Below are 144,179 nucleotides of genomic sequence, written 5' to 3' on the forward strand. Positions count from 1 at the left end.
ACAGTCTTAATCCCCATTTTACAGATGAGGTAACTGAGGCACAGAGAAGTTAAGTGACTTGCCCACAGTCACACAGCTGAGAAGTGGCAGAGCTGGGATTCAAACCCATGACCTCTGACTCCCAAGCCAGGGCTCTTTCCACTGAGCTATGCTGCTTCTCTATTTCATGTTTTATGGGCCAGATCTCTCCCTTCCTCAGTTAGTGCTCAGGCAGCAGAGCTCCTCGAGGCTTTGATTCAGACCTTTCACCTGGCTAAGGGATTGTGCACTAATATTTACACGGCTTCCAAGTACGGCTTTGGCATTTGCCATTCGACCGGTGCCTTGTGGCAGAGCCAAGGATTCTTGACCTCTGGAGGAAAGCCAGTAGCAAATGGTGAGTGAGTAGCTTGCCTCTTAGCCGCCATCAGACTTCCCGTTGCTCTCGCTGTTATCCATGTTAGAGTGTACACCTAGGGTAAGGACTTGGTAAGTCCAGGAAACCATAAAGCTGACCAAGCATCACGCTGGGCTGCATAACATACGTCCTGAGACTCCTGTGGAGACTCTTAACACTTTTGTCACCGTGGCTCAGCCCGGTTTTCTGATTATGGAGAAAGAACAATCTGAATGGCCCAGTAAATACGAGGCTGTCGAGAGTAACGAGTTCTTCTGGGTTGCAGACTCACCAAAATACCCATTATTGAGCTGGTGCCCTGGCTGCCACAGTTTTACATCACTGGTTTGCTTCTGGTATCCATCCTGTAGCCAAGTGAGTAACGATGGCCTGTCCCATCTGCCAGAGCTTTAATGCCATCCAACCTCGGGCCCTTCCCCGGGGTGGCCGAGCATGGGTTTACCACTCCTTTGAAGGGCTCCAGATCAATTTCATTACTTTTCTAGGGCTGAAGGGTACCGTTATGTTCTGACCATCATCGACCACCTCACAGGTTAGTTAGAGGCCTTCCTGGCCCGGCACGCAACTGCTGAATTTGTAGCTAAGATGTTGTTACGGACGGTTATTCCACGTTTTGGGCCCCCTTCCATCATTGATTCGGATCAGGGTTCCCATTTCACGGAGTCCATTTTGGCTGAGGTCAATCGCTGTCTTGGTATTGAGAGGAACTTGGACACTCCCTACCATCCCCAGAGCTCAGGAAAAGTTGAAAGGGGTAATTGGGAATTAAAAACGACGTTAGGGAAATTGTGTATAGAGACACATTAAAGTGGCCTCAGGTCCTCTCCATTGCACTGTTACGATTGCGTTCCTGTCCTCAAGGGGACTTGAAGGTCTCCCCATATGAGTTACTGTTTGGTCACCTCCCTTCTGCCGGGGAGGTCACAAGACTGGATCAATCTATCACTCTCATGGGAGGTGATGAAACCCTGGCAAAATACCTGGTCTCTCTGCAGCAGGAATTGAACACCCAGCGGGACGCCATCAGCTGCCATGTGGTACCCTTAGACAGTAACCTACACCCCTTTGAGGCTGGAGACTGGGTTTGGGTTAAAAAGATGACAGGGAAACTCTCACTCTCTCCTTTCTGGGAAGGCCCCGTCCAGGTACTCCTCACCACGTCCTCGGCAATACGCATTGCTGAGCGGTCATCGTGGATTCATCACTTGCAGGTCAAGCCAGCAGTAATAATAATGTTGGTGTTTGTTAAGCGCTTACTATGTGCAGAGCACTGTTCTAAGTGCTGGGGTAGATACAGGATAATCAGGTTGTCCCACGTGAGGCTCACAGTCTTAATCCCCATTTTGCAGATGAGGTAACTCAGGCACCGAGAAGTTAAGTTACTTGCCCAAAGTCACACAGCTGACAGGTGGCGGAGTTGGGGTTAGAACCCATGACCTCTGACTCCTAAGGCCGTGCTCTTTCTACTAAGCCATGCAGTAGTGGACAGTTCTCCAGGTGAGGGATCTGCAGACGGTGGAACTGATCCCACGGAGAATCAACAACCCCCCACACAAATTCCTGCTCTAGGTCTCAGACAGTCCTTGACTAGATGGACGATCTCGTGAGACTCAGGAAGCCTTCAGCCGCCATTATCGGAATGACCTGTGATCCTGCTGTGGTTAGTTCAGCTAGGATCAAAGTGGTGATTGTACTGGATGATTGACCATCCTGTCTCAGTTCTATCTCCTTCCAATATTGTACTAGACATTCTGCCTCCATTTTATCTCCTTCCTGTGGTAGATCAATCATTTTAAGTTTGGGCAGCAATGTGTCAATTACGTTACCTTATATGGACCACTCCTAAGAACTGGTTCTGATTGGAGGGTGGAGTACGGGCAACGTAAGGGGATTGGGTAGGATTTTGGGTGTGCGCTGGAAGAGTTGCAGTGGAGTGGAACACAGAAATACTCGCAAATAAAGGTACCAGGTTCGGATGGCTCAGGGTTGTTTGTCACTTGTACCCCCCTGGGGTGAAGGGGTGGGCAGCCACTTTCCACCCTTTTCTGCTCTCTCAGCTTGCTCTCTTGAGTCAGTTCATTTCTACACCAGGGTCACAAAACCCTCTCATGCAATTGCGAAATCAGCGTCGTTTCTCTGATAAAATTCTGTAACTATCTTCATACAATACTGCCACTATGTCCACCGGCTTCTATCGGACTTGTTCTATTGATTGATTCACTAAGGACTCCCCCCGATTAGACTGTAAGCCCGTCAAACGGCAGGGACTGTCTCTATCTGTTGCTGACTTGTTCATTCCAAGCGCTTAGTACAGTGCTCTGCACATAGTAAGCGCTCAATAAATACTATTGAATGAATAAGGACTCTAGGGTCCTTTCCATTTTGTCAACCTGCCCCTTTAAGTCTTAAGAGTATCTGTGCCAGGCAACTGCATCTCATTCTGTGGCTTTTATTCTTTCCTCTGCCTGGTTTAGGTGGACTTGCAAAGTTTCAATTCCTCCTTTACCCATGGATAAGGCAAACAAAAGGTTGATAGCAGCCTCTGTGCCCTCTCCAGGCTTAATCCTAGCCTCCTGCCATGCTTCTAATTCTGAATTTAAGCCTTCCTGATCCTCCCATGCCTCTCTCAGGGTTGCACCTGGATACTTTCCAATACTCTACCAGTCTCGACTTTGGGAGGGAGAGGCCTAACCATTCCAATCGTAGCTTGGGCAGTGGCTAGCAAGTGGAAGGCAACCTGCTACTGGTCAAAACTCACCTGCGCTGGGCAGCAGCAGTATAGGAGAGAGTCGAGGATGGAGACTCAAGTTGACTGCACAGAAGGAGGTAATAGTAAACCACTTCTGTATTTTTACCAAGAAAACTCCATGGCTCCACTACCAGAACGATTGCAGATGGAGATAGGGCTTTCTGGGAGAGATGTGTCGATGGCATCACTATGAGTCGAAGACAACTCGACAGCATAAGATGCTCTCATACTACCTTTAGCCATTTGCTGTCCCAGTGACCAGTTCACCCACTTTTCTTCATGAGCTGTCTAAACTCCACACATTACAGTAACAAATGAGGGTAGGAGAGAACTGGAGGATAAAGCCTGAAGGGTGAGAGGAACGCACCACCCAAGTATTTTGTGTCGGGACCCAGAGGATCTTATGCATGGCCACCCGGAAATGGATGTTAGGGTGCCCAGGTAAGTTATTCTCAAAGACAGAGAGAGAGCAAGATCGCAAGTCTGCTCAGTCACAAAGTCTGACATAGTAAACCACTTCTGTCAGCACTGTTACATCCCAATAAGGCCCATTAGGGACGGAGGGGTTGGGGACGTGGGGAGGGGAGGGAAGGGAAGTGGGACTCAGTTTTACTGATGGAACAAACCACGATATTCAGTATTCCAGAAAGAAAACATTTCTTAGCATGCACAACACATTAATAATAAAGTTTCTTGCTTCCATTAAGCCCTCCAACCCCTACTAGACGATTAACCATTCTGTCTCCGTTCTGTCTCCTATATTGTACTAGACGATTGACCATCTGTTCTATCTCCTTCCAATATTGTACTAGACATCCTGTCTCTGTTTTATCTCCTTCCTGTGGGAGATCAATCATTTTAGCTTGGGCAGCAATGTGTCAACTACGTTACCTTAAATGGACCACTCTTAAGAACTGGGTTCTGATTGGAGGCTGGAGTTTGGGCAACGCAAAGGGATTGGGTAGGATTTTTAGCATGCTGGACGAGTTGCAGTCCTGTGGAACGCAGAAAGACTGATCCCCCCTTTCCTTTGTATTAACGTGGTAGCAGTTTGAATGGAGAGGAAAGGGTGAGTTTTAGCGATGTTGTGCAGGTGGGATCAACAGGATTTGGTGAGGGATTGAACATGTAGGTTGAAAGAGAGAAGCCTCTCTATCTGAATTCTGAACCCTCTAGACTGTGAGCTCGTTGTGGGCAGGAAATGTGTCTATTTTTTATTGTACTCTCCCAGGAGCTCAGTACAGTGCTTTGCACACAGTAAACGCTCAATAAATCCAATTGAATAAATGGATGAACCTAGCGGGCTCAGTTTTGGTTTGTGTTTGTACCCCATCCGGGAGGTAATAATATTAATACATTATCAATATAGGGTGTTTTAGTAGGGTCCTTTACTCATGACACATGCAGATTGTTTATTCTGGCTGCAGTTTCCAGCTTTCTAAACGTGGCTTATTTTGATTGGGTTTGGGGATTTTTCTGGTAGAAATATTGTAAGTACACTGGTCACTGTGGTCCACAACCATGATCCTAGGAGGGCAGAGCATGGGGAAAACATGTCCTCTGCATGTCAGTACTCATTCAATCAATTAATCATATTTAATGAGCACTTACTATAGACTGTGCACTGTACTACATGCTTGGGAGAGCACAATACAACAATATAGCAGAGTTGGTAGACCATTACCTGCTACAGTGAGCTTATAGTGTAAATACCACTAACTGATTGATTGAGTGATTGATTGACTGTGATCCAGGAAAGACACATGACTCCCAGGTATTAGAGATGTGATCTTAATGGGTTAGGATACCCTGAAGCTTCGGGGTCCAGAGCCTGGGATTCACAAGAGGCGATGCTCTGGCCTCTGGTGGGGAGAAATGGCAAAAAATTGTCCTGGTTTCCAATGGACTCGAGGCAGGTGTGATTGTTACCTGGAATGTTCAAAGGAAAGCATAATATCATTTTGGGGGAAAGGATCATATAGAGGGAAAGTGGTTGGGGCTAAAATTCTATTTGTAACCAAATTAATGCACTAAGAATGCTGACAAAAAGACTATTAAACCTTATTTAGATTTTTGACTTTGGCATCTACCCTGGGTGTGAGACAGACACATGGATCTGGGAAGATTTCTTTATAAGTTTCCTGTATCCAGCCACAGGTGGCAGATGGTAGGCAAGTCCCCAAATAGTTCTCATGTTTTCACGGAGATACTTGGAATAGAGGCAGGGAGTGTTGCCAAAGATAAGCGCACAGGAATTTGTAGTATTCCAGGCAGAGGTTCCTCACTTCCCCAAGTCTGAAAAGGGAAGTTCAAGAGGAGTTTAGAACACAGTGGTGGTAAACAGGGGCCCGACATTTCTAAAGTGAATCTGTGGGCTATTTTGGCTGGGATTTAGGGCTAAAAACCCTTGGAAATGTCACATCCCCATGCAAAATGGTCAATTAATTTCCCTGGACTAGAATTCGGTCTTACTCATGGAGGGGACTGGTAGGGAGGTGCGGAACATAAGCTTCTATGGCCATACATGACCTACAGTGTGAGCATGTTAAACATGCACAATCAATCAGTCAATGATAATTATTGAGTGCTTACAATGTGCAGACTACTGTATTAAGTGCTTAGAAGATTACAATACACAGAATTAGTGGACACATTCCCTGCCCCAAATGAGCTTACAGTCTAGAAGAGTAGACAGACATTAATAAAAATGAACAAGTAATTCATAATATATCATTTAAAGATGTGGGGTTGAGGTGGGGCAAATATCAAATGTCCAAAGGTCATAGGCCCAAGTACGTAGATGGGCAAAAGGGAGAGCTGACTAGGGAATAGAGGGATCAATTGGGGAGGTCCTCATGGAGAAGATCATTCAATCAGTCATATTTATTGAGCATTTACTGTGTACAGAGAACTGTACTAAACTCTTGTTCCTATAGTATAGGAACACTATAACAGAGTTTCCTGCCCACAATGAACTTAAAGTCTAGAGGGAAAACAGTAGTCTAGAACATTGAGCTATGTGACCTTAATAATGCTTTGGTGGTGGAGAGAATAGTGGTCTGTCATATATGGAGGGGAAAGGAGTTTCAAGGTAGGGGAAGGACATGGGAAAGGAGTTGGCTGTGAGATAGATGAGATAGTTGGCTGTGAGATAGATGAGATCAGGGCACAGTGTATAAGTTGGTGCTAGAGGAGTGGGCTCTAGTAGGAAACCAGTGAGGTGAGATAGGATGGGGTGAGTTGATAGAGTTCTTTGAAACCAATCATAAGGAGTTTTCGACTTATGCGCAGGTGGATGGGCAGCCATTGGAGGTTCTTGAGGAGTGAGGAGATATGGTGAGGAGATATGGCCTGGATGTTTTTGTTGAAAAATGATTAGTGCAGCAGAGTGAAGTATGGACTGGTGTGGGGAGAGGCAGGGAGGTCGCCTAGGAGCTAGGTGCAGTACTAAAAGCAGGATAGGATAATAATAATGATAACTATGATCTGTGCTAAGTGCTTACTATGTGCCAGACACTGTTCTAAGTGCTGGGGTGGCTATAAGCAAGTCGGGTTGGACACAGTCCCTGTCCAACATAGGGCTCACAGTCTTAATCCGCATTTTACAGATGAGGGAACTGAAGCCCAGAAAAGTCAAGTAACTTGCCCAAGATCACAGTAGACAAGTGGTGGAGCAGTGATGTAGAACCCATGACCTTCTGACCAGGCCTAGGCCCATGCTCTTTCCACTCCACCACATTGCCTCTCCTTGGATCTGCATGGTAGCAGCTTGGATGGAGAGGAAATGGCTAATTTTAGCAATGTTGTGATGGTAGATCTGATAGGATTTGGTGACAGACTGAGTATCTGGGTGGAAGGAGAGAAATAAATTGAGGGCAATGTCAAGGTTATGAGCTTGTGAAATAGGGAGGGTAGTGATATAGTCTTCAGTGATGGATAATTTAGGGGGAGGACAGGGTTTGGGTGGGAAGATAAGTAGTTCAGTTTTGGACATGTTTAGTTTGAGGTGTAGGTGGGACATCCAGGTAGAGAGGTTCTGAAGGCTAGAGGAATGTGAGATTGCAGGGATTAGAATCCAGGTCCTTTTGACTACTAAGTCCGTGCTGTACTCACTGGAACATGCTGCTTATCAAGGGTTTCTTGAGAAGTAAGTCTCAAGTCTCTCCAAGAGTATCTCTGATGGGTCAATTAGCCATAGACAATTGAAGGAGAACACAGGGATCATTTTAGCGATTTCCCAGTCAGGACTATCAGAGTCAATTTATGCTTAGTGAGTCACTCATTTACACACATGCTAATCACTCCCTAAGGAAGGAAAGAAGGTAAGAAAAGCAGCTGCTTAAATGCCTACTTCCCCCTTGTTCTTCCAATCATATTGCCTGCTAGCTGCCCTCTCAACATGAGCAACAGAGACTGGAGAGTAGGATAAAGCTATATCTTTGGAAATATATTTTGGGAATATCAGTAGGAACTCTGCAGCTTCTAATTAGAACTCTGAGGTGAGAGGCATAGCTATGCCGAAGAGCCTTGTCCTGGGGTGATTATCTTTTTATTCCCAAGAGTTTGGAGAAGGGACCCCATTGCATTAGACTGGATCATCCCCTGTCTGAGATTTTGGAAAATAACCCATTTTGATATTGATATGTAAAATGAAACTGTTGCAATCTCTATCACCACTGTGAGCTCAGAATGTTTTTAAGGTGGTGCCTGTCAGTGAAGTCTGGGACAGAGAGAAGGGCCTTCACAGATCATATATTCCTGTGTTGCACGGGTTTTTCCTCCCTCCTTATAAACTTCCTTCCCTCCTAAACATCCTGGGCAGGGTGGCTAAAAATGCAAATGGCCCAGGAGAAGCAAGTTTTCGCCACACTCCCACAAATGAATCAACCAATCAGTAGCATTTACTGAGTGCCTAATGTGTAGAACACTGCACCAACTGCCTGGGAATGTCCAGAAAAAGTAGAAAACATGACCCCAACCCTGAAAAGATTAAAACCTAACAGAAGAAGCAGAAAGATGCAAATTGTTTACAAATACACAGTGGAAGCAGGAGGGAAAAAAATAATCGCTACAGTGGTTCGTAACAAGAGTATGTCAGAATAAATACACAAAATATAAATCAATGAAAAACAGGACACACATAAGTGCTTTGGTTGAGAGAAGCAGAGAGGTCTAGTGGATAAAGCCCGGGACTGGGAGCCATAAGGACCAGATTTTAATCCTTACTCTGCCATTTACCTTACCTGAGCAAGTCACTTATCTTCTCTGTGCCTCAGTCACTTCATCTGTACAATGGGGATTGAAACTGTGAGCACTTTGCGGGACAGGGATTGGGTCTAGCCTGATTAGGCTGTATCTACCTAACCCTGTATCTAATCCTGGCTCTGCCACTTGTTGGCTGTGTGACTATGGGCAAGTCACTTCACTTCTCTGTGCCTCAGTTACTTCATCTGTAAAATGGGAATTAACTGTGACCCTCACATGGGACAACCTGATTACCCTGTAGCTACCCTAGCACTTAGAACAGTGCTCTGTACATAATAAGCACTTAACAAATACCAACATTATTATTATTATTATTACCTCAGCACTTAATACAGTGCCTGGTTCATAGTATGCACTTAATAAATATCATTTTAAAAGAACAGAAGTGCTAAGTGCACTTTTTGTATTGTCACAGTTAATTGGGGAATGCCTCCTGTAGGAGATGAAGTTGGGGAGATGGTGGTCTAGGGGATTTGAAATACTAAGAGATTCCAGGTAGAAGGTAGGGCATGAGCAGGGATTCAGAGATGAAAGAGTCAAGAGTGAGGAATATTAAAAATGTAGGTTTTAGAGGAGCAAAGCAATTGGGCTGCAGAATGGTGGGAAGAGAGGTACAGGCTCTCATAATACCCCGGCTGGATTATTGTGTCAGCCTTCTCTCTGATCTCCCTTCCTCCTGTCTCTCCCCGCTCCAGTCTATTCTTCATTCCGCTGCCCGGCTCATCTTCCTGCAGAAACGCTCTGGGCATGTCACTCCCCTTCTTAAAAACCTCCAGTGGTTGCCTATCAACCTCCGCACAAAACAAAAACTTCTCACTCTAGGCTACAAGGCTCTCCATCACCTTGCACCCTCCTACCTCTCCTCTCCTCTCCTCCCTTCTCTGTTTCTACTGCCCACCCCGTATGCTCCGCTCCTCTGCCGCCCAACTCCTCACCGTTCCCTGTTCTCGCCTATCCCGCCGTCGACCCCTGGGCCACGTCCTCCCGCTGTCCTGGAATGCCCTCCCTCCTCACCTCTGCCAAACTAATGCTCTTCCCCTCTTCAAAGCCCTACTTAGAGCTCACCTCCTCCAAGAGCCCCTTCCAGACTGAGTTTCTCCTTTTCCCTCTGCTCCCTCTGCTGCCCCTTTAACCCACCCTTCACCTCCCCTCAGCTAAGCCCCCTTTTGCCCCCTTTCCCTCTGCTCCTCCCCCTCTCCCTTCCCCTCCCCTCAGCACTGTGCTTGTCTGCCATTTGTATATATTTTTTATTGCCCTATTTATTTTGTTAATGAGATGTACATCCCCTTAATTCTATTTATGGCTATTGTTTTTGTCTGTCAGTTTCTCCCGATTAGACTGTAAGCCCATCAGTGGGCAGGGACTGTATCTGTTGCCGATTTGTACATTCCAAGCACTTAGTACAGTGCTCTGCACATAGTAAGCGCTCAATAAATACTATTGAATGAATGAAAGGAGAGCTGTTGTAAGTAAAAAGAGAACTGCTTACCTTGGAGCTAATGATCTGTCGTTGCTGTCTAATCAGGGGAAAAAAATGAGTAGTCAATAGTGGTTTTTGAGGAGAGGAGAGTCATGAACAAAGATGTTTGTAAAAGATGATCCAGGCTGCCGAGTGTAATATAGACTGGAGAGAGAGAATCTGAAGTACTGGAGAAATCAAGAAGTTAATACAGAAATTTAATCATGAAGGAAATCTGTACCATGGTGAAAGTCATGAAGAGGAGAAAAAGGGGTAGATCTGGGAAATATTTGGGAGAAGAAATATTTTGGAGGAAAGGATTTCATAACAGAATGAATATGAGAACTAAATGAAAGTGAGAAATAGAGAAAAATATCAAAATTTCAGGCTTCTGGGGAAGGGAGCTCTCAACTGTGATGGGAAAGTTAGGAAGAAGAGTGGGTTTGGGCTGCAAGATGAGTTGTTTTACTCATTTGATCTTAGGATACTGACTGGATATCTAGGTGACCATGTATGTCTTCTACTGAGGTGATTACAGTACTAGTAATAATAATGATATTAAGCACATTCTGTGCAGAGCACAGTTGGGAAAGAATACACAGGTGGGACTATCCCTCCAGTGGGTTTAATCAATCATACTTAGTGAGCACTTTCTGTGTGCAGAAAACTGTACTAAGCAGTTAGAAGAGTACAATATAACCAATATAACAGATATAATCCCTGCCCAGAATGATCTTACATTCCAGAGGGGGAGACAGACATTAATATAAATAAATAAATTGTGAATATGTACATAACAGTTGTGGGCCTAGGGGTTGGGGATGATTAAAGGGAGCAATTCAGGGTGTCATAGAGGAAGTGGAAGCAAAGGAAAAGAGGGCTTAGTCAAGGAAGTTCTCTTGGAGTATATGTGCCTTCAGTAAAGCTTTGAAGGGAGGTGGAAATAATTGTCTGATATGAAAAGAGGGCATTCTAAGCCAGAGGCAGGATATGGGTGAGAGGTTGGTAGTGAGATAGATGAGACCGAGGTACAGTGAATAGGTTAGCATTAGAGAAACTAAGTGTGTGGGCTGGGTTGTAGTAGGAGAATAGTGAGGTGAGGTAGGAGGGGGCAAGATGATTAAGTGTTTTAAAGCTAAAGGCGAGGAGTTTCTTTTTGTTATGGAGGTGAACGGTCAAACACTGGAGGTTCTTGAGGAGTGGGGGAAAATTGTCTAAACGTCTTTATAGAAAAAATGATCTAGGCAGCGGAGTGAAGTCTAGACTTGAAGTGGGGAGCAACAAGAGGCAGGAAGGTCAGGAATGAAGCTGATACAGGAATCAAGGCGGGGTAGGACAAGTGCTTGGGTTAACAAGGTAGCAGTTTGGTTGGAGAGGAAAGGATGGATTTTAGCGATGTTGTGAAGGTTGAGCTGACAGGATTTAGTGATAGATTAAAGATGTGGGCTGAATTAGAAAAAGGAATCAAGGATCATGTCAAAGTTACAGGGCTTCTAAAACAGGACGCATGGTGGTGCTGTCTAGAGGGATGAAAAAGTCAGGGGAAGGACAGGGTTTGGGTGGGAAGATAAAGAGTCTGTTTTAGACATGTTAAGTTTGAGGTGAGAGAGAGGCATCCATATAGATATGTCTCGAAGGCCCAAAGGAATGTGAAACTGCAGAAAGGAAGAGACATCAGAGTTGGAGTTGAAGATTTGAGCATCATCTGTATAGAGATGATAGTTGAAGCCACGTGAGGGACTGCATTCTCCAACAGAGTGAGTGTAGATGGGAAAGAAGTGGACCAGGAATAAATCTTGATTGACACCCATAGTTGGTGGGGGCAGCAGAGGAAGAGTCCACGAAAGACACAGAGAATGAGAAGCTGGAAAATTAGGAGGAGAACCCGGAGAGGATAGTGTCAGTGAAGCCAAGGGTGATTTGTGTTTCTAGGAAAAGGGGATGGTCGAAACTGTCGAAGGCATATGAGAGGTTGAGGAGGTTTAGAATGGAGTAGAGGCCATTAGGATTTGGCAAGAAGGAGATCATGTCACCTTTGAAAGGGTGGCTTCCATGGAGTGAAGGGAACGGTAACCAGATTGGAGGGGAGGTGTAGACAACTCGATCAAGGAGTTTGGAGAGAAATGGTAGTAGAGATGTGGTGATAATTGGCAGGAACTATGGGGTCAAGGGAGGGGTTTTTTTTGGATAGGGGAGACATGGACATGTTTGAAAGCAGTGGGAAAGAAGCCGCTGTAGAGCCAAAAGTTGAAGATAGTGATTAAGGAGCGAGCAGGGAGGGGGCAAGTGTTTTAATGAGGTGTGAAGAAATGGGATCCTATGCGTAGGTGGAGGGTGTAGATTTTGAGAGAAGACACGAGCTCTCCCTTTGAGATACTGCTGGGAAAGATGGGAGATTTGAAGGGGGGGCGGAGTGCTAAGGAGGGGCAGGGGAGATTTTAGGGAGATCACAGGTCACACCTGATAGCTTCGATTTTCTCAATAAAGTAGGTGGCCAGGGCATTAGGGGCAAGAGATGGTGGAGGCAGAGAGACAGGGGCTTTGAGGAAGGAGTTACACAACTGGTGAGGGCAATGGGAATGGCTGTCAGTAGGATGAAGAAATAATTTTGCTGGGCAGAGGACAGGGAAAAGTTAAAGAACGAAAGGATTAACTTGAAGTGGATGAGGTTGGCCTGCTGTCTAAATTTCCACCAACAGTGCTTTGTGGCTCGTGCACAAGAGCAAAGGAAGCAGACTCTGTAGGTGATCTAAGACTGTGGGTTAGTGGTACGAGATGGATGAAGGGAGCTGTGTTCACTAAGGAGGGCGGCGTTCAGAGCATCAGTCTCGTCATCAGGGAAGGTAATTTGGGTATGGAGGTTAAATGGGGCATGATGAGTTGAGAAAATTGTGGGGAGTTAGAAGATCAGAGGTCTCTGTGAGGAGCAGCACAGATTTGCGGGGTGGAGGTGTGTAGGAGAGAGGGTGGTGAGGAGGTTGTGGTCAGAAGGAGGGATAATCAGATTTGAGAGTAGAGATTTTGTAGTGGTTAGAGATAATGAGATTGAGTGTATGTCCAAATTGGTGAGTGGGAAAGCTGGGGTGGGTCAGGATGTCGGTGGAGTTGAGAAGTGATAGAAAGCAGGCAGCAGAAGGGTCGTCAGGAACATCTATAACTGTAGGGGTTCCTCAAGGGTCAGTTCTTGGTCCCCTTCTGTTCTCCATCTGCACTCACTCCCTTGGTGAACTCATTCACTTCCACGGCATCAACTATCATCTCTATGCAGATGACACCCAAATCTACATCTCCTCCCCGTTCTCTCTCCCTCCCTCCAGGCTCGTATCTCCTCCTGCCTTCAGGACATCTCCACTTGGATGTCTACCCACCACCTAAAACTCAAAAAGTCCGAGACTGAGCTCCTTATCTCCTTATCCTTATCCAAACCCTGTCCTCTCCTGACTTTCCCGTCACTCTGGACAGCACTCCTATCCTTCCCGTCTCACAAGCTCGCAACCTTGGTGTCGTTCATGATTCGGCTCTCTCATTCACCCCACATATCCAATCTATCACCAAAACCTGCCGGGCTCACCTTCAGTACATCGCCAAGATCTGCCCTTTCCTCTCCAACGAAACTGCTGCCTTGCTGGTATATTCTCTCATAACATCCTGACTAGACTACTGCATCAGCATCCTTTCTGATCTTCCACTCTCCTGTCTCTACCAGCTTCAGTCTATACTTCTACTCTGCTGCCCTGATTATCTTTCTATAGAAACGCTCTGGGCATGTCACTCCCCTCCTCACAAATCTCCAGTGGTTGCCTATCAACCTTCACATGAAGTAAAAACTCCTCAATATTGGGTTCAATGCTCTACATCACCTTGACCCCTCCTTCCTCACCTCCCTTCTCTCCTTCTACAACCCAGCTCACACACTCCACTCCTCTGCGACTAATCTCCTCACTGTGCCTCATTCTCGCCTATCCCGCTGTCGACCCCTGGCCCACATCCTTCTCTGCACTCCCCCCACACATCCGCCAAACTCTCTTCCCACTTTCAAAGCCCTATTGAGAGCTCACCTCCTCCAGGAGGCCTACCCAGACTGAGCTTTTCCTTTCCCTCTGATCCTCCTCCCCTCCCTATTGAGCCTATTCTCTCCCTCTGCTCTACTCCCTTCCCCCCCCGCCCCACAGGACTTGCATATGTTTATACATATTTATTGCTCTATTTATTTTATTAATGATGTGCTTTTATCTATGGTTCTATTTATCTATTTTGATGGCAGTGATAATAATAATAATGTTGGTATTTGTTAAGCGCTTACTATGTGCAGAGCACTGTTCTAAGTGCTGGGGTAGATACAGGGTAAACAGGTTGTCCCACGTGAGGCTCACAGTTAATCCCCATTTTACAGAATGAGGTAACTGAGGCACAGAGAAGTGACTTGCCCACAGTCACACAGCTGCCAAGTGGCAGAGTCGGGATTGGAACCCATGACCTCTGACTCCCAAGCCCGGGCTCTTTCCACTGATCCACGCTGTCTACTTGTTTTCTGTCTCCCCCTTCTGGACGTTGTTGGTTAGGGATGGTCTCTTCTATTATCCCCTTGATTCTATTTGTATCCCCTTGATTCTATTTATATCCCCTTGACTCTATTTATTGCCATTGTTCTTGTCTGCCTGTCTCCCCCGATTAGACTGTAAGCCCGTCAAAGGGCAGAGACTGTCTCTATCTGTTACCGATTTGTACATTCCAAGCGCTTAGTACAGTGCTCTGCACATAGTAAGCGCTCAATAAATACTATTGAATGAATGAATATCTGTTACCCAATTGTACTTTCCAAGTGCTTAGTACAGTGCTCTGTACACAGTAAGCACTCAATAAATACGATTGACTGATTGACTGACTGACTGAATGAATATTGAAGTCCCCAGGGGTCAATGTAGGGATGGAGTAAGAGAGAAGGAATGTGAGAAAGGCATCAAATTGGTTCAAAAAATTGGAGGTGGGGCCTGTGGGGTGGTAAATAACAGTTACTAGAATCTGGAGTGGGTGCTTGAAGCAGATGATATGGGATTCGAAGGAAGGGAAAGACAGGGATGGGGAAGGTAGAGTCATGTTAAAGTGGCACTGGGGCGCGAGAAGGAAGCCAACACCTCCTTTCCCAGTGAGTCTGGAGGAATGGGTGCAGATTAGGCCCTCCCAGAGAGCTTCTGGGAGAACGTGTCATTTGGGAGGAGCCAGGTTTCAGTGATGATGAGGAGGAGCAGTCACTGGGTCAGAAACAAGTCAGTGATTAAATAAAGCCTCCCCAGTGTGGAGCGGGCTGTGGGAGGAGGTGGGGGTGATGGAAGAGGGAACAGCGCGAGGGTGCGGAGAGGTTGGATGGGAGTGAGTTGACGCAGGTCAGAGAAGGGGTGAGGGATGAGGGGTGGCACAGGGACAGATTGACAGGGATGGGGCCAGGGAGAGGAGTGGGAACGGCACAAGTGTTGGGGAGGGTTTGGATGGAGGATGGGGAGAAGGGAGTGTATTGGGGGGAATCTAGAATGGACTGACTAGAGGGTGGAAATTGAGGGTTCGTGGTCAGGTCAGGGAAGTTTAAGGGTTTGTAGGTGAGGTAATCAGAAGCAATAGCTACTTAATCTGGTGATTCCCTGAAGTTGAATTGGGAGCAGGTCCTTGGGTCCTTGAAAGTGAAGAGAGTAGTGTTTAGAAGAAAACAGGAGCTGGGTTGGTGTGAAGTCAGGCAGTGGATAATATGTATGAATCTTGGCCATTTTCACTGGGTGATAGGCAGTCACATCTAATTTGTGTTCTCCGCTGAGGAATCAAGCCCCAAGTACAGGGATAGGGGGAAGATGAAGAAATGGCCCCTTCTCAGCCGCACCCGTTGGGGAACAAAATGTCAGAGTCCTGCCGGGTGGACAGTAGGCAATTTTCAGTCTGCACAGTTTGAGTCTCAGCAGACAGATCTCAGAGTCCTCAAGCAGGTCTCTATCCTGGGCAATGTTGGATGGTCCTGACCAGGCGTTGAACTCATGGATAAAAGATCTCAGTGTCCTTGGACAAGTCTCTGTCCCAGGCAATGGCCGATAGTCTGCGCTGGCTGAGCCCACTCTGGACCACCACTTTCTCCACCTTCAAAGCCTTATCAAGGTCACATCTCTCTGGATCATCTATCCCCAAAGATGAATTTAAAAAGAATATTGCTGTTTACTCTAGCCCTCTCCAAAAGCATTCACTAAAAGGGTTTTCAATCTAAGAAGGAAGGGAGTGGACAGACTCCTGAGAGATGAAACAAAACAATAACCCAACATAAAGAAAAACAACAAAAATAAGTACGATACTTTTAGCCTCCCCATGGCTCAGAGTCCAAAGTTACAACTGCCGTCACAGTGACCATGCAGCAGCAGCTACCACAATCTTCCCGAGGCTTTGTGGAGGTGGCTTGCTGCAGTGGCTTTCCTCTTTTCTGCCAGGGTGATGTAAGTTGGGTCGGGATGGAGCTTCCTCATTGGAGGGGAGCTGGTGTGGGTTCCCAGGGAGACAGTGTGATGGTTAGGTTGAGGGGTACCACCTGGACTGCTCCGTAGTGGCTTAGATCTTAATGGACCACAGTGCAAGTCAGGGAGCAGGGGTTATAGCACTGTTCAAGCAGCAGTACCTACAAGTAATGTGCAGCCTTTGGCCAGTGAGGATGCTAGTAAGAGAACGGGATTCCAAGGCAATAGCACTATCATTTCTGGTCCCAAGCTAATGTTTTCTAGATCTTCCCTCCTTTCCAAACCTCAGGAAAAACTGATGATGGTTATCATAGGATCATTCAGAAACATATGGTATATCTAAATTTTTATTCTTTATTTTTTAAATTTACTGTAAAAATCCTTGTGGCATAAATATATATAGTTTATTCTAATGCTGGGTCGTTCCCCCCCTCCCCCTCCTAGGTCCTTCTGCAGGATGCCTCCTCAGGTTCTATTTGAAAATTCAAGAGAATGAAGGTTACTGAGATTTCCTTTGGGGTTGTGATGCTGTTACAGATCAACATTGGGATCTCAGTGAATGTATTCCTTCTCCTGTTTTATACCCGCAAGATCTCCACCAGCCACAAGTTCAGCTCCTCAGATCTAATTCTCACCCATATAGCTGTGGCTAACACACTCATTCTTTTCACCCCTGGAGTCTCGGAGACCTTGACAACTTGGGAACTGAGAAATTTTCTGGACAATGTTGGATGCAAAATCCTCAAGTGTCTTTATAGAGTAGCTCGAGGCCTTGCCATCTGCATCACTTGGCTTTTGAGTGTCTTCCAAGCCATCTCCATCAGTCCCAGCACTTCCAGGTGGGCACGAGTCAAAGCCAAATTACCACAGTGCATCTTCCCCTGATGTGTTCTCTCCTGGATCGTCAATATGAAAGTCAATTTTGATATGCTGATTTACATGACAGGCCCCCAGAACAGCAGCAGTGTTCATATCATAATAGATCTCAAATACTGCTCAAAAATCAGTGCCATTGCAAAAACAGCCCTGGTAATTGTGGTTGTAGTTTCCACCCGGGATGTCTTCTTTGTGGGGCTTATGAGTGTGGCCAGCAGTTACATGGTCTTTGTCTTGTACAGATGCCACAGGCAGGTTCAACTCCTTCACGGGTCCAGTCACTCCGCTAGGGAAATACCTGAAGTCAGGGCAGCCAAGAGAGTCCTTGCCCTGGAAATGTTGCTCTACATTATCCTTTATGGGTGACAGGCAATCATACTGAGTGTTTTACTGAACAAAAAAGGAAATGCTCTTCTACAGGTGAATTTTCATATTCATTTTCATTTTCAAAATTTTCATTTTCATTTTCATCCTTCACTTGCTCAGTCATAAGTCCATTTTTGATTAATGAAAGTGATAGGAGAATAAAGACATTCCTGAAAAGGGAATCTCCTGATTCCCACACAGAGCTCCTCTAGGATCCTAGAGGAGTTTGCACTCCCACCAAGACTTACTGGGATGTGTCTGCTAATTCTTCGGTACTGTATTCTCTCAAGTGCTTAGTACAATACCCTGCACATAATAAGCATTCAAATAATACCACTAGTTAACTGATTGATAAGGTAATCAGTAGTTATGACTTGAGTATCACCATCCCTTTTTTGGGGAGCCTCTGTCCCACTTTCCCTATAGGTCCACATTCCCCGTAGGTCTAAGGAAAGGTTAATTAAGGCTGATGGAGACTATGACACTCTGGTCACAGGTAGACTTCCAAAATTAACACCAGGGTCCTAATACACACATCTAGGGTATCCCAATCATGCCATTTAGATTGATGTTATGAATCCATTGGCCCCCTATATTTAGTCTTCTCAAAAGAGTGAGTCCTGCATTTCAGAAATGGGCAACTGCAATTGGAACTGAATGGAGAGAAAATGCTAAATGCCCATTTCCTCTCTGTGATAGCGAGTCTCTCTGGATTAGCAGATTTGCCCACATATACTATTCAGGCATTCACTGTGTTCTTGAACAAATAACGAGTATTTACTTGGTAATGAGATTTTTGGCAGTTACAGTTACTGTTCAACAGAATCTTAAACCGGATAGTAATAATTACGGTGGTATTTACTAAGGATTTATGGGCCACTGTTTAGCACTAGTAGATACTGGTGATCAGGTCAGACATAGTTTATGTCCCACATCTGGGTTTCACAATCTATGAGTTAGGAAGAGCAACAGTGCTGGAAGTAAGTTGAAACTGGTCTGACCTCACCTTCAGTATAAGAAACAGAATTGGGCACTTGAGGAAAGTGGGAGTTGTGGGGCTTTAGGCAGCAGTGAAGAGTTGGTGAGGGTGTTGGTGGCAGTAAAGGTTGGGGGGACACCGATCCACTTGGGGCCCATAAAGGGAGGGGCTGTTCTTCTTGGACTTGTCCCCCGATTCCACTGACTGCTCTCTCTTTGGTGGCCAGCAGCTGCAGCTCTGCCTCTCCCATTTTACTCTATCTCAAGGCCTTGGGCTAAATGCCTGGCATCTTTTTCAGAGTCTGGATGGCTGAAAGCCCATTCACCTCCAGAGTAGCAGGGACAATAGGAGAATGGCGAAGGGTGTGGAATGGCAAAGGGTGTGGCAGGATTGGCAAGGGAAGCAAAGACATTCCAGTTATAATTTTTGTTTTCACTTTCAGCATAGTGGGTATATTAGGCCCATTTTACAGATGAATAAACTGAGTTACAGAGAGATTATGTCACTTACCAAAAGTCAAACATCGGGCCGCAAGGTCACATCTTGTTGAACTTTTCCTCATAATAACTTCATGAACCTTCATCTTCATTCAAACAGCTCTCACCCTGGTCCAAGCTGTGGTGGCTAGACTTTAAGTAGACCTTCTGTCTGATCTCCCTGCTTCACCCTGCCTGATCATGAGGGTGATGGGGCCTATGTATCTGAGCTGTGCTAGTTACAATGCCAGGCCAAACACAGAATCCTGGTCAGGTTTGTGTCCACGGTGGCTGGGGGGTTGGAGAGGAATGGAGAGTTTCAGCTTTCTGGGTGTGTGGGTGAGTGGTATCAGTGGACAGCGCTAGGGCTGGTCTGTGGGCAAGAGTGAGGGTAAGTTTGCAGACAATGACAAAAGCTCAGGTTGCTGTGGCAGGGATGGGGAAGGATATTCCTGGGTCTGGGATATGGGCAGGAGTGAGAGCGATGCATGCACCACATGGAGAGCTCAGGCTGCCACAGAGCTGGTGTCCCTTTCTCCCTCTTCTCAGTGATCCAAGCACTGGTTTCAGCTCCCTTTTCACCCCTGTTTTCCCTGCCCCATATATTCTGTAGTAGAGTTTTGCCCAACATTCCCTAGATGCCCCTTTCCTCTCCCATTCCCCAATGCTTACTCCTGTTCTGGTGGGGACCCGGGATCCACCTTCCGGCCCTTTGGAGTTTGGTGAGGGTCTGATCCTGGTGCTTCACCTCTGCCCAGTGCTCAAGTCCTAGCTTCAGATCCTCAGTCTCATGACCTCAGGGACCCCAGGATGGTGGGAGCCTATGTGCCCCAACAGGAGGAGTGGAAGCTGATGGCAATCACTATTGATTGGCTGAGGGAGCAGTTTGACAGCCCAGCAACCAATGGAAGGAGTGAGTTTTGGTGCGACCTTCTGGGAGAGGGGTTGGGTGAATGAACAAATACTATAAAAGAGCAGTTTTGTGGGCAACAGATGCTCAGATCCTGGACCAGCAGACATGTGTTGAGACTTTCTGGAGGGAGTGGAAATAGAGGCATTTGGACTGCACATCTGACCCCATTCCTTCACACCTTATCAAAACACTTGCCACCTCCCTTATTTTCTCCCTAAAGGCCATCTTCAATTTTCACATTCCAGTGGCTTCTTCCTCACTGCTTTTAAACTTGCCATGACTCACATATCCTAAAATTACCCTCCCTTGACCCCACAGCTCCCTTCAGGTATCACCCCATCTCCCTCCTACTATTTCTTTCCAAACTCCTTAAGTGAGTTGTCTACACTTGCTGCCTCAGGTTCTGCTCCCCCAATTCTCTCCTTGATTCCCTCCAATCTGGCTTCCGTCCCCTTCACTCCACAGAAACCACCACTCTAAGGTCACCAATGATCACCTTCTTGCCAAATCCTCATCTTCCCTCCCAAACCCGGTCCTCTCCCAGACTTCTCTATCACCCTGGATGGCACGACCGTCCTTCCCGTCTCTCAGGCCCGCAATCTCGGTGTCATCCTTGACTCGTCCCTCTCGTTCACCCCACACATCCTATCCGTTACCAAGACCTGCCGGTTTCACCTCTACAATATCGCCAAGATCCGCCCTTTCCTCTCCACCCAAACGGCTACCTTACTATTACGGGCTCTCGTTATATCCCGGCTAGACTACTGTGTCAGCCTTCTCTCTGACCTCCCTTCCTCCTCTCTCGCCCCGCTCCAGTCTATTCTTCACTCTGCTGCCCGGCTCATCTTCCTGCAGAAACGATCTGGGCATGTCATTCCCCTTCTTAAACAACTCCAGTGGTTGCCTATCGACCTCCGCTCCAAACAAAAACTCCTCACTCTAGGCTTCAAGGCTCTCCATCACCTTGCCCCTTCCTATCTCTCCTCCCTTCTCTCTTTCTACCGCCCACCCCGCACGCTCCGCTCCTCTGCCGCCCACCTCCTCGCCGTCCCTCAGTCTCGCCTATCCCGCCGTCGACCCCTGGGTCACGTCCTCCCGCGGTCCTGGAACGCCCTCCCTCCTCACCTCCGCCAAACTGATTCTCTTTCCCTCTTCAAAACCCTACTTAAAAATCACCTCCTCCAAGAGGCGTTCCCAGACTGAGCTCCTCTTCCCCCTCTACTCCCTCTGCCATCCCCCCTTTACCTCTCCGCAGCTAAAGCCTCATTTTCCCCTTTTCCCTCTGCTCCTCCACCTCTCCCTTCCCATCCCCACAGCACTGTACTCGTCCGCTCAACTGTATATATTTTTGTTACCCTATTTATTTTGTTAATGAATTGTACATCGCCTCGATTCTATTTAGTTGCCATTGTTTTTACGAGATGTTCTTCCCCTTGACGCTGTTTATTGCCATTGTTCTCGTCTGTCCGTCTCCCCCGATTAGACTGTAAGCCCGTCAAACGGCAGGGACTGTATCTGTTGCCGACTTGTTCATCCCAAGCGCTTAGTACAGTGCTCTGCACATAGTAAGCGCTCAATAAATACTATTGAATGAATGAATGAATGAAAATCCAAAGGCCTCTACTCCATTCTAATCCTCCTCTACCTCTCAACTGCCTTCGAAACTGTTGACCATCCCTTTCTCTGGGAAACATTATCCAAGCTTGGCTTCACTGAAACTGTCCTCTCCTAGTTCTCCTCTCGACTCTGTGACCATTCATGCCTGTATCTTTTGCGGACTCCTCGTGAGCCTCCCACCCCCTATCTGTGGGTGTCCCTCAAGGATCAAGTGTGGATTCCCTTCTATTCTCCATCTATACCCACTCCCTTGGAAAATGCATTTGCTATCATGGTTTTGACTACCACCTCTATGTGGATAATACCTAAATCTACATTTCTCTCCCTCTCTGCAGCCTCAGTGCCTCCTGCCTTCAAGACATCTCTACTTGGATGTCCTGCTGTACCTCAAACTTAACATGTCTAAAACAGAACTCATTATCTTTCCACCCAAACCCTCTTCTCCCCTTGACTTTCCCATTACTGTAGATGGCAACACCATCCTTCATGTCTCACAAGGCCATAAACCTGGAGTTATCCTCAACTCCTCTCATTCAACCCACATATTTGATCCATCACTAAATCCTGCTGGTCCCAACTTCACAACATAGCTAAAATCTGCCCTTTCCTCTACATTTAAACCGCTACCACATTAATCCAATCATTTATCCTATCATGCTTGATTACTGTTATTAGCCTCTTTGCTGATTTCCCAGGCTCCTATCTTTCCCCACTACAATCCATTCTTCACTCTGCTACCCAGATCAGTTTTCTACAAAAATGTTCAGGTCATTTTTCCCCACTCCTCAAGAACCTCCTGCAGTTACCCATTCACCTCTGCAAAGAACAAAAACTCACCATTAGCTTTAAGCACTCAATCACCTTGCCATCCTACCTCACCTCACTACTCTCCTACTATAATCCAGTCTGCACATTTCTCTCCTTTAATTCTAATCTTTCCACTGTGTTTCAATCTTGTCTATGTTGCTTCTGAACTCTTGCTCTCATCCTGCCTCTGTCCTGGAACACTCTCTCTCCTCTTATCCAACACATAATTACTCTTCCACCTTCAAAGCCTTTATTGAAGGCACATCTCCTCCAAGAGGTCTTCCCTAACTAAGCCCTCTTTTCCATTTCTTCAATTCCCTTATGTGTCACCCTGACTTGCTCCCTTTATTCATCCTGTCTCCCAGTCCCAAAACACTTATATACATAGCTGTAATTTATTTATTTATGTTAATATCTGTCTTCTACCCTAGACTGTAAGTTCATTTTAGGCAGGAAATGTGTCTGCTATATTGTTATATTGTACCATCCCAAGTGCTTAGTACCGTGCTCTATAAACAGTATGTGCTCAATAAATATGACTGACTGACAGCTTCTCATTGTTTTAGTTTCCTCATCTGCAAAATGGAGATTTAATACCTACTCTCCCCCGCAACCTAGGCTGTGAGCCCCAAATGGAACAGGGACTATGTCTAATCTGATGATATATCTACCCTAGTGCCTAGTTTTAACATATTTGTAGTGGATGGAGAGAAGATTGAAATAGTTGAAAATTTTTCTCTCCTGAGATTGATAATAATAAAGGAACTAGTAGTTAAGAAACATGCCAACGATTAATATTAAGAAGAGCTATGCTATGGATTAATTAATTAATTATTAATGCTATGAAGAGCTTGGAAAAAGTCACGAATTGTGCTGAAGTAACAACTGTCACAAAAATAAAAATTGCCATTTCTATGGTGTTTCCAGTGACAATGTATGGATCTGAATGCTGGACAATGAACAAACAGGATAGAAAGACCATTGATTCTTTTAAAATATGGTGTTGGAGAAGGCTTTTGTGAATACCATGGACTGCCCAAAAAACAAACAAATGGATTTTTGAGCAAATTAAGACATAGTGGTCTTTGGAAGGGCAAATGCTTCTATTTAGATTAATAGATTTTGGATACATAATCAGGAGGACTAATTCTCTGGAGAAGAGACTATTGTTAGGAAAAGTCCAGGGAAAATGTGGAAAAGGCAGACCAGCAGCTAAACCGATAGAGATCATAACAGTGGTAAAGGAAGAACCATTAGAAAGGTTACAGATTATGGCAGAAGACAGGACATTCTGGAGAAAATTTAGCCATAGAGTCGCTATGAATCAGAAATGACACAAAGGCTTTTGGTACCTGAAGACCCCTCACATCACTATATAACACTTGCTCCATTCTACTTCCCTCCCTTGCTTCTATCTTCAACCTCTCACTCTTCACCATACGACCCTCCCATGGTAACCTCCAACTATTGGTCCATCTTCCTGCTCCCATGCCTGTCCAAACTCCTCAAATGGACTGTATGTACTTTCTGCTTTAACTTTCTCTCATCCAACACTCTTTGTAACCCAGTATAATCTGTTTTTAAATACCTTTTCTCCACGAAATGTATGCTTAATAATGCTAACAATGGCCTTCTTTTAGGGAGGTTTAATAGACTAAGTTATATACTCATCCTCCTCAACTCTTTGTCCTGACTTCAAGAAAACATCTCTGCTGCAATTGAAGTTTAGAACATGGAATTCCCAGGTGGGTTGGTTCAGAGTCATTTTATTCTCAGATCCAATCAAAACAGTAAATCATTAAGATCTTGGAGAAGCATCATTGCCTAGTGGATAGAGCCCGGGCCTGGGAGTCAGAAGGACCTCGGTTCTAATGCCGGCTCTACCACTTGTAACTTTGGGCAAGTCACTTCACTTTTATGTGCCTAGTTACCTCATCTGTAAAATGGGGATGAGGGCTGTGAGCCCCATGTGGAATATGGACTGTGTCTAACCCGATTAACTTGTATCTATTCCAGCAGTTAGAACAGTGCACATAGTAAGCACTTAACAAATACCATAAAAAAGGCATCCAAAAAGCCCTCTGAAGCAATATACCAATAGCCTTATTGATTTATTTATAATAATAAGTATGGTACCTGTTAAGTGCTTACTAGAGCTTAGTACAATGCCTTGCACATAGTAAACACTTAACAAATACTACAATTATTATGTGCCAAACACTGTTCTAAGTACTGGGGTAGATACAAGTTATTCATGTTGGATGCAGTCCTTGTCCCACATGGGGTTCACACTCTTATTCCCCATTTTACAGATGAGGGAATTGAGACCCAAAGAAGTTAAGTGATTTGCCCAAGATCACACAGTACAACTGTGGTGGAGCCAGGATTAGAACCCATGACTTTGACTCCTAGGCCCATGCTCTACCCACTACACAATGCTGCTTCTAGAAGAAAATTATACCTCAACCCCACTGAAGGGACATATCTCAGTGAGACTGCTGAAAGCCAGGGACTAGACAGGCAGGCAGAGAATAAAGAGGAAAGTATGAAGGAGAGTGGAGGATGTGTTGTGGAAGGGCAGTTGGGAAGAAGTGGAGGAAGAAAGATGCTCCTGGTCTTTCTCCTATTAGATTTATATCAGCAAGAAACAGCAGAAGGGACAGAGAAAGACCTATACAGAGTTGGTGTACGGAAGAGTGAAAGCTGAACAAGAGACCCCATTTAAGGGGAGGGTTTCCTGGAAAGCTGGAAAGGTGCTCTCTAGAAGTAAATTGATGGGCACCTTAGCAATTAGTTCTCTTGGTATTGGCTAGGAATCATCAGGGCAGGGGTTTGGTTGCTAAATTTGAAAGGGTTCCTACACTGACTGATCTGCAACAAAGCCTTTAATAGATACTATTACTACTACCTCCCTTGCTTCGAAGACATCTCTTCCTGCATGTCCTGCCAACATCTTTAACTCAATATATTTAAAATACATCTAAAAATCTAAACATCTAGTTTTCCTCCTAACTTTTCTGCCTCTGGCCTGGAACACTCTCCCTCCTCATATCTGACAATGAGTCTCCCCTCGGTCACAGCCTTATTGAAGACACACCTGCTTCAAGAACCATTTCCTGCCTAAGTGCTCCATCCCTCTTCTTCCATTCCCTTCTTCTTATTTAAAATTCGTTCAATAATTGAACCGAGTCTCCTGTGAGGTAAAATTTGTGCTTGTTCTGTTGTCATGGTGAGAACATTGGGTTGACTTTCCATAGTCAATTTCAGCTGATTCTCAGGGAGGTCTTTGGTCAATTTCTAGGTGTCTTCCTAGAGTGCAGTGAATTATTTGTATCTTGCTGTCATGCCTTAAGTAGGTTATTTTAGGAATGCTAGCTTTCCCCCAGGGGAGCCTCATCTTTAGTACTCTTTTCCCCAACAGTTTCCTTGGCTGGATGAGTTAGCACCTGTCCTGGTACTGGTGGCTGGGGTTAAAATAGAAACCACTTTCTGGATACTCCTCATGTTTTGCCCATGTTCTCTCCTCTTCCCCTTAATTATATTGTCAGACTAGTTTCTCTAACCCCGGGGAGAAACCTACATATATCCCAGGGTGGAGCACCCTAAGCCCTCACCCATTTTTTGCTGTTGTTAATGGTATATAAGTGCTTACTATGTGCTCAACACTGTGATAAGCACTGGGCTAGAAACAAGCTTAACTGGTTTGACACAGTCCATGTCCCACATAAGGCTCACAATCTTAATCCCCACTGGACAGATGAGGTAAATGATGCTCAGACAATTTAAGTGACAAATGCCAGAGCTGGGAATCAAACCCAGGTTCTTCTGACTGTAAGCCCGTCGATTAGACTGTAAGCCCGTCAGACGGCCGGGACTGTCTCTATCTGTTGCCGACTTGTTCATCCCAAGCGCTTAGTACAGTGCTCTGCACATAGTAAGCGCTCAATAAATACTCTTGAATGAATGACTTCCAGGCCTGTGCTCTATCCAATGGGCCAGGCTGTTGCTCTGATTATCTGGAGGCAGAGGATGGTGGTGGTGGTTTAGAAGATCTGGCTTTCCGACCTATGAGGAGCAGCAGTAGCTGTAGGAACTGGAGCCGGAGGAGAGTGAGACTGTGCAGAGACTGTAGGTGCGCGAGACACTTATGGCCCACCCAAACTGCACCCTAGAAGTGCTGATCGCAGAGTTGGAGAGGAGGTGCTGGGCCCCAACTCCGGAGCTGCTGCAGATGAGACCCAGGGGAAACTTCCCCACTGATGCTCAGATTGTACCTCTACACTGTAAGGTAGTTGTGAGTAGGGAATGTGTCTATTGTTATATTCTACTCTCCCAAGAACTTAGTACAGTACTTTGCAAACAGTAAGCCCTCTGTATATACAATTGAATGAATGAATGAAAATGAATGTCTGAAAAGAGGCAGGCACTGAACGATATATGTTATGTATCACTATTTAGAGCTGTGATCTCAGCCTCCCCCTGATGTCTAATGGAAGAATTGCAGAAGCGAGGGGCAATCCCCTGTAAAATCCTCAGCTCAACTTTGCCTTTGCCTGTTTGTTGGGTTTTTTCTCTGTTCCTTGAGTCTTGTCCACTGGTGTTTGCTAGTTTGCTTTTGGCTGAGCACAAACACAGTATTTCAATTCTTTTGGAAAGGTTACATGCTCCCAATTGCCATTAATTTTCATTAATTGCCATTATGTGCTCCATTAATCTTACTCAGAATTTCTGATGTTCTGTGATGGTACCGAGGGGTTTTAGCCCTAAATCCTGTCCAAAAGAGCCTCTGGAGTTATTTTAGGAGATTTTGCCCTCCTTATGTTTCATTCATCCAACACAGGCTTTGAGACATTTTACTTACTGCCCTGGAAATCACTGTACCCGACTTGCTGCCACCACTGTATGGCTGAATCCCAGGGGTCTTCTTGAAGGCATAAAGATAAACGGGACTAGCCTCAACCCCCTTCCTGGGGCTGGCTACAGGAAACTTGCAAACAAAGAACTTCTGCCTGGTATCTCCTAAGACATATGCCTCCTTGGCACTGGCAGACACCAAGATCTGGGATCTCTACAATATTAACTATATCCTTAGCAAAGTAACACCGAAGCAAATCCAGGTTGAGCACCCTTTCCCTGAATTTAATACTGGCCTCCCAGAGGACCCTCTGTACTTCCCTTTGGGTGTCCCAAAGTTCATGTGCTTCTTCCTCTCAGGCCCTTTCAGGGCCGGGAGCCTTGCTCCTCTGGAGTCATGGGTGATGAACCCCAAACCTCCAGGAAGTTGTTCGTATCCCTCCTTGTTCCCTGTGTCCATCTTGGGTCCACAGCTCAAACTTTCCCTGTGTTTTGCTCTCCCAGGCCCACAGCTCATTTCCCCACACCTCCAATATGGGTCCTAGGGTCTTCTCACTTTCCCCAAACTGGCTCCTCCACTTCCCTCACAGTCCTTTTCTCCGATTGGTTTGGTTTATGCATAAGGAAGGATCACTCCTCACTTTCCCCTTCTTTTCCCAAGGGTGGGACACAGTGAAACTGGTCATCACAGGTGGCAGTTAGGTCTGGCAACCATGAATCCTACGTGCAGATCTGTAGGTGCCCATATCCTGACAACCATACTCAGCTGATCCTGATCTTGGCCTTCTTCAGCTCCTCAGTTCAGGAGTTTGGAAGGAACCTCCCCTCCTCCTCACCCCTTTACTCCCAGCCCAGTCACCCCACCCCACCCCTGACTCCCCACCGCTGTTCTCATAACCTACTTATTCTCTTCTTCCCTGTCCCATTTCCAGCTGGGTTCTCTCTCCTCTAGGCCAGAGTGGCCAGATAGTCCACCATCTTTGGATCAACCTTTATTACATTGCCTTTTCCAGTGGTCCCAGGCAAGTTCATCAGAGGTGACCACATAAGGACCCATGTTGGAATTTCGTGGATATAATCAATCAGTACTGTTTGTTGTGAAGGTAGCCTGAAAGGTTATTTTAATTTGAATTTTGCTATTTGCAAGCAATTGCTTGGAAGACTTGTTGATCTAGCAGAGTTTCCCCTGCCAGACCAAGAAGCCCTCCTGTCAGGAGTTAGAGAGAATATATATGGTTAGACTAATGCAATCCAAGCTGAACCTGTAACAAGGAAGACTGATATCCATATAAGGTAGGGAATAAAAATGTGTTACAATTTTCTATATAAGGTAGGGGGTCTTTAGCTCTGGCACCAGGGGGTGGTCCATTGGCTAAGGAATTTGAACTGAACAGGTGCATTTACAGAGCAAATAAATCAAAGATGGAGTTCATCTACCATTCAGTCTCAAGATGGCAGATCTTTGGCTTCCTCAGAAAGATGCAAGTAGGTTCTTCTCTGACCTAGAAGGTGAAGGTGTAAAGCAATCCCTTTTCTCCTGTTGGCTCCATCTGCAATCTGAGAAATTATCAACCCAGTGGACCTGGGTCAGGCCCAGTCACTTCTGACAAGACTGAGAAAGAATAAGAATTCAACAGGCTGCCTGTTTATATTCATCATGGTTTAACTCCTGATAATAGAGACTTGTTAGCTTCTAATTGTGTTCTTCAGAGCTGGCCTTGCCCATTGCTGCTGTGGCCAATGGGCTGCAGGGGTCACGAAGTTCTTGGACTCTCCCTGGGACCAACCCTCAACCCTTGATCCTGGCTGAAGCAACACCCAGAGCCACTTTGGAGAGTCTTCTCACTGATAATGCCCAGGAGTTCCAAAGCCCTCTAATTCTTCCATTCCAAGAATCATCAAGACTGAGGTCCCTTCCAAGTGAACCTCATTCTTGTCTCCTTTAGGTCACTACCACTGCTTGTGAAATATTGAGCAAGAACGCACTGTAATCCCAAACTGAAACTGGTTGGAACCAGGAGAAGGGGCGTCCCAGAGAGGAGCAGACACTAGCCTACCCATGGAGAAGAAGACCAATGGCAGAAAAATGCACCTGAGGGAGGGTGTACATAAGTGGATAGATTGTAGTGGTCAGTCACACTGACTCTTCAATTGACACTAGTCCCTTGTGGCCAATGTGGTGCCCTCCTTGACATCCTGGCAACGAACTGCAGTCACTGCTTCTGAGCATCGCCTAGTCATAGCCTTATGACATTCCACCCCCACCACCAGAGACTAAGGCCGTTACTTGGTGCTTCTGAGCACCTCCCTGGTGTGGCTGTACAAAATTGACTGCCAGGAAATAACATCTTGCAGGGCTAACAGTCCCCTATTCTCGGGCTGAGGAACTTCACTCCTAAGAAATCCTAACCTCTGAACTCCAATATGGAGAACATTTACCCCACCCCTCCATGATCACTTTCTAACTCATCACTCAAATTGGTTGATGGAATTTCCCCCCCACTTAACTAGACTCCTCCTCCTTACCCAACCTCCCTTATGATTGGGTGGGTTCCCCTTGAAGGCACCAACTGTGTCTCTGGTACTTAATCCAAATTGCTTTCCTTTAAGGGAGATGTCATGAGGTGTGAATTTATACCAGCTATAGCAATTTATGAAGTTTTTCATCCCCATTCCTTTTCTTGTGGTATTTGTTAAGTGCTTACTATGTGCCCTACACTGTAGTAAGCACTGTGTTAAAGACATGCTAATCAGTTTAGGCATACTCCCTGTCCCACGTGGGGCTCACAGTCTTAACCCTCATTTACAGATGAGGGAATGAGGCACAAAGAAGTGAAATGACTTGTCCAAGGTCACACAACAGACAAGTGGCAGAGTGGGATTAGAATACAGGTCCTTCTGACTTCCAGGCCTGTGTTCTTTCCACTAGGCAACATTGCCCCCCCAACGTGTGTGGGGCTAGTTTAAGTGATCATCTCACCTGGATACAGCCTAGTATGGTGGCATCAGCAGCCAGGGGATGAGATTCCCCCTGACAGAATGTGCTAGAAGACCTGAGTGTCCCTTCTACTTCTCTGCCTCACTGTGGGATATTCAGAGCCTAGGAGAAGTGGTTCTGGAAAGATTGTCTATGTGCTGCCTTTAAAAGCCCTCCTCACTCATAGTCACCTCACACAAAGTAATCAGGAAGTCTGTCCCAGCCTTAATGGTTGGGTCAGAAGCCAGAGTTGGGTATGTCCTGAAGCCCAGGGTTAGAGAATGTTCCACCTAGGGATTCTGCAAGACTTTTTCCAGCCCCAACTCCTCCCAGGAAAAAGGGACTTGTGGGATGGGAAGCTGGGCCTCCTGGGACCTCACTGAATTTTCCTTTCTCCCCAGGCCATGAGGGACACCATGAGCAGGTATGTTTCCCTACCTGCATCTCCCCAGGTTTGCAGGGAAGGGTAGACTGTGGGTGAGGATTCTCATCAATGAAAGGAGACACAGGAACTGATGCTAAGGGATGAATGGACATGGTTTCTGGGATAATGAGGGATGGTGGCAGGCTTCTTTTCTCCCTAGGAGTGAAGCCTGCACCCTGAATCCCCTGGACACCAACCCCACAAAGGTGAAAAATGTCTATAATGCCCCAGGCCTAAGGGAGATGTTGATAGTATTTGCAAGAAATGAACTGGACCATCCTTGGATATGTCTGGACCGTGGAAACCTCATCCATCCCTGCTGTCCTGTCCCCAGCATTATGGTCCCTCCAACAAGGATGAGGCCCCAGTTTATAATCAGAGTGTTTGGGGCTATGGCTTGCCCTATAGGAGTTGCATACACTAGCACCCCCTTGTGGGACGGGAGCTAAAATGGAGAGAAATGGAGAGGCATAGGGCTGAGTCAAGGATTTAGGAAAAAAACCCAAAACCCTTGCCTTCTCCTGCCCTTTGGTAAATTGACATTGGTGATGGACACAGTTATTATGTAGAAAGTGGGAGGAAAGGATGTGCAGCAAGGATGGGGGATGTCATGAACCCATCACTGGGGAATTGTCTTCTCTTTAGTATCAGATACTCAATGTATGAGCCCGTCGATGTAGAATTATCTCTCCTTTATTATCAGGTGTTCGACCTACGAGCCTTTCCTTGGGGAATTTGCCTCCCACTTAGTATCAGGCACTCAATGTTTGAACCTTTCCACGGGAATTTGACTCCTCTTAATATCAACGACTCAGTGACAAGTTCAGACTGAGACCAAACCACCACTGTATACAGTGGAAAAAACTTTATTCCATGCTTAGTCTAACTAAAAAGAGGGGTAAGCACACAGACACACAGATACACACACACACATACGCACACAGACACAGAATAGCTACCCATTCTACTGGTTTTCTTGCTGATGGTCCCACATGGGAGGAGTTTCAAGGAGTCCGTCCACCCACAGCATATCATCCTGGTTCAAGGCTTAGTTGCTTTGGCTTCGGTCGCAGTAGGCATCTCAGTGCATGTCTTAGATGGTTTTGCTGTGGCCCAGGTGACCAGTTCTTTCCCCCTTTTATCACTTGTTTAGGGGGATTGCAGCAGGGGTCTCCAATTGCCTGCTGTCTTCAGCTCATTAGCAGGTGAAGTCAGTGGGGATGGCGACCCCTCCCCCCAAAGCTTACCTCATGGATTTAACCCCATGCAGCAGTCTTTCTCCTGACAGCAGTCTTTAGCTCTTTCTCAAGCTCCCCTGCAAAATAATTCCGTTTCTCCTCAGCTATTCAGGTCCTCCTCAAACTTCTCAGCAAGATAATTCATTTTCTCCTCCAATTCCTCATTTGACCTTGTTGACTTTCCTCATCTGTATAATAGGGATTACAACTGTGAGCTACTGTGCCTGGAACATAGTAAACACTTAACAAATACTGTATAAAAAATGTACTTTGTTGTCAGTGCCTAACCATAGGAAGCTATCTATGACTGGGAAGGCCCAATGAGACATGGGGGTTTATAGTGACTTAGTGGGCAGAAAGGAGTCTACTCTGTTTTCTGAATATGTATATTGGACAATGGCCCTGAGAAAAGAAATTAAATATCCTGAATATCCCCACCTACCTGCCTCTCCCTAATGGAGTCCCCCAACTCCCAGTTTATGGGTTTTTTTATGGATTCTAAGGCCAGACTTGCCTCATTGTACAGCATCAACGACCTCAAGTTCACTTTCTCCAACTGCCCCTTCCCTGGGACACTCCTCTCCAAATGATCTTCTTAAAGGAACTATAAACTCAGTTCTTTTGACCATTTGGCGAGTAAGGAGAAAGAACTGAGGCAGGGTTTGCATCCACAGATCCTTCTCTGGAATCTGTAGTGGCTTGTCCAGGGGATAGTCCTGCCTCAGTGAATATCTCTATACCGCTTGGTCTTCCTTCCTCTTCCTATCCAGGACTCAGTGCCTCTTCCAGCCCTGCCCAAGGGTTTCCATTCCTTTTTGGCCACACTGTCCTCTCTGCCTGAGCTCCCATTCCACACTGCCCTATGGATCCATTACTCCAGGGCCCAATGCACACAATAGACTGCACTGAGACAAAGAGGCTTAGCTACACCCAACTCAGTTCACATGCCTAGGTCCCATTTGGAAACTGTCTCATTTCCCAGATGAGCCAGTATGATTTAGGTCAGCTAGGGCTATTTCAAGAACTCACAGGTTAGACTGCTTCACCATCATGGAACCGGCATTTAACTGGTCTATCACACCTAACCACAACCCTTGCCCCTCCTGTCTCTTCCCCACCCCAACAAAAGCACTCAGCATTGAAAATGCTCATTTGTGAAGCCATAATGCACAGTGCCAGAACAGCATTCACCTAGAATCTGAAGTTTCCCAAATCCTCCTTTCTCTGCCGCTCCCTGTATCCTCTGGAAAGCGGATAACACTAGTTTCCCCCAGAGAGGACATATGTCCTAGGGTAGGGAAAGAATGATGAAGTTGAATGGAAGTCGTGGGACTTCTTTTGCACCTGAGTTCACTGCTCTTGGGTTCAAATCCAGGATGAGCCCTCAGTTGGTACTTCTATATCCTTTTGATGCATGCAAATGCCCCTAGGAGGCTAACCATCCCAAAAGGGAGAGGGACTTCCTGCTCGGAAGATTCTCAGCTTCTTGTGGGTGGGAGATTCACTCCTCCCCTTTGACAACATTATTATCACTGGTCTGGGAATGTACACCCCATGGCTCCCCTCCATTCTTTATTGCCAGCCCAACTTGATCCTCTGCTTTGATGGTGGATTCCTATTCTCCTAGGAATCTCAGTTTTCCTGTTAAGGGTGGGTATGTGTGGAAAAGGGGTGCAGAGGGTTGTCCTGGGGATGAGCTGGATTGGCTCTATTGTATCTGCAGCAGGGTCTGGGATATGAGTGCTGTCTCAATCAATTAATCACTCAGTTGTATTTATTAAGCACTTACTGTGAGCAGAAGCAGTGTGGCTTAGTGGAGAGAACATAGGTCTGGGAGTCAGAAGGACCGGGGTTCTAATTCTGGTTCAGCCATTTGTGTACTATGTCACCTAGGGCAAGTCACTTAACTTTTCTATGCCTCAGTTACCTCATCTGTAAAATGGGGATTAGGACTGTGAGCCCCATGTGGTATATGGACTGTGCCCAACCTGATAGCTTGTATCTGCCTGATAACTTGTATCTGCTCCAGAGCTTAGTACAGTGCCTGGAACATAGTAAGTACAACAAATACCACTAAAAAACCTCCCCATTGTACTAAGAGATTGGAAGAGTACAATATAACAGAGTTGGTAGGCGACTGTGAGCCTGTTGTTGGGTAGGGATTGCCTCTACCTGTTGCCAAATTGTACTTTACAAGAGTTTAGTACAATGCTTTGCACACAGTAAGCGCTCAATAAATATGATTGAATGAATGAATGAATGTTCCCTTCCTACAATAAGCTTACAGTCCAGAGGAGGATATGGATATTAATATAAATAAATACATTTTGGATATGTACACAAGTGCTGTGAAGCTGAGGTATGGATGAATTCATGATGTCAATCCAAGTTCAAGAGTGATAAAGAAGGAAATGGGAGAGGAGAAAACTAGCGGTTAGTCAGGGAAGGCATCTTGGAGGAAAAGTGCCTTTAATAAGGATTTGAAAGTGGGAAAAATGATTATCTTTAGGCTATGATGAGGAAGGGAGGGGATTCCAGGCCAGGGGCAGAAAGTGGGTGGGGGTTTGTCACTGAAATGGATGAGATTGAGGTACAGTGAGTAGGTTGGCATTAGAGAAGTGAAGTGTGCAGACAGGATTGTAGTAGGAAATCAGGGAGGTAAGGTAGGAGAGAGCAAGATGATTGAATGCTTTGAAGTAATTGGTAGAGAATTTCTGTTTGATGCAGAGGTGGATGAGCAACCACTGGAGTTCTTGAGGAGTGGGGCTATGTGGACTGAATGGTTTTGTAGAAAAATGATCCAAGCAGCAGAGTGAGGTATGAACGAGAGTGGGGAGAGACAGGAGGCAGGGAGGTCAGCAAGGAGGCAGGTGCAGTAGTCAAGGCAGGAGAGGCTCAGTGTTTGGATCAGTATGGAAGCAGTTTGGATGGAGATGAAAGGGTGTAGAATGACAAGAGGTCGAGGATGAGGATGGTGTCTTCAGTGATGGGAAAGTCAGGGAGAGAAAGGGTTTAGGTGGGAAGATGAGTTCTGTTTTGGAAATGTTGAGTTTGAGGTTTGGGTGAACATTCAATTGTTGGTGGGGCATCAAAATAGAGATGTTCTGAAGGTAGAGGAATTGTGAGACTGCAAAAAAGGACAGAGATCAGGGCTGGAGATGGAGATTTGGAATATTCTGCATAAAGATAGTAGTGGAAGCCATTGGAGTGGATAAGTTCTCCAAGGGAGTGAGGGTAGAGGAAGAATAGAAAGGGACTCAAAGCTGATCCTTGAGGGACTCCCACAGTTAAGGGTTGGGAGGAAGAGTAGGAGCCCACAAAAGAGACTGAGAATGAATTGCTGGTCTTAGGATATCTCCAAGGGGTGTCAGATGCTCCAAAGGAATATTTTTCTCAGGCCTGCCTCCTGATGCCCTCCCACCAAAAGCCCTGGTCAGAGCAACTTGAGGAAACCCAAGTTCAGCTGGATTTTTTCTTTTAACTTTCTTAAACTTTCCTTCCATACTTCCAATTTGATTGGGTCGTCCCCCCCCCCCCCCAGTTCAGACAAGCGTGAACACATTTGTCCCCATTTCTGCCCAGGGCATATCTATCTATCTATCTATCTATCTATCTATCTATCTATCTATCTATCTATCTGTCTATCTATCTATCTCTATCTATCTATCTAAATATAGATATATACATATATGTAAGCTTGTTGTGGGCAGGGAATTTGTCTGTTGTATTGTTGTGTTGTACTCTCCCAAGCACTTAGTAGATGGTTGAGTGAGATGGGATTCATAGTTATACTTTGTATTTGAAGAAGACACTACTGATGGTGAAGTTCATCTCTGGGTGTGTGTGTCTGAATAGACCATGTGGGATGCCCAGTCTTGACCACCCAAAGGTAGAATGATCCAAGAGAATTGTCCAACTCTCCTGGCTGGCAGTACCCCTGCTTACAGGCCATCCCCTCTCCCGTACACCAGTTTCACTAATTCAATAATCAGTGATATTCATTGAGCACTTACATGTTCAGAGCACTGTACTAACTGCTTGGGAGAGTACATTACAACAGAGTTGTTTATCACTACGCCTCTCCACCTGGAGTTTACAATCTAGGGCTTACAGTCTACTGTCTATTTCTACCTCCCTCCCTCTTATCACCTGCCTTGCAGACACTCTAAATGTCCTAGATCATTAGAAAATCACCTGTCTCTATTTCTCTCTGTCCCTGCTCCTTCCAGTCCTGATTCCAAGACTGGAGGTGGATATTGCTCCAAGTGACTGGTTGGCTTTGAAGAAGAAAATCTATATTTCTTGCCCTCCATCCCTGTCATGGTGTTGCTGAATTCCTGAGCCCAGGTGCAACATTTACATGAAATATTAGGGGCAGAGGAGGTGACAGGGACTGTAGCAGGTATTCAATGACATTAACAGAGCAGGCTGTTGTAGCCCAGAGGTCAGAATGGCCATCTCATAAATTGGTGGTCTTGAGTTTGAATCTCATTAAAGTCATTTTCTTCTGATATTTAGTGCCAACTCATGAAACATGTGAAAGTTTAAAAACATATTTTTCCCTTCCCCTTGTTTCGCTTACCCACAGCACACAGGAAAAATACACTTATTGGCATTCCCTGCCTCATCCCTCAAGAAGCAGTGGTTGTTGCTCCTGCCTAGTACTAGGGGTAAAGTACAGACAAACTAGATGTCTGCTCATCCCTGTTACCTCACATGTTGTGATTGTTTTCCCTAGTGGCTCAGGGTTTCAACATCCTGATCAGGGATCACAGAGGGACCTCTTTCCACCAAGACATACGTTTCTCCTCAGCCAGTTCCCTCCAATCTGGGTACCAGGAGTGCTGAGTTGTCAAGGAGACCAATGAAGAGTGGGACTGTCCTAGGACTTTTCAATCTGAGTCATGGAGAACTGTCCATTCTGCTTCCCCAGGACCCTCAGCAACAGATGTTCCTGCAGGGTGGTGCTCCAGACCACTGATAGATTGCTATTCCTTCTCCCCTAAGAGAGAGCCTCTTAACAAATTTCACTTTTTTCTTCCAACCCAAACATTCCAGTCATTTTCACACTTGGCAAGCAAATTGCTTTCTAGCTGACAATAGCTTATTAAGAGGTTATTATTTTGAGTCTCTATCAGGACCTGCAGCAAGTAGTGTTAGTAATGCCCTGTTTCTCCATCTGGGATTAATTAGCAATGCTATGTTGTGGGGACAATCTCTAGGATCGACTAGTCTTAAATTACTGGGCAATGGAAAGGAGAGTCATGGGTTCGAATCCCGGCTCAGCCACTTGTCAGCTGTGTGACTTTGGGCAAGTCACTTAACTTGTTAGTGCCTCAGTTACCTCTTCTGTAAAATGGGGATTAAGACTGTGAGCCCCTCGTGGTACAACCTGATTCCCCTGTGTCTACCCCAGCATTTAGAACAGTGCTCGGCACATAGTAAGCGCTTAACAAATACCAACATTATTATTATTATTATTATTATTTTTCAAGTAATGTCCCTGTTGGAAAGTAAGAGATAAATAATGTTCAACAAACCGTTCACTCACATGTATGTACATTAATCAGTTAGGGGCATTATGGGAAAAGCAGGTGATAAATGCCCTGATCAAGTCTAATTTTTCTGGAGTCTAACTTAAAAGAACCAGACAATAGGAGCAATGGGAATGGATGAGTAGATTGAAGCCATATCTTTTGTAAGTGGAGTTTCAGATTGGTAATAGGGTTTGAGTAGTGGGTGAGGGAATTATGTGCTGGAGTGAGGTGGAAAGGTTTAAGTTTAGGTTGCCCTAGGACCTCATTCAACAGAATCTCTTGGAAACCCTTCAGACACCGGTGAGGTAGTATTGTTGGAGAAAGAGATGTTTTGGGTCCCTAGTCAAGCCCATGCTTAGTCCTGCTCTTCACTCAAATACCCCTCAACCAACTATTAGCACCCCCAACTCCCACCTGAACACTTCAGATATGAGATATTAATTACGGATCCTTGATCATTGGGATGATAATAATGATGACATCTCCCATCGTAAATGATGAGTAAGCCTTAATTCAGTAATGAAGAATTTGGGATTGAGAACTGGAATAAAGGAATGTATTATGGTGCTACCATTCTATTCATTGTTACTGATAGTCGTGAATAATAATGATCACAGTAATGAATATTATTACTACTAATAATAATTCCATCTGTTACATTCTTACTGTATGCCAAGCACTGAAACAAGTGCTGGAGTAGATACAGTATTCTGAGGTCAATCACAGTGCATGCCCTACATGGGGCTCACAGTGGATGTAGGAACAAACATTGAATATCCATTTTACAGATGAGGAAACTGAGGCCCAGCGAATTCACATAGGTCAACTGATTCCCAGGCTCATACACATTCCACTAGGCCACATTAGGTGCAAACTGTGAGTAGTTGGCCATGAGATTGGTGCATTATGAAATTTACATGCAAATTATAAACAAAAATGGGATGTACAGCCCAATGACTTGAGCATAGTGCTGATGCTGTGCTGGAGTGCCATCCTGTTGCTAAGGTGGCCACCATAGTACCCCCTGTGGTTTTCACCCTCTCCCCCACCCACTATGTTAACCAGCTATTTTCAGGTTTACAGCTGGACTGTCCATTATATGAAAAGCCCTAAGTGATCTGCCTCCCCTATTATGACACATTTTAATGATTAGTATATTATTATGCACCTAGTGGACATTTAAAAATTTTTTATCACTATCATTCCTAGACATCTTTATTATTAGCATATCCCCAGGCTAGCATTCTCCCACATGATTGTTTTGGTGTGGTGTGGAAGTGACTCTGAGTTTTGCAGGGATTATGATAATAACAATCCTATAACAGATCACAGTATCACTGTCACCTACTATGCCTACCCCTCCCAGGGCAGCCTGCTGGGTAACAGCTTCTTTCCCATTCATTCTTTCAGAATTGTGATGGTAATAGCACAGGAACAGCCATTCCTTTCTCCAACATAATATCCCACATGGCTCTGTCATTGAACTGGGCCAGTGAACATTCAGGGGATGGGTTGAGGGTGTGTAAAGATCAGTGTTACTATTAGTAAGGTCCATCATGATTGGAAATGAAAAACACAATGAGTAAATATTGTCAGTGTGTAGGATTGTGAAATACTAAATATGCAACAAATCGGTATGAAAAAATGGTAAGAAATTATCCCCCAAATGTACCAAAATCCACATAAAACAAGTTTTTTTCCCCCTCGAGTTTTGTGGGTATGAACTATTTGTCAAGTAAATCTGTAAAAGTAAACCTTTAGCCCAGTATGTATTCATTCTCAATTCTTATCTGCATAGCTATATATTCAGTAGTACATTTATTTTTTCATACTGTTTCATTCTGACATACTTGTACTACTACTTATTATATCCTTGCTCTTGCTCCTCCGCTCACTCTTCATAATTTTGTCTATCCCATAGGACTGTAAACTCATATATGGGCAGTGAAAGTGTGTTTCATTCCCATTGAACTTTCCCACATACTATTATATTGTATATTGTACTATTGTACATACTCTACTATTTAAAGATTGCTTCCTCCTATTTTTACATTATTTTGTGTCTCTCATTAAATTATCGAACTCCTTGTGGCTGAGACCATATCTTCTATCTTTTACATCACTCTCAGTGCTTTGCTCAAATTGGCCTTCAATAAATACCATTTATTGATTGACTGGTTGATAGCACAGGGCTTTGTATTCAGTAGACACTCAATAAATATCATTGATTGATTGACTGTAAAAGACAAACACAGACTAGAATTATTGGGGATGAGCTGAAAATTAAATCAATATTTATTGAGCATTTACTGTATGCAGAGTAGTGTACTAGGGACTTGGGAGGGCATAATACCACAGAGTTGGTTGACACGTTCCCTGCCCATGAAGATCTTACACTCTAGAGGTGGAGGCAGGCATGAATAGAAATAGCTAATTCTGGATTTTTAATAATAATAATAATGATAATAATAATAATAATGTTGGTATTTGTTAAGTGCTTATTATGTGCAGACCACTGTTCTAAGCACTGGGGTAGATACAGGGTCATCAGATTGTCCCACGTGAAACTCACAGTCTTAATCCCCATTTTCTAGATGAGGTAACTGAGGCCCAGAGAAGTGAAGTGACTTGCCCACAGTCACACAGCTGATGAGTGGCAGAGCCAGGATTCGAACCCATGACCTCTGACTCCCAAGCCCGGACTCTTTCCACTGAGCCACGCTGCTTCTCTGCTTCACTTTTACATACATGCTTTGGGGTTGAAGGTAGGCTGATTATCAAATGTTAAAGAGGTACAAAACCAAGTCATAGGCAATGCAATAGGGAGTGGGAATAGGGGAAAAGATGCTTAGTTGGGGAAGCCCACTCACAGGATATGTGATTTTAATAAGTCTTTGAAGATGGGGAAAGTGTTGGTCTATCCTATAGATAGGAAAGAGAGAAGCTGTGGGCAAAGGTCAGCGAAGAGGTAGTTGAGACTGAAGTACAATAAGTTAATAGGCTTTAGAGGCATGATATGTGTGGACTGGATTGTAGTATGACATCAATGAGGTAAGATTCAGTGCTTTAAAGCAGATATTAAGCAATTTCTATTTGATGCGGAGGTGGAAGGGTAACCGCTGGAGGTTCATGAGGAGTGGGGAGATGTAGGCTGAACTATTTGTAATAAAAATAATCCAGGCAGCAGATTGAAGTGTGGACTGGAGTAAGGAGAGACAGGAAGTAGGAAGGTCTACAAGGAGGCTGATGAGGTAGTCAAGACAGGGTATGATAAATGATTGATGAGCATAGTAAAGATTTGGATGGAGTGGAAAGGTGGATTTTAATGATGTTGTGAAAGTAGAAGTGGCACGATTGGGTGACAGGCTGAATATGTAGGTTGAATGAGAGAGAGGGTCAGGATAATGCCAAGGATATAGATCTGTGAGACTGTGCTGTTAGTGCTGAGGTTTGGAGAGGTGGGAAAAACAGGGGAAAGATGGGGTTCAGGTAGAAAGATGAGTTGTTCTGTTTAGTTTGAGGTCTTGGTGGGACATACAGGTAGAGATATTCTGAAGGCAGGAGGAAATGCGAGACTGCAGAGAAGGAGAGATCAGAATTGAAGAGATTTCCCAAAACTTGGGAAAAAAAGAAATTTGGGAATCATCCACGTAGAATTAGTAGTTGAAGTCGTGTGAGAGAATGAGATTTCCAAGGGAGTGGGTGTAGATGGAGAAGAGACGGAGACCCAGAATTGAGGCATGAAAGACTCCCACAGTTAGATGGTGGGAGTGAAAGGATGAGTCTGAGAAAGAGTATGGGTCCGGAAGTCAGAGATCCTGGATTCCTATCCCAGCTCTACCACGTGTCTGCTGTGTGACCTTGGGAAAGTCACTTAACTTTTCTGTGCTTCAGTTACTTCATCTGCAAAATGGGAATTAAAGCTATGAGCACCATGTAGGACATGGACTGTGTCCAACCTGATTATCTTGCTTTTACCCCAGAGTTTAGTACAGTGCTTGGCAAATAATAAACACTTTACAAATGTCATTTAAAAGAAGTAGTGGCCAGAGAAATCAGTGGAGATCAGAAGAGGAGGGTGTCAGCAAAGCTAAGATTGGGTGATGTTCCTAAAAGAAGGGGGTGATTCACAGTGTTGAAGGCAAACAGGAAGTCAATAAAAATTAGGATGGAGTAGAAACTATCAGATTTGGCAAGAAAAAGGTTATTGGTGATTTTGGAGAGGGCTGTTTCTGTGGATGAAGGGAGCAGAAATCACATTGGAGGGCATCAAGAAGAGAATTGGAGGAGAGGGAATGGAAGCAGCAGGTCTAGACAACTCGCTTGAAGTGTTTGGAGAGGAATGGTAACTGGGAGATGGAGGAGCCAAGGGGTCGATAGGATTTTTTTAAATTATTATTATAAGGAATATATGTCCATGTTTGAAAGCAGTGGGGAAGAAGCCATTGGCAAGTGTGCAGTTGAAGATGATGGTCAGAGAAAGAAGACTAAAGATGGAAAATATTTTGATAATTTATGAAAGGTTGGGGACAAAGGTGCAGGTGAATGGGATAGATTTTGAGAGGAAACTAGAACTCTCTGCTTATGATATTGCTGGGAAAGATGAGAGAGTAGAAGAGAGAGCAGTTGGAAATCCCTGGAGAAGAGAAAGGAAGAGTTTAGGGAGATTTCCACCTGATGGTTTCAATTTGATCGATAAAATATGTGGCCAGGTCATTAGGGGAAAGATGTGGTGAGGGTGGATCAAAACCTAAGTGAGATAAACGTCTGAAACAGCTGTGCAGGCAATGAGCATGGGTGTCAACAAGAATGGAGAAATTTTGTTATCAGGCAAATGAGAGTGCATTATTAAAGCAGGTGAGGATGAATTGAGTTCCCCCCTTTAGACTGCAAGCCAGTGTGGGCAGGATTGCCTCTCTTTATTGCTGAATTGTACTTACCAAGCCCTTAGTACAGTGATCTGCACACAATAAGTGCTCAATGAATACAATTGAATGGATGAATGGATGGATTTCTGCCAGCAGCAGCAGAGGAACAGAGGATGCATATTGAGAAAGTGACCTATGGGTGCTGGTTAGTAGTTTGAGGTCAGTGGAGGGAGAGAGGAGCCGAAGAGGTGAGTTGAGGAGGCAATGTTGAGGGCATCGATTTGGGTTTTAAAATTAGGTACTTTATGAATGCCCCTCTTAGGGTCTCACCTGGCGAGTTTCCAGTACTCTACCAGTCTCGGTCAGCTACAGGAGGGAGAGTCAAGCAAAAGACTACCCATTCCATTCCTAGCTGGGGCAGTAGCTAGCGAGTGGAAGGCAATCTGCTACAAGTCAAAACTCACCTATGCTGGGCAGCAGTGGCATGGGAGAGAGTTGAGGGTGTACACTAAAGTTTACTGCGTGGAAGGAGGCAATGGTAAACCACTTCTGTATTTTCACCAAAAGCACTCTATGGATTCACTACCAGGATAGTTGTCGATGAAGACCAAATTGGACATGAAGACCTGAGGGAATTGAATGGTGTCAAAAGATAAGAGGTACTGATAAACCTGCAGGGTACATTCTGATGGAAAAGTTCAATAGGCCAATCTAGGACCCACAGTCTTGGCCATAGCATTCAGACACAGACTGTCCTTTGCTTTGGTGTCATGTTTCTTGTTTGCAGCACCTGACCTCTGGCCCCTAGTATGACAATCCTTAGGAAGCTGTTGCTTGAAAAGATCTATTTTTTTCTTGATTGTAGTACATCATGATGGTCTATCTATGGCAATTGTATCTCCCTTTTCAGCTGAAATACAAAAATGTTTGAGGTTTGTTTTTGATGTTGTTGTTTTACTGTAGCTTTAAAATGTTTCTCTATAGGTGATTTTGGTTTTCTCATTTAGGCTCACATACAGCCATTGTTTGAATATCTTGCTGTTGTTGATTCTCCTCATGTGTCCCATCCAGTAAAGCTGTGTTTCAGTGAGCACAGCTACAATGCTAGAAGATCAATTTTAGAATTGTAGCCTAGAGAGTATGGGCCTGAGATTTGGAGCACCTGTGATCAATTACCAGCCCTGCCACTTTTTTTTTACTGTATTTGTTAAGTGCCAGGCACTATACAAAGCTCTGGGGTGGATACAAGCTAATTAAGTTGGACACAGTCCATGTCCCACATAGAGCTCAAAAATCCCTATTTTACAGATGAGGTAACTGAGGCACAGAAAAGTGAAGTGACTTGTGCCCAAGGTAATGCAGCAGAGAAGTGTTAAAGAGTAGAACCCAGGTCGTTCTGATTCCCAGGCCTGTGATCTATGACTTTGGGCATGCCACCAAACTTATTTATGCTTGTTTCCTCATTTATGAAATGGGGATTCAATACCTATTCTCATTCATTTCTTAGACAGCAAGCCCAATGTTATCACAAGACTGATCTGATAATTCTGTATCTACTCCAGCTCTTCGAACAGTGCTTGGAAAGTGATAAGCGTTTAACAAATACCACGATTATTATTATTTTACATGAACCCCAATGTTTATCATCCAGCCTTCCATTTTAGGCAGATTATCAAGATGGAACTGTTCAAGGAATCAAATAAGGAAGCTATGGGGAATCCAGGTCTTACAAACATATGGAAGATTGGAAACACACAAGTTTTAAAGTTGGTTCGGAGCCTAGTATTTCTGTGCCATCTCACCTTGTTTGACAGCCTCCCAAAGAATGTGTGGAACCTATTGATTTGACATTCTATTTTCTCATCTAGCACTGAATCCATGGACACTATGCTGTTTGAGAAAATCAAATTCTGTGTCAGCATTTAGCTCTGGTGTCAATAAAGATTTTTGGCCTTGTGTGGGTAGCTTCCCTGATGTACCTTGGTTCTCTAGAGAAAAATCCTTTTTATATTTGCAGTTCCTTAAGACTTCCTTTTCGCCTATCTCACCCAGTAATTGAGGATGCTAAACCACTGTTTCCCTGAATTGAAAACAAAGCTCCCCTTTTACCCTATCTCTACCTTCTTGTACTTAACCTTCTCCACCTCCCTTATTTTATTAGAAAGAGACTTCATCTAACTATTGAGGTGTGAAGCCATCCCAAAAGTTACCAGCTATGTGAGGACACACAAATGATTTGGGCAAAAGTGATCAATTCATCATCAATGAAAGTCAATCTCAGATATACTCAGTAATGGCACATTCACATGATTTTCTAGGAATGTTCAAGTTGCTCCCAGAGACTCACTCATGACTTCAGAAAAACCTTTTTCCATACACGAACATTTCCCCAGTTTTTGTTTTGTTTTACTTTACGAAGTCCAAACAATCTTTTTCAATCCCTTGGTATTACTGAGTTAGGACCTCTGTCACTTGAAGCAATGTATATGCTATTTCCCACCCAGAAAAATCACTTTTGGGTTTCTTTGTCCTCTTTCTGTTAAGGACAACTTCTTTGGTTTATTTTACTCTACTGTGAATTTGAAACTGTTGGTCCTTTTTTGTTATCCTTGCCATTGTTTTTACGAGATGTTCTTCCCCTCGACTCTATTTATTGCCATTGTTCTTGTCTGTCCATCTCCCCCGATTAGACTGTAAGCCCATCAAACAGCAGGGACTGTCTCTATCTGTTGCCGACTTGTTCATCCCAAGCGCTTAGTACAGTGCTCTGCACATAGTAAGCGCTCAATAAATACTATTGAATGAATGAATGAATGAATAGTTGATGGACTGATTCTCAGTGGTTTAACTGGCCTTTGAAAGCAGAGTTGAGCCTAGATCCCCTATGGTGGCTGAGCTTTCCCTGGGCTGGTCTCTTTTATGTGGTTCATTAGATGCCAGAAATGAAAATCGGTTCACTGCAGATCTGCAGTTGTGTTATGTCTTAATTTCAGTAAGACTAGACCCTGTAAGGCAAGCAGTCTCCATTAACTAAACAATCAAGAGTATTTATTGAGCACTTACACTGGGCAGCACATTGTACTAAGCACTTGGGAGAGTTCAATAGTTAGTAGACATGAACCCTACCATCAAGCAGCTTGCAATATAGCCAGGGAGACAGACTTTAAAATGTTACAGATAGGGGGAAACAGTAGAGCTTAAAGATATGTACATAAGAGCTATGGTAAGGAAGGTGTGAGGAGAATATCTAAGTAACTGGGGACAAGAACCACACCACATGTGGCAGCCTGTCTTTCTCCATATAAGTGGTCCCTGCATCAATCACTCTGGATCTCCCTAGGGATTTATGGAAGTGCATTCAGTTTCCTGGGACCCTAGGATTAATCCATATTGGAAACAGGAGATTCCCTTTTCCAGAATATTCTCATTCTTTTGTCACTGTGAATAATCAAGAATGGGCTAACAACTGAGAAGTGAGTGAAAACATCATGCGACTATTCACCAGGCCTGGAGAAGTTTCTTTCATATTAAGCAAAACACTAAACATGATTGAGTGTCGCCCATAAAAGAAGAGATAGAGAAGCACCAGGACAATGACTCTCTTGGCTGCTCTGACTTCAGGCATCGCCCTGGAGGCTTGACCTGGTCCATGAAGGTGCTGGACTTTTCTGTGGTGTCTGTACAGGACAAACACCATGTAACTACTGGCTGAACTCATGAGCACTACAAACAGCAGATCCCAGATAGAGCACAACTGCTTTAATCAGAGTGGTTTTTGCACTGACAGGAACTAGAGTGCAATATTTAAGATCCAAAATGATTCAAACACTGGTGCTCTTCCTGGGACCAGTCATGTACATGAGTGCCCCAACATCTAACAGCAAATCGAAGATCCAGAAAAGGAGACAAGAGAGGAGAACACATTTGGATAACTTAGCTTTGAGTCCTGACCATCAGGAGTTGTTGGTACTAATGGTAATGACTTGGAAGATGCTCAGGAGGCAGGTGATATAGATGGAAAGGCACCGAGCCATTCTATAAAGGTAAATTAGAATTTTACATCTAACATCAAATAGGAAATCTTTCAAGCGCCAGACTGGCAGAGCATCTGGAATTCCCCCAGTGAGAAGAATTATGAGGTTTGCCAAAGCCAGGTGGGCAAGGATTGTGTCTGAGGAGCTGAGCTTGTTGCTAGTGGAGACAACACGGGCAAAAAATAGGAGGAGGAACATGTTCACCAAAGTGCCAGTGCTGATCTGTAGTAAAATCACAATCCCAAAGGAGATTTCACTGTCCATTGATATGAATTATCAATAAGGGCGGAGGAGGTTTACTGTAGAACAACCTAAGGAGAAAGAGGGGGAGAGAGAGAGAAAGAGCGAGTTTCATGAGCATATATGTATCTACATCACACACATCTGACAATCAAATGAAAAAAGAATGAAAAGCTTACAGAATTTGTCTAATTAGATTTTTCATAATCCCTCTCATTTGTACCAATTCCACCAGGTACAGCTGGTAAATATTAGGACCCCGCCCAACATAAGGACCTAGGATCTACACAAGAGGAAGGTCACTGACAATTCCCAACCTCCCAACACCACTTCTAGGACCATAACCATCAACTGGGGGCCTGTGACGGTGCCAGAGGTAAGGGATGTCAAATCCCACCCCTACTCCACTCCCTCACTACACATTATTTGCTCTAGGAATACCTTCATCTGGGGGCTGATGCATCCACACCCACTAGAGGAACCTGCACTGGTCGCTGGATGCTCCAGATAGGCTACTGCAGCTACAGACCTTCTCTTTGAACTCCTTAATATGCCTCTCCCAAGAATGTCCTCCCAGTCCCCTCCTCTATTCCACTCCTCATGTCATCCCCTCCTGCTGCACCCATTCCCACAGAGCCTCAGCCACATGCATCCTGTAGAACTCCCTCTGCGTCATGGGTAAAGTCCCTTCATCCTTGAACTGTTCCTGACATAGTCACTGTTCCTCCATGCCATTACTGAGACCTGGTTCATGCCAGATGACTCTGTTTCCCCTGTCACTCTCATCAGAGTGGGCCTTATCTCCCACTCCCCAAGACTCAGTGGGAAAGGGGGAAGAATCAGCTTTTTTCTTACGCCCCAAAGCAGCTTTCACACCTCTCTCCGCCCTTTCTTCTCCTTGCTTGGAACCCCATATCATCCACCTCCGTTGTTGGGTAGGGATTGTCTCTATCTGTTGCCAAATTGTACATTCTAAGCGCTTAGAACAGTGCTGTGTACACAGTAAGCGGTCAATAAATACAATTGAATGAATGAATGTATCACTGCAGTTATTAGTCACTGTCATCTACCAAACCCTAGGCTCCTCCTTCTAAATTCTGAACAATTTGGAACACTTTCTCACATTTCTTCTCTCTTTCTCCCTCTCTATATAGATTCCTGGAGGGTTCCATATCCCCATGTCTGTCCCCAGTGACCCTTCCACCATCCACCTCCCCTCACTCCTCAACTTCAGGTGCCTCCTGCTCCATTCCCACCTCACCCACTCACCAACAGAGACACATTTTCAATCTTATTCTCTTTAGTCACTAAAGAATCTCTATCCACAACAACTCTGAAATTCTTCTATTCAACTACTACCACTGCCCCCACCTGCCATATATCTACTCCCCGGAACTATGAGTACACTGCACTGTGGAAAGTATTTTACTAAGCACAACAGCAGTACATCATGAGGAGGAACTTACACTCCATTGGAAAACTGTTTAATGAATGATCACTTTTACAAAATCTTGGTTTGAGACTCTAGGATGCACCTGTGGTTCTTCCAAGAGTCATTAATACAGCTTTTAGGCAGCAGTCTCAGACAAGCCCTTACCAGATGATCGCCATGGTGGGAATCTTCTAGGAGTGGAGGCCAAGCAGCAGTGATTAGAGGAGGAGGAGGATGAAGAGCCCCTGGGTCTGAGGTTCTAGGTTCCAGGTTACATTATGGGATTAGGGATTCAAAAGGTTTCCCTTGAAGTTGAATTGGAGTTTCAGGAGATAAAAGGGTAGGGGACATGGGATCTTTATATTTTTCAAAAAAAATTTCCCCACAGGCCCAGCCAGCAGCTTGGCCTAGCACTTAATTTGCTGTTTCTCTCCCACAATTAGAAGTAACTGGCTGAGTCTCAGTCCAGGAAATCTTTCCAAATTTATTTCTATTCTCCCCTCCATATCGATCAATCGATGACTTTTCTAGCACTTCCTGTGTGCAGAGCATTGTACTAAGGGCTTGGGGTACCCTCCACTGTGTCACCTAAGCTCTTTAGCACTTACACATTTTACCTATCTTACTCTATTACTTCCTCTTATTACTTTTACTTTTAGTGTATGTCTCTGAAAGTTCACCTCCCATCTCTCTGATCGGTCATTCGTAGCCTCTCATTCTCAGTTTCTTTCATGAGCTCCTCCTCTGCCTCCCACCCTTTAGCTGAGGGAGTCCCTCAAGACTCAATCAAGGCTCTCTCTCATTCAACCCACATATTCAGTTGGTTTCCAAATCCTTCACATAGTAAGTGTTCAATAAATACTATTGAATGAATGAATGAAGTTGGTTCAACCTCACAACAGTACTACAATCTGCCCTTTCCTCTCCACCCAAACTGCTACTATGTTAATCCAAAGCATTTATCCTATCCTTCCTTGATTACTGTGTCATCCTCCTCATTGAACCTCTGCCTCCTGTTTCTCCCCACGCCAATCCAGACTTCACTCTGCTGCCTGGATAATTTTTCTACAAAACCATTCAATCAATCCATCAATCAATGGTATTTATTGAGCACTTACTATGGGCAAAACACTGTATTAAATGCTTGGGAGAGTACAATATGACACATTTAGCAGATGTGTTCCCTGTCCATAATGAGCTTACAGTCTAGATGGGGAGACAAATATCAATATGAATAAATAATTTAGGACATATAATTTTAAGATGTGTATATAAGTGCTGTGGGGATGGGGGTGGGGTAAAAATCAAATGTTCAAAGGTCACTGACCCAAGGGCATAGCTGACACAGAAGGGAGAGTGAGCTGGGAAAAAGTGGGCTTAATAAGAGAAGGCCTCTTAAAGGAAGAAATGTGACATTAACAATGATTTGAAAATTCAGCGAGCATTTCCCCATTGCTCAAGAACCTCCTTACCATAGACTTTAAAGCAGGCAATCACCTTGTCCACCTACCCTTCACACACTACAACTTAATTTGTATACTTCACTCCTCTAATGCCAACCTATGCACTGTAACTCAATCTCATCTATCTCACCACCAACCTCTTGCCCATGTCCTACCTCTGGTTTGGAAACTCTCCCTTTCATATCTGAAATACTATCACCCTCCCCACCTTGAAAACCTTATTAATATTTGTGGTAATTGTTAAGCACTTACTGTGTACCAGACCCTGTATTCAGTTCTGGGGATGGATACGGGGAAATCATGTTGGATACAGCCCCTGTACCACATGGGGCTCACAGTCTTAATCCCATTTTACAGATGATTTAACTGAAGCACAGAGAAGTTAAGTGATTTGCCAAAGTTCACACAGCAGACAAGTGGTCGAGTCAGAACTAGAGCCCAGGTCCCTTTTACTCCCACACCTGAGCCCTATCCACTAGGCGGCACTGTTGCTTGGTAAAATCACATCTTCTCCAAGAGGCCTTCCTGGACTAAGCCCTCATTTTGTTCTTTCCCACTCCCTTCTACATCACCTTGCACTTGGATTTGCACCCTTTGTTCACCCCGCCTTCAGCCTCACAGCACTTACATATATATCCATAATGTTTATTTATATTAATGCCTATCTCCCCCTCTAGACTGTAAGCTAGGGAGCTAGACTGTAAGCTAGGGGGGAGAAGAGAGTTTAGCAGCGGAGAGGTGAAGAGGAGGGTAGAGGGAGCAGAGGGAAAAGGGAGGAGCTCAGTCTGGGAAGACCTCTTGGAGGAGGTGAGCTTTAAGTAGGGATTTGAAGAGGGGAAGAGAATTAGATTGTTGGAGGTGAGGAGGGAGAGCATTCCAGGACCGCGGGAGGACGTGGCCCAGGGGTCGACGGCGGGGTAGGCGAGACCGAGGGACGGTGAGGAGGTGGGCGGCAGAGGAGCGGAGCGTGCGGGGTGGGCAGTAGAAAGAGAGAAGGGAGGAGAGGTAGGAAGGGGCAAGGTGATGGAGAGCCTTGAAGCCTAGAGTGAGAAGTTTTTGTTTTGAGCGGAGGTTGATAGGCAACCACTGGAGGTTTTTAAGAAGGGGAGTGACATGCCCAGAGCGTTTCTGCAGGAAGATGAGCCAGGCAGCGGAGTGAAGAATAGACTGGGGCAGGGAGAAAGAGGAGGAAGGGAGATCAGAGAGAAGGCTGACACAGTAGTCTAGCCGGGATATTACGAGAGCCTGTAGCAGTAAGGTAGCCGTTTGACTAGAGAGGAAAGGGCGGATCTTGGAGATATTATAAAGGTGAGACCGGCAGGTCTTGGTAATGGATCGGATGTTTGGGCTGAACGAGAGAGACGGGTCAAAGATGACACCGAGGTTGCGGGCCTGAGAGACGGGAAGGATGGTCATACCATCCATGGTGATAGGGAAGTCTGGGAGAGGACCGGGCTTGGGAGGGAAGATGAGGAGCTCAGTTTTGGTCATGTTGAGTTTTAGGTGGTGGACGGACATCCAGGTGGAGACGTCCTGGAGGCAGGAGGAGATACGAGCCTGAAGGGAGGGGGAGAGGACAGGGGCAGAGATGTAGATCTGTGTGTCATCTGAGTAGAGATGGTAGTTGAAGCTGTGAGAGTGGATGAGTTCACCAAGGGAGTGAGTGTAAATGGAGAACAGAAGAGGGCCAAGAACTGACTCTTGAGGAACTCCAACAGTTACAGGATGGGAGGGGAAGGAGGCTCCAGCGAAGGAGACCGAGAATGACCGGCCAGAGAGGTAAGAGGAGAACCAGGAGAGGACAGAGGAGAAGCCAAAGGGAGATAAGGTGTGGAGGAGAAGGGGATGATCGACAGCATCAAAGACAGCTGAGAGGTCAAGGAGGATTAGAATGGAGTAGGAGCTATTGGATTTGGCAAGAAGGAGGTCATGGGTGACCTTAGAGAGAGCGGTCTCGGTAGAGTGGAGGGGACGGAGCCAGATTGGAGGGGGTCCAGGAGAGAATGGGAGTTAAGGAATTCCAAGCAGCAATTGTAGAGGACTCGGAGATTCCTATTGTAGAGGATTTTGGAAAGGAAGGGTAGTAGGGAGATAGGGCGATAACTGGAGGGGGAAGTGGGGTCGAGAGCGGGTTTTTTTTAGGATGGGGAAGACGTGGGCATGTTTGAAGGCAGAGGGGAAGGAGCCATTGGAGATTGAGTGGTTAAAAATAGAAGTTAAGGAAGGGAGGAGGGCAGGGGCGATGGTTTTTGTAAGGTGAGTGGGAATGGGGTCCAAGGCGCAGGTGGAGGGGGTGGCACTTGCGAGGAGGGAGGAGATCTCCTCAGAGGATGGGGGAAGGATGGGAAAGTAGGAGAGAGGGTTGTGGGGGGGGGGAAGCAAGAGGGGGAGGGGTGACCTTGGGGTGCTTAGACCTGATTGTGTTGATTTTTGTGATGAAGTAGGTGGCCAGATCATTGGGGGTGAGAGATGGGGGAGGGGGAGGACCAGGGGGCCTAAGGAGAGAGTTAAAGGTCTGGAACAATTGGCGGGGGTGACGGGCATGGGTGTCGATGAGGGAGGAGAAGAAGTTTTGCCTGGCGGAGGAGAGGGCAGAGTTATGGCAGGAAAGGATAAATTTGAAATGTATGAGGTCAGCTTGGTGCTTGGACTTTCGCCAGCAGCGCTCGGCAGCTCGAGCATAGGAGCGTAGGAGCCGGACAGAGGAGGTGATCCAGGGCTGTGGGTTAGTGGAGCGAGAGCGGTGGAGGGAAAGGGGGGTGAGAGAGTTGAGATGAGTAGAGAGGGTGGACTTGAGAGCGGAGACCTGATCATGGAGAGTGGGAAGTGAGGACGGGGGGCAAGGTGGAGAGAGGTGCTTTTGGAAAGACGGATGGGATCAAGAGAACGGAGCGGAGGATAGTGGGGAGTAGCAAAGATTTGCAGGGGGAGGGAGTGTGAGAGATGAGGCAGGTGAGAAGGTTATGATCAGAGAGAGGGATTTCAGAGTTGGTGAGGGAGGAGATAGTGCAGCGGTAGGAGATGACGAGATCGAGGGTGTGACCGAGGCGGAGAGAGGGCGCGGTATGGTGGAGTAGGAGGTCGGCAGAGTCGAGGAGGGATAGCAGGCGGGCGGCAGAGGAGTCATCGCGTACATCCATGTGGATGTTGAAGTCTCCGAGGATCAGATTGGGGAGAGAGAAGGAGAGAAGGAAGGTGAGAAAGGGGTCTAGGTGGTTGAAGAAGTCGGAGGTGGGGCCAGGAGGGTGGTAGATGACAGCAACAAGTATCTGGAGGGGGTGATAGAGGCGAATGATATGGGCTTCAAAGGAGGGGAAGGAGAGGGAAGGAGGAGGAGGGATAGTGCGGAAGCGGCAACGGGGTGAGAGGAGGAAGCCGATGCCTCCTCCCTTTCCAGTGAGTCTGGGGAAGTGGGAGAAGGAGTGGCCACCGCTGGAGAGAGCAGCGGTGGAGACCGTGTCTTCGGGAGTGAGCCACATTTCCGAAAGGGCGAGGAGGAGGAGAGAGCGGGAAAGGAAAAGGTCATGGATGAAAGATAGTTTACCTGTAATGGAGTGGGGGTTCCAGAGGCCACACTTGAAAGTAGCTGTGGGTGCATGGTGGGACGGGGGGACAGCTGGGGGAGGGGAGGATTTGGATGGGAAAGAGGTGGCGGGGCCCTGGATGGGGAGAGGGGGAGGCTACTATTACCTGCTTATTTTGGGATGTGTACTGTACTAAGTACTTGAATAAATATGACAGGGGAAGAAAACATGATTCATTCAATTGTTTTTATTGAATGCTTGCTGTGTGCCGAGCACTCTACTAAGCGCTTGATCCCTATCACAAGAAGCCTGGAAAACTGGGGGTGTTGATTAGGCCTTCCCAGACAAAGTCCTCATTTCCCCTAACCACCCTCTCCTCTGCATTGACTCTGTATTTGGTTGTGTACCCCTTAAGCATTTTGTACTTACCCCAGCCCCACAGTACAGTACTATTAATAATAATAATAATCATAATGGCGTTTGGTAAATGCTATATGCAAGGCACTGTTCTAAATCCTGGGGGCGGATACAAGGTGATCAGATTGAACCACGTGGGGCTCACAGTCTTAATCCAATTTTACAGATGAGGTAACTGAGGCACAGAGAGGTTAAGTGACTTGCCCAAAGTCACACAGCTGACAAGCGGTGGATCCGGGATTAGAACCCATGACCTCTGACTCCCAAGCCCCTGCTTTTTCCACTGAACCATGCTGCTTCTCTATTCTTATACATTCTTAAACTATTCTTATACATAGCTTTATACTCTATTAGTTCTTTTATCTTTATTTTAATATCTCTCTCATGCTAATGGACAAGGATTGCACCTACCCAATCTATTGTAAATTCCCAAACGCTAGTACAGTACTCTACAACCCACAAGAATTTAACAAATATCATTGATTGATTGTCAGTGTTTATTATGTAGACTCTGTAAATCTATGAGAGGTGGAATTTGGGCAGAAAGATGCAGAACACTGCACCAGTAATAGAATAAATGCTGTTGTGTCCTTCCTAGCCTTAAGTATTTTCTTTTTTTGGAACCTTGGAGACACAGAGGCTCAGCTGCCACTTACTGATATTATGAGCCAAGGACAAGATTTTGTCCTGACAGGGCACCAACCCCTACCTTATATCACAAAAGTAGTCCAGACTGCATCATGACAGAATGTTACCCAACAGAAGCACTGTCAGTTCCTGCAGCAAGCTGATATAGCTCCATCTGGGGCATAGAGGACATCTAATCTGGGCTGAAAGCAGGGGAAAGCAAGTCTGTGCTCTGACTGTTCTTCCTTTGTCAGAGGGTAGAGAAAAACTTTGCCCTGACCCAGGAGACTGTGATGACTGCTTTCCTTTTTCTTACCGGACTGCCGGGTGAGCTGGCTTCTCATTACTATTACAATTGTTTGAAAAATCTTGCATCTTCTCCCTCTCACTTCTACATTCAAGATCTGCTTTATCAAAATGGCCAGGCACCCTTATATGCCATGGCCCCATGCCCAATTCTGGTGCAAGTCAATTTTTACTTTCAGCTTTGGTGAGTATGTACAGAAACGTGACAGAGGGTGTGGATGCATCATAGTATGGTGAGGGAGTTGGGGGGATGTGATCTTGGAGCAAGAATATAAAGTGGTGAAGGGTCCCTCATAATAATAATAATGTTGGTATTTGTTAAGCACTTACTATGTGCCAAGCACTGTTCTAAGCACTGGAGAAGATACAAGGTAATAACATTGTCCCATAGCGTTGTGACTTCAGAACATGAAGAAAGATGTGGTCTACTGCACTTGGAGAGGAAAGGATTTCTGGTTAGGAGGGAGAATGTGAGCAAGGGGTCAGAGTTGGGAGAGATGAGAATGAAATACAGTAAGGAGGTTAACTGGAGAGTAAATAAGAGTGTATGCTGGGGCATAGTGGGAGAAGAGGGTGGATTAGCAGGAGGCAATTTTCTGAATACTGAATTGCTGAGGGCCTAAAAGGAAATCATCAGCAGTTCTGCTTGCTGTGAAGAGGAATGGAAGGTTTTTGAGGAGTGGGGAGAGATGTTTACAACCATGTTTTAGATAAAATGATCCCTTCAGGGAAGTGAAGTATAAACTGGAGATGAGAGAGACTGAAAGCCATGAGACCAGCAAGGAAGCAGACTGTCCCTGATCAGTCCCTGGACAAATGTGGTGGCCCCTTGGATGGAGAGAAACAGGAGATGTTTAAAATATTATCATTTCCCCAGAGGGAAACTATATGGAAAGGTTGAAACACTAATATGGAAGAACTGTGTATAATCAGTTAAAAAACTAAAAATATAAAGTAAATATCCCCCTTATAGGGTTAGATATGGCAGCATCTCTAACTTGCTCTAACTGGAGCCATGCTCATTTCTGATGGAAAGAGAAATGAGGAAGCCACCTCTAAGCCTAGAATATATTGAGAACCCACTTGGAACCAGAGTGCATTTCTGCCTCCAAATCTAAATCCCCTACTGCTTTGAGTGCTTATTTGCCAAATTCAGTGGCCTCTACTCCATCCCAGTCCTCCTCATCCACTCACCTGCCTCCAACACTGTGGACCATCCCCTTCTCCTAGAAACATTATCCAACCTTGGCTTCACTGACATTGTCATCTCTTGGTTCTCTTCCTATTTCTTCTGCCGCTCATTCTCAGTCTCTTTCATGGGCTCCTCTTCTGCCCCCCAGTCCCTAATTGCAGGACTCCCTCAAGGTTCAGTTCTGGTTCCCCTTCTATTCCCATCTAGTCACACTCCCTTGGAGAACTCATTCACTCCCATGACTTGAACTGCCATCTCTAATGTGGGTGATACCAAAATCTACATCTCCAGCTCTGATCTCTCTCCCTCTCTGGAGTCCCAGATTTTGTCCTGCCTTCAGGACATCTCTATTTGCCCGCCCATATTCACATCAAACAGAAACTTCTTTCCTGAGTCTCTAAAGTGCTCAATTATCTTGCTCCCTCCTACTTTACCTCTCTGATTTCCTACTACAACCTAGCCAAGCATTTCACTCTTCTAATTTCAATCAACTCCATGTATCTTGATCTTGCTTATCTCAATGCTTACCCTTTGCCCACTTCCTGCTTCTGTCATGGAAAGTCCTCCCTCTTCATAGCTGACAAATGATCACTCTCCACACCTTCAAAGCCTTTCTAAAAGCACCATCTCCTCCAAAAGGCCTTCTCCAACTAATTCCTCATTTCCTCTTGTCCCACTCTCTTCTGTGTCACCCATGCATTTGGATTTTCACCCTTTGTTCACCCTTCCTTCAGTCCCACTAAACGTATTCACATATCTATAATGTATTTATTAATTAATTTATTTTAATGTCTGTCTCCCCCTCCAGACTGCAAGCTTGTTGTGGGAAGGGAACATGTTTGTCAACTCTCTTATATTGAACTTCCCGAGCACTTAATGCAATGCTCTGCAGACAGTAAGGGCTCAATAAATAACACTGAACCCAGGATAAAGAGAGTGATGAACTCAGAAACACTGAATACCTCTTCTCTCCCTGAAACTGGGAGAAGCCGAATGACCTAGTGGAAAGAACATGGGCCTGGGAGTCAGAGGACCTGGGTTCTTTCTACAGCGCCTCCACATACTTGCTATGTTACCTTGGGCAAGTCACTTAATATATATTTTTTAATGATATTTGTTAAGCACTTACAATGTGCCAGGCTATGTGTATTATGTGTATTACATGCTGGGGTAGATACAAGGTTATCAGGTTGAACACAGTCCATGTCCCTCATGGGGCTCATAGTCTTAATCTCCATTTTACAGATGAAGTAACTGAAGCATAGAGATATTAAGTGATATTTGCTGAAGGTCATAACTTCTCTGTGACTCAGTTACCTCCTCTACAAAATAGGGATATTTACATTGTGAGCCCAGAGTGGGACAGAGTCTGTGTCCAATCCAATTATCTTGTAGCTCCTCCAGCACAAAGTACAATGCCTGAAACATTTTAAGGATACTACAAATACCATAAAAATAAGAACAAAAAATCTGCAAAATCATTTACTCAGCAGGAAATATAGTTCCACAGGGTAAGCCAAAATGAAGAACGCACATGCTATTTGTTTTATGCTAAGCAAGCACTCTTCCATCTAAGATAATTCTCTGCCAGTTCCCAGTCTCTATGAATTCAACTTTGTGCAATTTAAAGGCTGGGTTTGACTGGGAAAGTTCCATCACTCATTTGAAATTCTACATTTTCTGACCTTCCACAAAACCAGGAATATTGGATAGTATTCATTGCTATTATGATGATAATGATGATGATGAAGGTTTTTGCTAAGCCCTCACTATGTGTCAAGCACTGTTCTAAACATTCAGGTAGATACAAATTAATCATGTTGGACACAGTCCTTGTTCTGCATGGAGCTCACAATCTAAATGATAGCCTCTTAATTGTCTCCAGTTGTAAATTCCTCTTAACCACTTTCATTCATTCATTCAATAGTATTTATTGAGCGCTTACTATGTGCAGAGCACTGTACTAAGCGCTTGGAATGAACAAGTCGGCAACAGATAGAGACAGTCCCTGCCCTTTGACAGGCTTACAGTCTAATCGGAGGAGACAGACAGACAAGAACAATGGCAATAAATAGAGTCAAGGGGAAGAACATATCGTAAAAACAATGGCAACTAAATAGAATCAAGGCGATGTACATTTCATTAACAAAATAAATAGGGTAATGAAAATATATACAGTTGAGCAGACGAGTACAGTGCTGAGGGGATGGGAAGGAAGAGGGGGAGGAGCAGAGGGAGATGGGGGGAAAAGAGGGTTAAGCTGCGGAGAGGTGAAGGGGGGGGCGGTAGAGGGACTAGAGGGAGAAGGGGAGATCAGTCTGGGAAGGCGTCTTGGAGGAGGTGAGTTTTAAGTAGGGTTTTGAAGAGGGGAAGAGAATTAGTTTGGGGGAGGTGAGGAGGGAGGGCGTTCCAGGATCGCGGGAGGACGTGGCCCAGGGGTCGACGGCGGGATAGGCGAGACCGAGGGACGGTGAGGAGGTGGGCGGCAGAGGACTGGAACGTGCGGGGTGGGCGGTAGAAGGAGAGAAGGGAGGAGAGGTAGGAAGGGGCAAGGTGATGTAGAGCCTTGAAGCCTAGAGTGGGGAGTTTTTGTTTGGAGCGGAGGTTGATAGGCAACCACTGGAGGTGTTTAAGAAGGGGAGTGACATGCCCAGATCGTTTCTGCAGGAAGATGAGCCGGGCAGCGGAGTGAAGAATAGACTGGAGGGGGGGCGAGAGAGGAGGAAGGGAGATCAGAGAGAAGGCTGACACAGTAGTCTAGCCGGGATATAACGAGAGCCTGTAGCAGTAAGGTAGCCGTTTGACTAGAGAGGAAAGGGCGGATCTTGGCGATATTGTAAAGGTGAAACTGGCAGGTCTTGGTAACAAATAGGATGTGTGGGGTGAATGAGAGAGACGAGTCAAGGATGACACCGAGATTGCGGGCCTGAGAGACAGTAAAGACCGTCATACCATCCATGGTGATAGGGAAGTCTAGGAGAGGACCGGGCTTGGGAGGGAAGATGAGGAGCTCAGTCTTGCTGACGGAAGGGAGAGGGAGAGGACAGGGGCAGAGATGTAGATCTGCGTGTCATCTGCGTAGATATGGTAGTCAAAGCCATGAGAGCGAATGAGTTCACCAAGGGAGTGAGTGTAAATGGAGAACAGAAGAGGGCCAAGAACTGACCCTTGAGGAACTCCAACAGTTAAAGGATGGGAGGGGGAGGAGGCGCCTGCGAAGGAGGCCGAGAATGACCGGCCAGAGAGATAAGAGGAGAACCAGGAGAGGACGGAGTCGGCGAAGTCAAGGTGAGATAAGGTATGGAGGAGGAGGGGATGGTCGACAGTGTCAAAGGCAGCAGAGAGGTCAAGGAGGATTAGAATGGAGTAGGAGCCATTGGATTTGGCAAGAAGGAGGTCATGGGTGACCTTAGAGAGAGCAGTCTCAGTAGAGTGGAGGGGACGGAAGCCAGATTGGAGGGGGTGCAGGAGAGAATGGGAGTTAAGGAATTCTAAGCAGGAATTGTAGACGACTCGTTCTAGGATTTTGGAAAGGAAGGGTAGTAGGGAGATAGGGCGATAACTGGAGGGGGAAGTGGGGTCGAGAGCGGGTTTTTTTTAGGATGGGGAGACGTGGGCATGTTTGAAGGCAGAGGGGAAGGAGCCATTGGAGATTGGTTAAAAATAGAAGTTAAGGAAGGGAGGAGGGCGGGGCAATGGTTTTTGTAAGGTGAGCGGGAATGGGGTCTGAGGCGCAGGTGGAGGGGGTGGCACTTGCGAGGAGGGAGGAGATCTCCTCAGAGGATTGGGGAAGGATGGGAAAGTAGGAGAGAGGGTTGTGGGGTGGGGGAGGCAAGAGGGGGAGGGGTGACCTTGGGGTGCTTAGACCTGATTGTGTTGATTTTTGTGATGATGTAGGTGGCCAGATCATTGGGGGTGGGAGATGGGGGAAGGGGAGGAACAGGGGGCCTAAGGAGAGAGTTAAAGGTTTGGAACAATTGGCGGGGGTGACGGGCATGGGTGTCGATGAGGGAGGAGAAGAAGTTTTGCCTGGCGGAGGAGAGGGCAGAGTTAAGGCCGGAAAGGATAAATTTGAAGTGTGTGAGGTCGGCTTGGTGCTTGGACTTTCGCCAGCAGCGCTCAGCAGCTCGAGCATAGGAGCGTAGGAGGCGTACAGAGGAGGTGATCCAGGGCTGTGGGTTAGTGGAGCGAGAGCGTCGGAGGGAAAGGGGGGTGAGACAGTTGAGATGAGTAGAGAGGGTGGACTTGAGAGCGGAGACCTGATCATCGAGAGTGGGAAGCGAGGACAGGGTGGCAAGGTGAGGAGAGATGCTTTTGGAAAGACGGATGGGATCAAGAGAGCGGAGGTCTCTGTGGGGCAGTAGCAAAGATTTGCAGGGGGAGGGAGTGTGAGAGATGAGGCAGGTGAGAAGGGTATGGTCAGAGCTCTCGGGAGGAGATAGTGCAGCGGTAGGAGATGACGAGATCGAGGGTGTGACCGAGTCGGTGAGTGGGCACGGTATGGTGGAGCAGGAGGTCGGCAGAGTCGAGGAGGGATAGCAGGCGGGCAGCAGAGGAGTCATCGGTACATCCATATGGATGTTGAAGTCTCCGAGGATCAGAGTGGGCAGCAAGAAGGAGAGAAGGAAGGTGAGAAAGGGGTCAAGGTGGTTGAAGAAGTCAGAGGTGGGACCAGGAGGCCAGTAGATGACAGCGACAAGTATCTGGAGGGGGTGGTAGAGGTGAATGATATGGGCTTCAAAGGAGGGGAAGGAGAGGGAAGGGGGAGGAGGGATAGTGCGGAAGAGGCAACAGGGTGAGAGGAGGAAGCCGATGCCTCCTCCCTTACCGGTGAGTCGGGGGAGTCGGAGATGGAGAGGCCTCCGCTGGAGAGAGCAGCGGCAGAGACCGTGTCTTCGGGAGTGAGCCACGTTTCTGAAAGGGCGAGGAGGAGGAGAAAGAGGGAGAGGAAAAGGTCATGGATGAAAGGTAGTTTACCTGTAATGGAGCGGGGGTTCCAGAGGCCACACTTGAAAGTAGCTGTGTGTGCAAGACGGCGAGGGGGAGCAGAGCGGGGGCAGGGGAGGGTTTGGATGGGAAGGAGGTGGCGGGGCCCTGGACGGGGAGAGGGGGATGAGGAGTAGCGGTCGGACAGGAGGACTGGGATGGGGCATGGGTGGGGAAGAGAGAAGGGGGAGGGGTTGAGGAGGGGGTTTGGTCGGGGGGAGAGTAGGGGGGAGAGTAGGGGGGAGGGGGAAGAGGGGTAGCGCTGGTAAAGTGGGGTTCTAGGGCGGGGGAGGGAAGGTGGGGAGGAGGCAGAGGAGAGAGCGGGAAAGAGCTGAGCGAGAGAGGGGAAAGGGAAGGGGAGGATAGGAAGGGGCGGGAGGGAGGAGGGGGGGAGGAGGGACATGGTGAGGCCAGAGAGGTGGGTGGCAGCACTGACAACAATAAACAGTAACAAACGAAATCGGTAATATAGCAACATGATACAGTATGATACAATACAGTAGTGTTAATAAGCGGGCGATGACCACGGTCGGGGGTAGGCTTGATTAAGGGCCGACCTGATCAAACTCAAAGTCAAGCGGCTGGTGAGGCCAGAGAGGTGGGTGGCAGCACTGACGACAATAAACAATAACAAGCGAAATCGGTAATATAGCAACATGGTACAGTATGATGGAATACAATAAGCAGGCGATGACCAGGGTCGAGGGTCGACCCGACCCTACCCGATCAGACTCAAAGTCAAGCGGCTAGCACCTGAGAGAGTCCCAGAGCTCGTGACCAAATGTCCCTGAGGCGGCGGTGGGGGCCTTGAGGTTGTCCGGGGTGGGTTGCGGCCGTAGGCGGCGGCTAAGGTAAGGTAACACGGTGAGAACATGGACATCGTCGCCCGGGGCGGGGGCGGCGGAGATGAATCACCTTAAGGAGGAAGAGGGAGTGAGGGCTTCCCAAAATGGCCCCTTCAGGCGGAGTGGACTCCCATTCCAGCTCTAAACATCCAATCCCTGAAGAGAGGGAATTATCCTAGCAGGTAAGGGGTAGCCCAGTGTTGGGCTAGCTATAGAACTGTACTTCAGTGATAGGGTGTTATGTTTCACAGGTATGAGGCGCCAGGTTCAAACCCCAGCGTCTGCGATGAATCAGTCAAAAATCGCTATTGATCTTGCCCCGAGTGCAGAAACTGTACTAAGCACTTGGGAGAAAGAAATAGAATTACTAGATATGACCCCTGACCTGGAGGAGGTCACAAACTAGCAGGGAAGACAATTGCTGAATTAAACAATAGGCAGGAGGAAGGAATAGATATAAAGATGCAGGCATATGTATGGATATATATGATATATACATATGTGTAAATGCTTCAGGGGTGTGTGAGTATAAAGTGCTTATGAAGTAAAAATGTTGCAACAACAATAATAGTAGTAATAGTATTTAAGTGCTTACTATGTACAGAACATTGTATTAAACACTGATAGAGTGCAAAAATGGAAATTAGACAAAGACCATGTCCCTGGAAGGGCCCATTCTCTATTAATAAAGCAGGGAAGAGGAATTAGACAGACACATTGGGTGCAATAAACACTGAAGCATAGTAACAGCAAAAGGAACCAGGAAAAGTACACAATACACAAAATAAAAACATAAGTCAGTAGAGAGGTATGGCTGGAGGGGCAAAATTTCAGGTTCCTTGTGATTCAGAGTCTATGGTATACCCAAAGAAACAACAATGGATATGTCAGCTAATAGCCTTCACAAGGTTTTAGTGAGAACTCATGCTGCAGGTGCTATTCTGTTTCACTCTGGGGTGATGGAAAGCAGGATGGGATGGGGTATCCTTGATGGTGTGGAGAGGAGTCGGTGTTGGTTCTCAGGGAGGCAGTGTGTCTGATCGACAGAGTGTACCGACAGTAGGTATAAAGATCCCTAAGCACAGTAGAAGAGAGCTGAGTGCATACAGTGAAACATGGTTGTGATTACCAGCTGTTTAATTCTGTGGAGGCAAAGAGCATCTGAAGAAACACAAAAAAAGGCTTTAATGCTTGGCTTAGAACATACAGAGTATGCCAGGGGCAGGCAGAGAGTTATTCTGCTATGTTGGGAGTAGTGGGGGCATGTAGCACATGCATTTTATTCAGATGCAGGGAAAGAGACAGGAGCTAGTTTGGGTGTCTGCCACATCAGCACACCAGTCCCCATTAGATTCATACATCACTGACCCTCAACTTTATCAAATGATGCCTGAATTTGAGGTAAGGGATTGCTAGTGTTCATTCCATCCTTCAGACCCGTTATCCATATTTTTCACTCAGATTTTCAGGATGAAATTTTAAATCCTCTATTAGATTGTTAATTCCTTAAGTGCAGAGGATATATGTCATTTTGTTGTTATTATCTCCCAAGCTTTGCATATAGTGCCTATTCATTCATTCAATAGTATTTATTGAGCGCTTACTATGTGCAGAGCACTGTACTAAGCGCTTGGAATGTACAAATCAGCAACAGATAGAGACAGTCCCTGCCCAGTGACAGGCTTACAGTCTAATTGGGGGAGACAGACAAAAACAGTAGCAATAAATAGAATCAAGGGGATGTACATCTCATTAAAACAATAGCAATAAATAGAATCACGGTGATGTACATCTCATTAACAAAGTAAATAGGGTAATAAAAATATATACAAATGAGCAGACGAGCACAGTGCTGAGGGGAGGGGAAGGGAGAGGGGGAGGAGCAGAGGGAAAGGGGGGGAAAAGAGAGCTTAGCTGAGGGGAGGTGGGGGGTGGGTAGAGAGGCAGCAGAGGGAGTAGAGGGAAAAGGGGGAGCTCAGTCTGGGAAGGCCTCTTGGAGGAAGTGAGCTCTAAGTAGGGTTTTGAAGAGGGGAAGATAATTAGTTTGGTGGAGTTGAGGAGGGAGGGCATTCCAAGACAGCAGGAGGACGTGGGCCAGGGGTCGAAGGGGGATAGGCGAGAATGGGGGACAGTGAGGAGGTGGGCGGCCTAGGAATCAATGGGTTGGTTTAGGAGAGAGGAAGCCATAAGAGAGATGGGAAGGGGAGAGAGGGATTTAGGAGTAGGGCAAAAGACTTGCTGAGCATAACTGGATAAGGGGAATCCACTCAAATTTAGAGTTAATGATAAACCAAAAGAAACCTTTGAATCACACAGTAGCAATAGGGTGCAAAAAGTGTTGCAGGCACCTAATACACTGTTTAAGGATCATCTATTGCTGACTACTGGAGGGAACAAAATCAAAGTTATTTGGAGGCTCAGTAAGGAAAGTCCATCCTTCATTGCTTTCTAGAAAGATAACTGCCACATGGTTTTAGGGATGAAGTGGGCAGTTGTCAGAGGTTGCCAGATTGCAGGGACTTTTCGTACAGGATCTTCCCTCTAAAAGAGAGAGGATGAGTGCAGGAGAATGGGATGGTGCAAGGGATTTTCATGTCTAACCCAAACCCTAACCCTAACCCTAATGGAACATTATGGGTTTCCATTGGCTGGGGCAAGCTAGTGTTTCACAGCCCCAACCTGTGGGGACAGTTAGGTGGAGAGCTGTGAACACTGGAATTTCCTGCCAGTGCAATCACTTTACTCCCTAAAACTCCCCTTTCAGTATGATCCATCCCAAATCTATAGCTTCACCCCTGAACCCTGACCTGCTCTACAGTATCACTGTGTAATTCTTCCAGTACTCAATACTATCTCCAAGTTGTATGAAAGACCCTTTCAGGATAGAGTTAGGTCTTTGAGATAATTTCTGGGCCCTTTAGGCCCAGACCTGTTCCTCGTATTGGATTCCCATGTCTGGGACATGGGAATCTGAAACTTATTGCTCATGCCACTCTCTATCTATTCCTCTTTCTGCCAAAATGTTCCCCTGCCTTCTTTTGGGACCCTTCAAAAATCACCCTTTCTGTGAAGTCTTTTTTGATTAACCTCTGCTTTCCTGCTCGTGTCATACATCCACCCACCTCAGCACCCTTTTATCATACCATAAATGTGTTTAGTGTGTCTATACGTGTGTTGTTGTCGTCTTATACTGTCAAGTCATCTCCGACCCATAGCAACGCCATGGGCACATCACTCCCAGAATGTCCCACCTTCATCTACAGTCGTTCTGGTAGTGTAGCCATAGAGTTTCTTGGTAAAAATATGGAAGTGGTTTACCACAGTAAATTTGAGTATCCACTCTCCACACTCCACCATGCCACTGCTGCCCAACACAGATGAGTTTTGACTTGTAGCTTTTTATCTTCCCCTTGCTAGCCACTGCGCAAGCTAGAAATGGAATGGGTATGCCTCTACTCAACTCTCCCTCCCATAGTTGAGACTGGTAGAGTGCTGGAAACTCTCCAGTTGTGACCCTGAGTGGGGAATATATGTGTGTGTGTATGTGTTTACAGCTGTACATCACTATTTTATTGTGCTTATCTTCATTTATGATTAGGCATGCTTGCCTTTTTGTTGCTTGTCTGCCTTGATATAAAAATTTAAACTCCTTTCAGGCCAGAACATTGCCTTTTACTGAGGTAAATTTCCAAGTACCCTGCATATAATGACAGTGATGGAGTCTTTTATGAGAACAATGGATATTCCTTAGTCCTAGGACTTTAGGAAGGAGAATCTGAATGAAGATATTAATTATAGTAAAGTCTTTCCTCACTGAGAATCTCATTCTATTGCCCCTACCAATCATGTTCCCTCTAAGGCGCAGAGTTTTTTAAGGTGTGTGAAAGCAGAGGTGCAGCACATTTCTAAATAGACACAAATGTTTTTCAATAGGCAGGACCCATTTGCGGCCAAAGTAATCACCACATTTTGCTAATGCTGTGCCAAAGAGCCTAATACACTTACCTCAATAACCATTACAGTCTTTATCATCTCTGTTAGCTAGTTATTTTCAGATTTTCTGCAGGGACTATCCATCTTGCAAACCATCCTAGGGGAACCTTCATTACTGATGGCATAGCACCAGCAGGCAGAGCTACAACTAGAACCCAGGTCCCCTGAATCCCAGAACCAGGGCCCTTTGACAGGACCAACAGCATGGCTGTCACTGGACCATCACCTGGATACTTATACATATTGATGATGATGATGATGATGATGATGATAATGATAATAGTTTCCTACACACAAGTTGGTTTTCAGTCGACTTCCTTTAAGAAAACTATTGTCACGTTTCATCTTCAAACACAGATTCAAGTCTGTATTGTACTCTCCCAAGTGCTTAATACAGTGTTCAGCAGATAGTAAGTACTCTATAAATACTACTGATATATTGATTGATTGAGATGGCAGAAGGATGTGACTTTCCATTTATAATAATAATGGTTTTTAAGCACTAACTAAATGTGCAGATACAAGATAATAAGGTTGGACACAGTTCCTGTCCCAAATGGGCTAGTGGTCTATGCAAGAGGATTTAAATCCTTGAATTTAATCCCCCTTTTGCAGATGCAGAAACAGAGGCATATATAATTTGTGAGAAATAAAGGCACAGAGAAGTAAAGTGACTTGTTCAAGGTCACATAACACACAAGTCAAGGAGCTGATATAAAGCACAGGTCTTCTGACTTCCAGGTCTGTGATCTCTGCATTAGGCCATGCTCCTTCTTGTGAGGCAGCTCACACTTGTGGACAGTTCTGCCAGGACTATTGCAACTCACCTCCTCTTTCCTTCAGCTACAGTATACTTCTCCTGTGGCAGGTTTACCTTGACACACCTTGACCCTGCGTTGCATATCCAAAGCTGGCACATGCAAATTCCAAGGGTCGAGCCGAACCAATCTAGAAGGGCATTACTGCACAAGCTCATCATGGCCATTCATACTCACCTGACTCAGTGGTCCTCTAAAAGAACCAGAAACGTGGAGATGGCACAGCTCGTGTACATGGCATGACCACCATGCACCCTAATCTGTAAGCTCTTTATGGGCAGGAAATATGTCTGTATATTGTCATACTGTACTCTCCCAAGTGCTGTACAGTGCTCTGCACACAGTAAAAACTCAATAAATATGGTTGACTGACTGACTGAATGGCTGACTGAATACATTCAGGTTTGGCCAAATGGGAGGTAGTTCACTCCTGGGCTTAAGATTCACAAGTTGGTTCTGGGTCTCAGAACCCCTTTCCCGGTTACTCTGTTGCCTCCCATGTAGGCCCTTCTTAACGAGCAGAGCTCTGATGAGTTTCCGCTCATTAGAGGTGGTAGGAAAGATGCCACAACATGTTATTACAATATGCCCACTTTTTCAACAGCCTAGAAGCAGCATGGCTCAGTGGAAAGAGCATGGGCTTGGGAGTCAGAGGTTAATAATAATGTTGGTATTTGTTAAGCGCTTACTATGTGCAGAGCACTGTTCTAAGCGCTGGGGTAGACACAGGGGAATCAGGTTGTCCCACGTGGGGCTCACAGTCTTCATCCCCATTTTACAGATGAGGGAACTGAGGCACAGAGAAGTTAAGTGACTTGCCCACAGTCACACAGCTGACAAGTGGCAGAGCTGGGATTCGAACTCATGAGCCCTGACTCCAAAGCCCGTGCTCTTTCCACTGCGCCACGCTGCTTCTCAGGTTATGGGTTGGAATCCCAGATCTGCCACTTGTCAGCGATTTGACTGTGGGTAAGTCACTTAACTTCTCTGTGCCTCAGTTGCCTCATCTGTAAAATGGGGATTAAGATTGTGAGCCTCACGTGGGACAACCTGATTACTCTGTCTACCCCAGCGCTTAGAACAGTGGTCTACACATAGTAAGTGCTTAACAAATACCAACATTATTATTATTATTTAGTATGTGGTAAACTGTGACTTCTAGATATTCTTCACCCTTACATCAACATAGTTGTATATTTAACACAGTTCCCAATTTATAGATTTTATGTTACACAGTTATGATTCTGCCTCCTTCTGAGGAACAGCTCAGCTCCTTGTGGTTCATTTCCTTGAACTCTTCCTGGGCATATTCTAGTTAGGGAAGACTTTCTACAGATATCTGCATAAATAATAGTAATACTAATACCTTGTTTTCATATAACTCCTAGGTTTTTTCCAAAGTGCTTTCACATCCATTACCTCATGGGACTACAACTCGGTCTCTTAACACCCCATCCCATACTCTTTTCACTAGAATATGAACTTTATTCACTTTGAGCTTCTGAAACTTCGAAAGTTGAACTCAGTTCAATATTCACAACATCGCTAAAATATGCCCTTTCCACTTCATCCAAACTGCTATCATTCATTCATTCATTCATTCATTCATTCAATATTTATTGAGAGCTTAGGGTGTGCAAAGCACTATACTAAGCACTTGGGAGAGTACAATGCAGCAATAAACAGACAAATTCCTGCCAACAATTTCACAGTCTAGAGAGGGAGATAGACATTAATGTAAATAAATAGATACGTAAATAAATAAATAAATTACGGATATATGCAGACATATACACTTGTGCTGCGTGGATGAAGGAAGATGGATGATGGAGAAAGAAAGGTACAGAAGGAAGTAGAAAAAAAGGAGAGGAGGGGTTAGTCAGGAGAGGCTTCTTGGAGGAGATGTGTCTTCAATAAGATTTTGAAGTGGGGGAAAGCAGTTATCCATCTGATATGAGGAGGGAGGGTGTTCCAGGTCAGAGGTAGGGTAGGTCATCAGCAAGATAGATGAGATCCAAGTACAGTGAGAAGGTTAGCATCAGAGAAAAAAAGTGTGTGGGCTGGGTTGTAGAAGGAGAGTAGAGAGATGAGATAGGAGGAGGCAAGGTGATTAAGTGCTTTAAAGCCAATGGTGAGGAGTTTTTTGGGGGGTAGAGGGGAAACATGGTCTGAAAGTTTTGAAGGAAAATAATTCAGTTGGCAGAATAGAGTATGGACTGGAGTGGGGAGAGGCAGGAGGCAGGGAGGTCAGCAAGGAGGCTGATGATAAAATAAGGCGGGATAGGATAGCTGCTTGCATTAATGTGGTAGCAGTTTGGATGGAGAGGAAGGGGAGGATTTTGCCGATCTCGTGAAGGTAGAACTGACAAGATTTAGTGATGGCTTGAATATGTGGTGGAACAAGAGAGAGGTGTTAAGGAAAATGTCAAAGTTATGGGCTTGTGAGACAGGAAGGGTGGTGGTGCCGTCAACAGTGATGGGAAAGTGAGCAGGAGGACAGGGTTTGGGTGGGAAGATAAGAAGTTCAGTTTTAGTCATATTAAGTTTAAGGTGACAGGAGGACATCCAAATAGAGATGACTTGAAGGCAGGAGGAACTATGAGATTGCAAAGAGGGAGAGAGATCGGGCTGGAGATGTAGATTTGAGCATCATCAGCATAGAGGTGATAGTTGAATCTGTGTGAGCAAATGAGTTTTCCAAAGAAGTGGGTGTAGATGGAGAAGAGAAGGGGACCCAGAACTGAACCTTGAGGGACACTCACAGTTAGGGGATGGGAGGCAGAAGAAGAGCCCGTGAAAGAGATTGAGAATGAGTGGTCAGAGAGATAGGAGGAGAACAAGGAGAGTACAGTGTCAGTGAAACCTAGGGTGGGTAATGTTTCTATGAGAATGGAGTGGTCAACAATATCAAAGGCAGCTGAGAGGTTGAGGAGGATTAGAAAGGAGTAGAGGACATTGAACCTGACAAGGAGATCATTGGTGACCTTAAATCCAGGCATTTATCTTCTCCCACTTTGACTACTGCATCAGTCTCCTTGCTGACCTTACTGTGTCCTGTCTCTCCCATTCATTCATTCAATAGTATTTATTGAGCGCTTACTATGTGCAGAGCACTGTACTAAGCGCTTGGAATGAACAAGTCGGCAACAGATAGAGACAGTCCTTGCCGTTTGACGGGCTTACAGTCTAATCGGGGGAGACGGACAGACAAGAACAATGGCACTAAACAGCGTCAAGGGGAAGAACATCTCGTAAAAACAATGGCGACTAAATAGAATCAAGGCGATGTACAATTCATTAACAAAATAAATAGGGTAACGAAAATATATACAGTTGAGCGGACGAGTACAGTGCTGTGGGGATGGGAAGGGAGAGGTGGAGGAGCAGAGGGAAAAGGGGAAAATGAGGCTTTAGCTGCGGAGAGGTAAAGGGGGGATGGCAGAGGGAGTAGAGGGGGAAGAGGAGCTCAGTCTGGGAACGCCTCTTGGAGGAGGTGATTTTTAAGTAAGGTTTTGAAGAGGGAAAGAGAATCAGTTTGGCGGAGGTGAGGAGGGAGGGCGTTCCAGGACCGCGGGAGGACGTGACCCAGGGGTCGACGGCGAGATAGGCGAGACCGAGGGACGGCGAGGAGGTGGGCAGCAGAGGAGCGGAGCGTGCGGGGTGGGCGGTAGAAAGAGAGAAGGGAGGAGAGATAGGAAGGGGCAAGGTGATGGAGAGCCTTGAAGCCTAGAGTGAGGAGTTTTTGTTTGGAGCGGAGGTCGATAGGCAACCACTGGAGTTGTTCATACCTCACTATGCTGACTGGATCATTTTCCTACAAAAATGTATAGTCCATGTTTCCCCATTCCTCAAGAACCTCTAGTAGCTGCCCCTCCACATTTGCATTGTCCTGAAACCCTTTTCCATTGGTTTTAAAGCACTCAATCACCTTGTCCCGTCCTACCTTGCCTCCCTGATTTCCTACTACAACCCAGCCTGCACACTTCACTCCTCTGATGCCAGCCTACTTACTGTAACTAGATTTCATTTATCTTCCTGGAAAGCCGCCCACCCCAACCCTTTCATTTCTGACAGATGATCACTCTCCCTGGCATCAAAGCCTTACGGAAGGCATTTTTCCTCCAAATAGCCCTCCCTGATTAAGCCCTCATTTCCTCTTCTCCCACTCCTTTGGATTTGTATCCTTTATTCATCCCTTCATTGGCTCCACAGCACTTATATACATATCCATAATTTATTTCTATTAATGTCTGTCTCCTCCTCTAGACCGTAAGCTCATTGTGGACAGGGAATGTGTCTACTAACTCTGGTACCTTGTATTCACCCAAGCACTTAGTACAATACTCTGTACACAGTAAGTGCTCAATAAATATGATTGGTAAATTGATTGATTGAGTGGCTGTGATACTGAAGAAGTGAATCCAGGTGTCCCTCAGGTAGTTTGGGAAAGGAGTCACGAGGGAGATTTTCTTTCATGGTGACAGATATCTAGTTTCTCCAAGGGTTTCCTGATTAAACTCAAAGGACTTTCAAGTCTGAAAAAGCCAATGGAAACCATCCCAGGGACGTGGATCTTAGGTTTTGGATGAGCTCATCGACACCTGTGGCTTCATGCTTTGTGCTTCTGCTGCTGTACTTTCCCAATCAATAGTTCTTTGCGCAGACTAAAATATTGATAAATACCACCACCATGACTATTACTACTATTACTACTGCTACTACCACTACCTTTGCTGCTATTGCTGCTACTACTACTTGCAGTGAAGGGATTAAATGCCGAGTTTTGTTAATGAGTCTGGGTCAGGTCTGCGGTACAGTGGCCCATGCAAGGACATCTGTTCTTTGGGCACTGAAAACAAATGTTGCCAAGCTTCAACTCAGAGTTGCTGTCCTGTGTAGAGATTAACAACTGAGATGTGGTCCTTCTACCATCTGCACAACTAATAGCAGCTGCTGAGATTCTCAGGGTGGCAGAAACAGGCAGCATCATGGCAGAGAATGGATGCAGAGATCTCCAGAGTCTTGCTCCAGTGGGCTTGCAAGAACTCTCCAAGACATTTCCAGAGGAAAATCATTTCTTTCTGTGGCAGAGATGGGTCCAGATCACTGTTCTATCTCTGATAGCAGCCATCACCTCAGAATGAAATAATCTGAGTGTGCAATAAATTAGAGTCCTTCTTGGAAGCTGTCCTGCTGCTGGAATGCAGACCACTTTCTTCTGGAGTTGGGTAGGTATAGATCCCTAGGGTCAGGTGGAGAGAAAGGGGTAATTCAGAAAGAAGCAGTGATGGATATGGATTTCCAACAGTTGTGATCAGTGGCTTATACTTCCTCTATACTGCAAACTCATTGTAAGCATGGAAGGTGTCTGTTTGTTGTTATATTGTACTCTCCCAAGAGCTTAGTATGGTGCTTTGCACACAATAAGCATTCAATAAATATGATTGAATAAATAAATGAATGGAATCCCATATAGTTGGAGTGGTCATCACGTCCCAGAAATAAGCCCATGGGTCTGGGAGTCAGAAAGTCATAGTCTTGTCTTTGCCACTTGTCTGCTATGTGATCTTGAGCAAGTCACTTCACTTCTCTGGGCCTCAGTTACCTCCTCTGTAAAATGGGATTGAGATTGTGAGCCTCATGTGGAATAAGGACTATGTCCAATCCTATTTGCTTGTATCCACCCCAGTGCTTAGTAGAGTGTCTGGCACATAGTGAGCACCTAACAAATTCCACAATTATTATTATTATCCAAACTCTGCCTGTAAAACAGAAATCTGAAAGGTGATGATATTAATCCTCAGACAAGTATAGACATAGATTTGTAGATGCATATATTGACATAGATATATACTATTCATAGATTTATATTATATGGATATGAAAAGAGAGAGAGAGAGAGAGATATGGAGGGACAGTGGAAAGGTGGGACAGGTTTGTGGATTTTTTCTGATTCCTATGAAAAGGAGAAAAAGAAAAAAAATCTTCAGCTGTTGTATGAAGGATTTAGGCTAGATAGAAGAAGATGTTCCTGACAGTGATGATATCAATCAATTAATCGATCAATTTCATTTATTGCACGTTTATTATTTGCAGAAAACTGTACTAAGTGCTTGGGAGAGTACCATACAACATGGTGAGTAGACATGTTTCCTCTCCAAAGAAGCTTGCAGTCTAGAGGGGGAGAAAGATGTTGAGAGACAGATGAGTGCTGAGGGGTTGGGGGTGGGCTGAATAACCAAGTGCATAGATATTACATTTTTAGTAGGACTTGGGAGATGTAGAGGGGTGTGGTATGTTGGATATAAAGGGGAGGGATTTTCAGATCAGAGGGAATATGTGACCAAGGGGTTGATGGTGAGAGAGATAAGATCAAGGTACATGACTATGTTAGCATTAGAGGAGCAAACTGTGTAAGCTGGGTTGTAGTAGGGAAGATGCAAGTAGGAGAGCTGATTTAAAGCTGATGGAGATGGGTTTTTGCTTGACATGGAGTTGGGTGAGTAACCATGGGAGGTTTTTGAGGATTGAGGAGACATGGACTATATTTTTTTTTTTAAGAAAATGATCCAGGTATCAAAGTGAAGAAATGGCTGGAATGGAGAGGGACACTAGGCAGGGAGGTCAGATAGGAGACTGATGCAATATTCAAGGCAGGTAGCAGTTGTAATGGAGAGGAAAGGGCAGATTTTAGTGATATTTTAAAGGAAAATCAGGCAGGATTTGATAACAGATTGAATATATGGGTTGAAGGAAAGAGATGAGTCAAAGATATTGCCCACATTTTGGGTTTCTGAGGGAGGGAGGACAGTGGTGATGTCTCCAGTGATGGGGGAGACAGGAATTGGAAATTATTTGGATGGAAGATAAGGGGTTCTGTCTCTGATATATTAAGTTTGAGATGTCTGGAGTACATCCAAATAGAAATTTTTTGAAGGCAGGAGGATTTGTGAACTGCAGAGAAGGAGAGAGGTCAGGGTTGGAGTAGATTTGGGTATCATCAGCATAGAGATGGTAATTGAAGCTGTGGCAGCAAAGCTCTATAGTTAGAGAGTCACTGGAAGTGTTATTGGGAGTAGGGGGGAATGGAAATATAATGTCCATGAATGTTTTAGTTTTAATTTTGAAGAAAGTAAATGTTACTAGTTTGTGATAGTTTGGGAGAGGTGCTCTCTGCAATCAGGGAGAAGAATGAGATAAACTCTAGGCGTCTCACTCTAGGCTTCAAGGCTCTCCATCACCTTGCCTCCTCCTACCTCTCCTCCCTTCTCTCTTTCCACTGCCCACCCTGCCCGCTCCACTCCTCTGCCGCCCACCTCCTCACCGTCCCCCATTCTTGCCTATCCCGCCATCGACCCCTGGGCCATGCCCTCCCGCGGTCCTGGAATGCCCTCCCTCCTCACCTCTGCCAAACTCATTCTCTTCCCCTCTTCAAAACCCTACTTAGAGCTCACCTCCTCCAAGAGGCCTTCCCAGACTGAGCTCCCCTTCTCCCTCTACTCCCTCTACCCCCACTTCACCTCTCCACAGCTAAACCCTCTTTCCCCCTATTTCCCCCCGCTCCCTTCCTATCCCCTCAGCACTGTACTCATCTGCCCAACCGTATATATTTTCATTACCCTATTTATTTTGTTAATGAAATGTACATCGCCTTGATTCTATTTATTTGCTATTGTTTTAATGAGATGTTCATCCCCTTGATTCTATTTATTGTTATTGTTCTTGTCTGTCTGTCTCCCCTGATTAGACTGTAAGCCCGTCAAAGGGCAGGGACTGTCTCTGTTACCGATTTGTACATTCCAAGTGCTTAATACAGTGCTCTGCACATAGTAAGCGCTCAATAAATACTATTGAATGAATGAACTATAAATTATCTCCCATTTCTTGGATTTGGGGAGTCCATGGACAAGTTTAGGAATGGGAATCTTTCTCAAGGGTCATCAGAGAGAGAGATGGAAAATTATGCATTCTCAGAAGCAGCATGGCTAGAGAAGCAGCATGGCTTGATGGAAGGAACACTGGCTTGAGAGTCAGAGGACATGGGTTCTAATCCCACCTCCGTCACTTGTCTGCTGTATGACCTTGGGCAAGGCACCTAACTTCTCTGTGCCTCGGTTACATCAACTGTAAAATGGGGATTAAGACTATGAGCCCCATGTGGGACAACCTGATTACCTTTTATCTACTCCAGTGCTTAGAACAATGCTTGGAACATAGTAAGTGCTTAACAAATACCATAATTATTATTATTATTGTTATTATTCTCAAATCACTGACTGTGAGCTGATAGGGTATTTCACCATATGGTTTATCTGGGAGACTGAATAGAGTGGAAATTGGGGAAGAGGAAAATTAAAGAAGCAAGGCAAGGGGTTTAGGTTCTAGAAGGAGATAGAAAAATTAGAGGATAATAGGCATACCATGGGTTAAAGGGGAGTGGGAGGTTGGATGTGAATCATGAGAAGATTGCAATACATATTCTGTGGTCATTAGAGGAGATGGAATATTGGGCTGGTTGGACCACTGATCTGACAAGGGACAGGCTAGTTTATTGATCCCAGTTCCCCTTGCTTATCAAGGTAGGAGAAGTGAGGTAAGGTGAAAATAGAAAGAAAGAAGAAAGTTTAGTCCACACTATTTGCAGAGAGAGGAATCAGGGAAATCAAGATGTTCTGGGATCAAAGGAGTCTGAACTGCATTTATGTCAATCAGTCATCCAGGTTTATTTATTGAGTGCTTACTGTGTGCAAAGATCTGTACTAAGCACTTGGAAAGTACAACGGTAGTAATAATAATAATGATAATAATAATGGTACTTGTTAAGCACGTCCTATTCATTCATTCATTCATTCATTCATTCATTCATTCGTATTTCTTGAGCTTTTACTGTGTGCAGACACTTGCTCTCATAATACCCCGACTGGATTATTGTGTCAGCCTCCTCTTGGATCTCCCTTCCTCCTGTCTCTTCCCACTCCAGTCTATTCTTCATTCCACTGCCTGGATCATCTGGTCCTGGAATGCCCTCCCTCCTCATCTCCACCAAACTCATTCTCTTCCCCTCTTCAAAACCCTACTTACAGCTCACCTCCTCCAAGAGGCCTTCCCAGACTGAGCTCCCCTTCTCCCTCTACTCCCTCTACCGCCCCCCTTCACCTCTCTGCAGCTTAACCCTCTTTTCCCCCCATTTCCCTCTGCTCCTCCCCCTCTCCCTTCCCATCCCCGCAGCACTGTACTCATCTGCTCAACTGTATATATTTTCATTACCCTATTTATTTTGTTAATGAGATATACATCACCTTGATTCTATTTATTTGCTATTGTTTCAATGAGATGTTCTTCCCCTTGAAAGCCATATTCCAGATGAGCCCACCAAACCCCAGGAAAACTGGCAACTGCTCTAATGGGTTTTTTTGGGCAATGGGCGTGTCCTGAACTCTGAGCCCTTAGGAAACTGAATTTCTGCTCCTGCTTCATTTTTAGTTTGTGTATTTGTCTGTGCTTTATTTTCATGTTTCATCATTCCTAATGTTTCTGTTTCCAGTGCCTTCTTCTCACCTAAAATCATAGTTTTAGCCCCCCAAGGAAAAGGCACCATGTCTAATTACCACCTGCGTTTTGTCTTCAGCACTTACTACAGTTGTCTGCACACAGTAAAACTTAAAAAATACTTTTATTACTACCAAAAATAATAATGGTAATGATGATGATACTAGTAATACTACTTCTACTACAACCCATCACTCTCCCACTTCACTCGACTGAAAGCACTCTTGCAAGGGACCACTGACCTCTGTCATGCAAATCGAATGGACTTAACTATTTTCTAATCTTCCTATGTCTTTCTTTCACCCTGCCGTTTACCCCTTTCTCCTGGAAACACTATATCATCTCAGTTTTTCTGACAAATTCATCTCTTAGTTATCTCATCCTACCTCTCTGCCTAATTTATCTTACTCTCTTTCACTGGCTCTTCCTCCCTGCCTCCAGTCCCCTAGCTGTGGGTGCTCCTCAAGGCAGTTTTGCTTTCCCTTTGCTATCTATACTCATTCCTGTGGGGAGCTCATCTACTCCCAAGGCTTCAGCTTCTTCCTCTCTGCATTGCAGATGATATGCAAATCTACCTCACTAGCCCTGAACTCTTTCTTTGAATTATTACATTTTTGCCTGCTTCCAAGATAGCTCTAAATGGTTGTTCCACCAACACCACCAGCTCAATATTTTAAAAAGTGAACCCAAATTCCCTCCTAAATCCTCTCCTGCACTTAACTTTCACATCACTGTGACAATACTAACAGTCTCCCAGCTCTCAAGTCAATAACCTTAGCATCATCTCTGATTCCTCCCTCTATTTCAATTCCCATATTCACTGTCACAACATATCAGATGAATAACTGCTCTCCTCCACTTCAAAGTCTTATTAAAGGCACATCTCCTTCAAGAAGTCTTCTGTAACTGCGTCGCCGACTTGCTCCCTTCATTCATCCTCCCTCCCAGCAAGTATGTGTAGCTGTATATATTTGTAATTTATTTTTCATTCATTTATTTATATAGATATATTAATGTCTGTCTCCCCTTCTAAACTGTGAACTCATTGTAAGCAGGGTTTCTGTTCTTTTGCTGTTGCGTTGTGCTCTCCCATTTGCTCAGTACAATATTTTGCACACAATAAGTGCTCAATAAATACAACTGAATGAATGAATGAATGAATGACCGTGCCTCATTCTCATCTCCCTTGCTTCAGACATTTCACTCAATCCTCTCCCACCTGCTTGAATTCCACCCCCTTCCAAATTAGTCAGATTATCCTCTTCTCTAAAGCCTTCTGAAATCTCACCTTCAGGATGACTATCCTGACAATATTTCATATTCCCACCCTAAATCCTCCTGAACTGCCATTTCAGAATTTTTGTGTCACCTCAGCAATTGGGTACTCACAAGTCCCTGTAGTACTGATATTCACATCTTTATGCTCTATTGCTTCCTCCAATCTGTAATCATGTCAAATCATTTCCCTGTAGTACTGATATTCACATCTTTATGCTCTATTGCTTACTCCAATCTGTAATCATGTCAAATCATTCTACTGGATTTTCTAAGCACTTAGTAGCGATTGGCACACAGTAGGTTACCAATAAATAATTTTGATTGATTTATCCTCTGGCTCCAGATAGTTGGCTCAAGGTTATCACAACTGATCATGATAGGAGGAGTGTCCAGGCTCATAGATAACAGCACCAATGTTCTGCAATGTTCTGCAGACTTTTATTATAAACATCTCTAGGTGTCAGGGTTCTCAGAGAACTTTGTGGCCCTAGATTTAGCCCCATTTTGTATAGAAAGGCTACGCCCCCAATTCTACCTATGGAGCTGTGTGGCCTCTGGAGTGGTCATTAATGGAAATGGAAATGAAATAAAACCCTAACAAGATAAAGAATTAGGCTGGTTGAGAAGGAGTCTGAAAATCCTAACAAGATCCATTTCCAGCTTAAAGGGTCCCAGACTTTCTTATGGCCCTCCCCAATTCACCCATCCATGGTTTCAGGAGCTCAGATCCTCAAGGTTAGGGAGAATAAATCCAGATCTCCAGTCACACGTACATGGACTCCAGACTGAGACTGTTAAGCAACTAGTGGTTGTGTGCCGGGAACATATCTACCAACTCTGTTATACTGGACTTTCCCAAGCGCTTAGTACAGGGCTCTGCCCACAGGAAGTGTTTAGTAATCATGATTGATCAAGTGATTAGAAAACAGACGGAACCATGACACTGACCTATCATTGTCTTAATAATGAAAATAGTATCTGTGAGATCTGGTAAATGCTTACACTGTGCCAAGCACTGTGCTAAGCACTGGGAAGGTACAATGGGGCCCACCTTTCCACAGAGTATTAGTGCATTTTGAGGTATGACCTCTTCATTAGGTGAAGTCTTCGATGTGACCCAATAAGCCACTCTATCTGGGTGCCTCATCCATCGTCTCAGTGATTAAATTACAGGCTTAGAGCAAGGGAGCAGGGACAGGGAAGAGAAAGGGTGGGGCATTCATTGACCCCGCTCCTGCCCCTCCCTCAGTGGCACTGTATTCCCCCTCCCCCATCAATCCCCTTCCCCTCCTGTCTTCCAGAGGGAGGGTGGTGATATAGACAAACTCACCCCTGAGGATCCAAAAGGCAGCGTTATGTGCCTCAGGCACTTCCTAGTCACCAGACATGACCTCTCTCTCTTTCTCCGCATCAGATCATGTCTTCTGACTGGTAGGAGTCAATCCGAGGATGCAGCACATTAGTGGATTATCAACCAACCCCTCACTAGGTGAAGGCACATCAAAGAAGGCCACACAGTCACTACCGCTGGCCAAACAAACACCTCTTACATTTCCAGGCTCACCTACTCAGCCACTGTCCATGCAGGAAGGAGATCAGCTACTGAATAAAGCTTTAAAGAGAAGGAAGCTGAAGTTCAGAGAAGTTCCACCCTCCCTTCTCCCCTTCCCTCATTAAGCTCTCTTTCCTGCTGTTTGCACTCCCTTCTGCATTGCTTATGTACTTGGATCTGGGACCTCTGGAGAACTGATATTTCTCCCCATCCCCAACCCCACAGCACTAAGTACATATCTTTCAATTACATATTATAATTGATTTATTCATATTTACATCTTCTCTCCCCCTCTAGACTGTAAGCCCGTTATGGGCAAGGAATGTTTCTGCTAATTCCGTTATATTGTACTCTCCTGAGTGCTTAGTAGAGTGCTCTGTACACAATAAGCGCTCAATAAATTCCACTGATAGATCGATTGTGGGCTGGGAATGTGTGTGTTATACTGTTGTATTTTATGCTCCCAAGCTCTAAGTATGGTGCTCAGCACACATTAAGTGCTCAGTAAATACAACTGACTGACTGATTGGCTGATTAAGTCCTGTATCTGAGATCACCCAGCAGGCAATACAACAGCATTGGCAGGCATGTTGCCTTTCCACAACAAGCTTACAGTCTAGCCGGCCTGTAATAAATTACGAGAATGGATATAAGTGTTGTGGAGCAGATGGTGGGGTGAAGTGTTTAAAGGGTCTAGATAAGAATGCTTAGGTGACCCAGAAGGGAGAGGGAGTAGGGGAAAAGAGGGCTGAATCGAGGAAGGCCTTGTGGAGGAGATGTGATCTCAGTAAGGCTTTGGAAGTGAATGGTATTCTGGAAAGATACAGAGGCACCATAAGGAGGCAAAAAGAGCATGGATAGATTGGCTCTCTCTCAAAAACTATAATTTTTCAGATTTCTGATGAATGAAATCTGGCTTGTATATCACACCATCAGATCAGTATGACTCTCTTCCTGAGAAGACTGTCGTAGGTATTTATCACACCCAACCTAAGTATTCTTGTAAAATAGCTAAAGGCAGATGCCTGGTCCTTCGAGTCAGAGGACCTGGGTTCTAAAATTGGCTCTGACACTTGTTTCCTGTGTGACTATGCACAAGTCACGTCACTTCTCTGTACCTCAGTTACCTTTTCTGTTAAAATGAGGATGAAGACTATGAGACAGGGAGTGTGTCCAACCCGATCATTCTGTATCTACCCAAGCACTTAATATAGTGCCTGGCAGACAGTAAGCACTTAACAAATACCATTATTATCATTATTATTATTGTTATTATTATTATCCTTTCTGTTTTGATCTTAAAAACTGTTAACCCTTATGCATGATCTAAAACAATTGAATAGATCACCCAAGTATCCAGCTCGTTGCCCAGTCCCTTTCAGCTTCAATCAATGAATTAGATATCTAAGGAATCTATGTGCCTGGCAGACAGTAAGTATTTCAAAAATACCATGCACATAATTTAAGTTTTTATTTTCTTAAAAAGGAAGATAGTCTTACCTTACTTCAGTGATTCCAAGACTTAATAATAATGTTGGTATTTGCTAAGTGCTTACTATGTGCTGAGTGTTTACTGTTCTAAACGCTGGGGTAGACACAGGGGAATCAGGTTGTCCCACTTGGGGCTCACAGACCTGTTCTCACACTGTCAAGATAAAGTCCTAAGGGATCCAAAAGGGTCCAAAGGTTTATAATTACAATTCCTCGGACCACAGCCCAGAAGAAAATAGGAATGTGTCTTCAGTGTTTAGGGAGAAATATTTTTATCAGTCTTGTGGTTTATCCAAACTATGCTGCTTGTCATATAATTTTGGACAGGTACCAAACAGGTATGTGAACGATACTTTATTTAAAGGAACTCACATGTGCCGAAGATAAACTTCTCCCAATTCTTCTCAGAATATGGAAGGGGAGGAAGAAGCCTATTCTGACTACCAGTCAATCAATTACATTTGTTACATGCTTACTGTGTGCGGAGTAAGCGCTAAGCACTTTGGAATTTACAGCATAACAGAGTTGGGAGAGGTGATTCTTACCCACAAGGAGCTTATCATCTATTGTGTTCAGGGCACTGCCCTGAGTGTTTGGGACAGGATAATAGAGTTAGTAGACAAACTCCCTGCCCTCAAGGAGCTTACAATCTACTGTGGCCACAGCACTGTATCAAGTGCTTGAGGGAGGACAATAGAGTCAGAGACCACGAGACGCTTAGAGTCTATCATGTGAAGACGACACATGTCATGACTCCTCTATTCTAAAATCCTCTCCCTTGAGCCCACAGATGCCTCCAGGTACCTCCCCATCTCCTTTCTATCATTCCTCTCCAAACTCCTTGATCAAGATGTCTCACCCACTGTCTTCACTTCCCTTCCTCCAATTCTTCCCTTATTCCCTACAATCTAGCTTCCGCTCTCTTCTTTCCACTGAAACCACCCTATCTAAGGTCACCAATGATCTCCTTCTTGCTATATCCAAAGATCCCCTACTCCCATCCTACTCCCCCTCAACTTCTCAGCTGTTTTGGACACTGTTGACCACCTCTTTCTCTTGGAAACATTATCCAACCGACAATGACCTCTCCTGGTTCTACTAGTTCTCTGGACACTTTTTCTCAGTATGTTTCCTTCTCCTCTTCCTCCCACCCCTAAACCATGGGAGTACCTCAAGGCTCAGTTCTGGGCCCTCTCCATCTACGCCCACTCCTTTGGAGAACTTATTTGCTCTCATGGCTTCACCTACTACCTCTATGCGGAAGATAACTGCAGTGAGCCTGTGAGATGTCATTTTCTTGGTCAAGAAGCCATTATATGAGGGACTATTTTATTGACCCTGTGAACCACAAAATCAAAGAAGGAATTTGAGGACGAACTGGGCTGTTTTGCTGCTGTAGGTCAGATCGTTGCACAAAACAGTTTATGGGGTGGACAGGGAAGGAGAAGTAGTCTTGTCTCCCTGCTTTATCCAGTAACAGGCTTGGAGCAACAAAGAACCATTGCTAGGCCGGAGGCAGCGAATCCATAACTGCTGTGATGCCCGAGGCTGTGAATGAGGAACTGCCAAAACATCTGAGGCAGAAGCAGATAAATGGCAGTCACTTTGAGTCCTGAGCCAGAGCAGCCAAATGATGGTGGTAGAGTGATAGCCACAGCAACTAAGTATAGTGACTCTGAGCTAAGAACAAGACCATGGCCCCGCTGCCACAAACCAGCGTGGTCACCAGGGGCTAAGATCATGAACCAGCACAACTGAACCACCTAAGACTTGTGCTGGGACACCTACGAAGTGGCCACCACGAACCAGCTAAAAATTGCACAAGGAGTCCAGTACGTCGCTCACAGCCATCATGAACCAGCATGGCCTCCAAAGGCCAGCCGGACTCCTTGAACTTCTCCGTGGCGAGATGATCTGCACAAACTTGGGACAAATAGTCGGGCAAGTAATTAATAGATGGTGGTGTGTGTGTGTGTGCCTGTGTGGGTGTGTGGGTGCATGTGAGTTTCCCCCTTCAATTTGACTGTTAAGAATTTATTAAAACTTTATTCTGTATACAATAGTGGTTTGATTTCACTTTGAACTTGTCACAGAGTGCTCAGTCTAGGAAATTCCTGGTCATTATATTTGCTTAGGATCCATCTCAGATGAACTGGACCAGTTAGGAGACTCCCGACCTCTGAGGTCACTTAGGATAGTGAATTTTCCCAGCTCTGGTGGAAGGGTCGGTTTGGAAGACACAGAGCAGGGCTTGGGGTTCGTGACAATATCCACATCTTCCTCTCCGGTCTTCATCATTCTCCCTCACTGAAATCTCACATCTCCACCTGCCTTCAAGATTTCTTTCCATGGATGTCACCTTAAACTTAACATGTCCAAAACTGAACCCCTCATCTTCCCACCCAAATCTTGTCCTCCCCCTGACTTTCTCATCACTGGAGACAAAACAACCATCCTCCCATATTCAAAAGCCAATAGCCTTAGCATTCTCCTTGACTCATGTCTCTTATTCAACCCATGTATTCAATGTATCATCAATTCCTGTCACTTCAACATTAACACCATCGCTAAAATCCTAACCATCCAAATTGCCACCACTCTGATTCAAGCACTTAACCATCTCACCTTGATTACTGCATCAAACTCCTCACTGACCTTCCTGCCTCCAGTCCATACTTCTCTGTTGCCCAGATCATTTCTTTACAAACTTATTCAGTCCAAGTCTCAACATTCCTCAAGCCCCTACCAGGATTTCCCATCAACCTCCATACCAGGCAGAAACTCCTCACCGTCAGTTTTAAAGCCCTCTGTAAGCTCACCTGCTCCTAATTCATCTCGCTGTTTTCCTCCTACGGCCCAGCCCAAAGATAATAATGATAGTGGTATTTATATAGCACTTATTCATTTATTCATTCAATGATATTTATTGAGTGCTTACTATGTGCAGAGCACTGTACTAAAGGCTTGGAATGTACAATTCGGCAACAGATAGAGACAATTCCTTCCCAATAACGGGCTCACAGTCCAAATGGGGGAGACAGACAGCAAAGCCAAACAGAACAAAACACAACAAGTAGTCTGGCTCAGACATCATCAACATAAATATAATCATAGATATATACACATCATTAACAAAATAGATAATAAATGATATATACAAATATGCACAGTGCTGAGGGGAGGGGAAGGGGGAAGAGCAGAGGGCGGGAGAAAGGGGGATGGGGAGGGGAGGAGGAGCAGAGGAGAAGGGGGGCTAAGTCTGGGAAGGCTTCCTGGAGGAGAGCTCTCAGTAGGGCTTTGAAGAGGGGAAGAGAGTTAGTTTGGCGGAGGTAAGGAGGGAGGGCATTCCAGGACAGCTGTGGAATATGGGCAAGGGGTCGACGGTGGGGCAGGCATGAATGGGGGAAAGTGAGGAGGTGAGCAGCAGAGGAGTAGAGTGTATGGGGTGGGCAATAGGAAGAGAGAAGGAAGGTGAGGCAGGAGGGAGCAAGGTGATGGAGAGCTTTGAAGCTGAGAGTGAGGAGTTTTTGTTCCATGCGAAGGTTGATAGGCAACCACTGGAGGATTTTGAGGAAGGGAGTGACATGTCCAGAGCGTTTCTGTAGGAAGATAAGCCAGGCAGCAGAATGAATAGATTGGAGTGGGGAGGCACAGGAGGAAGGGAGATCAGAGAGGAGGCTAACACAGTAATCCAGTCGGGATATTACGAGAGCTTGTACCAGCACGGTAGCAGTTTGGATGGAGAGGAAAGGACGGATCTTGGCGATATTGTGAAGCTGAGACTGGCTGGTGTTGGAGATGGGTTGGATGTGTGGGGTGAATGAGAAAGCAGAGTCAAGGCTGACACCGAGGTTATCGGTCTGTGAGATGGGAAGGATGGTAGTGCTGTCCACAGTTTCAAGGAAGTCAGGGAGAGGACAGGGTTTAGGAGGGAAGAAAAGGAGCTCAGTCTTAGGCAGTTGAGTTTTAGGTGGAGGGCACACATCCAGGTGGGGACGTTTGGAAGGCAGGAGGAGATACGAACCTGGAGGGAAGGGGAGGAGATGTAGATTTGGATGTCATCTGCGTAGAGATGATAGTTGAAGCCGTGGGAGTGAATGAGTTCACCAAGGGAGTGAGTATAGGTGAAGAATGGACAACAGAAGAGGGCTAAGAACTGACCCTTCAGGAACCCGTACAGTTAGTGGATGGGAGGGGGACGAGGAGCCCACGAAGGAGACCGAGAATCCAGAGAGATAAGAGAACCAAGAGAGGACAGAGTCCGTGAAGCCAAGGTTGGCTTACGTGTTGAGGAGAAGGGGTTGGATGACAGTGTCAAAGGCAGCTGAGAGGTCGAGGAGGATTAGGATAGAGTAGGAGCCATTGGATTTGGCAAGAAGGAGGTCATTGATGACCTTTGAGAGGGCAGTTTCAGTGGAGAGGAGGGGATGGAAGCCAGTTTGGAGGGAGTCCTGGAGGGAACTGGAATTGAGGAATTCAAGGCAGCCAGTGTAGACAACTCGTTCTAGGAGTTTGGAAAGGAAGGGTAGGAGGGAGATAGGATGATAACTGGAAAGGGAAGTGGGGTCAAGACAGGGTTTTTTTAGGGATGGGGGAGGCATGGGCATGTTTGAAGGCAGAGGGGAAGAAGCTGTAGGAGAGTGAGTGATTAAAGATGGAAGTTAAGGAGGGGATGAGGGAAGGGGCTATAGTTTTTATAAGATGAGCGGCAATGGGGTCCAAAGCACAGATGGAGGGGTGGCACTTGCGAGGAGGGAGGAGATCTACTCTGAGGATACTGGAGGGAAGGATGGGAATGTAGGGGAAAGGATTGGAAGGTGGGGGATGGAGAAGGAGGAGGGGTGACTTTGAGTAGCTCAGACCTGATAGTGTTAATTTTCGTAAAGAAGTAGGTAGCCAGATCGTTGGGGGTGAGGGATGGGGGAAGGGGAGGAACGGGGGCCTGAGGAACGAGTTATAAGTCTGGACTTTTAACTCCGGAACAATTGGCGGGGCTGACGGTCATTGGCGTCAATGAGGGAAGGAAGGTACTTTTACCTGGCAGAGGAGAGGGCAGAGTTAAGGCAGGAAAGGAAAATTTGAAGTGAATAAGTTTGGCTTGGTGCTTAGACCTTCACCAGCAGCACTCAGCAGCTCGACCATACAAGCGAAGGAGGTGGACAGAGGCAGAGGTCCAGGGCTGTGGGTTAGTGGAGCGAGAGCGGCAGAGGGAAAGGGGAGTGAGCGAATTGAGTTGAGTAGAGAGGGCGGAGTTGAGAGCAGTAATCTGATCATCGAGAGTGGGAAGAGAGGATAGGGAGGCAAGTTGGGGTGTGATGCTTTGGGAGAGATGGATGGGGTCAAGAGAGCGGAGTTCTCTGTGGAGGAGTAATACTGATTTGCACTGGGAGGGAGTGTGAGAGAGAAGGCAGGTGAGAAGGTTATGGTCAGAAAGATGGATTTCAGAGTTGGTGAAGGTGGAGATAGTGCAACGGTAAGAGATGATGAGATCGAGGTTGTGACCAAGTTGGTGAGTGGGCGAGGTGTTGGCAGTGACCAGGAGGTTGGCAGAGTCAAGGAGTGATAGACGGCAGTAGGCAGAGGAGTCACCGGGTACATCCATGTGGATGTTGAAGTCTCAGAGTGTGCTAAGTACTGTTCTAAGTGCTGGGGTAGATTCTAAGTAATCAGGTTGCCCCCCGGGGCTAATAGTCTTAATTCTTATTTTACTGACAAGGTAACTGAGGCACAGAGAAGTTAAGTGACCTGCCCAAGGTCACACATCCGACAAGTGGCAGAACTGCAATTAGAACCCACATCTTCTGACTCTCAAGCCCATGCTTTTGTCACTAGACTACACTGCTTCCCTTACAAACTCCTCTCCTCTAATGCCAACCTTCTCACTCTATTGCAATCTCATCTATCTTGCTGCCAACCTCTCATCCATGTCCTGCCACTACAATGAAATGTCCTCCCTTTCCCCAGAGGGCCAGACAGATGATCACTCTCCCCATCTTCAAAGGCTTAGTGAAGCTACATATCCTCCAAAAGTCCTTCCCTAAACTTTCATTATCTCTTCTCCACTCCCCTCCCTGATTGGTTCCCTTTATTCATCCCACACTCGGCCCCACACCCACTTATGTCCACATCTGTAATTCATTTATTCAATGTCTGTATCCCCCTCTGGATTATAATCTTATGTTGCCAGCCACATCTTCATTTTCCCATCTTTTAACTTGTGCAGGCATCTACATCGTACCCATACTTCAACATTTGTCAGCCACATCCACACCCATCCGGTCCCCACCACAGGACCCCAGTGGCCCCAGGCTGGCCCCACCCTTGGGTGCAGTTGCCAGCCCCATTGGCCCTGAGCCTGCTTTTCTCATTACCCTGGCTCCCACTGGCACCTGCTGGGGACCCTCCTGTGCCTCTTCCCGAACGCACTCTCCCTGGGGCCCTGACCTATATTTTATCTCCTACCGCGGTTAGTACAGTGCCTGGCACAAAGTAAATGCTTAACAAATATCATAGTTATTATTATTAGCCATGAACCCGTAAGTGCTCCCTGCAGCCGCAAACCCTAATCATTCCCTGCAGCCATAGACCCGAAACACTCCATGCAGCCATGAGACCCTGAACCCCCAAATGCAGCTGGGTCGGGAAGCTCACTGCCCACTCATCTGTACCAGGGAGGAACGGGTAAGGTCCCGGGCTCCTGGCCAGCTCTCCAGACCCTAGAAAACAAACCAGCTGCAGCTGCCCACTCAGAATCCAGACTCTGCCATCCCACTTGCTGCCTTCCCGGGGTGGGGGGGGCACTCACCAACTTCCGACTCCCAGACCCTATTTCTGCTAGGCCCTGCTCTAAAATTCGCATTGGAAAGGAATATAAAGTCCCAGTCCTGGAATTGACAGGTTCCATAAATTATTTCCTCAGAGTCCTCGTCCTCTGAAAACACCCATCATGAGTGAAAAAATTAATCTATGCTGTGAAAAACTCTTTGTATTGTACCAATTCTGAAAATATAAAGATTTTAAATTTCAGAAAAAATAGCGAGTGAAAATACTTTTCTAATTATAATGATGGTTATTGTAGTAGTTGCTAAGCACTGATTATGTGCCAAGCACTGGACTAGGCCTATCCCCTTCCTCTCCCCACAGTACTTGTGTATATTTGTATATATTATTTATTGCTCTATTCATTTTATTAATGATGTATATATATCTATGCTTTTATTTATCTTGATGGTATTGATGACTACTTGTTTTGTTTTGTTGCCTGTCTCCCCCATTTAGACTGTGAGCCCGTTGTTGGGCAGGGATTGTCTCTGTCGCCGAATTGTACATTCCAAGTGCTTAGTACAGGGCTCTGCACACAGTAAGTGCTCAATAAATATGATTGAATGAATGAATGAATGAATGAATGAATGAATGAATGAATGAATGGGCTAGATAGAAGATCATCAGGTCCCACATGAGGCCCACAGTCTACATAGGAGGGAGAATTTCAAATAAGGGAACTGAGGCGCAGAGAAGTGAAGTAACTTGCCCAAGATCAGAGAAGCAGCATGGGCCAGGATTAGAACTCAGGTCCTGCGACTCCCAGGCCCAGGGTCTGTCCACTCGGCCACACTGCTTCCATTAGAAGCTGATCTACTGGAATCCTTGAGAGGTGAACTCTCACCATGTTGATCAATGCTCTACCCTAGGATATACAGACCGAGGGGGGCAGTGTGGGTGACTTCATTTTGCCCTTCATGACGATTCCTCTTTCGTCTCCCCAGAGATGGAGGCTCCCACAATCCGGAAATGATTTAGGGTCAAACATGACATCAAAACGTATCTGTGGCCTCTCAAACCAGCTGATTCCTTTCCAATGATAATGTGAGACTCAACTTGATCCGTCAATAAATCTTATTTATTGAGTGCTTACTGCGTACAGAGCACTGTACTGAGCACTTAGGCGAGTACACCATAACAATGTAACAAAGTTGGTAGGCACATTCCCTGCCCAACATGAGCTTACAATCTAGAAGGGGAGACAGACATTAATTTAAATAAATGAATTGCAGATGCCAGCCACCGTTAAAGGGCAGGAGTGATGCAGACATAGCCCGCGAACATTGAAGGATGGGGGCAAATGTATGTGGCTGGCAGAAGTTAAAGGAATGGGGTGATGCAGACGTGGCCAGCAGACATTGAATGACAGGGGCAAGGGGGTGTAGCCCGCGGATAATGAAGGATGAGGGTGAGCCAGATGTTTAAGAATGGGAGAGGATGTGGCCAGCAGACCTTCAGAAGCAGGAACAATGCAGATGTGGCCAGCAGACATAAAAGGAATGGGGAGATGCAGGCATAGCAGGTAGACAGAGAAGGACGGGGACGATGCTGAAACGGACGGCAGATGTTAAATGTCGGAGGGGATGAGGATGTGGCTAGCAGATACTAAAGAAGAGGTAGACATGGGCAGCACACGTTAAATGAGGGGAAGATGCAGATGTGGCCATCAGACTTTGAAGGACATGTAGATCCTGATGTGACCAGCAGATACTAAAGGAGTGGGGCGATGTGGACATTGCTGGCTGATAGTAAAACCCAAGGGTGATGAGGATGTGGCTGGCTGATGTTAAATAATGGAGGCACATTTTGATAAAGGTGGGAAAGGCCAGATTTCTGGGGCAAAGGCAGGGCCGGACTTCCTGTGGTGGTTGGGGGTGGGTGAGGGCAGGGGCATGTGTTTCTGGCTGGGCATCACCGGGGCCCCAGGAGAAGCTGGTGTTGTGTTCACTCCCCGCCCTGGGGGTACATCCTGGTCTTCCCCATCAAGGAATTCCTCACCCACCTCCGGGCACGGGTTACCCTTCTTCTCTTTTCCCTGGCACCTTCTCCCGCTTCAGGCCAAACTCTTCTGGGCCTCGCAAACAGGTCAACCAGCCCGCAGAACGTGACTACCTGAGGCAGACTCTGGGAACAGAATGTACTGCATCCCTCCTTTTTCTCCCCCTCCTCTTCCTCCTTCTGCTCCTCAGCCTCCCCCACTTCATCCTCCTTTTCCAATTTCATCTTCTTTGCTCGTTCCTTCTTGTCCTCATCCACCTTCTCCTCCTCCTCCTCTTCCTCCTCCTTCATCTTCTCCTCCAACTCGAGGTCCTCCTCCCTCTCCTCCTCGATGCGGAGTATATCTTGAAAATCCCGGGTCGTGGAAACATAAACCAGATGCTCAAAGCTATGGAGGCAGGAAGGACGGAGAATTATGGCCTGCGGGCTCCCAGGCCCCCTCCTGCTGCCGCCCCAGTCTCCTGCCTGACCCGGGAGGGGTCTCTGCTTACCCACCTGCCCCCGACTGGGCCAAAGCTTGCCCAAGCCGGCCCTCCTTCCCTCTGCCTCCAACCAGCAGCCACCCTGCCCTGCCCTTTCCTCCTTCCCCGTGCCCAACCCCTCCGACCAGCTCCCCTCCCCACTCTCCCCTACCCTATCTCCCCCACCCCCCGAGGAGGTTCGGGCCCCTGTCTCTAGGTCGCCGTGTCCCGAGAAGAGGAGGCGGGGACCCTGTGTCCCCCGGGCAGGGGTCTGCTGGCCCTGCAGCCGTCCGATGACCAGGGCACCTGAGGAGACCCCGCTGGGGGTTCCGGGCGAACTAGGCCATGGGGGGGGGTCGGGAGGGAAGCTGTCCCCATCCTGTGACCCTCGGAGACGTCACCACCGGGGGGTGAACCGGGGGTAGGGAAGCCTATCAGGTGACGCCCTCCGACGCTTCTCCCCTCCTCCCGGGCCTGTCCCGCCAGGACCAGCTCGATTCCTCCTCCGAGGGGGGAAGAGGGGAGAGGGGGGAAGGAGGGGAGGGGCACCGCCGAGCCACCCTGATAGACTTCTCTTAGCCTGCCGACCCCGCACCCCCCACTCGCCCAGCCAGGCCGCTCCTCTCTCCCTCGCGGATTGGCCGTGCTCTGTCCGCTCACCCCGCCCCCTCCTGCCTGCAACTGAGGCGGGAAGTTCTACCGGAGCCACCGGGCCAGGGCTCCCTTGGCTTGCTCCGCCCCCAAATCCTGACGGGTAAAGGGCCACGGCCCCTTCAAGAACCCGTGCAGCTCCCGCTGACGCCATCTTGACCTGTTAAACTGAGTCCTCTTTCCCGGCCCTGCAGCGTCAGTCAGGAGGAAAAGGGACAGGGCGCATGGGAGGTGGGAGGAGGGCTAGAGGGGCGAGGCCCAGACTGGGCGGGGCACAAGGGGACAGGAAGGGGACATGGAGGGGGGATGGGACTAACTTCCCCCTCCCCTTTGATTCTCCCTCTCGACCAGTCTGACTCTCCCCCTTCTGACCCTCCCCTCGACTGACTCTCCCTCCTGGCGGACCCTCCCCCTACTGACGCTCCCCCGGTCTGATTCTCCCCTGACTGACCTCTGTCTGCCCTATGTATGGCTCTCCTCTGTCTGACTCTCCCTCTGGCTTTCTCCCCGACTGAATCTATCTCGTCAGACTCTCCCCAAGTCTGACCCCCCCGCATATTACCCATCCCCCTCATCTGACTCTCCTTGGTCTGACACCTCCCTCGCCCCATCTGACTCTCCCCTCATCGTCCTCTCCCCTGGGACTAACCTTCCCCACAGGCTGACTCTCCCCAGGATTCTTGTCAGCTGAGGCGGGGAGGTGGGGGGACGCAGGAGCGGGAAAGCGCTTAGTCCAGAGCTCAGCAGACAGTAGGCGCTCAGTAAATACCTCGCTGGATTGGTTGAAGGGGAGGATAGTGGTGGGTGGGTCCCATCCCTCACTTGGTCTCTTCCTCCTTCCTTCCCTCCCTCTCGGCTCTCATCCCAGGGCGGTTCCAGGCTTCGTCTCCCGCTCGGACTCACCACCTTCCCCGACGGCACATGCAGAATCCCTTCCGCCCACAGATCTGCCAGTTCCGATCCTCCATGGCAGCTCTGGAAAGAAAGGGACATTTTGGGAAAATCAGCCGTCGGTGGAGACGGGCGGTGGCCCCTCGCGATCTGCCACTTTTCTGTCTTCCCCTGCTGTATCGGTCCTCGCCAGGGCCAACTCTGTGTCGTGGTTTCCCGTTTCATCGCTCCCGATGGGTCTGCCCCAGGCCCCTCCCCGCGCTGACACTGTTAGACAGGCAGACCCCGAGGGGCGAGGACCGGGCCTGATTCCCAGCAGCCGGGAATGCTCTGCCAGCGCTCAGAATTGTGCTCTGCCCACATGAGCGCTCCATCGATGCCCTCCCCGCCCCGGCACTCTTGCACCGGCCTTTGGACAAAAGGGCCTGAAAGAGGGCCCCGGAGGGCCCCTTCCCCACCCTCCAGGCCGGGGACCCCGCCCCAGCTTTGCAGCCCCCATTTCCAGCCTTCCGCCAGGTCCCACCGACCCAAACGTGGAGTCACCCTCTGCCCCTAAACACACAGAGGCTTCTCACTGGGGCTGGGGCGCGTTCTGGACTCTGGGCTAGACTCAGAAAAATAAATTTGCACACGTTTGGCTGGACCAAACTGGTCCAGACTGGAGCCTGGTATCCACACTGCCGCCGGTTCGGCTCTCTCCGGAAGACAGGGCCCGGAGAGGTGGAGCGGCAGAGGGAGGGGGCTCCGTCGCCATGGGCACCATTGTTGAAGGAGGGGCTTGGTGATGTAGGGGCGGAGCTTGTCACGATTGGGCGGGGCATCACTTGAAAATGGGCGCTGAAATGTGGCTCAAGAACCTAGGCCTGGGAATCAGAGGACCTTCATTCTAATGCCCGTTCCAACACTGGTGTGCTGTGTGACCTTGGGCAAGTCACTTCATTCCTCTAGGCCTCAGTTCCCTCACCTGTCAAATAGCTATTAAGGTTGTGAAACCTTTGTGGGACAGGGACTGTGTCTGATCTGATGCTTCATTCAATAGTATTTATTGAGCGCTTACTATGTGCAGAGCACTGTACTAAGCACTTGGAATGAACAAGTCGGCAACAGATAGAGACAGTCCCTGCCGTTTGACGGGCTTACAGTCTAATCGGGGGAGACGGACAGACGAGAACGATGGCAATAAATAGAGTCAAGGGGAAGAACATCTCGTAAAAACAATGGCAACTAAATAGAATTGAGGCGATGTACATTTCATTAACAAAATAAATAGGGTGATGAAAATATATACAGTTGAGCGGATGAGTACAGTGCTGAGGGGATGGGAAGGGAGAGGGGGAGAGGCAGAGGGAAATGGGGGGAAAAGAGGGCTAAGCTGCGGAGAGGTGAAGGGGGAGTGGTAGAGGGAGTAGAGGGAGAAGAGGAGCTCAGTCTGGGAAGGTCTCTTGGAGGAGGTGAGTTTTAAGTAGGGTTTTGAAGAGGGGAAGAGAATCAGTTTGGCGGAGGTGAGGAGGGAGGGCGTTCCAGGACCGCGGGAGGACGTGGCCCGGGGGTCGACGGCGGGATAGGCGAGACCGAGGGACGGTGAGGAGGTGGGCAGCGGAGGAGCGGAGCGTGCGGGGTGGGCGGTAGAAAGAGAGAAGGGAGGAGAGGTAGGAAGGGGCGAGGTGATGTAGAGCCTTGAAGCCTAGAGTGAGGAGTTTTTGTTTGGAGCAGAGGTTGATAGGCAACCACTGGAGTTGTTTAAGAAGGTGAGTGACATGCCCAGATCCAGATAAAATGGAAGTACCGTGAGGATGTTAGCATTACAGAGCAGAGTGTGCAGGCTGGGTTGTAGTAGGAGAGCAGGGTGTGGCAAGCTAGGATGGGACAAACTGGTGCAGGGCTATAAAGGCAATGGTGAGGTCTTTCTCTTTGATGAAGAGGTGGATGGGCACCGCTGGAGTTTTGTGAGGAGTGGGGAAACATGGCATGAAGTATTTGCAGAAAAAACGATCTACCCGGGTGCTTAGTACAATCTGGCTTCCGTCCCCTCCACTCTACTGAGACTGCTCTCTCTAAGGTCACCCATGACCTCCTTCTTGCCAAATCCAATGGCTCCTACTCCATTCTGATCCTCCTTGACCTCTCTGCTGCCTTTGACACTGTCGACCATCCCCTCCTCCTCCATACCTTATCTCACCTTGGCTTCACGGACTCCGTCCTCTCCTGGTTCTCCTCTTACCTCTCTGGCCGGTCATTCTCGGTCTCCTTCGCTGGCGCCTCCTCCCCCTCCCATCCTTTAACTGTTGGAGTTCCTCAAGGGTCAGTTCTTGGCCCTCTTCTATTCTCCATTTACACTCACTCCCTCAGTGAACTCATTCGCTCTCACGGCTTTGACTACCATCTCTACGCAGATGACACACAGATCTACATCTCCGCCCCTGTCCTCTCCCTCTCCCTTCAGGCTCGCATCTCCTCCTGCCTCCAGGATATCTCCACCTGGATGTTGGCCCGCCACCTGAAACTCAACATGAGCAAGACTGAGCTCCTCATCTTCCCTCCCAAACCCGGTCCTCTCCCCGACTTCTCTATCACCGTGGATGGCACGACCATCCTTCCCGTCTCTCAGGCCCGCAATCTCGGTGCCATCCTTGACTCGTCTCTCTCGTTCACCCCACACATCCTATCCGTTACCAAGACCTGCCGGTTTCACCTCTACAATATCGCCAAGATCCGCCCTTTCCTCTCCACCCAAACGGCTACCTTACTGCTACAGGCTCTCGTTATATCCCGGCTAGACTACTGTGTCAGCCTTCTCTCTGACCTCCCTTCCTCCCCTCTCGCCCCGCTCCAGTCTATTCTTCACTCCTCTGCCCGGCTCATCTTCCTGCAGAAACGATCTGGGCATGTCACTCCCCTTCTTAAACAACTCCAGTGGTTGCCTATCAACCTCCGCTCCAAACAAAAACTCCTCACTCTAGGCTTCAAGGCTCTACATCACCTTGCCCCTTCCTACCTCTCCTCCCTTCTCTCTTTCTACCACCCACCCCGCACGCTCCGCTCCTCTGCCGCCCACCCCCTCACCATCCCTCGGTCTCGCCTATCCTGCCGTCGACCCCTGGGCCACGTCCTCCCGCGTTCCTGGAACGCCCTCCCTCCTCACCTCCGCCAAACTGATTCTCTTCCCCTCTTCAAAACCCTACTTAAAACTCACCTCCTCCAAGAGGCCTTCCCAGACTGAGCTCCTCTTCTCCCTCTACTCCCTCTGCCACCCCCCCCTTTACCTCTCCTCAGCTAAACCCTCTTTTCCCCCTTTCCCTCTGCTCCTCCACCTCTCCCTTCCCATCCCCACAGCACTGTACTCGTCAGCTCAACTGTATATATTTCCATTACCCTATTTATTTTGTTAATGAAATGTACATTGCTTTGATTCTATTTAGTTGCCATTGTTTTTACGAGGTGTTCTTCCCCTTGACTCTATTGCCGTTGTTCTTGTCTGTCCGTCTCCCCCGATTAGACTGTAAGCCTGTCAAACGGCAGGGACTGTCTCTATCTGTTGCCGACTTGTTCATTCCAAGCGCTTAGTACAGTGCTTTGCACATAGTAAGCGCTCAATAAATACTATTGAATGAATGAATGAATTAGTACAGTGTCGGCACGTAGGCCAGGAGTCAGGAGTCCTGGGATTTAAGCTCCACTCTGCCACTTTTCTGCTGCGTGACCTTGGGGAAGTTATTTCATTTCTCTGTGACTCAGTTACCTCATGGGTATAATGGGGATTAAGGCAGTTAGCCCCATGTGGCTCAGGGACTGTGTCCAACATGATACACTTGTATCTGCCTCAGTGCTTAAAAAACAACAACAAAAAAGTGTGGTGTTTGTTACTATGTGCCGGCACTGTACTAAGTCCTGGGCTGGAAACAAGCAAATGGAGTCGACACAGTCCCTGTCTCACATGAAGTTCACAGTCTCATTCCCTCTTTTACGCATGAGGGAACTGAGGCAGAGAGAGAAGTGAAGTGACTTACCCAAGTTCACACAGCAGACCAGTGGCAGAGTTGGGATTAGAACCCAGGTCCTTCTGACACCCAGGCCCATGGTCTATTCATTAGGCCAAGATGCTTCTCTAAGCCTTGCTAATTTTCTTAATAAACTTCCTGCTTAATAAAATGCCTGACATATAGTAAGCGTTTAACAATTACCATAAAAATAACTTCTCTGGACCGCGGGTTCCTCATCTGCAAATGGGGTTTTGATCACTGTTCTCCATCTAAATTAGACTGTGAGCCCTATGTGATCCCAAGGCTGTATCTGACTTGATGCTCTTGTATCTACCCCCGATTACTGATATTTATCGAACACTAATTTTGTGCAGGGCACTGTGCTAAGCGCCGAAATGGTCCAATATGAAGGAAATTGCGTTGGACACAATCACCTCTGCTGTGTGATCTTGGGTAAGTCACTTCACTTCTCTGGACCTCAGTGACCTCATTGGTAAAATGGGAATTGAGACTGTGAACCCCATGGGGGACAGGGACTGTGTCCAACCTGATTTACTTGTATCTAACCAAGTGCTTCCCCTTGGAGCCGTGCCCCCTGTTCCCGGTAGGATCTTCCTCTTCTGGACGGTGACACGGATGCGCCAAGATCTCTCTTCCTGAGAAGCCTGTGCTATCAAACTTCAGTGACCTGCTTCCATGAGGTCGTCTCCCCAACCCGGACATCATCATCCCCTCCCAAGGACTCTGACACCGAGGACCCGCCTCAGGCCCCGCAGCCCCCTGAACCACGTGTAGCTCCGCGACCATTCTCCTTATCTCCGCTGACCCTCCAACTTCCAACTTTGCTGGTCTATTACTCCTCCCAGCATCACGAGAACTACCCCTCGAAGCCCATCCAGGTACCCAGCCCGGACCGTGGGACACTGTATTCCCCAGCCCCCCACCCCCGCACCAGGGCCGTGGGACATTATGCACCCCTGCTCCTCACCCCTCGCCCCCACCGAGGGCCATGGGACATTGTGTTCCCCAGCTCTACCCCATCCCCAAGGCCATGGGACAATATATCCCCAAATGCTCCCCGCCCAGAAGCGTCCTTCCTTGGGGAGCCCCCACTCCCTCCTTCCCTGTGCTCTGACTAGAGGTGAATGATTTCCCCCGCCCCCACCCCTCCCCGGGTAACACTGCCCTTGTTCTCACTGTGTTACGTTTAGCTACTACCTGCACTCGCACCTACTTAGTCCACCCATGTTGTTTGGCTATCTACTCTTCTCCCTAACAGTTTCCTCTTCCCTGTCCTCCATAACAGCTCCACCCTCCTCCAAATCGGCCATCCACAGGGCTCCCTCCACCGCCTCGGAGACATTTGGGCCAAGAGCCTCTGGATTATCTTTGTCGCTAGCCTTTTGATTTTGATTTGATAGACCCCTGGACAAGTCAACATTCGATTATGGGCATCGCTCTCTTATTAATAATATTTTATGTTATATTATATTGTATTATATATTATTGCTATCACATATTAATTTTTAACTGATCACAGGGCTGTCATTTACCTCACTGACTTAACCATGACTTTCCAACCCCCCTGCTCCGATCTGCCCTTCCCAATCCTTACGTTCCCCTTCCCCTCTCCCACCGAGCTCTGTCCCTCATTTTTCACTGCCCCCTCCCCTCTTCCCCACTCCGTCCCTAAAATCCCACTGTACCAGCGCCAACCCTCACCCCCCCCTTGCGCTCTTCCCCACCGAATCCCTTCCTCCCATCCCCTTCCCTCTTCCCCCCACACGTCCCAACCTAATTATCCTGTCCTAACGCCACCCCTTATACCCTTCTCCCAGCCCAGGTCCCCGCCATCTCATTCCCATCCAAATCCTACCCACCCCCTTCTACTTTCCCCCCCCCCCCTCCTCCTCCATAGCTGCTGCCAAGTGTGGCCTATGGAACCCCCACTCCATTATAGGTAAGCTCCCTTTCATTCTTGACCTCTGCCTTACCCGCTCTCTCCTCCTCCTGGCTCACCCCAGAGGAGACGGTCTCTTCTGCTGCTCTCTCCAGCGGTGGCCTCTCCTTCTCCCACTACCCCCAGACTCACCGAGAAAGGAGAAGGAGTCGGCTTCCTTCTCGCACCCCAGTGCCGCTTCTGCACCATCCCCTCTCTCCCTTCCCTCTCCTTCCCCTCCTTTTTAGCCCATATTATTCTCCTCTACCACACCCTCCAGATTCTTGTAGCCGTCATCTACCGCTCCCTGGTCCCACCTCCAACTTCTTTAACCACCTGGAACCCTTTCTCACCTTACTTCTCTCCTTCTCCCTGTCCATTCTGATCCTCGGAGACTTCAACATCCACATGGATGTACATGGTGACTCCTCTGCCGCCGCCTTCTATCACTCCTTGAGTCTGCCAACCTCCTGCTCCACCAACCTCACCTACTCACCTACTTGGTCACACCCTCTATCTCATCATCTCTTACCACTGCACTAATTCCACCCTCACCAACTCTGAAATCCCTCTCTCTGACCATAACCTTCTCACCTGCCTCCTCTTTCACACTCCTTCGCCCTGTAAATCTGTATTACTCCCCCACTGAGACCTCTGCCCTCTTGACCCCATCCATCTCTCCCAAAGCATCACACCCCACCTTGCCTCCCTACACACTCTTGATGATCAGATTACTGCTCTCAACTCCACCCTCCCTACCCAATTCAACTCGCTCACCCCCCTTTCCCTCCATCGCTCTCACTCCACCAACCCACAACCCTGGATCTCTGCCTCTGCCCGACCCCTTGGCTCTTACGCTTAAACTGCTGGGGAAAGTCTAAGCACCAAGCTAACCTTGTTCACTTTAAAATTATCCTTTCCTGCCTTAACTCTGCCCTCTCCTCTGCCAGGCAAAACTACTTTTCCTCCCTCATTGACGCCCATGCCCATTACCCCTGCCAATTGTTCTGGACTTTTAACTCTCTCCTCAGGCCCCCTGTTCCTCCCCCTCCTCCATCCCTCACCCCCAACGATCCAGCCACCTACTTCATTACAAATATTAACACCATCAGATCTGAGCTCCCCAAAGTCACCCCTCTCCATTCCCCCCGCTCTCAACCCTCTCCCCTACTTTCTCATCCTTCCCAACAGTATCCTCAGAGGAGATCTCCTCCCTCCTCGCAAGTACCCCCGCCCCGTGCTTCGTACCCCATTCCCGCTCACCTTATAAAAACTATTGCCCCTTCTGTATGGTCAGACTTCGTGGAAACATTTGGGCTAGCACAGTCAAGGCCGACCACCTCCCCATCCTGCCTCGTTAATTGCACAACGCAGGCGTAGCACCAATTCCGGGTAGGAGGAAGACGGACCTCCTGGAAGATAGGGCCACACGGCAGTAACAGGACCGTATGGTGAACGACCGCGAACCTTGGGCCTCGCGAACCTTGGAGCCCTAGGAATATCTGGAAGGGAGCATCGAGCCAGGTGGCCCATGCACCCCCCCCCAAACAGGGCCCCCTTTCTTCTTGGCACACCAGAGGGGATATAAGGCAGTGCATGCCAGAGGAGGGCGTGGGGTGATCTCTCCAAATCCGCCGGCGGCCACGGACTGTTCTGTGGGTTAGCCCCCCACGTTCCACTCTAAATAAACCGTCAACCTGGACCTATCCACCGCTTTCTTCGGTATTCCGTTACAGTCGATATACGGAGGACAGGCAGTCTATGCAGGCTCCAGTCCAGCCCGGTACAACTGGTGTAATCGGCAGGATACCGAAGAAATGGAATCTGGTTGAGGGGGCGGAACCTCACCGGATGAAATCCCGGAATGGCTGTCCACATCAATGTGGGGTGGGGTAGCTCATTCATTCAATCGATAGTATTTATTGAGCGCTTACTATGTTCAGAGCCCTGTACTAAGCACTCGGATTGTTCAGTTTGGCAACAGATAGGGACAATCACAGCCCAATGACGGGCTCAGCTCGAGTCTTAGATGCTTGTGGACCCCCACAAGAGTACAGAGAGGCTTCCTAACACTCCCGTGGGCTTGGAAAGGAAGAGTCAGGAAAGAAGGGAAAAGGATGGCTGCCGTGGCGGGCTGGCCATTGTTAGTAACTTTACGGATAGCCACGGATTCGGCCCTAGCAACGGAGAAAATGAGAGTACAGGCAATGGAAAAAGAATTTCAGATGGAAAGGGATATGCGGAAAGCCACCTCGGTGGTGGCGGCGGGACTCGCCGATCAGATGGAGGAGAAAGAGAGGCAGATGGAGCAACCGGCAAATCAATTTGTGAAGCTAGGAGGGGGGAGGTTAACCAAGAAGAGGGTCCACGTGGCGGCACACCACTCGGATTGGGACCCCAAGGCATGGAACCCTTGCGAAGAAGAGTCAGATGATTCTGAGGTCGAAGTGATTCAGGATTCTGGTGAGGAGGAGGGCCGGGCAAGATACCGTAGAGTGCAGGTCTGTCCTCTACTCCAGTGGAAAACGCTCGCGGAGCAATTGCTCCCATATGGGTCCCCAGAGGGAGAGCCGGGATGGCCCTGTTCGCGGGAGACACCGACAGGCCCCAGGAGCTACCCCGAAGCGGGGGCTGGCGCAGGGTTGGGGGGCGTGAGGATCATCCCTAGACAGATGTGGATCGATCTCCTTTGTGCGGGAACCCCGCGAGAAAAGATTGATCAACAACCTAATGTAGTCATAGCGAGCTGGTCGAAATGGCTACGCTCACCACAGCAGTTTCGACCCTTAGATTCGGCCCTGCCGCCAGCTCCTCCCCACCCCCGCGATGGTAGAACAGGGGGAGGTGGGAGAGGAGGGCTGGTTCCCATCTCAGCCCCTCCCCTAGAAGTGGACCCATGGTTTTCCCCTGGTAGGGTGACCGGAAGCCCCACGTTGCCCTGACCATCCATTGAGGTCTTCATAACGGACATCAGACATGCGCCCTGGTGGATACTGGGGCAGAACGTGCCCTCATATGCGAAACCCTGAACGACATTTAGGATCTTTGGTAACTATCAACGGCAATGGGAGTAAGGGGATCTGAGTAAAACGAACACCACTGAGGATGAGCATAGGACGGGGCCTCCCCACCCTCCCCTGCGACCCCGCTGCCCAAGAAATACATAGTGCACATATCCCCTGAACCAGAAAGCATATTAGGGTGGATATTTTGGCGGGACGGACTCTACAGACTACAGCCAGAGAGTTATGTTTGCAAGTGTGAGTGATTAAGGAAGTACCAGAAATGCACTCGGCAGTACCAAGCATTGTGAGTGTACTGGAGGATGTGGTGCTGCACCTGGGAACCACTCATGTGATGCTGGACCTTGCTAACATATTTTTTAGTGTGCCCATTCAGGTGCTGCTCAGGACCAATTCGCTTTCACCTGTGAAGGACAGCGTGCAATCTGGACAAAGAGCCCCCTCTCCCAGAGGGAATCACCCGGTTTCATTATACTGATGATATGTCAACTGGTATGGGTGCCACTGCTTTGCAGGCCTGCCTGAAGCTCCTGATCGAGCACCTCCAGGAACGAGGATGGGCGAAAAATCCCGACAAGGTTCAGGGACTGACATCGATGGTCCAATTCTTGGGGGTCACCTGATCGGGCTACTGCTGCTCCTGAGTTGGGAACCGGTACAAGCCAACCTGTATGTGGAATGGGCACACACCTACGCTCGAAGCCATTGAGCTTGTTGGGTATTTAACACCGTGCCGAAATCTAGTGATGCAGGCTTCCAGTGGACGGTGATCCCTTTCAACACCACTGACTGGAGGCAGGGCTGGGCATCGCTTGAGGGTAAGCATGGGACCTTGTGGAAGCTATTCGGCACAGACACGGGTATGTTCAATCATACTGTATGCTGCCAACATGTATTAGACCTTGTCAGATGCAACTATAAGTGTGGGAATGCCACCCATGTGTGGGCCCCTGATGCCATATGGGATGGGTTGACCTGGATAGCACTAGAGGCCAGAGCATTAAAATCCAAAGCCTGGCTATGCCTTGAGCAGAAAAATGACACTCCGGTACAGATACCGATGCGGGACCTACCCTTAGAAGTGTGTTCAGCAGTTCAGTTCAGTTCAATAGTATTTATTGAGCGCTTACTATGTGTAGAGCACTGTACTAAGCGCTTGGAATGAACAAGTCAGCAAGAGATAGAGACAGTCCCTGCCGTTTGACGGGCTTACAGTCTAATCGGGGGAGATGGACAGACAAGAACAATGGCAATAAATAGAGTCAAGGGGAAGAACATATCGTAAAAACAATGGCAACTGAATAGAATCAAGGCAATGTACAATTCATTAACAAAATAAATAGGGTAATGGAAATATATACAGTTGAGCAGACGAGTACAGTGCTGAGGGGATGGGAAGGGAGAGGTGGAGGAGCAGAGGGAAAGGGTGAAAAGAGGGTTTCGCTGCGGAGAGGTGAGGGGAGGGTGGTAGAGGGAGTAGAGGGAGAAGAGGAGCTCAGTCTGGGAAGGCCTCTTGGAGGAGGTGAGTTTTAAGTAGGGTTTTGAAGAGGGGAAGAGAATCAGTTTGGCGGAGGTGAGGAGGGAGGGCGTTCCAGGACCGCGGGAGGACGTGGCCCGGGGGTCGACGGCGGGATAGGCGAGACAGAGGGACGGTGAGGAGGTGGGCGGCAGAGGAGCGGAGCGTGCGGGGTGGGAGGTAGAAAGAGAGAAGGGAGGAGAAGTAGGAAGGGGCAAGGTGATGTAGAGCCTTGAAGCCTAGAGTGAGGAGTTTTTGTTAGGAGCGGAGGTTGATAGGCAACCACTGGAGTTGTTTAAGAAGGGGAGTGACACGCCTAGATCGTTTCTGCAGAAAGATGAGCCGGGCAGAGGAGTGAAGAATAGACTGGAGCGGGGCGAGAGAGGAGGAAGGGAGGTCAGAGAGAAGGCTGATACAGTAGTCTAGCCGGGATATAACGAGAGCCTGTAGCAGTAAGGTAGCTGTTTGGGTGGAGCGGAAAGGGCGGATTTTGGCGATATTGTAGAGGTGAAACCGGCAGGTCTTGGTAACAGATAGGATGTGTGGGGTGAACGAGAGAGACGAATCAAGGATGACACCGAGATTGCGGGCCCGAGAAACGGGAAGGATGGTCGTGCCATCCACGGTGATAGGGAAGTCTGGGAGAGGACCGGGTTTGGGAGGGAAGATGAGGAGCTCATTCTTGCTCATGTTGAGTTTTAGGTGGCGGGCCGACATCCAGGTGGAGATGTCCTGGAGGCATAAGGAGATATGAGCCTGAAGGGAGGGGGAGAGGACAGGGGCGGAGATGTAGATCTGTGTGTCATCTGCGTAGAGATGGTAGTCAAAGCCGTGAAAGCGAATGAGTTCACCGAGGGAGTGAGTGAAAAATGGAGAACAGAAGAGGGCCAAGAACTGACCCTTGAGGAACTCCAACAGTTAAAGGATAGGAGGGGGAGGAGGCGCCAGCGAAGGAGACCGAGAATGACCGGCCAGAGAGGTAAGAGGAGAACCAGGAGAGGACGGAGTCCGTGAAGCCAAGGTGAGATAAGGTATGGAGGAGGAGGGGATGGTGACAGTGTCAAAGGCAGCAGAGAGGTCAAGGAGGATCAGAATGGAGTAGGAGCCATTGGATTTGGCAAGAAGGAGGTCATGGTTTACCTTAGAGAGAGCAGTCTCGGTAGAGTGGAGGGGACGGAAGCCAGATTGGAGGGGGTCTAGGAGAGAATGGGAGTTAAGGAAATCTAAGCATCGATTGTAGACGACTCGTTCTAGGATTTTGGAAAGGAAGGGTAGTAGGGAGATAGGGCGATAACTGGAGGGGGAAGTGGGGTCGAGAGCGGGTTTTTTTTAGGATGGGGAGACGTGGGCATGTTTGAAGGCAGCGGGGAAGGAGCCATTGGAGATTGAGTGGTTAAAAATAGAAGTTAAGGAAGTGAGGAGGGGAGGGGCGATGGTTTTAATAGGGTGAGAGGGAATGGGGTCCGAGGCGCAGGTGGAGGGGGTGGCACTTGCGAGGAGGGAGGAGATCTCCTCAGAGGATTGGGGAAGGATGGGAAAGTAGGAGAGAGGGTTGGTGGGGGGGAGGGGAGAGGCGGAGGGGTGACTTTGGGGAGCTCACACCTGATTGTGTTGATTTTCGTGAGGAAATAGGTGGCCAGATCATTGGGGGTGAGAGATGGGGGAGAGGGAGGAACAGGGGTCCTAAGGAGAGAGTTAAAGGTCCGGAACAATCGGCGGGGGTAACGGGCATGGGTGTCGATGAGGGAGGAGAAGAAGTTTTGCCTGGCGGAGGAGAGGGCAGAGTTAAGGCAGGAAAGGATAAATTTGAAGTGTGTGAGGTCGGCTTGGTGCTTGGACTTTCGCCAGCAGCGCTCAGCAGCTCGAGCATAGGTGCGTAGGAGGCGGACGGAGGAGGTGATCCAGGGCTGCGGGTTAGTGGAGCGAGAGCGGCGGAGGGAAAGGGGGGCGAGAGATTTGAGATGAGTAGAGAGGGTGGAGTTGAGAGCGGAGACCTGATCATCGAGAGTGGGAAGTCAGGACAGGGCGGCAAGGTGAGGAGAGATGCTTTTGGAAAGACGGATGGGATCGAGAGAGCAGAGGTCTCTGTGGGGCAGTAGCGAAGATTTGCGGGGGGAGGGAGTGTGAGAGATGAGGCAGGTGAGAAGGAGAGGGATTTCAGAGTTGGTGAGGGAGGAGATAGTACAGCGGTAGGAGATGACGAGGTAGAGGGTGTGACCGAGTCGGTGAGTGGGCGCGGTATGGTGGAGCAGGAGGTCGGCAGAGTCGAGGAGGGATAGCAGGCGGGCGGCAGAGGAGTCGTCGGGTACATCCATATGGATGTTGAAGTCTCCGAGGATCAGAGTGGGCAGAGAGAAGGAGAGAAGGAAGGTGAGAAAGGGGTCAAGGTGGTTGAAGAAGTCGGAGGTGGGACCGGGAGGGCGGTAGATGACAGCAACAAGTATCTGGAGGGGGTGGTAGAGGCGAATGATATGGGCTTCGAAGGAGAGGAAGGGGGGGGGAGGAGGGATAGTGAGGAAGCGGCAACGGGGTGAGAGGAGGAAGCCGACGCCTCCTCCCTTACGGGTGAGTCTGTGGGAGTCGGAGAAGGAGAGGCCTCCGCTGGAGAGAGCGGTGGCAGAGACCGCGTCTTCGGGAGAGAGCCACGTTTCCGAAAGGGCGAGGAGGAGAGAGCGGGAGCGGAAAAGGTCATGAACGAAAGGTAGCTTACCTGTAATAGAGCGGGGGTTCCAGAGGCCACACTTGAAAGTAGCTGTGGGTGCAAAGGGGGAGGGGGGGAAGGGCGGGGGGAGGGGAGGGTTTGGATGGGAAGGAGGTGGCGGGGCCCTGGATGGGGAGAGGGAGATGAGGGGTAGCGGTGGGTCAAGAGGACTGGGATGGGGCGTGGGTGGGGAAGAGAGAAAGGGGGAGGGGGTGAGGAGGGGGTTTGGTGGGGGGAAGAGTAGGGGGTCATCACACATACGTGTGTGTCATCACCCACCAAGTCGGTGATGCCGAGTGGACAGGGAGACAAGAGCCCGCTATTAAGGGGGCCTTTGAGGCCCCATACCCCGGGAAATGGTGTGTGGCCTCTACGTATGGCCATAACTCCCTTTTAAGTGGACGGGGCATTGTACTCTGAGGTATGCAATCTCCCAGGGTACTATACACACTAAGCTTCCCAAGCCCCCTATTAATTTAGTGACTGTACACCGCCATTGGGGAAGAAGCATGCAGTGGTGGGACTGGGCTCTTATGGCCATGATCCCCCAGGTAGAAATCATCAACACGAGATTGGAAGTGACTGCTCTAGCCAACTTCACTGTGACCGCTTTGAAAGCTACTAATAAAGGGGTGGCTTGGCTCTCGGCCAAGACCCTGCAAATGCTCAGGGTTGTCCTCGAGAACTGGATGGTGCTGGATATTTTAAGCGCAGCTCAAGGAGGGACCTCTGACCTAATCGGGCCAGGGAGTTGTATAATATCCCAAATGTCACAGCCAAATACCCAGATAATACCCCAAATGTCACAACCAAGTTAGCCCAAGCGAATCAGTCGGTGGGGGAAATTGCAGAAATTGGAAAGACTGATTCATTCACCACATGGCTAACGAATTTGCCTGCTCATTGGCAAACTTTGCTGTTCACAATAATCATTTTAATACTATGCTTGCTTTTAGTATGCTGCGAGATATATTGCTGCTGCGGAATCACGCTCCAGGCGACCTCTGCAGGAATGAACAGGGCCGCTAGTCACTTATTTTAGTTAGCATTATTGTGATTAGGGATATTTTCTGAAGAAGGGAACACCTTAGTATTGTACGGGTGATGTCCTTGAAGGGGTGGAGTGTATGGTCAGACTCAGTGGGAAATATTTGGCCTAGCATAGTCAAGGCCGACCACCGCCCCATCCTGCCTCATTAATTGCACAACGCCGGCATAGTGCCAACCCCGGGTGGGAGAAAGATGGACCTGCCGGACAAAGGAGGCCCCATGGCAGTAACAAGACCGTACAGTAAACGTCCGCCACGTACATACCACCTCGTGAACCTTGGGCCCCAGGGACATCTGGAAGGGAGCATCGAGACAGGTGGCCGATGCCCCCACCCCCAAAGAGGGCCCCCTTTGTTCTTGGCACACCAGAGGGGATATAAGGCAGTGCATGGAGGGAAGGGTGCGAAGTGATCTCTCCAAGTCCACCGGCTGCCACAGACTGTTCTGTGGGTAAGCCCCCCACGTTCTGCTCTAAATAAACTGTCAACCTGGATTTATCCACCTCTTTCTTCGATATTCCATTACAATAGATATATGGGGGACAGGCAGTCTACGTAAGCTCCGGTCCCGCCCGGTACACTCTGTGAAGCATGTAGTTTGCATCTGATGTAACCACCGTGTTAAATGTAATGCCCTTTGATATACTTCTGTCTGTGATAGCAGGTGAACCAGATGGCAAGGCTTTGAGAATAGACCTTAATGTTGACACACCAGCAGATGTCTGAGCAAAGTGACTAATAAGAACAGGAGACAATGGAACTGCAATTAGTAGATTAGGGCTATTAAGTGGAAGAAGCTCGATGTAACAACAAGCACAGTATAAGGGAGGAATGCCTGTCACTGCTGCTTACTGTTACCTGAAAAGACAACCAAGTCAGCTCAGGCAGAGGGAACCATCAGAAGGGATGCCTGCATTAGTCTCAGCCCATACGTGGCTGCGCACTGTCCTCCAGAGGGAAGGCAGAGGGACAGCCCGGACAGAAGAACTTTAGGCCTGGGGATGCCTGTCCCGATCCAGCTTGTTGAGTACCTGAACACTGAATGGGACTGATCATTCCACTTTAGAAAATTCTCAATGCCTCTGGGTTGAGGGCTTAACAGAAACAGGATTGGTTGCACTTGATGTTCTTTCAGTATGTTAATAAATGTTGGTTTTTTTATGATACTGAATATCATGGTGGTTCCATCTAGAAAGCTGTTATGAACCCCCTTGTCTCTGACTCCACCGGGATGTAACACTGTGGAAGAAGATTGCTTCCTGAAATTGTCTGGAGTAATAATGTGGGGGCATAATTAGTTCCGTACATAACATGCTCACTACCTATTCCTCTTCTGCTCTCTATCTAGAAGAACTGGTTACCTTTGGAATGGGAGTCAACCCAGCAGAGGTGACTCCAAGGTAACCTTTTCATTCCTCAACATCTGCCCATTTTTGTATTGGATAGATAAAACAGTTTATACTACCTTTAAGAGCATCTGTCAAGAGTGAGACAGACTTTGGTGAACGGGTTATCTTAGGAGTGCAAGCTTCCACCCCAGGGAACTGTAATTCTCTATCTGGAGTCAACAGTGTAATAATAATAATAATAATAATGATGATAATAACGCTAACAATGATATGGAAGTTGAAACTGCTTGAGCTTATGAGTTCACCAGTAGAGTATGTGTAATGAAAAGCAGAAGAATACTCAGAATGGGACCCCTGAAGGGCCCGGATAAAGAGATCAATAAGGAGTGGTCAAAGACACTGAATAACAAGGTGAAGACAGTTACAGAAGTAACAAAGATAGTGCTTCCAGAGAAGGGAGTAATCCAAAGTACAAAGCCTGCTTTAGAAGCCAGGGAAAATTAGGATGGAGTAGAGTCTGTTAGATATGATTAGGAGGAGGTCACTGGTGACTTGCAGAGAGGGGCTTCAGTGGAGGAAGGGGATTTTAGGGGATTGAACAGGACATTGAAAGAAGGGAACTGGAAAGAGCAGGAATAAATAACTCATTCAAGCATTTTGGAAAGCAGTTGAAGGAGGGAGGAGTGGTGACTGGAGGGTGCAGGGGGAATGATGGAAGGTTTTTTTTATATGTGGGCTTGTTTGAGAGCAGAGGGGAAGAATCCACTGGAGAGTGAACAGTTAAAGATGGAAGTCAGGCAGGGAAAACTAGGCACAGGTGTTTCAATAAGGTGCAAAGGAATGGGGTCAAAGATGCAGAAGGAGAAGGATTTCTAAAGGAAGCAAGATATCTCTTTCTGAGAGATGGCTGAAAAAGATAGGTGAGTTAGAGGGAAGCATTTGGGAGAGGAAAGGGAGATTTTGGGGTCAACATGCTTGATAGTTTTATTCTTACCAATGAAAGAGTTAGCAAGTCATAAAGAGAGAGAAATGGGGAATGTGGGGGCATTTGGGGTGTTAAGGAGTCAGAAAGAATTGGTTTGGGCCATGGAAATGAAAGTATATATGGGAAGAGGAGAAGTGGTACTGGTGAGAGGAAGAAGAGTTTGTATCTACTACCTCCACTTCCTCTCCTCCTAACCCCTCCTTGACCGCCTATGCATATGGAGCCAAGGAGGAAAACTCCTGCTGCACACACTCACATCCTTCCACCAAGGCTGAGCAAAGAAGCCCAGAGAAGCAGCATAGACTAGTGGACAGAGCACAGGCCTGGGTATCAGAAGATCATGGTTTCTAATCTCAACTCTGCCACTTGCTTGCTATGTGACCTTGGGCAAGTTGTTTAACTTCTCTCTGGCTCAGTTTCCTCAACTGTAAAATGGGAGCCCAGTTCTCTGTCCTACTTCGACTGTGAGCCCCACGAGAGAAAGGGACTGTGTTGAATCAATTAACTTTTACCTAACCTAATGCTTAGAATAGTGTTTGTTACATAATAGGTCCTTAACAAATACCATAAATAAAGCAACCAAAGTAACTGATGTTTTCCCTCCTGTCACCGAAGGTCCCTGTTTCCAGAATGCTTAGTGCTTGTCCATCAGCCAGCCAGTCATGATGTCTCCCCTGGAACTGGCACTGGCTCTTATCCATGCCACCAAAGAGACTTAATCCTGTGCTACCTTCCAACACCCCCGCGGGGAAGAGAAAACCATATTCCAGATGAGCCCACCAAACCCCAGGAAGACTGGCAACTGCTCTAATGGGGTTTTTTTTGCAATGGGTGTGTCCTGAACTCTGAGCCCTTAGGAAACTGAATTTTTGCTCCTGTAGCCACACACCTGCTGATTTCGTTTTTATTTTGTGTATTTGTCTATGATTTCCAAGTTTCATCATTCCTAATGTTTCAGTTTCCAGTCCCTTCTCCTCAATTAAAATCACAGAATTTTAGCCCCTCAAGGAAAAGGGACCATGTCTAATTACCACCTGTGTTTTCTCTCCAGCACTTAGTACAGTTGACTGCACACAGTAAAACATTGCATGCTATTATTACTACTAAAAATAATAATGGTAATGATGACGATACTAGTAATACTACTTCTACTACCCATCTCTTCCCCACTTAAATCGACTGAGGGAACTCTCAGAAGGGACCACTGACCCGCATCATGCAAATCTAATGGACTCTAATCCTTCTCAATCTTTCTTTCACCCTGCCGTTTGCCCCTTTCTCCTGGAAACACTATATCACCTCAGTTTTTCTGACAAATTCCTCCCTTGGTTATCGTATCCTACCTCTTTGCCCAATTTATCTTACTCTCTTTCACTGGCTCTTCCTCCCTGCCTCCAACCCCCTATCTGTGGGTGCTCTTCAAGGCAGTTTTGCTTTCCCTTTGCTATCTATACTCATTTCTGTGGGGAGCTTATCCATTCCCATGGCTTCAGCTACCTCCTCTCTGAAGTTTCAGGTGATATGCAAATCTACCTCACTAGCCCTAAACTCTCTCTTTCTTTGAATTATTACATTTTAGTCTGTTTCCAAGACAGCTCTAAATGGTTGTTCCACCAGCACCACGAGTTTAATATTTTAAAAATTGAACTCAAATTCCCTGCTAAATCCTCTCCTGCACTTAACTTTCACATTACAGTGACAATACCAACAGTCTCCCAGCTTTCAAGTCAATAACCTTAACATCATCCCTGATTCCTCCCTCTATTTCAACTCTCATATTCACTCTGTCACATAATCCCTCCTCATATCAGGTGAATGCTCTCCTCCACTTCAAAGTCTTATTGAAGGCATATCTCCTCCAAGAAGTCTTCCCTAACTAAGCCCTCTTCTCTTCTCCCACTCCTTCTGTGTTGCCCTGACTTGCTCCCTTCATCATCCTCCCTCCCATCCCCACAGCAAGTATGTATATATCTGTATATATTTGTAATTTATTCCTACATTTGCTTATTTATTCATGTAGGTATATTAATGTTTGTCTCCCCCTCTAGACTGTGAACTCATTGTGGTCAGGGAATGTGTTCTGTTGTTGTTACATTGTGCTCTCCCATTTGCTCAGGACAGTACTGTGTACACAGTAAGTGCTCAATAAATACAGCTGAATGAATGATGACCATGCCTCATTCTCATCTCCCTTGCTTCAGATGTTTCACTCAATCCTCTTCCACCTGCCTTGAATTCCCACCCCCTCCAAATTAGTCAGATTATCCCCTTCTCTAAAGCCTTCCAAAATCACATCTTCAGGATGACTTCCCTTACAATATTTCATACTCCCACCCTAAATCCGCCTTAACTACCACTTCAGAATTTTTGTGTCACCTAAGCAATTGGGTACTCACAAGTCCCTGTTGTACTGATATTCACATCTTTATGCTCTATTGCTTCGTCCAATCTGTAATCATATCAAATGATTCTATTGGATTTTCTTAGGACTTAGTAGCGATTGGCACACAGTAGGTTCCCAATAAATAATTTTGATTGATTTATCCTCTGGCTCCAGATGGTTGGCTTAAGGCTATCACAAGTGATCATGGTAGGAGGAGTGTCTAGGCTCATAGATAACAGCACCAGTGTTCTGCAATGTTCTGTATACTTTTATTATAATCATCTCTAAGTGTCAGGGTTCTCAGAGACCTTGGTAGCCCTAGATTTAGCCCCATTTTGTATAGAAAAGCTACTCCCCCAATTCTATCTGTGGAGCTGTGTGGCCTCTGGAGTGGTCATTAATGGGAATTGAAATGAAATTAAACTCTAACAAGATAAAGAATTAGGCTGGTTGAGGAGGTCTGAAAATCTTAGCAAGATCAATTTCCAGTTTAAATAAAGGGTCCCAGACTTTCTTATGCCCCTCCCCAATTCACCCATCCATGGTTCCCGGAACTCAGACCCTCAAGGTTAGGGAGAAAAAATTCATATCTCCAGTCACACATCCACGGACTCCAGATTGAGATTGATGAGCAAGTAGTGGTCCCTGGGGCAGTGGTATTCTTCACCAGGATAGAGCTGGATAATGAACTAGTGCCTTACTAATGCTTACTCAGCAGAGTGAGCTGATAGAAGTTCTGGTGGATTATCTGGCCTGAACTGTGCAATCAATCTCAGATATCTATTGAGATTTTATTAAATGCAGACTTGTACTAATGCTTTCACTCTGGTTCTTGCATTAGAAAATTGTTCTCTACACTCCAGGCTAACAATTACTAAGCTACCCTGAGTATCATACACAGAAAGTGCTTACCAAATGACTTTTAACACAGTGGTGTTTGCTGCTTTATTTTGAGATATTTTGTTTTATGACCACAGGTTGAATTCGTTTCCTCTTCCAGATGTGCCATAGTGTATGCTGCTAGGCTCAGGGAGAACAGGGAAGTGAGGGTGGATGGCTCAATGCAAGCCATCACCAGTACTGCAAAAAGCAACTTGAGCACATGACTGATAGACTGACTGATTGATAGTTGATTTATAGCTACAGAGATTTCTGATGGAAAGGCCAATTGCAATCAATAAATCAATCAATCATATTTATTGATTACTTACTGTGTGCAGAACACTATATAAGTGCTTGAAAGAGTACAACAGAGTTGGTAGACACATTTCCTGCTCATAAATCCATTCAGCTGGCTTGGTACTTATCAATCTCCAGTCCTGCTGGGACAAGTGGGTCTGGGTGACCTGTTTATATGTGTCTATTTGCTGTTATCAGTCAGCCAATCAATCAATCACTCAATCATTTATTGAATAGTTACTACCGCAGAACATTGTACTAAATACCTGGGAGAGTGCATTACAGCAAGGTTGGCAGGCACATTTTCTGCCAACAAATACCAACAATGTAACAAGCTTACAGTCTAGAGGAAAAGTTGGGATACAACACAGATCTTATCTATGCCGGAAGCCTGATTCCAGAGGTCTGGGATGGGCCAGTCCTGCAAATGGTGGCTACAGCCATCAATCTGGTTAAATCATTTTCAAGTTGGTTGTTGGAGAGGACTTGTTGTTCAGATGTCAGACTTCTCTAGACCCCATGCAAATTCAGAAAATGATGAGTAGCACTGTCTTCTGTTGTGAAGGGCTGCTGTCTGTGTATGTGTGTGTGTGTGTTGGCTCATGTTGTAATCACTTCCTGCCCACCTACTCAGCTCAAGAGACTTGGGCTCTGGTGTGGCTTCCACAAACACCACCAAGAATAGTGCAAACCACATGGAGATTTAAATAGCAATTCTAGAAATCTTTACTAAAGAACTTATGCAGGCACAGAATAATAAAATGAGAAAAATGAGATATAGCTCAGTTAGTGCCCCTCCTGCCACAGGGCCCCCTGTGTCATGAAGGAATGCTAAATCTTCTTTTGGTGTGGAATGCAATCCTTGGTCTGAGGAGAGGTTCACCAGCTGCAAGGGCTTGCTGCTCTCCTACATCAGGGAAACAATTAGTGGAATATTCATTCAATTATATTTATTGAGTGCTTACTATGTGCAGAGCACTGTGTTAAGTGCTTATATACACTTGGCATTGTGAAAATGAGTGTTATTAAGGATTTATTTGCTGCAGCAGCAAGGGGGAATGTTACCTCATATTCCTGTCTGTTTTGGGTAGAATTCCATTCTGGGTGGAGATCCCAAGGTCCCTTGACGAAACACAGTGGCTGAACATGGCCACTGAAGATAGCTCCTTGGATGCAATGGTCTTCCAGATGGATCCCCTCCATCTCAGCAATCCATATCTGTTTGGGAAAAGGTTTTTGAAACATACAAGTCATAATTCCGTAACATCTTTACAATGCACAGCCTTGTAGATTATTATCATCATCACCATCATCAATAGCAATATCATCAATGGTATTTACTGAGGGCTTACTATGTGCAGAGCAATGTACTAAGTGCTTGTGAGGGTATAATACAAGGTTAGCCGACACACTGCTTGCCAATAATGAACTCACAGTCTAGAGGGGGAGAGAGACATTAGCATGAATAAATAATTTATAATTTAAAGTTTTGTACATAAGTGCTGTGAGATTGACAGTGGGACAAATACCAAATACCTAGAGGTCAAAGTTCCAAGTGTGTAAATGACGAAGGGAGAGGGAGATGGGGAAAAGAGAGCTTAATTGGGGAAGGTATCTGGATCAGACCTTTCATCCAAAACAGAGGCAAACATTGGTGGACAAGGGATTAATTTTATGAATCAATCTAGATGGGACAGCAACCCTCAGCAGTTGTGTACTTTATTCCTATTATCAGACTTTATGTAGGAATGTATGCAGATATATTCCACATTTTCTTGTATACCTATTGATACTTTTACTGGTACATCCAATTATCTATGCAACTGTTGGTTTTTTTCATGCATTTGTACTACTGGCTGCTTTATCCTTCTTTTTCCTTCTTCCTTTTTTCCCCCAAGATTGTAAATACTTTTAATCTTTCTAATTCTCCCATTGGCTTGTGTGGTCCCCGATGACAGGGGACATGTGTGACTTTTTTTTTTATCAATTCCATAATTTTAGTACTATATTTTGATGGACACCCAGTAAATACAATTGATCAGTTGATTGAGAGAATATGAGACTAAGCATTGCCTTTTTAGGCCTTTTTGAGGTTAAGAAGACTGCATTGGTTCTATGGCTGGAGTGACAAGAAGTTAACCAGTTAATCAAGAAAACCAGGTAAAGAGCCAAGTTCTCTTTTCCCATAATCCCATTCAGATTAACAGGTACACAGAGCAGCAGCTGCTGGTGCATGTCTGTGGTCATGAGGCAGATATGTGTATCTCTAAAAGTGTATGTGACTGTATCGTTGTGTCTATGTAGGTGTGTGGCCATGTGTTAGTATATCTGTTTATTTATGAGTCCCTGTAATGTATGCATTTTCAAGTAGTAGAGGAACCTGCTTCCCTGCCTGCTTTTCCCATGCCAAAGGCTTATGGAATCTTTTAGCAAATTCTCCTGTTCATGACATGTAAACAGAAAATGGAGATCAACCTTCTGCTTCTCCTCTCTTGCCCTGCCAGATCCCCTCCAGATTCCCACTTCTGATCCTAGCAGTGAGCTGAAGCTCAGAAGAAAGAAGAATAAGCTTTGCAGAAAAGTGGGGAGAAAAAAGGTCAGTTTCCTTCACTTTCCCTCACGACCCTGAGAGGCTAAGATCAGAGTATGTGTCAAGGTTTATCCCCAACGGAACCAGGCAGAAACAGCAGGTGGGGAGGGGGGGAAATCATGGAGTGACATTTTTTAGACAGATCCTTCTCATGACAATAATAAAATAATGGTATTTGATAAGCACATATTATGTGTCAAGCCCTGTTCAAAACACTGAGGTAGATACAAGATAATCAGATTGGACACAGTCCTTATCACATATGGAGCCCAAAGTCTTAATTCCCATTGTACAGATGTGGTAACTGAGGCACAGAGAAGGCTAGTGACTAGACCAAGGTCACACAGCAGACAAGTGGTGAAGCCAGAATTACAACCCAGGTCCTCTCTTAGCACAACGACTCCCTACTTACTGCATCCTTCCCTCTTAACCCTCACCCTCAGGTGGGCTCAACCATCCTTTGTCCTCCAGATCCTCCCCAGAGCAGCCTTCATGTCCTTGTTCCTTAGGCCGTAGATGACAGGGTTCAGGGTTAGCGGCACCATGGTGTAGAACCTGGACACGAACAGATCCAGAAGGGAGTGGGACCCTGATGGTGACTTGAGATATTCAAACGTCCCAGTAGAGAGGAATAAGGTCACAACAGCGAGGTGAGAAAGGCAGGGGGAGAAAGCTTTGGACTGACCTTTTGCAGAGGGGATCCTCAGCACAGTGGAGAAACTGTGGGTGTAAGAATAAATGATCAGAAGGAAGCACAAGATAGCCAGAGAGGAAATTAAACAAATGATCCCCACTTCTTCGGAGATCTCATTCGAGCAGGTGAGTCTCAGCACCTGGGGAATGTAACAGAAGAATTGGTAGATCACACTGGGCCCACAGAAGGACAAGGAGAAAGTATTGGAAACATGGAGGATTGTGGCAAAGCCCCCCACTGAGCCAAGAAGGGGAGGCCATCTTCACATAGGCCCCTCTGCTCATGATGACCTCCCTCATAGTGCAGGGGATGGCAGATGGCCACATAGCAGTCATAGGACATCACTGTGAGGATGGCTACTTCTGAACAGCCAAAAAACTACGAAGGACTTGAAAACAACACTCCAAGAAAGAAATAGCCTTCCTGTGTGTCAGGTTATTGAAGGTGGACTTGGGTACAGTAGTGGAGATGACGCAGAGATCTAGGAATGACAAATTATTGAGGAAGAAGTACATGGGGGTATGGAAGCACCGGTCCAGAGTGATGACGGTGATGATGAAATTTCCCACCAGTGCCATAAGATACATTAGAAGGAACATTGTGGCATGGACAAGTTGCAAATCATGCTCATCAGAGAAACCCATGAGGAGGAATTCAATCACTGATGTGTGATTGGCCATTTCTGCATTGAAGATGTGAAGGTTTGTCTAAGATGAGGAGAAGAGGGGAGGTAAGCATTGCCTATAACTCCCCTCTCTTGTGCTAGAAAATGCCTCCTTCATCTTTCTCTGAGGAAATCCCCCATCACTCACCCTGCTAGATATGAGGAGGATACTCAACATTACACAACCCCATCAGCCCATAGAATGTTTGCTTACATTCACAGGGCCTTCCCTGTTGGACAACAACATCCCTCACCCAATGGGTACAACTTCTGGAAGGAGATCCATCAACCACCTAACAGGAGAAGCTCCCGTGCTTCAAAGCCACCCTACAGCATTCCTGACAAGTGCCAAATTAAGTAATTCTGGGCTCTAGGGTGCTACAACCCAGTTTCTTGCCTCATAGGCCATTGGATCTAGGGGGAAAAAAAGCTTGGGACTGGAAGTTAGTTGACCTGGCTTCTTTCTTTATAGGCAAGAACATATCCTTTTTCCTTTACCAGAACAGGTGGATCGGGGTCCTTCTCCTGGTGGCTGGATCTTTCAGGGAGGTTCTCTTGGCTTTCTATCAGTGCCTGAATGAATCAGTCACTGAATTAGTCAATACATCAACGGTATTAAGTGAATGCTTACTGTGTGCAGATTGTATACTAAGCACTTGGGAGAATCCGATAAAATAGAATTAGTAGAAATGATCCCTGCCCTCAAGGTTTTTACACACAACGTGGGGAAGGCAGATAATAAAACAAATTACAGATAGGGTAAGCACCAGTGTATAAGGATTTGTGCATAACTTCTGTGGGGTTAGGGCTGGGGTAAGTATCGAGGTGCTTAAAAGAGATGTGAAGAAAAGGATCAAAGTGTTTAAGGAATACAGACCCAAGTACATAGGCAATGCAGAATGGAAAACAAGTAGTAGGGAAAATGAGGGGTTAGTCAGGGAAAGTCTCTTGGAGGAGGTGTGATTTTAGTAAGACCTTGAAGATGGCCAGAATGATGGTCTGAGGCACTGGAATGAGGAGGGAATTCCAGGACAGAAGGGAAGGAGAAAGAGGTGGTCGGTGAGGTCTAGCCCCGCTCCAGTCTATTCTTCACTCCGCTGCCCGGCTCATCTTCCTGCAGAAACACTATGGGCATGTCACTCCCCTTCTTAAAAACCTCCAGTTTTAAGCTTATCAAAACAAAAACTTCTCACTCTAGGCTTCAAGGCTCTCCATCACCTTGCCCCTTCCTACCTCTCTTCCCTTCTCTCTTTCAACCCCCACCCCGCACACTCTGCTCCTCTGCCCCCATCTCCTCACCGTCCCTTGGTCTCGCCTATCCTGCCGTCGACCCCTGGGCCACGTCCTCCCGCAGTCCTGGAATGCCCTCCCTCCTCATCTCCGACAAACTAATTCTCTTCCCCTCTTCAAATCCCTACTTAAAGCTCACCTCCTCCAAGAGGCCTTCCCAGACTGAGCTCCCCCCTTTTCCCTCTGCTCCGTCCAACCCTCCTTCACCTCTCCACAGCTAAACCCTCTTCTCCCCCCTTTCCCTCTGCTCCTCCCCCTCTCCCATCCCATCTCCTCAACACTGTACTCCTCCACCCAACTGTATATATCTTCATCACCCTATTTATTTTGTTTAATGAGATGTACATCAGCCTGATTCTATTTATTTGCCATTGTTTTAATGAGATGTTCTTCCCCTTGACTCTATTTATTGCCATTGTTCTTGTCTGCCTGTCTCCCCCGATTAGATTGTAAGCCTGTCAAAGGGCAGGGACTGTCTCTATCTGTGGCCGATTTGTACATTCCAAGTGCTTAGTACAGTGCTCTGCACATAGTAAGCACTCAATAAATACTATTGAATGAATGAATGAGTAAGATGAGGTTAAGAAATAGTGAGTAGCTTGACACTGGAGGAGTGATATGTGCTGGCTAGATTGTAATTTGAAATTAACTTAGGTTAGGTAGGAAGGGGAGAGTTGATTGAATGCCTTAAATCCAATGGTGCGGAGCCTCTGTCCAGTGCAGAAATGGATGAGTAACCACTGGAGCATTTTGAGGAGTTGGGAGAGATGGACTGAACTTTTTTGAGAAAAATAATCTCGGGAAAAGAACCGAAGTACGGACTGAAGAGAAGGAGGTCAGCAAGGAAGCTGATGTAATAGTCGAAGTGGGATATAAGTGCTTGAATTAGTGTGGTACCAGTATGGATGGAGAGGATTTTAAGAAAATGGGCCCTCTCTTTCACTGGAATTTTCTTATGGTCCCAGGCAATGCTTCCTTTCCCCAGTTGTTGGCAGTAGCGGGACTGGGTAAATTGTGCTGACCCTCAGTAGTTTTAGCTCACAGGAGAAAGTCATGAGCATTCATTACTTTATTGCTCTCTGAATAAAAGAACAGTGTATTTTTGTGTACACGCAACACACATACACACACAAATAGACACAGACACACACAAATCCTCCATCTAAGTAGTCTAACTTGTATAAATGTAAAACATTAATTCTGCCTACCATAAGGCCATGAGAGGAGGGAGAAGGTTGGAGACACAAAAAGTGACAGATTTCAAAGCTGCACTGACTTGCCAGATAATGCCCAGGTTGTGCTATCATTCAAAGATGATGCTACTGATGAGGGTGAGGCTGCACCTTGAGTATGAGTGTCTTTGAGAAAGGGTCACTTGCACATAGTATCCATGAAAAGACAGTACCTTTTTTCTTTACCTTTGCCTATTGCTCACAGATCAGTGGATAAGAGGGGAAGGCATATTCTATTTCTAGTAGTACATGGTCTCTGTTTTGGTTTGGAGTAAGATGATGGTTTGTGAAGAGATATATACATTCCCTTGCCCAATTCCTATGTTACCCAGGGGTTGTACTGTGATGTGGCTGGTAGAATGTGTGCACCCTGTAGTCATAGAGCAGAGTATCTCTGAGACCTCTGCAGCAGCAGACACCACTATACCTTACTCATTTGATTGGTCAAGATTGAGTGTAATTCTTTTTTCAGTTTAGTAAGGGGCATGGGTTTGGAGATTTTCCACAAACTTTAGCATTCTTCTTTAACATCAGCTAAATGTCCTTTCTAAGTTGCTTTGTCTTAAAACAAACAGGAAAATGACAGTAGTGTCAAAGACGATTCAGTTGAATTTGTCATCAGAGCGGTCTTTTTAGGTAAATTTCCTCTTCTTCCAGTTCTCAACTTGGAAAGACTATTCTTCAAAAGAAACATTAAATCCAAGGCTCTCTCTTCTCATCTTCTGGCCATTCTGTGATGGGTAGATTTGTTATCCTCCAAAGACACTGTACAGGAACCAGGGTGTACCAGTGCACGGAAGCTTTTGTAAGCTCCTTGAGGGAAAAGATCATGCCTACCAACTCTACTGAATTGTACTCTACCAAGTACTAAGTACAGTGCTCAACATACTAAGTAAGCTCCAAATAAATGCCACTGATGTGACACATCCACCATTCTGCAATCTCCCCAATTTCCAAACTGTATGAAGGATGTGGTGGTCTGGGCTACTCCAGCCTCTCTCCAACTCCTCTCTTTCCTTCCCCTCTTCTCGACCACACTTATTTATTGCTTGTGTTATTAAGTTGCAACTCCTGGAAGACACTGATGGAGTCGAATGTTTCTGCTGTACTTTTTCAAAAAATGAGCATGGTCCTTTACAGTCAGTACATATTAATTTAATACCACGAATGGTGAAGTCTTTGAAAGTGCCTCATACACAATTGACTGTTTCAAGCTTAGTAAACCAAAACAGGTCCTTCCCTCTAGACTGTAAGCTCTCTAGGCTGTACTCTCATTGTGGGCAGGGAATGTGTCTGTTTATGTTATATTGTACTCTCCCAAGCACTTAGTACAGTGCTCTGCACACAGTAAATGCTCAATAAATAAGATTGACTGACAATTTACTGACTGGCTGAGGATCTTAGACAAAATCTGCCATGCATTTTATACTCACAGAACTGTTTTTCTCTATTGGCTCAAAAGTGTTTCTAGATGGAAACCACCAGAGTTCACATCCTCCACCACCTGGCCTCCATGTCAGCCCACACTGAAACATTCCAGCCATACCAAAGCACACTCTGTTTTTTTAATAAATCCCCAGAGAATAGACACTAGACCCTTTTTTTGACACTGCTTCTGGAGGTTATCCAGATACTACCAGGTACTTGTCCCTTTCTTCTAGCTCACTCACACCCCTCATAATGCAGTTTCAGCTCATTTTTCCTTTTGCTACATGTTGTAGGGGTAGAGAAGCACTTGTTCCCATTCTCAATTTCATCATCTTCCCTATATCCATAAAGTTATTTGAGCAATCCCTTAGCCTTCTTACCTGGCTAAAGAGAAACTTTTTTCCTTGGTTTTGGAGATCAGCTGAGTTCGGCCCAGGTAGTTTGTGTGGATCCCAATGATTGGAAACACATCCCCATGTCTACACCATTGCATTATGGGAAATATTTGAGCCCTGCAAAAACTCCAGGAACAACGACCTTTGTACTTTCTGATAGAGGGGAGTCCTATGTCTAACAATTTACCTATCTGATTAGCTGCGTCTGACCATCTATTAGTCTGCCTGCTTATATGTTGCCTATTTCTCTATTTGTTCATCCATTTTGTTCGCTCTCTCTCTCTCTCTCTCTCTCTCTCTCTCTATCAGTTGATCTCCTCAGGAAGAGGACCATTGTTTGCCTCAGAATTCAGAACCGATCATGGATAAGAGAGTTGCGGATTCTGACCTATGGTTTTCCCATAGTTTTGAGCTCTGTCTCATGAAACTATACACGCCACTCTCCCCTGTCTAACCCCTCGATGTCAGGACCCACCAACAGTATTCTACCTCCCCAAAACTGAAATGGCAGCTTGGGCCAGTAGAAAGTCCATGGATTTGAAAATCAGGAGACTCCACCAATGATTGCCAGTTTCTGTCTGCATGAAGCAGAAAATCTTTGGCAAAGATTTAAAGGAATAGAGTAAGTTATCTCTCTCTCTCCTACTTCTGCATTCTCTTCCCTAGCTTTCAGTGTTCATTCTTCTTAATCTTTCCTACAAAATTTGCCTCTTTCTTGTGTCTCCAGCTAAGCTCTTGTTCATAGCCTCCCTCCTGCCTGGAAATTCCTCCTTCTTACTAACAGATTGATCTCCCCATCTTTAAATCACCTTTGAAATCACACCAACCTCAGAAGGCTTTCCCTAGTGAATTTCTCCTCTCTCCACTTTATATTCCCCAGCTGATATTTCAGTGCTTCTTTGCCCCCTATGCAATCTCAACCAATTGGAGCCTTTGTAGGCATACATATTCATGCTCATTTACTTCCTCCTAGCCATAATTTATTTTAATGTGGTTTTCTGTGTTATATTCTAAGATCCTTAAGGGCAGAATTCATGTCTATTCTAGTTTGTTCTTCTAAGGATTTTGTTCAGTGAGCTACCCACAGCAGGTGCTCAATAAATACAATTGATTGAGAAGGCCTGGATTATCCTCCTAAATCGGTCACCTACTTGCTGCATGACATCAGGTAAGTCATTAGACTTCCCTGTGACTAAATTTCCTTATCTATGAAATAAGGATAGCGAGGCTTACTGGAAAGAGCCCGGGCTTGGGAGTCAGAGGTTTTGGATTTGTATCCCGACTCTGCCCCTTGTCAGCTGTGTGACTGTGGGCAAGTCACTGCATTTCTCTGTGCCTCAGTTCCCTCATCTGTAAAATGGGGGTGAAGACTGTGAGCCTCACGTGGGACAACCTCATTCCCCTGTATCTACCCCAGCGCTTAGAACGGTGCTCTGTACATACTAAGTGCTTAACAAATGCCAACATTATTATTATCTACCTCACAGTCTCATCCAGAGTATATAAATGAGATGAGTACTGTAAGAAGATTTTGAAAAAATAAAGTCTTTTCTTATTCAAAATGTTGTCTTATTTGTAGTCAGCAATATAGATGAGCAGGATATTTCAAAGAATGCAAGAACTACAGCATGAGCACCTTTCAGAGGAGATCCAGACCTAACCATCTGCCTGTCTTCCACTGGATTTTGAGTAATCAAGCTCTCTATAACTGTATATATCTTCATCACCCTATTTATTTTGTTTAATGAGATGTACATCACCCTGATTCTATTTATTTGCCATTGTTTTAATGAGATGTTCTTCCCCTTGACTCTATTTATTGCCATTGTTCTTGTCTGCCTGTCTCCCCCGATTAGACTGTAAGCCTGTCAAAGGGCAGGGACTGTCTCTATCTGTGGCCGATTTGTACATTCCAAGTGCTTAGTACAACCTTGCTATTTTTACAACTCAGTACCTTTCAACACACAAACCCCTGGATCTGACCCCACACAACCTCAGAATAATGGAGGAATCCACACCTAGACACAGGAGACCAGGGAAACAGGAGTCTGGTTTGAAATCGCATTTCTGGCTGTTTCATTTCTTTCAAATGAAAGCTTTGGTCAGGGTTGGAACTAGAGCCCTTTGCTCCCCTTTGTATTCATAAGGCTCCATTTTCCCTTTGTGATAGAGACACAGCATGGACAGATGGAAAGTTTGGAATTAAGAGTCAGGAGACAGTTGATTTAATCCCACTAGCCTACTGGATGACTTCGGGCAAGTCACTTAATGTCTATGTGCCTCAGTTTCTTCATTCTTTCAGTGTGAATAAGAGAGTGACATTCCCTATTTCCTAGATTGTGGATTAGGGCCTTTGTCTGATTTGTTTATCTTATATCTACCCAACTATTTGGAAGACAGTAAGTGTTTAAATACCATAATTATAACATAAAACTAGATAGCTCACAGGTCCAGTGTCTGGGAGGCCTTGCCCTCCTTTCCTGCCAGTAATGAAATGATCTGAGGTGCCTGAAAGTTGCCACCACCAGCCCAAACTGTGGACTTCTCCAGTGCCAGAATCAGGCTTAGCTGATACTCTGGGATCTGCATTCAAGAGGCCTCTTTCCATCCTCTCTCAACCACCCCCAAGTGCTCTGAATGCCCTGGGATCTTGCCATAGAGTCCTAAAGAGTGGAGGTCTGTGGAATCTAACAATAGAAATGAGGCACTCCATACCCCTTTTTGAGAAGGGGAAAGCTGCTCAGGGCTGAAGCAAGTGACGAAACCAAGACAAACCCAAATCACTTCCCCATGGGACCTTGGGGTTCAATTCAAACTGTCTCCACTCTCTCCCTATTCCTGAGGTCTAATCAGACATCTCCTGGGGAGGTTTGTGCCTGCTCCTCTGAGCAGCAATACTTAGGAATATGAGGAAGGAAAAGAAAAACAGGACCTTTGTTCCTGCTTGGCCAAAATGGTCTCTTGCGTCATTCCTTCCTTCTGCCTCCTTGATAATGTGTCAATTACCAGTGATGGTATTTACTACTTCTGTTGTATTACACTTTCTCAAGTGCTTATTACAAAGCTCTGAACACAGTACCACTCAATAAATACCATTGATTGGTTAATTGATTGAGTAAAAGATATACTGTCAGTCCATTCTCACAGCTATATTTGGGATAAAAAGAGGCAGCTTCATCACTACTTGGAGATACATAAACTTGTTGGTCTTTTTGGGGGGTAGCGGCTTTCTCAGAATCAAGAAAAACTTTAGACTGTGATTTCCATATGGGACAGGGATTGGGTCTGACCTGATTATCTGATCCCAACTTTTATTACAATGCTTGCATATAGCAAGCAATTAACAAATACCAGAATTATTATTACAGAGTATGAAACCCACAAGATTTCTCTCACTTGGAGTGCTCTAATACAGAACTCCTTTAGCTCACACACTTAGTGTTATAGCAATGCTGGGCCCAAGTCTCCAGCTGGTATGTTCAGGGTGAAGAGTAGAGAGAAGCAGAGAGAAGAGAAGGTTTCTCTTTCTCTTTTGACTTTTCCTCACCCTTCTCATCCTCTCTTCCTTGTTTTACCTCCTCCTTTTCTTCCATTTGTTCTTTGGCAAGGGGGGTCTAACAAAGGCAGCATGCATACAAGTTCAAAAGGCGAGGAAAAGGGATTCTGGAGAACATCAATCAATAAAACTATAAATCATATTTATTGAGCATCTATTGAGTGCTAGTGTGTATACTAAATGGTTGCAGAGTACAACAGAAGAAAATACACATTACCTGGCCTCAAGGATAGTACATTCTAATCAGGGAATCACCCAAAATTAATTTATTAAAGATTGGGAACAGGAGGAAGCAGAAGGGTGTAACAGTAAGTGGTACATCTATATCAAGAATAAAATAAAAATAAATATTCAATAAAAATTGACATGAGAATATCAGCGCTGAGGGAACAAATAAAAATGTACATGGGTAATGGTGGATGTTTAGGTGGCACATTGAGAAGTTTGTGAATTAATCAATAAAGCCATGATTTCAGGAGATGGGTTTTACTTTGATGATAAGGAGAGCTCTGTTCTGCCAGATTGAGAGGTAGAAGAAGAATTTAAGAGAGGAGGAAATAGTAAGACTAGTGGAAAGAACATGTTCCTGCATGTCAGAACAACCTGCATTCTAATACCAGCTCTGCTACGCATCTGTTATGTGAACTTGGGCATGCCATTTAACTTCTCTGTGCCTCAGTTTCCTCATTTGTAAAATGGGGATTAAGACTGTGAGCCCCATGTGGGACATGGTTTGTGTCTAATTGATTAGCTTGTACTTACCCAGCACTTAGTATTCATTCATTATTCATTCAATGGAATTTATTGAGCGCTTACTATGTGCAGAGCACTGTACTAAGCACTTGGATTATACAACTCGGCAACAGATAGAGACAATCCCTGCCCAATGACAGGCTTACAGTCTAATCGAGGGAGATGGACAAAAACAAGACAACATAATCATGATAAATAGAATCAAGGGGATGTACACTTCATTAACAAAATGAATAGGGTAATAAAAATATATACAAATGATCACAGTGCTGAGGGAAGGGGAAGGGAGGGGGGAGGAGCACAGGGAAATGGGGGAAAGGAGGCTTAGCTGAGGGGAGGTGAAGAGGGAATGGGGAAGGGAGCAGAGGGCGGAGGGGGAGCAGAGAGGGAGCAGAGGGAGCAAAGGGAAAAGGGGAAGCTCAGTCTCAGAAGGCCTCTTGGAGGAGGTGATCTCAGTAGGGCTTTGAAGTGGGGAAGAGAGTTATTTTGGCGGAGGTGAGGAGGGAGGGCATTCCAGGACAGTGGTAGGATGTGGGCCAGAGGTCGACGCAGGGATAAGAGTGAACGGGGGATGGTGAGGAGGTGAGTGGCAGAGGAGCGGAGCGTGCAGGGTAAGCAATAGAAAGGAGGTGAGGTAGGAAGGAGCAAGGTGATGGAGAGTCTTGAAGCCCAGAGTGAGAAGTTTTTGTTTCATGTGGAGGCTGATGGGCAACCACTGGAGGTTTTCAAGGAGGGGAGTGACATGCCCAGAGCGTTTCTGCAGGAAAATGATCCTGGCAGCAGAATGAAGAATAGACTGGAGTGGGGAGAGAGAAGAGAAAGGGGGGTCAGAGAGAAGGTTGACACAGTAATCCAGCCAGATATTATGAGAGCTTGTACCAGTAAGATAGCCGTTTGAATGGAGAGGAAAGGGCAGATCTTGGCAGTATTGTAAAGGCGAGACCAGCAGGCATTGGTGACGGATTGGACGTGTGGGGTGAATGAGAGACCAGTGTCAAGGATGACACCAAGGTTGCAGGCTTGTGGGACGGGAAGGATGGTTGTACCATCTACAGTGACAGGGAAGCCAGGGAGAGGACAGGGTTTGGGAGGGGAGATAAGAGCTCAGTTTTGGACATGTTGAGTTTTAGGTGGTGGGCAGACATCCAGGTGAAGACATGCCGGAGGCAGGAGGAGATATGAGCCTGAAGGGAGGGGGAGAGAATGGGGGAGGAAATGTAGATTTGGGTGTCATCTGCATAGAGATGATAGTTGAAGCTGTGGGAGTGAATGAGTTCACCAAGGGAGTGGGTGTAGATGGAGAACAGAAGAGGGCCACGAACTGACCCTTGAGGAACCCCTACAGTTGGAGGATGGGAGGGGGAGAAGTAGCCCGCAAAGGAGACCGAGAAAGAACGGCCAGAAAGATGAGAGGAGAACCAGGAGAGGACGGAGTCCGTGAAGCCAAGGTGAGATAAGGTGTGGAGGAGAAGGGGATGGTCGACAGTGTAAAAGGCAGCTGAGAGGTTGAGAAGGATTAGGATAGAGTAGGAACCTTTGGATTTGGCAAGAAGGAGGCCATGGGTGACCTTTGAGAGAGCAGTCTCAGTAGAGTGGAGGAGATGGAAGCCAGATTGGAGGGGGTGCAGGAGAGAGTTGGAGTTGGGGAATTCAAGGCAGCTAGTGTAGATGACTTATTTTAGGAGTTTGGAAAGGAGGAGTAGGAGGAAATAGGGCGATAACTGGAAGGGGAAGTGGGATCGAGAGAGGGTTTTTTTAGGATGGGGGAGACATGGGCATGTTTTAAGGCAGAGGGGAAGAAGCCATTGGAGAGTGAGTGGTTGAAGATAGAAGTTCAGGAGAGGAGGATGGAAGGGGTGATGGTTTTTATAAGGTGAGCGGGAATGGGGGCCGAAGGACAGGTGGAGTGGGGTGGCACTTGTGAGGAGGGAAGAGGTCTCCTCTGAGGATACTGCAGGGAAGGATGGGAAAGTAGGGGAGAGGGTTGGGGGAGGGCACACAGAAGCGGGGGTGACTTTGGGGAGCTCAGACCTGATTGTGTTAATTTTCGTGATGAAGTAGGTGGCCAGATCGTTGAGGATGAGGGATGGGGGATGGGGAGGAACAGGGGACCTGTGGAAAGAATTGAAAGTCCAGAACAATTGGCGGCGGTGATGGGCATGGGCGTCAATGAGGGAAGAAAAGTAGTTTTGCCTGGCGGAGCAGAGGGCAGAGTTAAGGCAGGAAAGGATAAATTTCAAATCGCTTGGTGCTTGGATCTTCGCCAGCAGCGCTCAGCAGCTCGAGCATAAGAGCAAAGGAGGCGGACAGAGGCAGAGACCCAGGTGAGATGAGATGAGTAGAAAGGGTGGAGTTGAGAGTGGTAACCTGATTATCGAGAGTGGGAAGAGAGGATAGGGAGGCAAGGTGGAGAGAGGTGCTTTTGGAGAGAAAGATGAGATCAAGAGAGCGGAGGTCTACGTGGAGGAGTAATACAGATTTGCAGGGGGAGAGAGTGTGAGAGAGAAGGCAGGTGAGAAGGTTATGGTCCGAGAGAGTGATTTCAGAGTTGGTGAGGGAGGAGATAGTGCAGCGGTAGGAGATGACGAGATCCATGGTGTGACCAAGTTGGTGAGTGGGCGAGATGTGGTGGAGCAGGAAGTTGGCAGAATCTAGGAGCGATAGCAGGGGGGTGGGAGAGGAGTCACCGGAAGTACAATGCTCATCACATAGGACACATTTACCAAGAATATATTAAAAAAAAAAGAGGAATAGGATGAGAGAGAGCAAACAATGTGAACCTGCTCCAAAGGACTTGGACCACCCCAGTTTCCAGTCCTTCAGCCTCTCACCTCTGCCCAGGGACTCAAGGTGAAAATGGGAGGAGTGATCTCCCAACTGCCTGTCTCTCCCCACTGAAGTCTTTACTTGACTCTGCAGCTCAGATTACCTTTCTACAGAAACACTCTGGTCATGTCACCCCACTTCTCAGAAATTGTCAGTGGTTGCCTATCAACTTTTATATCAAGCAAAAGTTTCTCACTATTTGCTTCAAAGCTCTCCATCATCTTGTCCCCTCCTACCTCACCTCCCTTCTCTCCTTCTACAGCCCAGCTAGCACACTCTGCTCCTCTGCTGCTAACCTCCTCACTGTGCCTTGTTCCCACCTGTCCCGCCATCGACCCCTGGCCCAGGTCCTATCTCTGACCTGGAATGCCCTCCCTCCTCACATCTGCCAAACTAGCGCACTTCTCGCCTTCAAAGCCCTCCTAAAAGTTCACTTTCTCCAGGATGCCTTCCCAGACTGAGCCCCCCTTTTCTCTGCTCCTCCTCCCCTCCTCATCGCTCCAACTCCCTCCCTCTGCTCTACTCCCCTACCTATATCTACAATTCTATTTATTTATATTGATGCTATTTATGCCTGTCTACTTGTTCTACTTTGTTTTCTTGTCTGTCTCCCCCCCGCTTCTAGACTGTGATCCCATTGTTGAATAGGGATTGTCTCCCTCTGTTTCTAAAGTGTAATTTCCGAGTTCTTAGTACAGTGCTCTGCACACAGTAAGCACTCAATAAAAACGATTGAATGGATGGATGAATGAATGAATGAATAAAGTGGGGAGGTGCACATAGGGATGCCAAAGGTTTCAGGCATAAGAGAGAGAGATCAAAGTTATTTGGATATTTCAACAGTAATTCTCATATCCTGCTGCCAAATAGAAATTAAAGTTAAACCCAATCCTGGGTATGGCTGCTCCAGCTATTTTTTCCTATCTTGATGAACCCACCAGTGGCAGCTGGGCTAGGGCTGTGTTTCTGGAAAAGCTATAGAGTTCCATCCTCAGGGTGGATTGTCCGATCATAGTCGGGACATTGGTTCACTGTGGCTGCATTCTTCACAGCTATGCACCAGTGGAAAAGGCTACACCTCCTTGACTTTCCATAGGGAAGGTCTCACTAGAGTTGACTGGCTGTGACAAAAATTATTTTTGGTGAAACTGAGGTTGTTCCTCATCCCTCTTCCTCATCCCTCATCATCTCTCTCAACACAGTACACTCACTTTTTGATTGAATTCAGAGTGTACTCTCCTCTCCCTTTTCCCATTATGTCATTCCATCTTCACTTGAAACTTGAGTCACTGGCCAGCTGGAAGGCCCAAGGGAAAAAGGGTCCAACAGAGAGAAGAAGCAGGGGAATCTCTAGCAGAGTAGCAGAGTAGGAGGAAAAGCAGAGTGGCCTAGTGGGAAAAGCATAGGCCTGGGAGCCAGAGGACTTGGGTTCTAATTCTCACTCTCCCCCTTACCTGCTGGGGGACTTTGGACAAGTCACTTAACTTCTCTGTGAGTTTCCTCATCTGCAAAGTGGGGATTCAATACTTGTTATCCCTCCTATTTAGACTGTGAGCCCTGTGTGGATCCTGGTGGTCTTGTGTCTACCCCAGAACTTAGTACAGTGCTTGGCAAATGGTAAGCACCTAATACCACAATTATTATTATTAGTCGAGGCCTAACTTAGTGGAAATAAAATGGATCTGGGAATCAGAAGACCAGGGTTCTAATCTCAGATCTGTCCCTGGCCTGCTTGTTAACCTTGACAAATTATTTAATCTCCCTGTACCTTCTTTTCCTCGATAAAATGGGCATGATACACACTCACCTTGACTATTAGATTATGAGTTTTGTATGGTACAGGGATTGTGCTCGATCTAATTATTTTATATTTACCCCAGTACTTATTAGATAGTACGAACTCTTTAAATCACCATTACTATTTATTATTGAAGTTCAGAAGGCAAGAAATCTCCACTTTTTGAGAAAATAACTGTCTCCCCTTCATTCAATATCTTGGGGTGGGCTAAAGAGCTAAATCTCATTTATTCTAAGTGAAAATTTTCCCCTTAAGGCTTTCGCCAGGGCGGCCTTCATGTCTTTGTTCCTCAGGCTCTAGATAAGAGGATTCAGGGTTGGTGTAGAACACAGATTCACGGTGTAGAACACAGACACCAGCAGGTCCAGTCCAGATGGGGAGTTTGAGTGTGGCTTTACATTTTCAAAGGTGCTTGTGGAGAGGAACAAGGTCACAACAATGAGGTGGGACAGGAAGGTAAAGAAGGCTTTGGACCCACTCTCAGCAGAAGGCATCCTCAGCACAATGGAGAAGATGTGGATGTAAGTGTAAATAATTAGAATGAAAGCTGAGAAAGCCACCCAGGCTAGTAGAGTGATCACACCAGTTTCCCCAAGGATCTCATCCATGCAAGCAAGCCTTATTACTTGGGGGATGTCACAGAAGAACTGATAGATCACATTGGGGCCACAGAAAGGCAAAGAGAAGGTGCTGGACACATGGAGGATTGCTGCCAGGCTCCCACTGAACCAGGAGAGTGCCACCATCTGTACATAGACAGTTCAGTGCATGATGACTTCATAGCACAGGGGGCTGCAGATAGCAACATAGCGATCATAGGACATCACCTATGGCGATTTCAGAGCAAGCAAACAGATCCAGAAAAAGCACTTGAGCAGTACACTCCAGGAAGGAAATAGGTTTATCACTGGTCAGAGTTGAAAAGTGATTTGGGAACAGTGGTGTAAACATAGCAGAGATCTAGGAAAGACAGGTTCTTCAGGAAGAAGGTACATAGGGGTATGGAGGTGTTGGCTGAAGGTCATGACCATGATGATGAGGAGATTCCCTGTCAGGGCTGTGAGGCAGGTGGCCAGTAAAAGCAGAGCATGGATGAGCTGCAGTGCCCAGATGTCTGAAAACCCCATGAGAAGGAATTCATTCACTGTGGTGATGTTGGCCATTCCCTTGTGGAAGAGATGGAGGAATAAAAAAAAAAATATGAGTGGGAGAATGAAAGAACTTAACTCAATTCTATCCTTTGAACCTGGGAACACACATTCCCAGGAGAAAAAGAAGGAAATGACACCTTTCTTCCTGTCTCTATTCTCTTGCTGGGCCCTGTTCTCTTGACTCCAACAGACTCCAACTGATAATTTGACCAGTTTTGTACCACACATCTGAATTTCAGCTGGTCTGTCCTTGGTGCATATTTGGCATCAGACATCCTTATGTCTAGTATTATAATTTTCAGTACACCAACTTCCTCTGCTTCACCTTTTCCTCTGAATCCCTCAGAGTGGAACCTGCCCCTGTTAACTATTGCTTTCGGGAGGGGAGAGCAAGAAATTCAATCAGGTCCCCACTCTGCCCACCAGACACATTCTTATATTGAATGGATTCAGACGCCCTTTTGCAAAATGTTATGATGTCATAATACACACAACACTGTACACATCTTAGTGTTGAACTCTGAGTGACCTCCCCATGACGCCTTTTGAAACACCCTAGACCTCCCATGGAGCCTTTTCCTCCAGCAAAGAGCCCGCTGTTGGGTAGGGATTGTCTCTATCTGTTGCCAAATTGTATTTTCCAAGCACTTAATACAGTGCTCTGCATAGAGTAAGTGTTCAATAAATACGACTGACTGAATGAATGAATGAATTGATTGATTGATAATTTCCCAGGAACAGCAGATGCTTCCCTGTGATTTATCCTAAATGCAACCAGGTCTCATCCCATTCCCCAAGGGATGCTCAGGGCTTGCATTTCCATAGTTTTGGAAACCTCAGCCCATTTGCTATGCCACTGTCCCTCACTCTGTACAATCAGGTGGCTATCTGGAGCCTCCGCACTATAACCTGAACAGATAAACTTGCAGATGCCAACTAAAAGATCGACTAAAGGCATGTGTTCAGTTGGGGGTAGAGATAAGGTCCAAAGTTTTCCTATTTCTGCTCTCTCACGTTCAGCACGTTGTTCCCATTAAGTCCTAGATAGGAATTCACCTTTCATACAAATTTCCAGATCACAATTCTCCCTATCTTCAACCCATCACTAAAATCCCATCTCCAGGATCATTTCCCCAGTTAATTCTAAGCACCAAACTCTTAGCACTTTGCATTTTAAGTCTGGTCTCATTATGCAATAATAATAATAATGTTGGCATTTGTTAAGCATTTACTATGTGCAGAGCACTCTTCTAAGTGCTGGGGTAGATACAGGGTAATCAGGTTGTCCCACATGAGGCTCACAGTCTATCCCCATTTTACAGATGAGGTCACTGAGGCACAGAGAAGTTAAGTGACTTGCCCACAGTCACACAGCTGACAAGTGGCAGAGCATACATAGAATATGCGTGCATATATATATATATACATAGATACAGCTATAAACATGCCCTTGTCTCCCCTATCCTAAAAAATCCTCCCCTGAGCCCAGAGATCCCTCGAGGTATCACCCCATTTTCTTCTACCATTCCTCTCCAAACTCCTTAAGCAAGTTATCTACATGCTGGCTCTACTTCCTCTCCTCCAGTTCTCTCTGTGATCCCCTCCAATCTGGCTTCTGACCCCTTCACTCCAAAGAAACCACCCTCTCAAAGGTCAAAAAATGACAGATTCAATAGTCTCTACTCCATCCTAACCTCCTTGAACTCTTAGCTGCCGTTGACACTGTTGACCACCTCCTTTTCCTGAAGCCTAGGCTTCACTGACAGTGTCCTATCCTGGTTCTCCTCCTATTTGCTCATTCTCAGTCTATTTTTCAGGCTCCTCCTCTGGCTCCCACTCCCGAACTGAGAGTGTCACTCAAGACACTTCTATTCTCCATTTACACCCCCTCCATCCGAGAACTCATTCACTCACATGTCTTCAGGTATTATCTCCATGTGGATGATTTCCAAATCTACATCTCATGCCCTGATCTCTCATCCTCTCTGCAGTCTCACATTTCCTCCTTCTTTGAAGACATCTCTACTTGGATGCCCCACCATCACCTCAAATTTAGCATGTCAAAAATGGAATTCATTATCTTCCTACCCCAACTCCATCTCTACCCTGACTTTCCCATCACTATAAACAGCACCACCTTCCTTCCTCTCTCACAAGCCCATAAGCTTTGAGTTATCCTCCACTCATCTCTCTCATTCAACCCACATATTCTGTCTATTACTAAATCCTGTCAGTTCAACCTCCACACATTCCTCTCCATCCTCACCGCTACCACGTTAATCCAAGCACTTACCTTATCCTGCCTTGATTACTGTATCCTCCTTCTTGCTGACTTCCCTGGTTCCTGTCTCTCCCCCTCCAGTCCATACTTCACTCTGCTGCATAGAGCATTTTTCTACAAAAATGTTCAGTTAGTGTTTCCCCACTCCTCAAAAACCTCCAGTAGTAGCCCATCAATCTCCATGTCAATCAGAACCTCCCTAAAGCACTTATACACTGCTTTATAACACTAAATCATCTTGTGCCTTCCCACCTCACCACACTACTCTCCTACTACAATCCAAGCCTCATACTTCACTTCTCTAATGCCAGTGTACTAGCTGTACTTCAATTTCATCTGTCTCTTCATTGACTTCTCACCCATGTCCTGCTTCTGGACTGGAATGCCCTCCCTCTTCATATCTGAGAATTACTCTCCCCACCTCCAAAGCCTTATTGGCTTCAGAGAAGCAGCGTGGCTCAGTGGAAAGAGCCCGGGCTTGGGAGTCAGAGGTCATGGGTTCAAGTCCCGGCTCTGCCACTTGTCAGCTGTGTGACTGTGGGCAAGTCACTTCACTTCTCTGTGCCTCATTTCCCTCATTTGTAAAATGGGGATGAAGACTGTAGCCTCACATGGGACAACCTGATGACCCTTTATCTCCCCCAGCTCTTAGAACAGTGCTTGGCACATAGTAAGTGCTCAACAAATACCTACATTGCTATTACTGAAGGCACACCTCCTCCAAAAGGCCTTTCCTAATGAAGCCCACTTTTCCTTTTCTTCCACTCACTTCTGCATCACCCTAACTGCTCCCTTTATTCATGCCCACTCCTAGCCCCAAAGAATTTATGTACATATCTGTAATGCATTTATTTATATTAATGTCTTTTTCCTCATATAGACCATAAGCTCACTGTAGGCAGAGAATGTCTAGTATATTGTCATATTGTACTGTCCCAAGTGCTTAGTACAATGCTCTGCACACAGTAAGGGCTCAGTGAATATGATTGATAGATTCAATTGAGAAGCAGCAGGTTTAGTGGATAGACTCCCTATGGATCTGTGAATCAGAAGGTCCTGAGTTCTAATCTTGGCTCTGCCACATGTCTGCTGTATGACCTTGAGCAAGTCACTTAACTTCTCTGTGCCTCACGTACTTCATCTGTAAAATGGGGATTAAGACTGTGAACACCATGTAGGACAGGGACTGTGTCCAACCTGATTAACTTGCATCTATCCCAGTGCTTAGAACAGTGCTTGGTATATAGTCCCACTCCCGCTCCCATAGTCATCTTCCACTACCTTCTGCATCACCCTGACTTGTTCCCTTTTCTCTTCCCCCAGCTCCCCACCCCAAAGCACTTATGAATATATCTGCAATTTTATCTATTTATACTGATGTCTGTTTATTTGTACTGATGTCTGTGTCCCTGCCTCTAGACTGTGAGTTCACTGTTGGCAGAGATTGTCTCTCTTTATTGCTCTACTGTACTTTCCCAAGCACTTGGTACAGTGCCTGCATACAGTAAGTGTTCAATAAATATGACTGAGTGAATGAATGAATAGGATGTGCTTAACAAGTATCATAATTATTATTATTATTACTACCTTTTATTTTCCGATTGCTTAGTACAGTTCGGTGCACACAGTAAGCACTCAGTAAATACAACTGGATGACTGATTGACAAAAATGCAGCTCAGATTCCTCTGATCTTAGAACATCCTGATTTCTCTTTTTGCAAGGAGTGTGAACTAAACTTTCTTCTTTCTTCCTATTTACACCTTGTCTTATTGCTCCTCCCTTGATAAGCATGAGGACTTAGGATCAATAAACAAGACTGTCCCTTGTCAGATCATTGGTCCAACCAGCCCAGCATTCCATCTTCTCTAATGGCCAGATAATATATATTGCAATTTTTTTCATGATTCACATCCAACCTCTCACTCCCTTTTAACCCACGGTATGCCTATTATCCTCTAGCTTTTCTATCTCCTTCTAGAACCTAAACACCTTGTCTTGCTCCTTTAATTTTCCTCTTCCCCAGTTTCTATTCTATTTAGTCTCCCAGATCAACCATATGGTGAAATACCCTATCAGCTCACAGTCAGTGATTTAAGAATAATAGTAATAATAATAATAATAACGGTATTTGTTAAGCACTTACTATGTTCCCAGCACTGTTCTAAGCACTGGAGTAGATAAAAGGTGATCAGCTTGTCCCACATGGGGCTCATAGTCTTAATCCCCATTTTACAGATGATGTAACTGAGGCACAGAGAAGTTTAGAGGCTTGCCCAAGGTCACACAGCAGACAAGTAGTGGAGCTGGGATTAGAACCTATGTCCTCTGACTCTCAAGCCAGTGCTCTTTCCATCAAGCCAAGCTGCTTCTCTAGGCATGCTGCTTCTCTGAATGAGAATGCATCATTTTCCAGTAAGTAAATCTCTCTTTCATGACCCCTTAGAGAGATTCCCATTGCTAAACTTGTTCATGAACTCCCTGAAGCCAAGAAATGGGAGATAATTTAGAGTTCATCTCATTCTTCTCCCTGATTGCAGAAAGCACCTCTCCCAAAACTATCCCAAACAAATGACATTTACTTTCTTTAAAATTAAAACAAAAGCATTCATGGCCAACATATTTCCAATCCCCCCCACCCCCAGTAACACTTCAAGGGACTCTCTAATTATATAGCTTTGCTGCCACGACTTCAATTACCATCTCTATGCTGATGATACCCAAATCTACTCCACCCCTGACCTCTCTCTTTCTCTGCAGTCTCACAAATCCTCCTGCCTTCAAAGAATCTCTCCTTGGATGTCCTCCAGACATCTCAAACTAAACATGTCTAAGACAGAACCCCTTATCTTCCATCTAAATCATTTCCAACTCCTGTCTCTCCCATCACTGTAGACACCACCACCTCAGAAATCCATAATGTGAGTATTATCTTTTACTCATCTCTTTCCTTCAACCCATATATTCAATCTGTCATCAAATCCTGACTGATTTTCCTTTACCCATCACTAAAATCTGCTCTTTCCTTTCCATTTCAACTGCTACCTGCCTTGAATACTGCATCAGCCTCCTATCTGACCTCCCTGCCTAGTGTCTATCTCTATTCCAGCCATTTCTTCACTTTGATGCCTTGATCATTTTCCTAAAAAAAAAAATACAGCCCATGTCTCCTCAATCCTCAAACCTCCCATGGTTACTCACCCAATTCCATATAAAGCAGAAACTCATCTCCATCAGCCTTAAATCAGCTCTCCCACTTGCATCTTCCCTACTGCATCCCAGCTTGCACACTTTGCTCCTCTACTGCTAACATAGTCATGTACCTTGATCTTATCTCTCTCACTGTCAACCTCTTGGTCATATATTCTCTCTGATCTGAAATTCCCTCCCCTTCATATCCAACAAACCCCCCCCCACATCTCCATAGTCCTACTAAAAAGGTAATACCTACGCTCTTTGCTATTCATCCCACCCCCAAGCCCTCAGCACTCATACTTTATTTCAACATCTGTCTCCCCCTCTAGACTGCAAGCTCCTTTGCAGAGGGAACATATCTACTCACTACATTGAAGTGCATTCTCCCAAGGACTTAATACAGTCTTCTGCATATATGTGCAATAAATGTCACTGACCGATTAATTGATTGATATCATCACTGTTGGGAACATCTTCCTCTATCTAGCCTAAATCCTTCATGCAACAGTTGGAGATTTTTTTCTTTTTCTACTTTTCATAGGAATTAGAAAAAATCCACAAATCTGTTCCACCTTTCCACTCTCCTTTCCTCCATATCTCTCTCTCTCTCTTTTCATATGCATATAAATCTAAGAATAGTATATATCTATGGCAATATATACATCTATATAACTATATCTCTACTTGTCTGAGGATTAATATCATCACTCCTCAGATTTCTGTTTTACAAGCAGAGTTTGGAGGATAATAATAATTGTGGTATTTGTTAGGTGCTCACATTCTACTAAGCACAGGGGTGGATACAATCAAATAGGATTGGACAGAGTCCTTGTTCCACATGAGGCTCAGAGTCTTAATCCCCATTTTACAGAGGAGGTAACTAAGACCCAGACAAGTGAAGTGACTTGCTCAAGATCACATAGCAGACAAGTGACAAAGTCAGGACTATGACCTTCTAACTCCCAGACCCATGGGCTCATTTCTGGGAGGTGCGACCACTCTAACTGTATGGGATTCTTTTCATTTATTCATTTAATCATATTTACTGCGTGTTTACTGTGAGCAAAACACCATACTAAGCTCTTGGGAAAGTACAATATAACAAATGAGAGTTCCATGCCCACAGTGAGTTTGCAGTCTAGAGGAGCTGTAAGCCACTGATCAAAACTGTTGGAAACCCATATCCATCACTGCTTCTTTCTGAATTACCCCTTTCTCTCCACCTGACTCTAGAGGCCTATACTTACCCAATTCCAGAAGAAAGCAGTCTGCATTTCAGCAGCAGGACAGCTTCCAAGCCAGACTCTAATTTATTGCACACTTAGATTATTTCATTCTGAGGTGATGGCTGCTGTCAGAGATGGAGCAGTGTTCTAGGCCCATCTCTACTACAGAAAGAAATGATTTTGCTCTGGAAATATCTTGGAGAGTTCTTGCAGGCCCACTGGAGCAAGAATCTGGAGATCTCTGCATCCACTCTCTGCCAGGTTGCTGCCTGTTTCTGCCTCCCAGAGGATCTCAGCAGCTGCATTAGTTGTGCAGATGGTAGAAGGACCACATCTTAGTTGTTAATCTCTACACAGGACAGCAACTATGGGTTGAAGCTTGGCGACATTCGTTTTCAGTGCCCAAAGAAAAGATGTCCTTACATGGGACATGGGACGTACCCTCAGGCCTGACCCAGACTCATTACCAAAACTAGACATTTAATGCCTTCAGGGCAAGTAGTAGCAGCAGCAATAGCAGCAATAGTAATAATGGTAGTGGTAGTAGCAGTAGTAATAGTATTAAGAAATGGTATTTATCAATCTTTTAGTGAGTGTAAAGAACTATTGGTTCGGAAAGTACAGCAGCAGAAGCACAAAGCATGAAACTATAGGTGTTGATGAGTTCATCCAAAACCTAAGATCCACGTTTCTGGGGTGGTTTCCATAGGCTTGTTCAGACTTGAAAGTCCTTTGGGTTTAATCAGGAAACCCTTAGAGAAACTAGGTATCTGTCACCATGAAAGAAAGACTCGCTTGTGACTTCTTACCCAAACTACCTGAGGGACACCTGGATTCTCTTCTTCAGTAACACAGCCATTCAATCAATCAATTAATCAATCATGTTTATTGAGCACTTACTGTGTGCAGAGTATTGTACTAAGTGCTTCAAGGATATGGAGTTCAAGGATATGAACCACAAGGAGCTGTTCTTCAGAAGGAGGCAGAATCATAATTATGTAACATATGATCTGAACTTTGGGAACTGTGCTAAATATAGACCTATGTTGATGTAAGGTTGATGAATATCTAGAGGTCACAGTTTACCACATACTGAATATGGATAGGCTGTTGAAAAACTGGCCATGTTGTAATAAAATGTTGTGGCATCTTCCCTACCACCTCTTAAGGGCTTATATTCATCAGAGCTCTGCTTGTTAAGAAGGACATGCATGGGAGGCCACAGAGTCACCAGGAAAGGAGTTCTGAGCCTCAGAACCAGTCAACCTGTAAGTCTTAAGCCCAGGAATGAACGGCCTCACATTTGGCCAAACCTGAATGTATTCAGTCAACCATTCAGTCAGTCAGTCAACCATATTTATTGAGTTTTTACTGTGTGCAGAGCACTGTACAGCACTTGGGAGAGTACAGTATAACAATATACAGACATATTTCCTGCCCATAAAGAGCTTACAGTCTAGGGTGCATGGTGGTCATGCCATGTACACGAGCTGTGCCATCTCCACATTTCTGGTTCTTTTAGAGGACCACTGAGTCATGTGAGTATGAATGGCCATGATGAGCTTGTGCAGTAATGCCCTTCCAGATTGGTTGGGCTCGACCCTTGGAATTTGCATGTGCCAGCTTTGGATAGGCAACACAGGGTCAAGGTGTGTCAAGGTAAACCTGCCACAGGAGAAGTATACTGTAGCTGAAGGAAAGAGGAGGTGAGTTGCAATAGTCCTGGCAGAACTGTCCACAAGTGTGAGCTGCCTCACAAGAAGGAGCATGACCTAATGCAGAGATCACAGCCCTGGAAGTCAGAAGACCTGTGCTCTATATCAGCTCCTCCACTTGTGTGCGGTGTGACCTTGAACAAGTCACTTTACTTCTCTGTGCCTTTATTTCTCACAAATTATATATGCATCTGTTTCTACATCTGCAAAAGGGGGATTAAATTCAAGGATTTAAATCCTCTTGCATAGACATCTAGCCCATTTGGGACAGGAACTGTGTCCAAACTTATTATCTTGTATCTGCACATTTAGTTGGTGCTTAGAAATACCATTATTATTATATATGGAAAGTCACATCCTTCTGCCATCTCAATCAATCAATCAATCAATCAATCTATCAGTGGTATTTATTGAGTACTTACTATGTGCTGAACACTTTATTAAGCACTTGGGAGAGTACAATACAGACTTGAATCTGTGTTTGAAGATGAAACATGACACTAGTTTTCTTAAAGGAAGTTGACTGAAAACCATCTTGTGTGTAGGAAACTATCATCATCATCATCATCATCATCATCATCATCATCAGTATTTGTAAGTATCCAGGTGATGGTCCAGTGACAGCCATGCTTTTGGTCCTGTCAAAGAGCCCTGGTTCTGGGATTCAGGAGATCTGGGTTCTAGTTGTAGCTCTGCCTGCTGGTGCTATGCCATCAGTAATGAAGGTTCTCCTAGGGTGGTTTGCAAGATGGATAGTCCCTGCAGAAAATCTGAAAATAACTAGCTAACAGAGATGATAAAGACTGTAATGGTTAATGAGGTAAGTGCATTAGGCTCTTTGACACAGCATCAACAAAATGTGGTGATTACTTTGGCCACAAATGGGTCCTGCCTATTGAAAAACATTTGTGTCTATTTAGAAATGTGCTGCACCTCTGCTTTCACACACTTTAAAAAACTCTGCGCCTTAGAGGGAACATGATTGGTAGAGGCAATAGAATGAGATTCTCAGTGAGGAAAGACTTATTACTATAATTAATATCTTCATTCAGATTCTCCTTCCTAAAGTCCCAGGACTAAGGAATATCCATTGTTCTCATAAAAGACTCCATCACTGTCATTATATGCAGGGTACTTGGAAATTTACCTCAGTAAAAGGTAATGTTCTGTCCTGAAAGGAGTTTAAATTTTTCTATCAAGGCAGACAAGCAACAAAAAGGCAAGCATGCCTAATCATAAATGAAGATAAGCACAATAAAATAAATAGTGATGTACATCTGTAAATGCATACACACACACACACACATATATTCCCCACTCAGGGTCACAACTGGAGAGTTTCCAGCACTCTACCAGTCTCAACTATGGGAGGGAGAGTTTAGTAGGGGCATACCCATTCCATTCCTAGCTTGGGCAGTGGCTAGCTAGTGGAAGGCAAACAGCTACAAGTCAAAACTCATTTGTGTTGGGCAGCAGTGGCATGGTGGAGTGTGGAGAGTGGATTCTCAAATTTACTGTGGTAAACCACTTCCATATTTTTACCAAGAACACTGGATACACTACCAGAACGACTGTAGATGAAGGTGGGACATTCTGGGAGAGATGTGCCCATGGTGTTGCTATGGGTTGGAGATGACTTGACAACATAAGACAACAACAACACACATATATACATATTAAACACATTTATGGTATGATAAAAGGGTGCTGAGGTGGGTGGATGTATGACACGAGCAGGAAAGCAGAGGTTAATCAAAAAAGACTTCACAGAAAGGGTGATTTTTGAAGGGTCCCAAAAGAAGGCAGGGGAACATTTTGGCAGAAAAAGGAATAGAGAGAGAGTGACATGAGCAATAGGTCCCAGATTCCCATGTCTGGGACATGGGAATTCAATACAAGGAACAGGTCTGGGCATAAAGGGCCCAGAAATTATCTCAAAGACTTAACTCTACCATGAAAGGGTCTTTCTTACAACTTGGAGATGATATTGAGTACTGGAAGAATTACACAGTGGTACTGTAGAGCAGGTCAGGGGTCAGGGATGAAGCTATAGATTTGGAATGGATCATACTGAAAGGGGAGTTTTAGGGAGTAAAGTGATTGCACTGGCAGGAAATTCCAGTGTTTATAGCTCTCCACCTACCTTTCCCCACTGGTTGGTGCTGTGAAACACTAGCTTGTCCCAGCCAATGGAAGCCCATACTGTTAGATTAGGGTTAGGTTTAGACATGAAAATCCCTTGCACCATCCCATTCTCCTGCACTCATCCCCTCTCTTTTAGAGGGAAGATCCTGTACTAAAAGTCCCTGCAATCTGGCAACCTCTGACAACTGCCCACTTCATCCCTAAAACCATGTGGCAGTTACGTTTCCAGAAAGCAATGAAGGATGGACTTTCCTTATTGAGCCTCCAAATAACTTTGATTTTTTTCCCTCCAGTTGTCAGCAATAGATGATCCTTGAACAGTATGATATTAGGTGCCTGCAACACTTTTTGCATCCTATTGCTACTGTGTGATTCAAAGGTTTCCTTTGGTTTATCATTAACTCTAAATTTGAGTGGACTCCCCTTATCCAGTTATGCTCAACAAGTCTTTTGCCCTACTCCTAAATCTCTCTCTCCCCTTCCCATCTCTCTTATGGCTTCCTCTCTCCTAAATCAACCCCTTTGATTCCTAGGCCACCAACCTCCTCCCCATCCCCCGTTCTCACCTATCCCACTGTCAACCCCTGGGCCATGTCCTCCCACAGTCCTGGAAGGCCCCCGCTCCTCGTCTCCGCCAAACTAACTCTCTTCCTCTCTTCAAAGCCCTACTTAGATCTCACCTCTTCCAAGAGGCCTTCCCAGACTGAGCTCCCCCTTTGCCCTCTGCTCCCTCTGCTGCCTCTCTACCCCCACCTCATCTCCCCTCAGCTAAGCCCCCTTTTACCCCCTTTCCCTCTGCTCCTCCCCCTCTCCCTTCCCCTCCCCTCAACACTGCCGCTCATTTGTATATATTTTTACTACCCTATTTGTTTTGTTAATGAGATGTACATCATCGTGATTCTATTTGTTGCTACTGTTTAAATGAGATGTACATCCACTTGATTCTATTTATTCCTATTGTTTTTGTCTGTCTGTCTCCCCCGATTAGACTGTAAGCCCCTCAATGGGCAGGGACTGTCTCTATCTGTTGCCAATTTGTACATTCCAAGCGCTTAGTACAGTGATCTGTATAGTAAGTGCTCAATAAATACTATTGAATGAATGAATGAATGAATGAATGAATAGGCACTATATCCAAAGCTTGGGAGAGAACTACAACAAAATGACACATATCCCCTGCACTTAAGGAATTAACCATCTAATGGAGGATTTAAAATCTCATCCTGAAAATCTGAGTGAAAATTATGGTTAAGGGGTCTGAAGGATGGAATGAACACTAGCTATCCTTTACCTCAATTTCAGGCATCATTTGGTAAAGTTGAGGGTCAGTGATCTTTGGATCTAATGGGGACTGGTGTGCTGATGTGGCAGACGCCCAAGCTAGCTCCTGATTATTGCACTGTCTCTTTCTCCCTGCATCTGAACAAAATGCATGTGCTACATGTCCCCACCATCCCAAGATAGCTGAATAACTCTCTGCCTGCCCCTGGCATACTCTCTATGTTCTAAGCCAAGCATTAAAGCCTTTTTTTGTGTTTCTTCAGATGCTCTTTGCCTCCACAGTATTAAACAGCTGGTAATCACAACCATGTTTCCCTGTATGCACTCATCTCTCTTCTACTATGGTTAAGGATCTTTATACCTACTGTCGGTACACTCTGTAGATCAGACATACTGCCTTCCAGAGAACCAACACCGACTCCTCTCCACACCATTGAGGATACCCCATCCCATCCTGCTTTCCACCACCCCAGAGTGAAACAGAATAGCACCTGCAACATGAGTTCTCATTAAAACCTTGTGAAGTGAAGACTTTTAGCTGACATATCCATTGTTGTTGCTTTGGGTATACCATAGTCTCTGAATCACCAGGAACCTGAAATTTGCCCCTCCAGCCATACCCCTCTACTGACTTATGTTTTTATTTTGTGTAATGTATATTTTTCCTTGTCCCTTTTGCTGTTACTATGCTTCAGTGTTTATTGCACCCAATGTGTCTGTCTTAATTCCTCTTCCCTGCTTTATTAATAGAGAACGACCCCTTCCAGGGACATGTTTTTTGTCTATTTTCCATTTTTGCACTCTATCACAGTGTTTAATACAATGTTCTGCACATAGTAAGCACTTAAATACTATTACTACTAATATTGTTGTTGCGACATTTTCACTTCATAAGCACTTTATACTCACACACCCCTGTAGCACTTACACATATGTATATATCATATATATCCATACATATGCATGCATCCTTATATCTATTCCTTCCTTCTGCCTATTGTTTAATTTAGCAATTGTCTTCCCTGCTAGTCTGTGACTTCCTCCAGGGCAGGGATCATATCTAGTAATTATATTTCCTTCTCCCAAGTGCTTAGTACAGTTTCTGCACCCGGGGCAAGAACAATAGCTATTTTTGATTGATTCATCACAGATGCTGGGGTTTGAAGCTGGGGCCTCATACCTGTGAAGCATAACACCCCATCATTGAAGTACAGTTTTATAGCTAGCCCAACACTGGGCTACCCCTTACCTGCTAGGATAATTCCCTCTCTTCAGAGATTGGATGTTTGGAGCTGGAATGGGAGTGGATGTGGTGAAGAGGAATTTACAACTGGAGACAATTAAGAGGCTATCATTTAGATTGTGAGCTCCATGCAGAACAAGGACTGTGTCCAACATGATTAATTTGTATCTACCTGAATGTTTAGAACAGTGCTTGACACATAGTGAGGGCTTAGCAAAAACCTTCATCATCATCATTATCATCATAATAGCAATGAATACTATCCAATATTCCTGGTTTTGTGGAAGGTCAGAAAATGTAGAATTTCAAATGAGTGATGGAACCTTCCCAGTCAAATCCAGCCTTAAAATTGCACAAAATTGAATTCATAGACACTGGGAACCAGCAGAGAATTATCTTAGATGGAAGAGTGCTTGCTTAGCATAAAACAAATTGCAAAAGCCTTCATTTTGGCTTACCCTGTGAAACTATATTTCCTGCTAAGTAAATGATTTTGCAGATTTTTTTGTTATTATTTTTATGGTATTTGTAGTACCCTTAAAATGTTCCATGCATTGTACTTAGTGCTGGAGGAGCTACAAGATAATTGGATTGGACACAGACTCTGTCCCACTCTGGACTCACAATGTAAATATCCCTATTTTATAGAGGAGGTAACTGAGTCACAGAGAAGTTATGACCTTGAGCAAATATCACTTAATATCTCTATGCTGCAGTTACTTCATCTGTAAAATGGGGATTAAGACCATGAGCCCCATGAGGGGCATGGACTGTGTTCAACCTGATAACCTTGTGTCTACCCCAGCATGTAATACACATAATACACATAGCCTGGCACATTGTAAGTGCTTAACAAATATCATTAAAAATATATATATTAAGTGATTTGCCCAAGGTAACACAGCAGGTATGTGGAGGAGCTGCAGAAAGAACCCAGGTCCTCTGACTCCCAGGCCCATGTTCTTTCCACTAGGCCATTCGGCTTCTCCCAGTTGCAGGGAGAGAAGAGGCATTCAGAGTTTCTGAGTTCATCACTCTCTTTATCCTGGTTTCAGTGTTATTTACTGAGCCCTTACTGTCTGCAGAGCATTGTATTAAGTGCCTGGGAAGTTCACTATAACAGAGTTGACAGACATGTTCCCTGCCCACAACAAGCTTGCAGTCTGGAGAGGGAGACAGACATTAAAATAAATAAATGAATACATTATAGATATGTGAATACGTTTTGTGGGGCTGAAGGAAGGGTGAACAAAAGGTGAAAATCCAAATGCATGGGTGACACAGAAGAGAGTGGGACAAGAGGAAATGAGGAATTAGTTGGAGAAGGCCTCTTGGAGGAGATATGCTTTTGGAAAGGCTTTGAAGGTGTGGAGAGTGATCATTTGTCAGCTATGAAGAGGGAGGATTTTCCATGACAGAAGCAGGAAGTGGGCAAGGGGTTAGCATTGAGATAAGCAAGATCAAGGTACATGGAATGGATTGACATTAGAGGAGTGAAGCGCTAGGGCTAGGTTGTAGTAGGAAATCAAGGAGGTAAAGTAGGAGGAAATAAGATAATTGAGCACTTTAGAGCCTCTGGAAAGAAGTTTCTGTTTGATGTGAAGATGAAGATGATGTGAAGATAGACTACTTGGCAAGTAGAGATGTCCTGAAGGCAGGAGAAAATCTGAGACTTCGGAGAGGGAGAGAAATCAGGGCTGGAGATGCAGAATTTGGTATCACCCACATTAGAGATGGCAGTTGAAGTCATGGGAGTG

The 144,179-nt window shown here is 46.1% G+C and overlaps 2 protein-coding genes, 1 long non-coding RNA gene, 1 other non-coding gene and 2 pseudogenes across 4 annotated transcripts; 3 read left to right on the forward strand and 3 right to left on the reverse strand.

Annotated features, from left to right (window-relative positions):
• Positions 16,848-17,597, forward strand: ORNANAV1R-PS3630 (vomeronasal 1 receptor ornAnaV1R-ps3630 pseudogene; annotated as a pseudogene).
• Positions 42,600-42,741, forward strand: LOC114814097. Its single transcript, XR_003761839.1, has one exon. It is a non-coding gene; the product is annotated as a small nucleolar RNA SNORA7 (small nucleolar RNA).
• On the reverse strand, positions 45,668-46,585 carry ORNANAV1R-PS3246 (vomeronasal 1 receptor ornAnaV1R-ps3246 pseudogene; annotated as a pseudogene).
• LOC114813773 (chromo domain-containing protein cec-1-like) lies at positions 88,030-91,620 on the reverse strand. The gene is made up of 3 exons (XM_039912805.1): positions 91,490-91,620; positions 90,870-90,941; positions 88,030-89,242 (listed from the first exon to the last, which is right to left on the reverse strand). Exons 1-3 carry the CDS (start codon positions 91,618-91,620, stop codon positions 88,801-88,803), a joined length of 645 nt encoding a protein of 214 aa, XP_039768739.1. The 3' UTR covers positions 88,030-88,800.
• A 3,814-nt stretch (positions 91,621-95,434) lies between these two features.
• LOC114813779 lies at positions 95,435-96,343 on the forward strand. The gene is made up of 2 exons (XR_003761523.2): positions 95,435-95,736; positions 96,144-96,343. It is a non-coding gene; the product is annotated as an uncharacterized LOC114813779 (long non-coding RNA).
• A 17,657-nt stretch (positions 96,344-114,000) lies between these two features.
• On the reverse strand, positions 114,001-128,933 carry LOC100089986 (olfactory receptor 14A16-like). The gene is made up of 4 exons (XM_029070692.1): positions 128,586-128,933; positions 115,408-115,482; positions 114,704-114,952; positions 114,001-114,384 (listed from the first exon to the last, which is right to left on the reverse strand). The coding sequence occupies exons 1-4, from the start codon at positions 128,931-128,933 to the stop codon at positions 114,001-114,003; spliced, it is 1,056 nt and encodes a 351-aa protein (XP_028926525.1).
• Between the last annotated feature and the right edge of the window lie 15,246 nt (positions 128,934-144,179).

Source organism: Ornithorhynchus anatinus, chromosome 8 (assembly GCF_004115215.2).
Source record: "Ornithorhynchus anatinus isolate Pmale09 chromosome 8, mOrnAna1.pri.v4, whole genome shotgun sequence".
In the NCBI taxonomy this organism is placed as follows: Eukaryota; Metazoa; Chordata; class Mammalia; order Monotremata; family Ornithorhynchidae; genus Ornithorhynchus; species Ornithorhynchus anatinus.

Excerpts from the sequence above, each read along its gene's own strand:
- LOC114813773 (XM_039912805.1), bottom strand. The coding sequence starts at position 91,620 with ATGGTGCCCATGGCGACGGAGCCCCCTCCCTCTGCCGCTCCACCTCTC. Across the intron at positions 90,942-91,489 it reads CCAGTTTGGTCCAGCCAAAC|AGCTGCCATGGAGGATCGGA; the intron begins GTGTGCAAATTT and ends CTTTCTTTCCAG. Across the intron at positions 89,243-90,869 it reads ATGTGCCGTCGGGGAAGGTG|CTTTGAGCATCTGGTTTATG; the intron begins GTGAGTCCGAGC and ends CTGCCTCCATAG.
- LOC100089986 (XM_029070692.1), bottom strand. The coding sequence starts at position 128,933 with ATGGTGGCACTCTCCTGGTTCAGTGGGAGCCTGGCAGCAATCCTCCAT. Across the intron at positions 115,483-128,585 it reads CCACAAGCACCTTTGAAAAT|GCACTGATAGAAAGCCAAGA; the intron begins GTAAAGCCACAC and ends TGATTCATTCAG. Across the intron at positions 114,953-115,407 it reads ACCCCGATCCACCTGTTCTG|ACAAACCTTCACATCTTCAA; the intron begins GTAAAGGAAAAA and ends TCCTCATCTTAG.